General features: G+C 35.0%; 2 long non-coding RNA genes across 3 annotated transcripts; both read left to right on the forward strand.

Moving 5' to 3' along the window:
* Positions 1-27,234: 27,234 nt before the first annotated feature.
* Positions 27,235-102,159, forward strand: LOC119867010. Of its 2 annotated transcripts, XR_005381967.1 has the most exons (4): positions 27,235-27,538; positions 50,110-50,190; positions 98,749-98,853; positions 101,801-102,159. It is a non-coding gene; the product is annotated as an uncharacterized LOC119867010 (long non-coding RNA). The 2 variants fall into 2 exon arrangements; XR_005381968.1 differs by lacking the exon at positions 50,110-50,190.
* Positions 102,160-106,800: 4,641 nt separating this feature from the next.
* On the forward strand, positions 106,801-111,781 carry LOC111093553. The gene is made up of 3 exons (XR_005381969.1): positions 106,801-106,934; positions 107,599-107,746; positions 110,691-111,781. It is a non-coding gene; the product is annotated as an uncharacterized LOC111093553 (long non-coding RNA).
* Positions 111,782-144,179: the final 32,398 nt, after the last annotated feature.

Consider the following 144,179-nt stretch of genomic DNA (forward strand, 5'->3'; position numbering starts at 1 on the left):
TACTGTTGAGATTGGTTTTGTAGCCAAAAGTCTCACCATATAGAAAATGCTATAGATAACATCCAGAAGAAGCATAGTGAAGACATTAAAAACTTTCCCCCAAATTAATTTATTTGAAGAGGGATTAATATCCATAGAGGAAAGTGTTCATTATTTCACATTAAATTCTGCTTATGAGAACTAAAATTATTGGTATATTGCCATAAGGTTCCTTGGAATTAATCATATTTGCTATCAATTATTTGTCAAGTTTCACTGCCTAAACGTATGAAGAATTTGGTTAAGTATGAAGAATTTGGTTACAAAATGTGGGAGATGCCAACAAATTTGAGTTACACTCCTAAGGGCCCAGAAACTTACTTTTGAATACTGTCTTACATTAAGTTAGATCCTGCTTACTATGATTCAAATTTTTCCTTTTCTCTCCAGTAGCCTCAATTTATTAATTTGCTTGTCATTGCTTTGTTGTATATAGACAATGTATCTTAGATTTTTATTATTTTGAGTTATACTCCTGCTTGAATATGGTGTCTAAAGTGAACAAAAGACCATATTCATTTTTTTTGACCATATTCATTTTAAATATTCAGCAATAGTAACATAATATTAACTCACTTCTAGATAAATTTACAAAAGTGACTTAATAAAGACACAGTTATAAAAGAAACCTGTATAGATTTGATGGAAGGAGTTAGTTTCCAAGCAGGAAAGAAAAGTAATTCTATTCCTCCAGTTATAAAAGTAGAATTTATAAACCCTACTATAGGAACTACCATTTGTTGATATGTATCATAAGTGTAACCAGTGTTCAAAAGTTGGGGAAGTCAACAGGTAGAACTTTGTCACAGTAGTTAAACTTTCATATAATTCTGAGCACAGGGGCAGAGAAAGCTTCAGATTTTATATTAATATGATAGAAAATGGAGTCGGTGCAGACACCAACATTTATCCATTACAATTTAACCCTTTTGACAAACTTATACACACATACATTACTTCACTAAATATATATACTAGAAAATGATAAATGAATTGGATGAGACAAATTGATAAATTATTTATTTTCAATAAATGTGAAAAACATTTAAAAGTGAAGAATCAAGTGTTTGGGTCATTAGATAAGAGGAGTCCAGATGAGGCTCATGTTTTCATTTAAGTAGGAAATAGTGATGTATCAATTAGAGTTATTAGATCAAGCTAATGGAAAAATATCTGTGGAGTAATTATGATAGGACATATTACATCTTCAAGCTCTCCTCACTAGCCATTCCAGAGACTATAAGCAGAAATAGATACAGCAATGGCTGATGTTCGGTCTTAGAAAATGCCAATATTTCTGTACAGCCAATGTGGCACTTGGAGGCCAAATTTAGATTAGGCACAATCTTCAAAGGAGCACAAAAAGACATAATTTCTTCCCATTTTTCGAGAGTAGGAAACATATGAAGGCTGAGAAATCTTGAAAAAAGGTGTTCTTTTTCATCAGACTGTCCCTGAATAGGCTTCTTTGCAGTAGAATATTTAAATGAATAAAAAAAGTATAATATGTATTTTCTCATGTAAGATGCTCCAGAAAAGAGAGCTAAGCTAGAGAAATATCGATCACTCGTTTATCTGTAAATAATAAATTTCTCTATAAATCATCAGTAACTCAAACTTAGCCATAATTTATCACACTTGGAAGACTTCAGAATTTGCTTAGATTGAGTGCTTGCATAGCTTTGTATACAGCCATGCTATATTGTAAACAGCTAACACTGAAACATTTTTAAAAACTAAACTTTGCAACATATTCAGATTTCACCAATTTTATTCATTAATTTCTCCTTTCTGTTACAGAATTCAATTCAGAATACCACATTGAATTTATTTATCAGGTCTCCTTAGCCTCCTCAGTCTGTGATGGTTTCTCAGGTATTCTTGTGTTTGATGACCTTGACAGTTTTGACTTCTGGTGAGGTACGTTGTCCCTCACTTTAGATTTGTCAGGCTGTTTTGTTTTGTTTGTTTTGTTTTGTTTTGTTTCTTATTAGGCAGATGTTAGGAGTCTAGGAGAAAGAATACCATAGAGATGAAGTGCCCTTCTCATCCCATCTATCAGTAGGCATGTATCAGTAGGCATGTATCATCAATATAACATTATCAGTGATGTCAAATGTAAAGTAATGTTTGCCAAGTTTTTCCATGGTAAAGTTACTATTTTTTTTTTCTTTCCACATTCTATTTTTGGTAGCAAGTCATTAAATTTTGCCCACACTATGGTTGAAGTATAACTCATTTCTCTTTCTCTTTTTCTTGATAGATTTCAATATAGACCTAGATAAATCCATATATTGTCTATATCTATCTATATCATCTATATCTATTATCTATCTGTCTATCTATCATCATCATCTATCTAACTATATCTAACATCTATGTTAGTTTTCTGGGACTGTCATACATAATATCACACACTGAGTGGCTTTGAACAACTCTGAGGCTCTCACAGTTCTGGAAGCTTAACGTCCAAATCTAGGTGCCAACAAGGTTGGTTTTCTCTGAGGCCTTTCTTTTTGGCCTGCAGGTGACCACCTTCTTGCTGTTTCTTCACAGAGTCATTTCTCTGAGCCTTTGTGCCCCTGATATGTCTCTCTCTCTCTCTCCCTCTCTCTCTCTCTCTCTCTGTCTCTCTCATCTCCCCTGTGTCCTAATCTGTTTTCCTTTTATAAAGACACTAGTCAGATTGGATTCAGATCCACCCTAAAGGCCACATTGTAACTCCATGAAGGGTCACAAGTATTCCACCCCAAAATATTCTTCTTTGGCTTATGAATTATATGAAGCTAAAGGCACTGAGAACTGGGAGATGCAGCCAAAGGTCTCTACCTCCTCCCAACTACTTAAAAATAAATACTAAATGTCTTCTTTCATGAAATAAATATACATTTATAAAGGAAAATTTCATTTGTAAAGATATCTCTATACCTGGAACATAGCTAATCCAAAGAAAACTCTTAACACCTGAGAGATTCTTAATCCAAATGATAAGACAATCTTTATTCACCCTAGATTTCTTTCCCTCCCTTTTCCATAACTCTCCTCCCCTGCCCAGAAGTCCAAAACTCTATTGCCTTTTGTTTAGTCTATAATGGTATATAAGCCACAAGCCTGGCTGACTCTTTGAATTACATTTTACTTTTTGTATTCCCATTTGAAAGTATATAAATTGTCCCTTATGCCATTTTTTTTAGTAATCAAAAGTAATTTAAAATTATCTTGTTGGAGCTGGTATATTTATTCATTCACTATATGTTTCTATTAGGAATAAACTCTGTAAGAACAGAAACATTGCTTTGGTTTCCACTCAAACTCACAAGTCAGTGCTCACAAGATTACCTGTTTCATAATCAACACCCACTAAATACACATATGCAAAGGGATTTATAAATTATTTGGAAGTTACCTCAGGTTCGGTCCGGTTTTATTTCTTCTATCATTCTTTCAGATGATTACACAGGTCAAGATAGGCTAGGTCACACTGCAGTAATCCCAGGATTTTAGTGGCTTAACAGAAGCTTATTTATTTATTTTTTTTAGTTCAATCAATTCTGTTTCAGTCATATGACTCTTTCATATCACATATCAACTTATATCTCACAATTATTGAGCACAGGAAGAAGCAAGGTATATCAATTCTTCTCATGTATCACTGACCAATCTAGTCACATAATTCCAAAGGAATGTGGAAAGCTATGCTCTCTGAAGAAGAAACATGATTATTATCATTTAACACTAATGAAAATAAATCTTACTGCTTATCGGTTCATTTAATATTTGTAACTTCTTTGGGAGAGAAATGGTCTTAATTTTGTTTGATTTTGTTTAGATTTCTCCAAACAGCCTTACATATTATAATCACTTTATTATTTCCATTTTTCTTTTTTTAATTTAATTTTAATTCTTCATCTTTTCCTAGTTCTTGGAGCTGGAGTTTGCAACTAAAACTAGAATTATGAACACTTGTAAATAATGTCTTTAAAGATATATAGAGAATATATTAGTCGATTTGCCGAATTCGCAACAAAAATCGTGGTTCTCAATATATATAATATAATAAGAATTAAGATAACAAATGAATCTTGTAATGCTTTAGTGGACTGATAATATGCTGAAATGATAGGAGAACTTACATTCTTCAGTTTTCTGTCCATTAACATTTTTTAAAATATTTTATTTATTAGAGAGAGAGAGACAAACCAGGAGACTCCTAACTCTGGGCAACAAACAAAGGGTTGCAGAAGGGGAGGTGGGTGGAGGGATGGGATAGCTGGGTGATGGGCACTGAGGAGGGCTCTTGATGGAATGAGCACTGGGTGTTATACTTTATGTTGACAAATTGAATTACAAAATATGTATTTACTCATGGGAGACACACAGAGAGAGAGAGAGAGGCAGAGACATAGGCAGAGGGAGAAGCAGGAACCCTGTATGGAGCTGGGTGAGAGACTCCATCCCAGGACCCCAGGATCACAACCAGAGTCAAAAACAGACACTCAACCACTGAGCCACCTATGTGCCCCCCATTAACATGTTTTTTAATGTTAGGATATTGATAGGTATTATGTGGGTAAAAAGAAGGATTTTGGCAAAAAAAAAAAAAAAGGTTTAGGAAATTTTAGTTTATATAAAGCAAATTTAAAAATTAACATTTATTTACTGGTTGGACTTCCTCAGAATTGCATTAAGCTAAATGCATTTTGTGAACTTTCTGAAGGAAAAAAAATAAAGGATAACATTATACAGCATCCGCTAGAGTATTTTAAGACAGGTTTAACCTTGGTCGAGAAAAAAACAGAGCCAAAAACTAAGATTTGCAGTACAGATTGTATTTTTGGAAGTTCACCTCAGAGAACAGGAATGAGAGACAGGGAATGAGAGAAAAACAATACAAGGATGAGTTATCAGATTGGTCACTGCTATGGTTGACCAGTGTTAGATCTCACATATGACCTTTTGAGGAGCTTTATGAAATGAATCTTAGAACTGGCTGCCTGGGGCTTGGGATGAGAAAGATTTTTCCACCAGCATATATTCCTAACAGATCAATGATGGTTCTATGGGGGTTAACTGCTGTCACGTCTGGGTTCATACGTTTGAATGTTAGGTTGATTCCTAACAGGAAAATTCATTTTTTTAGGTCAGCGAGGTCCCTGGGTAGGAAATAAAAGCAGAGAGCCTAGGTCTAAGTGAAAGCTGATAAGATGCACCTTATAAAAACTTGGACAAAGTCTGCTCAGAACTAGTTACTGCATCCGAAGCTAGAGCAGAAAGAAACCCAGTGTGAGGCTTCTGACAAACTGAATAATGTGTCCTCAGCCCACACTCCCAGAATCGTGTAGGAAAGAGAGAAAAACTTTGGGAAAATCTAATCAAAACCCTTTGTAGTAAAATACATATTTTCTGCAGAATGTATTTTTAGAATCAACTTTAATTTCTTATATTGGTCAAGTCAGTTGAAATAAATATTATAATAACATATATCATATAAGTAGAAACAATGGTGAAACAAAGATAAATTCATAAAGCATAGCATACTTTTTTAAAAATACGGAATAGATTGATCTCACTGTTGATAAATCTTCAGAGTATTAACAAAAATAAAAATATATGAAAAACTTTTAATCTAGTCTTGGAGTACACTTGTCAAATAACTTAAGAGCAATCATCAGGTAAAATGCTAAAATATTAGATATTTACATATGTATGTGTGTATATACACATTTGTTTCTAACAAACGATGCTATTTTCTATATGCAACTTTATGTACTAAGTTCGGAGTTGTCTTATTGAAACACATTCATAGAATGTAATGGGAGTATTATTACTCTCATAGGCTTAACATCTGCAACTCAATTAAAAGCAAAACTACAGAAGAGCCATTTAACATACAATAATTCTCAAGTTATTGTACACAATGGTAAACATCCATAGAGCAATCAGCATATCATGGGAGCAGTGCTTCAAAAATACAAAAAAGGAAGCAACAAATAGGAAAAGGCAATTTAGAAATGAGAGTGAATAAAAAGCTGAAAAATTGGCTTTTAATACTCTAGAACACCCAGGGTTTCTGCTTTCATGTTTTTCATGACCTTTACAATTGGATCTCAATTTATAGACATTAAAGTCTAAAGTGAAAAAGGGAATAGCCATAATGATATGTCTCATACATTTCATTAAAAATGTATTATCTTATTTTTTCAAATGATTTTTCTCCAATCCATCTTGAAATATTGTTTTCTTTTTTTATTACCTTATTTTATTTTAACTCCAGTATAGTTAACACAGTGTTATATTATTTTTTCAGAGTGAACTTTGGAATAGAATCTGGTTTAGTTTATGGAAACAGCACACAAATATCATGAATTGATTAAGAATCCTTGAAAAATTTTATCTAACTGTTCAGTTTCTTTACTGATCAGTGAACAGTAACAAGTGTTGTGATTTGTAGGGAACCATGGCATTTTCTGATGAATAATATATGTTAGATAGATATCTTAACTGCCAGAAGGATGCTTTGTCAAATAACTTCTTATAAAGGTAGTAACAGTATTTTTAAAATCAGATACATTATTTTTCTGTATTCTCTGCTCATGAGCTTTAGTTAAGACTTCTTCAGTTAAGTTTAACCCCAACATCAAATATAGGTCTTACTTTGATTCAAAAGCAAATGTGTTAATAGTCTGTTCATTATCCCTTTCATTTTGCTCTTTCTCAAATGTCTCATCAATGGAATCATGTAGTTTGTAATATTTTGGGACCGGCTTCTTTCACCGATTCATCCAGATATTGCTGGTATTGTCAAAACCTGACTGTGCTTTGGAGCCCAGATATAATGGGAAGACAGAGTTTGGGATAAAACTAATAGCTTTATTGGTCTGTGGGACAAAGAAGGCTACAGCAGGCTCTGGCGTTCAGAAACTGCAGGCTTCCTGGAGGAAGGGGCTGGGGGATTTTATAGGGAAATACAAGATCTAGCTGGTTTTCGACAGAAATTGTGTACATGCTGCCAATCTCCTTTGTCTTGTCTTTAGGGTGGTACCAGGTTCCTGAAACAAAAGACTAAGGGTGGAGGGGAGGAGTTTTGCAGAAAAGAGCAAAAAGGTTATTTAAAATGGAGCTTCACTGAAGCATTAGTGCAACCATTTTGATTTTTGTTCAACTCTATACTTGTAAGCAGTTTCAGTATCAATAGCTAATCTGTTTTTATTACTTAGTGGGATTCCATTGCTTGTGTGAGAAATTTTGTTTACCTAGTCACTCATTAAAGGATATTTGGGTTATTTTATATTTTTGCCAATTATGAATACTGCTGTCATAAACATTTATGTCCTGATTTTTGTATGAACACATTATTTAATTCTCTAGGAAAAAATTCTAAACTTTGGATTTCTTGGTGATATAAGTACATGTTTAACTTTATAAAAAAACTGCCAAACTGTTTTTCAGAATTGCTGAACTGTTTTGCATTCCCCCCCAGCAATGTATGAAAGTGTCAGATGCTTTGCATCATTGCCAGTACTTGATATATATTTTTCATATTAGCTATTTTTATTTATTTGAGAGGAAGAGAGCAGCAGAGGGAGAGGGAGAATCCCAAATAGGCTGTCATAAAAGATTTTAAGTCATTTATCTAATTTATTTGTCTTATTACACTTGCTAGGACTTCCAATACAATGTTGAGTAGAAGTGGTGAAAGCATACAAACTTGCCTAGTTTCTGGTGAAAGGAAATGTGAACCAACTTGTGTTCTGCAAAAAGACATGCTGAAATCCTAACCCTTGGTACTGTGAATGTGATCTTATATGCAAATAGGGTCTGTGCAATGTAATCAAGTTGAGATGATGTCATATTGAATTTGAACGTATCCTGAATCCAGTGATTGATGTCCTTATAAAAAAAGGGAAATTTGTAGACACATAAACATACAGGAGAAGACAGTCTCATGAAGACGGAGCAGAGATTTAATTTGTGCTGTCGTAAACCAAGCAATGGTGTAGGCCAGAAGAAACTACAAGTGGCAGAAAAAGATTATTCCCTAGAGCCTTTAGAACAGATATGGTCCTGCTGTTGCCTTGATTTGGACTTCTTGACTCCAGAAATGTGAGAGAATAAATTTCTCATTGTATGCCACCAAATCTGTGGCACCTTGTCTCAGCAGCCCTGTGGTTCTAAAAGAGATTTTTATCAGAGGGTGAATTTTTTCTATTTCTATTATTATTATTATTGTTATTAATTATTCATTATCATCATGAATGGAAGTTGAATTTTGCAAAGTGTTTTTCTACATCTATTGAGATGTTCATGTGGTTTTTATTTGTTAATTTGTTTATATGGTGAATTACATTGATTGGTTTCCAAGTATTGAATGAGGTTAACATTTTCAGGTTAAAATACTTTTGATTATGTTATATTAGTCTATTTATATATTACTGGTTTCAATTTAATTATTTTTTTAGGATTGTTTCATCTATATTTATTTATTTATTTATTTATTAATTTTTATTTATTTATGATAGTCACAGAGAGAGAGAGAGAGAGAGAGAGAGGCAGAGACACAGGCAGAGGGAGAAGCAGGCTCCATGCACCGGGAGCCTGACGTGGGATTCGATCCCAGGTCTCCAGGATCGCGCCCTGGGCCAAAGGCAGGCGCCAAACCACTGCGCCACCCAGGGATCCCTGTTTCATCTATATTTATAAAGTATTTTAGTCTGTAGTGTTTTCTGTTGTTATTGCTGTGTTTTGTTTTGTTGTTATTGTATTTTGGTAATTTTTATAAGGACCTTACAAAATGAGTTGGAAAGCATTTGCTTCTCTTCTTTTTTCTGAACAAATTGTATAGAAGAGATACTTCTATTTTATATACTACAGTTAACTAGTGAAGCCATCTGGGTCTGGTATTTTCTTTGTAAGATAGTTTCTAAACACAAATACAATGATTGTATTTGATATCAGACATTTTTACCTTATCTGTCATATCTTTGGTGAATGTTGGTAGCTTACATTTTTCAAGGGTTAAGTCTTTTTATCTGAGTTTTAAATTTATGTGCATAATGCTGTTTGTAGATCTATCTCATCCTTCTAACATCAGTGGGTTCAAAAGAATTTTGTTTTTTGTTTTTTAAAGATTTATTTATTTATTTATTCATGAAAGACACACAGAGAGAGGCAGAGACATAGGCAGAGGGAGAAGCAGGCTCCTTGCAGGGAGCCTGATGTGGGACTCGATCCCAGGACTCCAGGATCATGCCCTGGGCTGAAGGCAGGTGCTAAACTGCTGAGCCACCCAGGGATCCCCCAGTCTTCCTTCTTTCTTACAGAATATGACTAAAGATTTATCAATTATATTAATTTCTTTTGAAGTCTCAGCTTTTCTTTCACTTATTATCCAGACTGTTTTTCTGTTTTCCCTTTTATTTATTTATGAATTTATATTTATTGTTTTATCTTTTTATTCCTTCTGATTGCTTTGGGTTAATTTTGCTCTGATTGTTTTATCTTAGGGTAATGACATAAATTATAGACTTGCATTCTTTCTTCTTTTTTATTTTTTTATTTTTTATTTATTTTTTTTAAAGATTTTATTTATTTATTCATAGACACAGAGAGAGAGGCAGAGACACAGGCAGAGGAAGAAGCAGGCTCCATGCAGGGAGCCCGATGTGGGTGGGACTCGATCCTGGGTCTCCAGGATCACACCCCAGGCTGCAAGCTGCACCAAACTGCTGCGCCACCAGGGCTGCCCTCTTTCTTCTTTTTAATATACATCATTAATGCTACAAGTTTCCCTCTAAGCTACTTCCACAGATATGAATATATTATATTCTCATTTTCTTTCTATTCAAAATACTTTTAAACTTCTCTTAGACTTCCTTTTTTATATATGGATTATTGAGTAGTGTGCTTTGTAAAAATATCAAAATAGTTTTTATCTGTTTGGGCTACTCTAATAAAAAGAGGCATAGACTGGGTGGCTTAAATAACAAGCAATTATTTCTCACAGTATAGACACTGGGAAGTTTAAGATGTTGGCTGATTTGGTGTCTGGAGGGAGCCCACTTTCTGGTTCACAGATAATCCTCTTCTTACCATGTTTTCATATGTTGACTAGGGCAACAGATCTCTCTGGGGCCTCTTTTATTGGGGCGCTTATCCCATTTATAAGGGCTTCACCCTCATGACCAAATCAACTGCCAAAGGCTCCACCTCCTAACACCATCAAATTGGGGATTAGAATTTTATTTATTTATTTATTTATTTATTTATTTATTTATTTATTTAAAGATTTTATTTAATTTTTCATGAAAGACACAGAGAGAGAGGGGCAGAGACATAGGCAGAGGGAGAAGCAGGCTGCATGCAGGGAGCCCAATGGTAGACTGGATCCCGGGGCTCCAGGATCACACCCTGAGCGAAGGCAGGTGCTTAATCGCTGAACCACCCAGATGTCCCAAGGAGATTAGAATTTTAGTATGGATTTTAGGGATACCACAAACATTCAGTCCTTAAAACAAATATTTGGGGATTTTCCAGAGCTTTTTACTAATTTTTAATTTTATATCTTTATGTCCATATTAAATACTTTTAATAATATCAATTCCATTAAAATTAGTAAGATCTGTTTTTGGCCAAGAATGAGATTTATCTTGGTAATATTCTCAGCACATATATGTTACTGTTGTTAATCAGTAGATTGTTGTAAATATGACAAATAAGTCAAGATAATTGATATTCAGATGCTCTATATGTTTGATATTTTTTTTAAATTGTAAGCAATCACAGAGAAGTATGTTAAGGTATTTAAATACAAGTATAGTTTTTGTTCTTATAATATTATCAATTTTGTTTCATGTTTGAATCCCTATTATTCGGTATATATAAATTTAAGATTGTTTTCTCTACTTGATAAACTGACCCATTTGTCATTATGAAATGTTCTATTTTATTCCTAGTAATCTTTATTTTGAAACCTGCTGTATTATGTAGGATTCACCATAGAAACAGAACCAATAGGAGAGATATAGATAGATAGAGATACAGATAGATTTATTGTAAGGGAATGTATCACTTGATTATGGAGGCACCAAGTCTACATTCTGCTGTCTGCATGCTGGAGATCCAGGAAAGCCTATGCTGTAGTGCCAGTCCATATCTGAAAGCCCAAGAATTAGAAAAGCCAATGGTTCTAGGTCCTAGTCTCAGCCCAAGAGCAAGAGAAGATTCATTTCACAGCTCTTTTCAGGCAAGAAGAATTTCTTCTTCTGATTTTTTTCTTCTATTTAGATCTTCAGTGGATTGAATCCTTACAGAAAGATAATCTCTTTTTTTTTTTTTTCCTATCCATAAGGTGGTTAGATAATCTCTTTTATTCAGTCAACCAATTGAAAGGCTAAGCTCATCTGAAAACATTCTCACAGACTCAGTCTGAAATAATGTTGAGCTAAATACCGGGGCACCCAGGGAAGATAGGTAACCCAGTCAAGATGAAACAAATAATGTGCTGTCATTGGCAGCACATATGCCTAAAAAGATGACACAATTAAGCATCATATCTGCTTTTTCCTAATATTATTATATCCTTTCAAGCATGTTGCTGTTGTTAGTGTTTGCATGGTATAATGTTATTTACTCTTTACTTTTGAATACTTTTTTAAAAAAATATTTATTTGTTTATTTTGGAGAGAGATAGGGGATGCAAATGGTGGGAGCGACAAAGGAGAGGAGAAGGAGAGAAACAGACTCCTCACTGAGTAGGCAGGGGGATGGACAGGGACTTAATCTCCCAACCCTGAGATCATGACCTGAGCAAAAATCAAGAGTCGGACACTTATCCAATTGAGCCACCAGGTGCCCTTCACGTCTCTTTCCTGTATATTGTCCATGTTTACATCTAAGTTTGGCTTCTTTACTTATGCCTGGATCAATTCCATCTCCTTCACATAAAGACTCCCTTAGGTGAACAGTTACACCTGTAATTGTTCCCACTTGTTTTCTGTTAATCAATTCTTCCTTCTTGCTGGACCTTTTTCATTACTATGCACACAGCTATTAATAGTCTCTACTTACTTACCCTCCAACTAATGACCATTTCTTTTCATTACTTTCCAGTCAAATCCTTCAAAAGAGTTCTCTATAGTCTATCTCTGGTCTTGAGCCTCTTCACCAGTTTTTCATCATCAAATGTTCATATTCTCCTATCTGTTCAAAATGTTTCTGTCAAGGTCACCATTGCCTTCACACTGTCAAATTTGGTGATCAATTATCAGTCCTCTTTGTACTTCATTTATCACAGCTAATCAGAAATCTTCCTCTTGGGATGCCTGGATGGCTCAATGGTTGAGTGTCTGCCTACGGCTCAGAGTGTGAGCCCAGAGTCCTACGATGGAGTCCCACATCAGGTTTCTTGCATGGAGCCTGCTTCTCCCGCTGCCTATGTCTTTGCCTCTTACTCTGTGTCTCTCATGAATAGATAAATAAAATCTTAAAAAAAATCTTCCTCTTAAAAATCTTTTTTTTTTTTTCACTTAGGTTCTTAGATACCCTCTCACGTGTCTTCTGAGGCAACATTGGCTGCCAATTCTTCTGTTCTCCTTTGTTCATTCCTCCTCAGATTTTTCCAATCGTGCACATTAGATGGTCCAGTTTCAGTTCTTGAACCTCTTTTCTTTTCAATATATGCTTTTTTTATGCTTTTCTAGTTCAGTTTCTTCCAGTGAAATTTATATGTTGAACCTTCTCCTATTTGTATCTCTGGCACCAACCTCTCTACTGAACCACAGGTTCATATACCCAATTATCTCCTCAATATCTCTACGGAGATGTCTAATAACCATACTACATTTTACATACCCAGAAATAATTTCTTTTTCCCTGCCAGAGTCTTTCTTCCCTAGTCTTCCCTGTTTCTGTGAATTTCCTTATTCCGTTTGTTCAGGTCCAAACTCTTCTTTGCCCTTGGCTCTTTTTCACACCACATATCCAACTTATTTGCATTTCTTATAGCCTATGGTAGAAATATATGAAAATTCCAACCTCTTTACCTCACTTCCACAGCTGAGTGGTCTAACTACCTTAATCTCTTAGTTGTATTATTTCAATTGACTCATAAATGGACTCCCTACTGTGATTCCCAAAGCTACAACTAAAGTGATGCCATAAAATACAAAGTCAGAGAATAACCCCTTTACTGAAAACTCTTCTTATTGGATTGGTATCTTATCTATAGTGAAGTTCAACTTTTTTATAAATCGTTATATGACCTAGACTTCAATTGTTTCTTAGACATGATCTACAACTCCCTCCTCATTATTTGTATTCTAGAAATGTCAATTTATGATATCAGGTTTTTTAATTTTAATAACTAGAGGGATTTTTTCTAACTGCAAAAAGCCAAAATTTTATACATATTTAAAATATATACATATATTGTTATATAGTATGTTATTTATATGTAAAGTACTTATGAGTAAATAAGTATAGATTATATTTTAATATATAATATATTATATAATGATTATATATTTTACTTTGTAAATATATTAAACATTTAGCCTATGAGTCCTAGCACATATATTTATTGAAGATTTAATATTCACTGGTAACTATACCAATCCCTTTAAATTTGTCTTGATATTAAATTCTCAAAACAAAATCATATGGTGGACAAAATCATCTTATCCTCCCCTCCTCTTCCTCCTTCTCCTTCTTTTAGTAACAAATGAGGGAACTGAGATTCAGAGCTATTAAACTTCTTTCTCAAGGTCACATGACTATTGAATAACAGTAGGGATTTGAATATGGTCTCATTACGTGTGGCTTATTGTACTTTTTTTTCAATTGTCTTCCTTCTTTGCCTCATTGAGTTTGAGATTACATGTAAGCTGTTTTGGTCAAAGAACGTGAGTGTATATATGCATTATGTTTCTAACAAAAGGATTTAAAAGTGCTTTCCTGGGTGTCATCCTCTTATTAAATGTGAGAAGAACATGTCAGGGTAGCCACAAGTTTTGTATTCTGACTTTAAAGAAAGAGACATATTTTTGTTAAAGACCTCAACATATAACATGCAATAGAGTTGTCTCAACCACCTATATGAACAAAACATATGAACAAAAAGTGACTGTGTATTGTTAATATCTACTGAGATATTTCAGTTGCTTGTTACATTGCATTATCATAGGAATTGCTGAATTATACTGTTTATAAGAAGTGTTCCTTAACCCAAGTATTAAGAATAATTACTGCTGTAAAATAAAGGCAGGTCAGTAAAATGAATTCATACTGCAGCAGAAGAGATTGAGTTTAGTTATGAACATGTACATTGTTGATAGAAAGCCTGTGTTCAGAGATTGCCTATATTCTCCCAGCCAGTAAGTTTTATTGGCTTTCTGAGCTTCTGTTTCTTTAAATTAGATATTGAGTAATACTGTATCTATATTGAATTGCTATAAATATTAAATTTGCAAGATATGAAATATTTCCTAACATAGGACTGAGCATACAATCAATCTCTAATATATATTTTATTATGATAATGAGGATTATAGAAACTGATATAAGCAAGCATACCACTATAGTCACTTTGAAAGTGTCAATATTGGGACGCCTGGGTGGCTCAGTGGTCGAGCATCTGCCTTTGGCTCAGAGCCTGATCCTGGAATCCAAGATCAAGTTCCACATTGATCTCCCTGCAAGGAGCCTGCTTCTCCCTCTGCCTATGTCTCTGCCTCTTTCTCTCTGTGTCTCTCATGAATAAATAAATATTTAAAAAAAAGAAAGTCTCAATATGCATTTGAGTGTATTAATGAATGAACATACTTTTTACATTCTTCTAATGATCTTATCTAACTGTAATTAACTCATCTTAGGTAACATAGATTATTAGAAAAATATTCTTTATTTCATTATTCATGTCCATATAGCACAAGGAAATAATCCATTGAGCATTTATCTAGATACTTTGACTTAGAAAATAGCCTACATGGATTATTCTACATTAAATAAATCAATAAGAATTTATATGAAAAACCATACCTATTTCTTTAGCATATGATGTGTATTTCAGGGTGGTTATCAACCTGTGGTCATTCTTGGTATAAATGAATAAGTGATCTGCATGACTAGAAGTTGAGCCAAGAAGGGTTGGAGAGGAGTTCTGAGAAAATGGTTGGTGAAAGAGATTTATTTATTTATTTATTTAGTCATTATTTTATTATTTATTTATTTATTTATTTATTTATTTATTTTAAAGATTTTATTTATTTAGTCACGAGAGAGAGAGAGAGAGAGGCAGAGACATAGGCAGAGGGAGAAGCAGGTTCCATCCAGGAAGCCTGATGTGGGACTAGATCCCTGGATTCTGGGATCACTCCCTGAATAAAAGGCAGACACTCAACCCCTGAGCCACCCAGGCATCCCTGAAATGGATTTAAATATTCCCCAAACCTGTCCTTCCTTCCCCTTGAATAAAATCTGACAGTGCAACTAGGGTAACAAAGTTAAAACCCCTGAACAACATGTATAGTAAAAGTAGCTGATCCATTTTTCACTCAAACCTTTAAATATGAATTGTTATAGATAAACCATTGGCAGCAACATGAGCTGAACAGTGTGAGCAACTATGTAAGAGGGAGAAGTAAGCAATGACATATCTCACATTTCTGAGAATCTCAATATGGCCCAACAGATACTCTCTGAAAGCTCACCAGGACATTTTAAGAAGAACATGTGAAATGGGAAAGCGAGGCTATACACACTACAAGAGTAGGTGAGAAAAAGAAAAAAAAAAAAGTTCTGTATTGAGATTTTTTTTGGGAAATCTGAGCTTTCTGAATTCTCAAAACTAACCAACCAAACTCCTTTCTAGGACAAAGCCTCACAGAGAGGATAAAATTCTAAGAATGGAATCTAAATTGAGCAATTGAGCAAGAAAAGGAAAATGGAAAAAGATGGTCCAGATAAAAGTAGGGAAGGAATATAGAAAAATTCAGGAATCAAGATGTCATACTTTTGAACAGGATTCCTTCAATCTAAGAAGACATCCTGAATTGTATAATTATTGAAGCAATTTTAGATCATTTTTTCCTTTTTAAAATGATATTTTTAAAGACTTAAAAATGTAATTGATTTACCATTTGAAGATTCTTGGAAATCATTTTATATAGGAATGAGTAACAAAAGAAGAGAAGATAATCTCATATGAAGTAATTCTAATAAAGAAAATAATACATAGCATTGTATTCCTATAAATAATAAATAGTATAGAATTTCTATAGACAATAAAAGATTGCTAGGAAGAAATGCCCACACCATATATAAATGTAATATTTTAAATAGGTGAAAAAATTACATAAATAATACATATAAAAAGGGTATAACTTTATAACTCAGAAACAAGGGAATAAAAACACAAAAAATTAAAGAAGCACATTTCAGAAGATAAGAATAAAGTTAAAGGCAGGTAAACAAACCTGATAATTCCTTATGAGAAATAGAGAATTAAAAAATCAAAAAGAAAGAAGAAAAAAAGAGAGAAGAAAAAGGATAAAAATAAATTAAGGAAATATAAATATAGAAACTAATCAAAGAAGAGGTAGCTTGTACAAAAGAGGTATTGCTAAAGATACCAAAGTAAGAGAATAAAATAAATACTTAAAAGTATAGTTTAAGAAAATTATCTTGGGGCACCTGGTTGGTTTAGTCAGTGTAGCATGCTACTCTTGATCTTAAGATTGTAGGTTTGAGCCCATGTTGGGTGTACAGACTACTTAATTTTTTTTTAAAGTCTTGAAAAAAGAGACAAAATCTTCTCGAGCTTTAAAATAAAAAAGGAAAATATCAGGTAGAAAAAGAAAAGATCAGTCAGTGAGACTTCATGAGGATTTATATTCATATTTCTTAGCTTAGTCCCCTGGAAATACCTAAAAACAAAGATCACTCTTAATACCCCGAATACTGTTTCCCACAAAAAGATATAATTTGGAGAACTGTCTGCTTCCAGTTCATATGCAGGCCAGTCAAAATAGAAAAAAATTAAAAGTAATGAGGATAATAATTGCCATAGATCGAACCACATCAAATACATTTAAAATGTGAGTTTAAAATGATACTTAAAAAAAAAACCCTAATTGTCACCTTTTGAGGATTCTAGAAAATCAGCTCATTGTTTTGACAGCTGGTCAAGAAAGGAAAGAATCTAGCATTTATTCTATCTTTCCTATATTAACTATGTCACTAGATAAAGAAGAAATATGAAATAAAATATATCTTTAAAATATTTCTGTGAAGAAATTAAATGAAGAGGAATTTTAGAATTTGAATAAATCCATTTTACAATCTTAATGAATCAATTGAAAAATCCATGTCTGCAAATATCACCACATAAGGAAAAATCAAATATTACATCCTCCCTAATTAAACACATTATCTATGAAACAGTCTTGCCAAAACATTGACCCTAAATCTCATTAGACTTACATGAGCAATTACTAATTAACAAAAATCATGAAAGACAGAAAAACATATTAAACTACTACATAGTAATCCAGTTAGGAAAATCCAGACTGTGGGAAAGTATAGATAGTTTATCCAATTCCTTAGACAAATAGGTTGCTATTTTAAAAAGAAAAGAGAGAGAGAGAGAGAGAGAGAGAGAGAGAGAGATCAAAGGGAACACAAGGATATTAAAAAATTAAAATAGGGAAAAATTTTCCCTAAAATAAATAAAGTTTTTTTTTTTTTTTTAAAGTAAAAAAGAGCTTACCATAAAAACCAGGCTATACTTTGGAGGGTGTACTAGAGAATATATGTTGAATTTCTATTTTCAGATCTAGTAGCTGCTAAAAGTGTGCTTGCTTTTTAATAATTCATAAAGCTCTAATCTTTTAGACATTTTAAATTTAGATGTAAAAACATTCAAGAAATAATATTTAAAAAGGAGTCTGGGAAATACTAGGTTACATGTTGTTAAATAGGTTTTTTTTTACCTTAGGAATTTTAACATTGCCAATGCTTAGTGTGAATCACCAAGAGAGCAATTTAGCTTGCAACATTTAACAATCTAATTTATCCAAGAATCCTTTTATTTTTTTTTTTTTTCCAAAATACTTATTAAAGTTTCTTGAGATCTCAATGCTATTTAAAGATCTCAATGTTGTCTAAAGCATAATTCAGGCAATGCTCCTCTTTTCAATATATCCATATAGTCTACTGGGGCCACACCAGTGTGATATGCATATTCCACTAAAAATATCAATTGTCATTTAACTGTGCTTATCTTCAGTATGGACAATATTTTATACTTCAATGATTGTCAATGGCAATTTTAAGTAGCAACTGTTTCAGTTCTTATAAGGCATCATTGAATTAATTCTGAAATCTAGTTTTAATTCATGATTTTTTTGGCGTTTCGTATTGCTTTCTTGATCATTAAGAATAGTTATATCCTTTTCTGTGAAAACAGCAAACCTAAGATTCAATAGGGCAATACAAAATTAAAGGGTGTGGAATTAAAACATCAAAACTAAAGCAATTTCATAGGATAGCTCTGCAATATACCATAGAATAATTATGAAAAGCTCACTTAACTACTTGTTCTGATGTGTTCTACAAGATTCAAGCTGACCTTCCAATATAGGACCAAATACTGTGACTATATACAGACTGGACATGATCTTTTCCTCTAGAATCTTAGAGAATTAATATCTCATTGGGATAAGTAAGCTTAAGGAATGATATAATTCAAACACATACCTAGAAAAATTCATTTTTGCTTTATAAGGTCCAAAATTAACTCTTAAGGCTTTGTTCTATGACAGTGTTTGGGTAAACCCAGTTGTGAGGGTCACCTTACATGAAAGGATAACTCAAGAAGGAAGTTCTTTGGGTACTTCAGTAGCCAGATTTGTTAACGTCAGACTTTAACCTCCAACAAATTATTCATTTAATATTGTACGTTTTAGGTAAGCAAGCATGGTAGATTCAGTTAATTTCTTTTGCTTATATAAAAAATCAGTATCCAATTTACTGTTAAAATAAAATAGGGGTAAAAACAAGAAAAGCAAAGCTTTCATAAATCTTCCTTAAATAAACATAACAGACATTATTAAATACTTTACCAACTATATTAGTTTAGCTTAGGCTACCATAACAAAATACTATAGGCTTGATGGTTTAAATTTACAACAGAAATGCATTTTCCCACAGTTCTGGAGGCTAAAAGTTGAAGATCAAGGTGGCGGCATATTTGATCTTCCTGAATTTTCTCCCCTTGACTTATACGTAGATGGCCAGTTTCTAGCTAGTCTTCATATGGCTTTTTCTCTGTCCAGGCACACCCATGGTGTCTTATAAGGATGCAGTCATATTGGATTAGGATCCCTCCTTTATTAAGTCACTTAGCTTTAATTAGCTCTTTATTTTATTTTTTATTTTATTTTTTTAAGATTTTATTTATTTATTCATGAGAGACACACACAAACACACACACACAAAGAGAGAGAGAGAGGCAGAGACATAGGCAGAGGGAAAAGCAGGCTCAGTGTAGGGAGCCAGATGTGGTACTCAATCTGGAGACTCCAGGGCCACGCCCTGAGCTGAAGGCAGACGCTAAATCACTGAGCCATCCAGGGATCCCCTAATTAGCTTTATAAAAGCTGTATCTCTAAATATAGTTACATTGGTGTTTAAGCTTCAACATGTATATTGTAGGACGACACACTTCGGTCTATAACACTCACTAAATTAATTGCACATATAACTCAGAATGGAGCTTTTTTGGTAAGTTGAAAAAGCATAATGAGTATAATAAATTTATGCATAAGACATATTTATTGAGTAGCTTCATTTTTTTTTTTTTTTTTGAGAGAGAGAGAGAGCACGAGCATGGGGAGGGGCATAGGGAGAGGAGAGACAATCTTAAGCAGGTCCATTCTCAGCACAGAGCCCCATGTGAGGCTCAATCTCATGACCCTGAGATCATGACTTGAGCCAAAATCAAGAGTCCACACTTAATCAACTGAGCCACCCAGTGCCCTTTATTGAGTAACTTCTAATTGTCGGGCATCCACTGTACTAGTCCTTAGAGGCATAACAGGAAAAAGAAAATGTACTTCCTGCACGCAGAAGTCCTGAGTAAGGCAATCACATACCATAGGGTGATAATGGCTGCCAGAGAAGCAGCACAGTGCTCTGTGAAGGCCCATCTAGGAACACTTAACCTAGATACTGGGCATTAGGGGAAGCTCCCTAAAGAAAATGTCACCGAGGTGAGATTTCAAAGATGAGAAAGAGTATATTCACAAAAACAAAAACAAAAAAAAAGTGTAGGTGTATGTGTGTCTTGGGGGTGGGAGTGTTGCTGAGCATACTAAGCAAATTCTCAGTGGCAAAGATAGTCTGGAGATTTGGGAAATCTGAAATAAGACAATCTCACTGAAGTCCAATCAAAAGGTCACTAGAAAGAAGGTTGGAAAGTTATGTTTTTTATATTTTCTCTAGATACCAATGGTATCCTCCAATGCCAATTGCTAGTTATGATAGCCAAATTTGACATTGGACATTGCCAAATATATCCTGGTTGAAAACCACTGTTCTAGAGTTAACTTGTTTCTTACTATGTATTTGAAAATTAGGAGGAAGGATAAAAGCATTTGCTTTCAGAAGACATAAGGATCAAAAACTGAATAGGTAAGGTTGGGCCATGTATAGTTTCAATTCCATAGATGTAGTTCTGACCTCTTCTTTTGAACTTAAAATAGTTTTCCAGTATTCTATTAAATCATATTAGCATCAAAGCATTGATGCTTTAGTCGGTTTCAGCAGCTGTAACAGACTACCATAGGCTAGATGGCTTATAAACAGCAGAAATTTATGTTCTCATAGTTCTGGATTCTGAAACTCCAAGAACGGCGTACTTGTGTGGTCAGGTTTTGGTGATGACCATCTTCCCAGTTGTAGATAGTCATTTTCTACTTGAGTCTTTACATGGCAAGAGAACTAGACAGCTGTCTAAGGTCTGTTTTTTTTAGGGCATTAATTTCTTTGAAGAAGGCTTTGCCCTCATGATCTTTCAAAGGCCCTACTTCCTAGTACTGTCACATTGGGGTAAGGATTCAGCACATGAAATTTGGACAGACAGAAACATTCAGTCCATAACATGATTTGCCAACCCTGACTTAGAACATTGAAAAAAATATAGTAGACACTTAGTTAACACGTGAGTGTTAAAAACTTAATTGAAAAAATTGGTGATCCATTCTGTTTTGACTTTGAGCAACTCTGATGGACATTATTTTTATAATTGGCTTTTTGTTCATATCTAATTTTAAAAATTAATAACAATTGCCAAGTTTCAGTCAATGCTTTCTTTGTTATCAATTAACATAATGGGATTATTTTCTCCTTCAATTTATCAATGTACTTAATTGTGTTGAAATATTTTTTATGTTTAACAACTTTGTATTATTTTAATAAAATATACTTTTCTTTTCTATATTGCTCCTTTAGAATGTTAACAAATTTAACTTGTTAAATTTAATAGTGCTGATTTTGTTAGTATTTTTATTTTTGTGTTCTCTTATTAACCAACATTTTCTCCTGAAATTCATGGATGATTATGTTTATATTTTTTAACTGTATTGAGTATAAATCTAGTCAGCTCCATGACTTTTCAAATGTGTTTTGAAAACAAATTTTGAAAAAAAAAATTTAAGTAGGCTCCACACCCATCATGGAGCCCAGTGTGAAGTTTGAACTCATAGCCCTGAAATCAAGACCTGAGCTGAGATCAAGAGTCTGGTTTTTTTTTTTTTAAGATTTTATTTATTTATTCATGAGAGACACACACACACACACACACACAGACTCAGGCAGAGGGAGAAGCAGTCTCCATGCAGGCAGCCCGATGTGGGACTCGATCTCGAGTCTCCAGGATCAGGCCCTGGGCTGAAGTCGGTGCTAAACCGCTGAGCCACCTAGGCTGCCTAAGAGTCTAATTCTTAATCAACTGAGCCACTTAGTTACCCTTAGAAAAGGTATTTCTAATATAGCTAAAATGGGGTATAAAAAAATCCAGAGATAAATGTGTTCATTGGACATATTCAGTAATGAAATTATCAGTTTATTTCAATGTCACAAAAATTAGCATACATTTGAGAACCTATTATGTAGCAGATACTCAGAAGGAGATCAAAATACATATTAAGCATCAGATCAATGTAGAGAAGCAGAGTTTGTGTTACACAAATCTAACGATGAGATCTCAATCTTATGCTCAACCCACTTCTCTAGAATGAAATTTTTCTCTTTTCAAAACTTAGTTATTACCACATATACCTTTCATTTTGTTTAATCCTCTTAAGTGATATCTCAAACATGAATAATACATATTCTGTTCTAAGGGAATTTCTAGGGAAGTATCTAACCTATGGAAAACTTATTTTCTTTTTGATTGAACTAATTAATTAAATATGAAATTCATTAATGAACTATTAGCTACTTAATATAATTATTTTACATCCTTTTAAGTAATTCAGTAAGTAATTTCTTCGATATATCAGATAAATTGTCCTGATTTGGGGCTCAAAAAATCTAATCACTGATGCATCAGTAGGACCATCAGGTAGTAAAAGGAGTCCAATATGCAAACCATCAGAATTTTTGTAATGTAGAGCTCAAACAACATAACTAATTCAAATGTTAGAGCTGAGATACATGAGATGAGTACAGATCAACAGGTCTGTTAAAAACATCCTCATGATTTAAGGATTATACTTATATTACAGTGACCCCTACATTTTCTCTGTTAATATACTGAAAGTATTATTTAAAGAATGGCACAAAGCTGCATGCTTACAGCTGCTTCTTTGATTAAATTAAACATTATTAGACCTTCTGCCTTATGCTTATAACTGAAACATAGCCCAACACGAGAGCCAGATCCAGCAAAATTATGCCTCTGCATGAAAGACAAAAAATGAGACATTTCGACAGCTCTGGAACATTGCATTTCATGGGGCCCCGTGCACAGCTAGGTAGCACAGGTGTTTTTGTAATTGCAATACAATAGGAAAATTTGGTGCTCAATAGCCTTCAAACCCTCTACTCTTGTGTGCGATGTGATGTGAAGATCATATGTCAGGGCTGCCTGCTTTTTCTGTGATGGGATGTCATTATGTGAAATGCAATTGAAAATATTTTGGAGCTCTGGCTTTCCAAAACTAGATTAAAGTTATAAATTTGGATTCTGTCTATGTCTCCACAGTTTCGGTAGGTCTGCAATTGTGACCTTAGACATATAGAAAACATATTTTAAAAGCCTTTGTTAATAGAAGCTTACATTGTGACTAATATCTTCCTTTCTCTTATTGTAATGCTGCACCCAGACTCTGCTACCTCCCAAGACAGCCTGCAATAATTACCTTCAACAATGTGCTTTATAACGTGAAAAGAATTCTGGTGATTTTTAAAATGTTTTTCTTGCCAGAATTGTGCCAATTTCAAGTTTGAATTCCTAAACTCCCTCTCACTGAAACAGGAGACAGAGGAGATAGCAGCTTAGGTGCAAAATAGGATTAAGTATGTATCCACCTAAAGCCATACCATATTCAAATTTTGAAAAAGAATGTTTGATATTAGAAGATGTTTTGTTGAAGAGATTTGCAAGTTTAATTTTTGAAATCACAATGAAATTGACTAAGCGATAATTTAATGCAGAACCATGAGCTCTTAACTGAATCTTTAATAAAAATCATTCTGTCTTTCAAAGTTTGCCCATCATAATAGGACATGGCAAGATATTTCTTTTTAATTATAGAGTGCAAAAGTTAAGTTGTGTTAATAACTGGCTTATCCAAAGTGAGAACTCAGAAATAGTGTTTCAGGCTGGCGCACCGATTGAAAATAGGAGAAAAATCTCGGAAGAGAAACAGAGGGAGGGAGGGTAATCCCCCAAATCTGCAAGTAAATTATGCACAAATACTTGGAAAATCATTAAACCATGCTCATATGGTGGACATGCCAAGTAGCCATGTGAGGCTTTGCAGGGCTCCTGAATGATGATGCTAAGGACCTCTACACTTAAAATGATCTACTGGGTATTCCTAAGTATTTCTTTTCTTGCAAAATGGTATAAAATTGATACTTCTTTTTTACTTTCTTTTCTGTTTTATTTTACATCATATTTGAAAGAAAATTAATATTTTCAAAGTTATGGTTATCACTATCTTTATCATAATCAACAAAACTACATGAGATAACATACCAGGCACTAAAAAATGAGATTTTCCTGAACTTTCTGCTAGATATTGATAACTCATATTTTGCAAACCTTCCATATAGTGAGATATCAACAGGTATTTGTTGAATAATTGAGCTAATGACCTGACTAGGGCTTTGGAAATGACCCAATAAATATGAACAAGTTAAGATCTCACTTCCCTTCCATATTTCACTCACCTATTATTTCAGTAACTAATCATTTCCCCAACACCGCTGGTGGTCTTGATCACCGACTCTGAAACAGAAGATGAAAGAATCTCTGAATAAAGGAGGCAAGCAGGAAATTGCCAGGCGGTCAACATAGCCAATGTTTAATATCCTAACCCTCTTCATAATGGATCGTACTCTACAGTGTGACTATTTGTACATCCACAAGACAAATACTTCTTTCCCTTTCCTGTCAACTCAGAAACCGAGAGCTTACTTATCTTCAGAAGCTTTATATAAGCCTCTTCTCCAGCCCAAACATCAAAATAACATTTTTTTTCTTTTTGGCACGCATTCAGATTAAAAAACAAAAACAAAACTCTCCAGATAGCCAATTCTCAGATGTCATCAATAAACAGGTAGTAGGGAACTAAGTATAAGTTTTGAACTATTAAAACAGGAAATACCATTTGATGTTAAGAATTATGTAATTGATAACTTTATGATTTGTTTTAAACATATTGATATCAAATCAGCATAGACTGGAATATTTTACACTTCTATACATATCATGGTTACTATTTAGCAACTGTCAGCACCCTGTAAGAATAACCAGACAGTGTTATAATCATATGGAGAATAGCAAGTAGCAAATAATTGATTTTTCCAACTGATACCAAATTTGTAAGGGTCTATCATTTGCCACATTGTTTTTCTCTTATTTTACATTCTTTAAGTCATTATTGCATCTACTCTTAAAGTTTGAGCTAACATGGAAAGTAAAAGTGGGACATTGACGACATAAAGATTTTACTTTAATGTTTCATAAAAAATTGACCTTGGACTTTTACTTGCATATGTCTTATTACAGTGGTTCCTTTGTTTTTCATAGTCCAGTGAATTTTTGTATTCACCAAACTGAAGTAATCAAAATCTGGACAACAGAAAGATTATGAAGAAATCCTAGAAGTTGGATCAGAGATAAAGTTTTTCCTTAAAATCTGAGGGAGATACATGTTCTGTTACTACCACATTAAAAGAGGATTTTATTTTTTCTGGAGCACTCTGTTCTTTAAGATGACATCCACCAAATCTGGCATATACTTATCCTATTTCCAGCAAAGGATAAAGCTGTTTTTTCTCTTTTTCTTACTCTATTCAAAGCAGAAATGATTGACATTGTGCTTTTTTTGCCTCCTTTGGATTTCTTATTGAGGGGTGGTTCAGGTTTCAACATATTCTTCTACTAAAAAAAAATTTAAACATTTTTTCTAGACAAAGTGATATTATCAGGGGTCTGTGGACATGTTTTTTGGTTCTTCTTTATTGTAAATACAAAAGCTTATTTTGTGAACAGACCCTATATCTTTCTTAATTAGAAGAGCAATGGAGGTGATCACTTAATCATATTTGTTTCCCATTGAGGACAGATGGAGTTTGAGGGAATCTCGGGGCCTAAATAGGGGACTTTGCTCTTTCCTTGCCATCTGAATGCTCAGATTGTATGTTGGCATTTATTAAATTTATCTCTAGATGTTAGACTTGATTTCAAGTTTGAGGAAGCCTTATTATCATTCTGGTACTTCCTACCATTTCTTTTTATTAAGAAATCTTATTTTTGTGCATGTTGCTTATGAATAATAAAAAAATCTTTACATTTATCTTTTCTAGCACTTTTCAGATGTCATTTAACTGAATCAATGTTACATGCATATTTGTCTCTTCCTAAACATTACGTTAAAATTAGAAATACCATTAAAAATATGGTAATGCTTGTGGTGTGATGAGGCAGTGAAATTGAATTATACATTCTTTTTAATTACTTTCATACAACCTGCCTTAATGTCTTATGCATAGATTATTTAGTTATGCCTGAGTTTATTTTGAATACCTTCATCTCACTAACATCATCAGAGAGCTGTCACTTTTCTACTCTTTCTTCTGGAGAATCAAAATGCTAGGGATGCCTGGGTGGCTCAGCAGTTAAGCATCTGCCTTCAGCTCAGGGAGTGATCCTGGAGCCCCAGGATTGAGTCCCATATCGGGCTCCTGCATGGGGCCTGCTTCTCCCTCTGCCTGTGTCTCTGCTTCTCTCTCTGTGTCTGTCTTGAATAAATAAATAAAATCTTTAAAAAAAATAATCAAAATGCTAAATGCAAAAGTCACTGTACTCCTTTGTAAAAGCTAGCTTTGTCGATCTGATTTGTATACAAGCTATTCTTCATAATCTAAAAGTTTAAACATCTTCTAAGAAGATTCTGGCATTAGCTGGGAACTAATTTATTGTTGGTAGATTAGAAAAATATTTTTAATATTTATATTAACTTTCCTACCTATTTCTTAGGTTTTGGCATGAAATACACATTTTTGTAGGTCAAAAGTTGTCAACTATGGTTATTTCAAGTGTTTTGAGCTAAAATTATCTTGGAGGCACATGTAATTCTGTTAGGTCTTAATGAGTATGTATATTTATCTTATTTCATGTCTTTAAGAGAATTCCTATTTTGTTATTTCTTGCCTCAAAAATTAGGTCTGTAACTTATTGGAAGTTGGGGAAAAATCATTTTGCCCTCTATCAGCAAGGTCTCCAAAATATCTGATAGGTGGATATTTCCACACACACACACAAAAAATCAATTAATGACTTATCCAAATTTCTAGATGAGATATCATATTTTGTGCCATTTATTTTAACAATTCCAGTTCTAGCTATTATGACATGGAACAAGGGTAGAACTCTCCTACATTGAGCACATATTTAGAAACCAGTTCTATAACTGTTAAATGCAACACTGCTGATTGAAGAACATTTATATGGGTCAGAAGACTTTAAGTTAATCAGAGTAATGAGTTCATGATTATCTTTTGCAGGATAGTTTATTTAGGTAACTTTTTTTATATGGCTCTGATTTCTAAAGCTCAAAGCATTCAATTCATATAGTTTCTTAAATGCATACATTAAAGATCAAGAACTAAAGATTTCTGGTTTCACATGTAAGGAGTTCAGAAGTGATTATTCCATCCTAATGAGTAAATGGACTGAAAAATCACAACTCTTCTTGGATCCATAAGAAAGGTAAGGATACCATAGCCAACTATTTTCCCCAAGATTGGAGACACAGATAGACAAATACTGGAAGGCATGGCTTAGTGAAGCTGAGAACCAGAAGCAGAAAATTGTGTGAACCAGTGCTGGTAAGGAAAAAATGAACCCTAACTGATGAAGTGTTGGAGGCTTAGTGTCTACAGCTCTCAGAGATGCAAAGCATGAGTATAATAAGTATAATGCTTCTAAGAGAAGCTGTTATCAGGTATATACTATTAAAATATTAACACAAAACTATGTTCCCACAACCAAAGCAGATGCATTTAGGAGAAGATTTCTCATCAAAATGTTCATATGAACAATCTTCCCCTCCACTGCCAACTTAATAATAAGTCTGCTGAATACTCCCCAGAGGTATATATACCCAAAGTGCCTATTTTATTTTAAATATATTCAGGGGAATCCCTGGGTGGCTCAGCAGTTTAGCACCTGCCTTCAGCCCAGGGCGTGATCCTGGAGTCCTGGGATCGAGTCCCACATCGGCTCCCTGCATGGAGCCTGCTTCTCCCTCTGCCTGTGTCTCTGCCTCTCTCTCTGTGTCTCTCATTAATAAATAAATAAAATCTTTAAATATATATATTCAGTTATTTATGAATTGGTTAATTTACTAGCTCTACTTTTTTTATCATTCATTGTTGTCTCAAAATACCTAAGAAACTTGGAAGTTGTGAAATAATGAACTTTGTCCACAATACACATAGGTACTTAACAAAAAAATGCACATATAGAACTCTAGTTATAATTCAAAACGATCTTTTAGATACAGAAGTAGTAGTAATCAACTCTCCCTTTGCCCATCCTTTTCTTCATTCTCCACCTCCCAATGACTAAATACAGAAATGCATTTGGCTCCAGGAGATGGTTTAACAAAGGTCAATCCCAGAAGACAGTTCTTCCTATAAATTAACCAAAATGACCATTATAAATAATTTATTTTATTATCTGTATCTTTCACATACTTTTAGAACTTAGGATTTTTTAATAGTTAGACCATGGGAGCTCTTTTACATTTCCTCCCCACACCATGACCTAGGGAACAGCTAGAATGCTACTTTAAGAGATCAAGTTTCACAATTCCATTCCCCAAACACAAAAATTTCAATAAATTCACAGAAAAAAAAAATGAGAGAGCTATTTCATATTCTCTACATTCTCTATACTGTGTACTTCGAGACATCTAGGAAGATGAGTTGTTGCAAATAAGAACTGCAATCTATCCACTACACACACAGATACATTGAATAAATTGCACACATAAAATAGAGGCTATAATCTGAATGTCTTTTAAGTAGGAGCATTCTAGACTAGAACTTTTACTTTTCTGCTTGACAACTCAGTGGATAACTGAAAGTGTCACTGTTTGGAGATGATTTTAACAATTTCTCTTCTACATGCCATTTTCAGAAAATAATCTTTCCTATGAATTTTAACATAAAACATATTAAGTTTTTAATTCTACTTTTCTCATATTCTGGCAAACTCATTGACATGTGGAAAGATTAAATGTTGTAAACTTATTCATTTATCCATCATATTTTGGGGGTAAGTCATAGACAGAATATGACCACCAGTTGACTCATGAGCTGGACCCAGGCAATTAGAAGCTCTTCACCTTACCTTCTGTCCTTGGAATGTATGTTATGCTCACCCTTTCAACAGTGGGAGCTCATTTCAGGGGTGTAACCTTCAGAGATTAAGGTGTTGTTGAGATCACATGGCCTGAATATGTATCTGAACTCAGTTAAGGCCTCTTTGCAGACTTTGAAGATTTGGCAGGTGGGTATAGAGATTGATTTGTCTTGTGGTCACCCAAGACAAGCTTCATATGTAAGTTATCTTGGTTATTAAAGCTGTCATTTCCCAACCTGGAATGGTCACCTGCTCATTTCTTCAGTCTCTCCTTGCCCTCCATGTATGAAAGCTAGTTTCAGACTTGACCCAGGGAACTCTCAAGGTCAGGAACAAATACACATCTGCACATGGTATATGCAGCAAAGTAAAACAAAATGCACAGAGCAAAGGGAATAATGGTTAGTCTTGTCTCTACTACAAACACACAGGAAGACAGCACTTTTCACTTCTTTCCCCTTCCTCCTTCCTAACCAGTAGAAACACAATGTAGTACTTCTCAATGAGGTGGTTTGGCTGCTCCACTTTACACAACAACAACAACTGCCAGTATGTTATAGGAACTTTAATAAAAAAGATACTGAAAAAAAACATTTTATAATCTCTACTTTTAATTCAACAGGAACTCAGATCATCCTGAAACACTATTTCAAAAAATAGTAAGCATTATCAACTATATATCCATAGTGAAGAATAATATGCACACACAGAACAATGGTTATAATGCAAAAATGTCTTTCAATTTTGGCCTAGCAATTCATGGCCTAACAATTTCATTTCCAAAAATCATATTAAGGAGACATTTGTTGTGTGTATATGTGTCTATATGTTTTAAGGACATTTACAATGTGATTTTCTAGCTCAACATTATCATATGCTAGCAATCTGCTTACTTCTAGACAGCCTAGATACAGCAAAATAGGTTTATTTTGCAAAGATTCCAGGAAGATTTGAGAACAGCTTTTCATATGTACACTAGCCTTCTATAAATGTAAGAAAAATCTTCATAAAGTGTGGTGGGCACTTCTTATGTGATAGATGCCGAGTATTATTTTACACTTTTTTCCAATATCAAGGTCAGATAGAAGGAAAATCACACATAGGTAAGTTGCTGAACACTGCATCCATTTCCTCTGGGAAACTGCTGGGCTTGCCTGGACAGATGGAGACTCTTCCAGTTAGGACACAGTAGTGACCCAAGGTCTCAGATCTGCATGACTCCAGGGCTTAAAGCTGATGTGCTGGAGCTGTGAACCACTTGCTATGCACCTGTCTTCTTAAGTTGTGGAGAACCCTTGGAAATTGACTTTGTTAGAGGGGCGCTCATTCTTTCTACCCAGATCTGGAAGAGTCTCCACAGTCATTACAACTGCCATCAGCTCATGGGATGAGAATGGGATGCTGTTGCTGCCTCAGGCCCTGGGTATATGGAATTTTGACTTTCCTCAGGACCAAGCCATGCCTGTGCCACCCTCATCTCTGGCACTCACCCAATCCATCCAGAGTGTCCTCCTCATCTCTCTGTCTAAAGTCTTCATGCCCTGCTTCACACTACTTTCTCCAGTTAAATCTGAATTAACTTGGCAACTCTATCCTGTAGAAAGAGAGGCTGCCTTTTATTTTATCATTAATTTTTGTATTTTTTTTATTTTTTTATTTATTTATGATAGTCACAGAGAGAGAGAGAGAGAGAGGCAGAGACACAGGCAGAGGGAGAAGCAGGCTCCATGCACCGGGATCCCGACGTGGGATTCGATCCCGGGTCTCCAGGATTGCGCCCTGGGCCAAAGGCAGGCGCTAAACTGCTGCGCCACCCAGGGATCCCTAATTTTTACATTGGTGTACAATCTGCATAGCATAGGATTCACCTTTTTAAAATGCATAATTCAGTTGGTTCACAATGTTATGCAATCATTACTACTAACTCCAGAGTAGTTTCATCACCTTAAGAAACCCATACTTAACAGCTTTCATTCCCTCATTTTCCTCTCCTCCCAGACCCTTGCAACCACTCATTTACTTTCTATGGATTTTATTCTAAATATTTCATATAAATGGGCTCATATAAATGGGCCTTTTGTGTCTAGCTCCTTTCACTTACTTAGCTTATAATGGCTTCAATGTTCATCTATGCTGGTGTGTATCAGTATCCCATTACTTTTCATGGCTACATAAATTATAGTATTGTTTGCTATACCGTATTTTGTTCATCCAATCAGTTGATGGATATTTATGTCATTTCCACTGTTTTGCTAGCATCAGTAATGCTGCTGTAGCACTAGTGTACACATTTTATGTGGCATGGTTTTCTTGCACATATAAAATAATGTAGAATTTCTGAGTCATGTGGTAACTCCATGTTTAGCTTGCTGAGTAATTGCCCAACTGTTTTCCCTGGAGTTTGCTCCATTTTACATTTTATGAGTATTTCTATTTCTCTACTATCTTATCAAGACTTGCTGTTGTCTCATCTTTTTTATTACAGCTGCCCTACTGACTGTGAACTGGTGTCTGCAGTTCTGGGTTTGCATTCTCTTAATGACTAAAGATTATCTATCTATCTATCTATCTATCTATCTATCTATCTATCATCTATCATCTATCTATCTATCGTCTATCTATCATCTATATCTATCTATATCATACATATAAAATGTTTATTCAGATTTATGGTCTCTTTTAAAGAATTATATAATTTGAATAGACATTTCTTCAAAGAAGAAATACAGATGGCTAATAAGCACACATAAGATGCCTGAGATCACTGGTCATTAAGTATCCAGAAGTACATAAAGAACTCTTGCAAACTCAACAATGAAAGAACAAAAACTGAATTGTCTTTGCTGTTAAGCTGTGAAAGTTATTTTTGTGTTCTTGATAGAGGACCCTTATTAGATATATGATTTGCAAATATATTTTCCCATTATACAGATTGCCTTTTCAAACACAATAGTGTTTTTTTTAAACATTTTTTTTTCTTTTAGTTTTGATAGTCAATTTTTTTTTCTTTCTTCCTTGCTTTTGGTGTCATGTAAAAGAAATTATTGCCTAATCCCACATAGCAAAGATTTGCAGATATGTTTTCTCCTAAAAGTATTATAGTTTTATCTCTTATATTTAGATCTTTGAATGATTTTGAGTTACTTTTTGTATATGGTGTGAGGTAGAAGTCTATCTTCATTCTGTTGTATTTTGATATTCAGGTTCCCTCGTACCATTTGATAAGAAGACAGTTTTTCCCGTATTGTACTGTCTTGGCACCCTCATAGAAAATCAATTAGCCGTAAATCATTGTGTTTAAAAACACTCCGTTCATTTCAAATGATTTAATACGTCTATCCTTATGCCACTACCACATAATCTGAATGACAGTAGCTTTGTATTAAGTTTTAAAATTGGTGTGTGTGAGTCTTCTAACTTTGTTCTGCTTTAAGCTTGTTTTGACTATTCTGGTTCCTTTAATTTCCATACGCATTTTAAGATTAGCTTGCCAATTACTGCGAAAAAAAAAAAAAAAAAACAACCTTAGATTTTATAGAACTGGTATTTAACCTGTAGACCAATTTGGGAGTATTGCCATCAGCTTAACAACATTAAACCTCCCAATACATGAACACAAGGTATCTGTTGTTTACATAGGTCTTCTCTAATTTCCCTCAATAATTATTTTTTGTAGTTTTCACTGTACAAATATTGAATTTTTTTGTTCAGTTAATTTTTAAGTATTTTAGGGCAGCCCGGTGGCGCAGCGGTTTAGCACTGGCCTGCAGCCCAGGGTGTGATCCTGGGGACCCAGGATCGAGTCCCACATCGGGATCCCTGCATGGAGCCTGCTTCTCCCTCTGCCTGTGTCTCTGCCTCTCTCTCTGTGTGTGTGTGTCTCTCATGAATAAATAAATAAAATCTTTAAAAAAATTTTTTTTAAGTATTTTATTTGTTAAAATGTAAATACTTCCTAAATTCCTTCCTGAATCGTCTGTTGCTAGTATACTCACATACAACTAATTATTGTATATTAATGTATCCTGTAACTTTGCTGAATGCATTTAGTCCTTGTGTGTGTGTGTGTGTATTTTCCTAATTTTCTAAATACAAGATCATGTCATCTGCAAATAAAGTTCTACATTTTTCTTTCCAAGCTGGAGATCTTTTACTTCAACTTCTTGCCTAAGTGATCTGGATATAACCTCAATACTGAGTAAAATCGGCAAAAGCACACATTTTTGTCTAGTTCTTGATCTTGGGGGAAAGTCTGAATATTTTACAATTAAGTATGATGTTAGCAGTGGACTTTTGTAGATTCTCTTTATCAAGGTAAGGGAGTCTTCTGTTCTTAGTTTGTTAAATGTTTTTTATTATAAAGAGGTCTTGGATGTTGTTGATTTCTATTCTTACATCTACTAAGATGATCAAGCATTTTTTCCCACTCCCATATTCTATTAATATAATGTATTACATTGATTAATTCTTGTATTTTTGAACCAATGGTACATTCCTGGGATAAACCTCACTTGGTCGTTACATATAATCCTTCTTAAATGTTGCTGGATTTGGTTTGCTAGTATTTTGTTAGAGACTTTTGTGTTTATATCCATAAGGGATATTGCTCTATACTATTCTTTTCTTGTGATGTCTTAGGATGATTTTGGTATCAGAGTAATTATGGGCTGGTAGAATGAGTCGAGAAACATTCCTTCTATTTTTGGGGGTGCGGTAAGCATTTGTGAAGGATTGGTGTTAGTTCTATAAACATTTGGTAGAATTTACAAGTGAAACCACCTGGGTTTGGTTTTCTTCTATGGGAAATTTTTTTAAATTGCTAATTTAATCTTTTTTATTTCTTAGTGGTCTGTTCAGATTTTCTATTTGTTCTTGAGTCAGCTTTGGTAGTATGTATCTTTTCAGGAATTTGTCCATTCATCTAATTTATTCTGTTTTAGCCACACAGTTGTTCATGAAATTATATTATAATCCTTTTTCTTTTTTAAGATTTAATTTACTTATTCATGAGACACACACACACACACACACACACACACACAGAGGCAGACGGAGAAGCAGGCTCCATGCAGGGAGCCCGACATGGGACTCAATCCCGGGTGTCCAGGATCAGGCCCCGGGCTGAAGGCGGCACTAAAAGGCTGAGTCACCTGGGCTGCCCCTAATCCTTTTTATATCTGTAAATAAAGTCAGTAACAATATTCCCTTTTTCATTCCTTATTTAATAAATTGAGTTGTCTATTTCTTAGTTCAGTTACATGTTTACCAGATGTGTTGATCTTTACAAAGAATGAGATTTGTTTTTTAATATTCTCTATTAATTTTCTATTCTTGATATCATTTATTATTTTTTTCTTTCTGCTTGCTTTGAGTCTTTCTTTTTTTTTTTCTCTCTCCAGCTTTTTAAGGAAGAAGTTTAGGTAATTGACTGTATATTTTTCTTTCTCTTCTTACAAGTATTTGTAGTTACTAATTTCCTTTTAAGCACTGCTCCATCAGGGTTCTATAAATTTTGATATATTGTGGGGTTTTTTTTCTACCATCATGAAGTGTTTTTCAAATTCATTTTTGATTTCTTCTTTGATCCATTATTTTGGAGTATTTTGTATAATCTTCACATATCTGAATTTGACAATGTTTTATTATTGATTACTAATTGCATCCTCTGTGGTCAGAATACACACTATATATGATTTCCAGTTCTGTTAAATTTATGTGATTTGTTTTATGACCTTGCATATGATCTATTCTATAGAAACTTCCATGTGTACTTGAGGAAATGTTGTTATGTTATGTTGGTACACTTGATGGTGTTCCATATGTCTCTGAGTCTCTTCTCTTTTTTCTTCCTTCTTTCTTCTTTTTTTTTTTTTCTGTTCCTCTGCCTGAATAATCTCAATTGACCTATTTTCAAGTTGACTGATTAACTTTTTATCTGCTCAAATCTGATGTTGAGCTCTGTTTGTCTTTCTATAATTTCTCTTTATCAATATTCTCTATTTGAGAAGACATCATCTTCATATTTTGTCAGTCCTCTAGATCTAATGCACTTTAGTTCTTTGAACACATTTTAAACAGCTGACGTAAAGTCCTTGTTTAGGTCCTCCAACTGATATTGGAATTCCTGAGGAACTTCCTGAGGAATTTTCTTTTAATTTTTTTCTCCTGTGAATTAGCACACTTTCTTATGTCTTTGCATGTCTATTTTTTGTTGTCACTTAGAGCTAGACATTTTATTCTATTTATTCATTTTTTTTTAAACTAGACACTTTAAATAACTGAATGTGGCGACTGTGGAAAACAAATACTTCCCTCTCCTAGGCATTCATTGTTATTGTTTTCTGTTACTGTTGTTTTGTTTAGCAACTTTTCTGGACTTATTCTGTAAATTCTGTGTTTTTTGAAATGTGTAGCCATTCAAGTTTCTGCTCAGTAGTAACCACCTAATAATAGGACAGAGATTTTACCTGAAACCCAGTGTTTTCTGATGGGCTCATTGTACATGTTGGGGCATGATTTTGGTATTAAGTCAAACAGTTTACATCTTTGTTTTATCCTTTATTTACTGCTTCTACAGAGCCTCAGGATTAGCTGATGGCAGGGGGACCTTTTAGATCTTTTGAGAAAATGCATAACACCCTGGGCATGTACACAGCCCTATGCATGTAGATTCCCTTCCAGATTCCCAAAACACATTGGAGCTTCCCGACCTATATGGACATTTAATCCCTAGCTTTCATTTTTAAACTTTTTGGTTGATCTATATTTTGTCCCAACTATAATGCACCACCATAGACAGATGGGATGTTAAATGTTTAGCTCTTTGGGTTTATAGTGTTACAAAAAATCTCTCCTAGGATAGGCCATTTATAATGTGTAAGCTTTGAGTCAAGTAACATAAAGACAGCTTAATGAGTGAGCTCTTTAAAAGACCCAACAGACAAATTAAATAATGATAATAATTAGGAATGCTGCCTTAAAGAAGCTATAACTGATTTTGTTCCCTCCAGTCACTGCTGGGCAACTAGTTTTCCTGTGGCTGTGGGTTGTTGGCTATAACATAGCTGGGGAGGAGACAATGGGAGTCGGGCAAGTTAAAACACCACAGAGCTCTCTATTCTTACAAGATTCAGCTGTTCTTTTGAATAAACATGCTCTGAACTGCTGCAAGCTTTTGCTTAATTTTCAAAGCTCCAAAAAAGCTGATTCTGAGAATTTCTTAGTGTTCTCATTGCTTTTATGGAAGAGATGGTTTTTACAGATCCTTCCTTCACCATTTCACTGATGTCATCCTCTGTCTTATTTTAAACCACTTTAATTGGGAGTTTCTAACACTCTGTGCTTAATCTAATATTAAACAATACTTAGACATGATAAGAATAGGTAATCCTATATTCGACAGTGGAAATTTTTAAAAAATGAATAATTCATGTAAGATTCCAGATATATTGAGTGTTGTTTTGGAATTCCAGGCAAATGTGTGTGTGTGTGTGTGTGTGTGTGTGTGTGTGTGTGTGTAATGCTTAGAAATTAAGGACTAAATGCATATTAACTGCTAGCTATTGGTGGTTGAAACACTACATTGTTTTCTCTAAGTAGGGTCTGATGTACTGTCTTAGGATTCTTCTCTTCTCATAGTGCTTATACCTAGCAGAATGACCATCCCAGATTAAATTCCTTGGTTGATGTAAAGTTTGGCATTCTTTATTGTGTGTTTTATTATTTTATTATATGAACTTAACAACAATAACAATGAAGAAGAGTACTTTTCCTGTTATGCACTCTAAGCTTAGTTTTAAAATACTAGGTTTGGAAATTTAACATTTTCAAGCCACTTATTCTAATATATTACATTAAACAAACTATATTACAATAAAGTGCTACTCTTTATAATAATATCCTCTTGGGCATATATACATTCTCTAGACTATAATTCAGAAGAAACTATAGAGAAGTAGCTATAGTTGCTTTTGTAAAAATATCACATTTAAAGAATATCTTATATCCTTGTGTACCATTTTAACTGTTTAAATTCCAAAGGAAAAAACTCTGTAGGTCCAGTTCTCCTCCTTGTGGCATCATGTTAAACTTCCTATTCAACCTTTGTGACATTACTCTATTTTTTTTAACATTTTTTGGTAAAATATTCTACTTAAAAGAAACGTTGCAAAAATACAAATGATTCCCATCTACCTGTCTCAAATTCTCACATATTTGCATTTCAGGTACTTGTTTTATTCTTTTTTTCTACGTATTTTTCCCTGAAAATACTGAGCATAATGTACAGAAGTGATGCTATTTTAGCTCTAAGTTCTTTACCTTCTTTAAAAACAAAGATATTCTCTTATATTAAAAAAATGGTCAAAATAAGAAAATTACATATTGATGTCTTCTTCTGTTCATGATCCAGTATAGTAGACACATCGCACTTCTTGTCATCACTTACATATGAAACAGGCCCTCAATCTTTTTTTTTTTTAAGATTTTATTTATTATTCATCAGACACACACACAGAGAGAGAGAGAGAGAGAGAGAGAGGCAGAGACACAGGCAGAGGGAAAAGCAGGCTCCATGCAGAGAGAGAGAGAGAGAGAGAGAGGCAGAGACACAGGCAGAGGGAAAAGCAGGCTCCATGCAGGGAGCCCGAGGTGGCACTCGATCCTGGGACTCTAGGATCATGCCCTGGGCCAAAGGCAGGTGCTAAACTGCTGAGCCACCCAGGGATCCCCCAGGCCCTCAATCTTGCTTGTAAAGAGTAGAGACTAGTTACTTTGTGGAATGTGCCTTCCCTAGTGTAGGTCTGTTCGATGTTTGTTCATTGATTATATATTTGTGGCAATCAATACCAAAGAAAATTTTGTATTCTTAGTTCATTATGTTGGGAGGCACATAATGTCAATTTGTCCACTCCTAGTTATGTTAATTGTGATCACTTGGTTAAGGTGGTGCCTATGGGGTTTCTCCACTGTGAAGTTAATATTTTTACCCTTGTAATTACAATGTACTTAACTGAAGCCATTTTGAGACTATGTCAGCATCCCAATTTTACTTACATTTGTGCTAATTTTATTATTCATTGATGATTTTCGCTTGAAGCAATTATTTCTGTGGTCACTGCCAAGTGAGAATGCCATTATCATTTAAAAGGAAAAAAATGATGAAGTTTCCTTTATTCATCGTATAACTGAACAAAATAGCAGTGCAGAAAAAAAAAAGCAAGATAGATTGATTTATTCACTAGGCTCTATTGTCAGTTACACATTCTGATTGATTTTATAATTCACAGTCCTGGGCTAGTTTATATCTTTATCGTAGTTTTAAGTAAATTTTCGTTCCAAAAAAAACAAGTGAATTTTAAAAGAACAAGCAAAACCATTTCATAATTTAATTCAGACCTAGATGTTTATTTTTGAATTTAAAACTTCAGTGATTGCTTTTGTTAATGCAACATCATAATAGAATACACATAGTTTGGCAAAACACTTGTCATTGCCATAACTAATTTTTACTTAGAACAAGCAAAACATTCATCACATTTTAGATGGAATGCATAGCATATCAAAACAGAAGGAAGGAGTGATTGACAAAATGTTTATGTGACAGATACAATCACCATATAAATACACATCTGATGAACTTGAAAATTAACTTGCTATGTGGAACAGATATGGATGTTCTTAGAATTCAAATTCCATCGCTCATTTCAACTATAAAGAGAGTAAACTCATAAAGCTAATTAAAACAAAATGATTTTCATCACTAAGCCATTTCAAGCCACTGATGGTTAAGAGATGTAAAGGCCAGCCCTTCTAAATTCCAAAGATATGCAATAAGTGAAATACCATTTTTTTTAAAGGAGAGAGATCACCATTTTGCTGAATAATAGTATGCATTGATAATGTCTTAATGACACTTATTTTGATCTTGCTAGATAGACTTCAGAGCCAGAAATGTACATACAATGAGTTGTTGAACAATATTTCCAGTATACCAGTACATTAGTCTGCATTTTGGATTCCCTACTCTCCTTCCTGTTCTCCCATTATGCTTTCCCAAAGACTGATTTCACTTGCTCCTGACTTTTCCTCAATATTTTCTTTAGGGCCTTGCTGCTGAATTTCTCATATTCTAAGAATGTTTACAATCCAACTTTCTTCCAAACTCGTTCAGTTTCAATATCCTCTTGCTGACTCCTAGCAAAGATAAAGCAAAGCCAGAAAACCAAAAGGCAAGGAAAAGCAATAAAACCCTGCATTAGAGGGAAAGTACCAGAGTCGCTGCCAAATCTGACGTGTGAACTGCATGCAGCACCCCACAGTATTGAAGAGTTGTAGAGGGTTCGCTATAAATTTTCGGTGTCAAAAAGGTCAAAGACAGCTCTTATCATACTAGTGGCCTCAAAGTGACTTTTAGTTTGCTTGGTTTTTGTTTTGTTTTGTTTTGGCTTTTATTTTTGAGCCAACCCAGGAATAATGGGATTAATTTTTATAACAGTGGCATATAAATGTTTTAAGAAGGGTAACTTGTTTTTATAAGATCCTTCCATTCATTTCAAAATAAGCATTGGGTCATTGAATGGAACACAAGGTGAATTATGAGATAGTTGGAGGGAGGGTGGGAATAAAATGGGCTTTGGAGTCAGATTTGAATTCAAAGCTTAGTTCAGCAGTTTAATACTCTGAAGTCTTATCTTAATTTCACATCCCCTCAGCCTTAATTTTCACTCACCATACAGGCAATGTTGTTGTTTTAAATATTGGTTTTGTATCCTGCAATCTGGCTGAACTTGCTTGAACTCTACTAGTCTTCTGTGTAGATTTTTTAGGATTTTCTTATAAACAAAATTATGTCATCTGCTCATGTCACTCCCAGCTGTGGGTTTTAACATAGCATTCTGTGTACGGTGAATACTTGTAACAGATATTGATTCAAGTTGTTTTTTTTTTTCCATTTACTAATAGACTGCTTCATGCTTTGATAGTGATGAGCCTAAATGAAGATGACTGTCGAGGAACCTCCTCAGTTACGTGCACAGAGCTCTCTGAATGAAACTTCTTAGGTCCAATTTTTAGCTCTGAAAAAAATGACTCAATTAAAAGAACACAATAAGAGATATTCTCCATTTAAATTAGCAAACGCTCCTTTCTCAAGCTACATAAAATAGAGTATCTTCTCCAAATGTAGGTTTAAGCATAAACTTCAAAAAAAAATATTCCCTTGCAAAGGAGATGTAACTTTTCACTCATATAAATAGGAAACTGAAATAAGAACTCTATTTCAAAAGGACAAAATAATGAAAGAAAGAAGGAAAGAAAGAAAGGGAGACAGAGAAGAAAGAAAGTCCAAACAGTACTTATTTACTGCCACTATATTATCATCCTTGACTGTTTTAGTTATATCTCATGACAAAAAAAATTGACTGGAAACTCAATTCAAGAGTAAACAAGAAAATTAACACTATTTTAATATGTTTGCTATGAGGGAGAAGGAAACCAATCTCTTGGCCTTTTAAAAATGTATTGTGCCTCTTCAATGTCAAAAGGCAAAAGAAACAACAAAATATATTTACAAGGTGTGACAGTATCCTGTGTTATTTTATAAAAATCTTAAATACTATGTCCTAGAGGTCACAGTAATGCAGTGCAGCACATCTCAAGTATTTTGAAGTACTTATGCACACCATTATGTAAGATCCTTTCATTCATTTCAGATAATTTTATTTTATATTGCTTAACTCTTTTGCTAAGTTTGGTGATACACTACCAAGCTCTTCCCCAGTGGGCAGAAAATTAAAAAAAAAAAATCATCGCTGGAGAAATTGTGGTTTGAGATGCTAGTGTTCAGGCTAGTAGTTTCCAAGAAGAAAAATGTTTTGGAACTGGAAAGAAAGGATCAACAATCTTTAATTCTGTCAAGAGTTTTAATCTTGTAATGTAGCCGGAAATTTTCATTTTTGTTCACAGAAAGAGAACCAGCATGAAATGTAAAGAGCAAAACATTTTACTGCCAAGTAACACAGCCACAAGGAATCATCATGGACCCAGCATATAAATTTAATTATATTGAAAAGAGAGATGGCAAAATGGACTGAAGCAGGACAGTCAGCCAAATGCAAACAAGGCACACAACTCAAATTGTGTTAGTGGTGGAGAGGTAATATGCCTTGGGTTTAAACTGAGATTTTCATCTCTACACCATTCTCAAGTGTCCTAACCAACACTGAGCAACATTGGTCTTATTTAAAAGCATCTGTCCTTGCTAGATATGTTGTCTCACTTCTGATATGGCTTCTTTGGAGCAGTACTTCAGTTGTGCTCATAGAGAAAACCAAAAAAAGAAACCAATAAGTGGTGTGCTCATTTCTTTGGTTCATCCCTTAATGGTCCTAGAAATCCATTTTTCTATAGCAATGTATAGTGTCCTCCACCTCCAAAAAAGATGCTCCTCATGCAAATACAGATAGGATCAATTTTCACTTGTTTTCCTTAGGGTACAGGTTGTTCTCTGAATTGTTCTAAAGAAATCTATTACACTGAGAGCGAATCAATTATACTTCACACATCAAGGCATCATGGCACGGAGGAGAACTAATTCTGGATCGAGTCAAGAGACCGGAGACTTTCTGCCTGTTGTGCTACCATGGCAAATAATTCTCTTCTGTTTATAAAGGTTTCTGAGTGACCTTTCTGTACTTAAAGATTTCTCATTTGTAAAATAAAAGGGTTGTTGGGAGAGTTCTTCACAGCTTGGTTTATTAGGCTTATAAATAAGAAAAGTCAACATAAACTGATTAGAAATGACATTTCTCATGTCATTCAGAAGCAATCCACAAATTACCTAAAGCAATGATCAATGTGACCAAATTCAGAGCCCATATTTTGATTCATGACTTGTTTTTCTTTTTGTTTTTATTGTTCTTTCTGGATTTATTTTTTGACAGTTATGAGCACAAGTAAGTGTTCAGGCCAACAATCTATGATCAGGGCTAAAATCTATGTATTGGGGACCCTTTGCAATATACTTCAAAAACATTCTACTGGGATTTTTTAAAGTTTTCTTAATACTAAAAAGAACCAGAATTAAAGAGACCATGAAAATCCATCAGTAGTATTTCATCCCTTCACAGTTCATCTCTGTTGGTTGGTTTTTCTGATCTGGTAAGGTCCTATGAGAGAATACAAGATACTTTTCCTTTAACTGTGAAATTAGTGTTCCATAGTCAATCAAAATGGATGTTCACAGCGTTAGTTTCATCTCACATATAGGATGATTTTTGGCATGTCCCTAGTTGTCCTGTGGTGCTTTTCATTGTCGTGGGGGTTGGTGAAGAGCGTGGGTTTATATAAAGCTTGCTTGTTGTTCCTGCCATTTCCTTCTTCATTCCAACTTTAGTAAACATACTTTTGCTTCATTTTAAAGGAGCTTTTGATAGGTCATTTAGTAGGTGGTCACTTATCTGAGAAAAATCCTAATTACTCTATATTTGACAAATGGAGCAAACTAACTTTGCATTTGAATGCTGAATAAGAGGCAAACCAGACAGATGTGGAAATAGGAGAAAACATAGATAAATTCCCAGTTAAAGAAAATAGCTCAATGCATCCCCTTGTTAAAAGGGTTAAAAGGAAAGCATTTCCACCAGCTATACTAAAGTTAAAAAAAAAGCATGGAGTTTATGATGTTTTCCCTTTAAAGTTAAAGTAAGAGCACAAAGAATTTATGACTGTGCTACAGGGCTATTATTTTCATTTGAGTGGAATCTTAGTGCCCCCTAGTGATACTCAAAAAATGTTTTATATTGACAGTATTTTCTGGTTTTATTTTTAGAGAAATATTTTTCTTTTATGGTAATTATGGAGCTCCTCCAAAAACATCGTTTTCTTCATCTGAGCTTCCTTGAGGTGTTGACTGGAAATGAGTTTGAGTTCTATTTCCAGACAGATATCTGGAACCTAACGGAAGTTGCCAGTTAAATGCAAAGTACTATTTTCAGAATCAACCCATCTCCATTCGTTGTTGTTGTTGGATTGTTTCTGAACCATAAGGTGAACCATTGATGTATTTTCTTTTTTTTCCCCCTCCTTTTGTAAATTAAAAAATATTTTTAAAAGTTAAAAGCTTTTGGGAGAAAGTAGGTCTATAAAACTTTTAATGAAAAACAGCCATCCATTAACACAACTTTACTGACCTGTGTTCCTAGAGGCAAGGTTTTTTATTTCTCTTAGCTGCATCCTTGAATCTACCTCAATATTTCTAAATAGTATGTTTATGCATCTACTTTTCTTTCTTTCTCTCTCTTAAAGATTTTTATTTAGTTATTTGAGAGAGAAGTTGGGGAGGGGCAAAGGGAGAGGAAGAAGCAGGCTGCCCACTGCACAGGGAGCCCAACTTGGGGCTGGATTCCAGGACCCTAGATAATGACCTGAGCCAAAGGCATATGCTTAGCTTAATCGACTGAGCCACCCAGGGACCCCTTTCTTTCTCTTACTTTATTTTTCAAATTAGCTATTTTCTTTTTTTTTTAAGATTTTATTTATTCATGAGAAACACAGGGAGGAGAGAGAGAGAGAGGCAGAGACACAGGCAGAGGGAGAAGCAGGCTCCATGCAGGGAGCCCAACGTGGGACTGGATCCTGGGTCTCTAGGATCATGCCCTAGGCTGAAGGCAGCGCTAAACTGCTGAGCTACCCGGGCTGCCCAAAATTAGCCATTTTTTACTGATATATCCTCCTATAATGGAAGATAAGAATTAAACTCTCCACTACACATGTATACTTAATCAACATCCCTTGTTACATATCATACATCATATAAAAATATCACTCACAGCTAATCTTTTATTATGTGATAATTGCAAATATTTTCTGTGTACATTTGCTTGTACTCCGAACGGAAGTAACTTAATTTTTTTCTTTTATATGGTCATCATTAAGTACTGGTGATTACATGTTATTTACATATATTTATCCACAGATTTTTGCATATGAATAACAGGTAAAAGTATTTAGTGAATTTACAGAGAGAAAAAAAAAAAAAAACATCTCCTTTTGGGGAGATGGATTCCAGAAGTCTGCAGGGTCATCAGACTTCTGCCACTTACTAGCTGTGAAAGCTTGGGTGACATTTTACTTTTCCAGGCCTCTGATTCTTCATCTATAAAATGAGGATACTGGTCTATACTTGCTAAGGTTTTCTGATCTAATTTATAAATATGATATCAAATGAGATTATAGTGTATTTGATTCTGTTATCTTACATATTTGTGCTGGATATTTTTTTAAATGAAAAACTTTTTTTTTGCTTCTACTGGATTTAAAATTGTTAGTAGAGAAACTCAATACCAATAATTTTGTTTCATAGCGTCTAATCCTGCAATAATGCAACTATGGTCCTTCCTGTGAATTGAATCCCTTCTATGCAATGAATCCTTTATTTTACATCCTGAAACCTGGAAGAGTGCTACCAAACTAGCATACATCCAGTTACTTACCTAGAATCATTGTTAATATGCTGATTCTAATTCAGTAGAACTGAGGGCAAGCCTGGATTACTGCTATTCTGACAAGTTTTGCGAAGTCACTTAGAACAGCAAAAGTCTACAGCTTAATTCCAGCTGCACACATATTGAGAGCAAATCTGTAGTACTGTCTCAAGCAGGCAGGCCACAATTCTCTGATACACAGTTTGGGTTACCCATAGGCTGTTGAGTCAAGATGTTGAGAAACCATCAGTGGCATTTCTGTAGAATTCAACTGACTGTGTATAAATAGTATCTCTTAAAACAATGTCGATCATTCTGCGGATAGGTCCTTAATAGGACTTCAAGCCACTAAAAAAGATGGAAAAATATGAGTAGTAATTTAGGTGCTGTGTTTAAGTACCATATGCTGTCCACTTATTAGCAAATTGTAACTTTATTGAGAATTTACTCTTTACCTCACAGAGCTGTGAGTTTATAGTCAGCAAAATTTGTCTAAATTACTTGCAAGGCATTTTTAAGTAAAGTTATTACTTCCTCTTATAAAAATACAATACTTTAATTCCTCTTTAAGTCCTACCACAAAAACTGTATAGATTAGAGAAATGTACTTAACGTTAACACTTAATCTGACTGCAAAGCTTGCTATACTTAGGAAGAATACCCAAGAAGCACATTCTCATGTAATTGATCCCATCCGAAGGAAGTGATCTCAAACACACACACTCACACACACACACACAAAAAAAAAAAAAAAAGAAAGAAAGAAAGAAAGAAAGAAAGAAAGAAAGAAAGAAAGAAAGAAAAAAGAAAAAAAAAATCCTGATAGTTTTTAGAACACATCTCAAACTGCTGGATGATAGTCAGCTTCGAACAATGTGTCCTGACAGCACTCCATCAGAAAGCACTGGGTTGAATCAGTAACACTTCATTCTGTAGTTTATCAGGAAAGACCAAGAAATACAGTACTTTTCTTTCCTTTAATTCAGCACACCTAGTTCTAAGACCACGTCCATAAATCATTGTCTTTGACCTCTGCAACCTCATTTCACTACACCAGAGGGGGAAAAAAAGGCTTACACTATTTCCTCAAGAAATCAAGAAAATCAAAGTCAATTTCCTTTTGAACTCTTCCTCTAAGGTATCAAGGAGAAGTAATCATCTTCTTACAAATCCTCCTACCACTTTCTTTTTAATGCTCACTAGAGACCTGAACAAACCCCTATTTGACACCCCAAATGCTTCTCCTCATACAGAATTTAGTGGACAGTCTGACCTTCAGAAAAATGCTCATTATTAAATTGACCAAATATGTGTTCTTTCCAAGAAAATGTCACAAACAGCCTCTGTTATTTCCTAAAGTTTTTTGTCATGAAGAAAGAGAAAGCAATTTATTCCTTGATTTATTAATTTGTTTAACAAATGCATATTGAGTTGAGTATCTGTTCTATGTCTGATACCCAGACAGCCCTGAAGATAAAGGGATGAGGAAGAAAGATACTGACCCATTCTTAACTTCTGGTCCCACAGTTTAATAGTGGGGCTTAAGTCTGAGTCCCCAAATGCTTGACCTTCAACTTCTTTATACCTCGACATCAAAAAGTGTTTCTAATTCATTCAGTCCTAATATTTGTGATAGCCAGAATGAACTGTGGATCCTTATAATGCAACCTCTCCCCAACAACAACAAAATTCTGGTTCAGTTCATCTGTGGTTATGATCAGGCTTTTGCTTTTTAAAGGTCTGAAAAGGAGAATCTCCATGTATAAGATTTACTTGTTATTGTGTGATGTTTTCTCCATGTATTGTTTGTGTACTCAGGTGCTAAAAAATGGATTGGAGAAATTAAAGCAAGACTATAGTTTATAAAATGGCATAACTGAAATTGTCAGAAGTCCTAAATTAAAATATTGACTGACCTCCCTTCCTTTCCTTCCTTCCTTCCTTCCTTCCTTCCTTCCTTCCTTCCTTCCTCTTCCTTCCTTCCTTCCTTCCTTCCTTCCTATTGTTGTTGATGTGCTTTTCTAAGTATGAAATTTACTGCTGAGAATACCTTTGGAATTAGAAATATCTAGTTAATACCATTGTATTCATCTCTCTGCTGTGTAAAAGAAATGCTATTATGAAGATAGTTCCTTTATGTTTCAGATCTAAACTCATATGTTTAACCATAGGAGAAATAATGTTTACCCAAAGCTAGAAGTCTAGACATATTTGAGATCAGAAGGTTTTCTGGGTACTAAGAAGGTTTTTTTTTTGTTATTGTTGTTATTGTTTTTTAAGTGAACAGAAAAGTGTAAAGATGGCATGCTGGGAGTTTCAAACTGCTTTCTGAATAGTCACAGGGAAAATTGAGGCTTGCAGCCAACATGAAGAATGTTGCTATAACCAGCCTTGATTCTCATTGCTGTGTTATTTTGTAATTCCTTTAAAAATCTTCAAGGACTTTGATTTCAAAGCTTATGTAAAATAAGTTCCTGAATAATGAAACAAAGAAAATTTGATTGCAGATTATTCCTGGTTACTTCATACATTGTTTAGATTAATGAACAAATGTAGAGTAAGGACTGCCTACGTATTATGTAAAATATACCACAGCAAAATGCCTCCCTAGGGCTGTAAGCAGTTTAAATTATCAGGTTAAACAAAACACAAATACAAAATCATCTTTTGATTTTCTCCTAATTTTTCTAACAAGAATTAGGTAGACCATTTGTCTCATGTTAGACATTATCCACACAATATTTTACATTTTATAGCAGAATATTTTATACTTATTGAGAGTTTTGTTAAAGTTCAATTTTTAAAACAAACATAATATATCAGAACAGTCGGGTCTCCACCATAAAAGCACCATGGAATAAATATTTAATATTTCTTGTTGCCAATAAACCTCAAGGCACTTTATATCGTTTTATTAGATTTTGAATCTAAATATGTTGATAAACTCTTTCTTGTTTAATACATCAAAACCATTTGAAGAAAACAGAAGCATATTGTCTATCACAAAAAACTTATTAAAAAGTTTCAATTTATTAAGAAGTCAGATGAGAAGTGGATTCTGACTTAGACAAATTTGGCTTTAGATTTCAGCTCTGATTCTTCTTCAAACAGGACCTTGGATATGTTACTTAATCTCTCATGATTCTTATCATTTTCCTATGAAAATAGAGGTAAATCTCATGCAGTTTTCCTCAAGGTTAACATTAATAAAATATAGATCTCATTATATTGTTTTTTAAACAGATGCCTAGTTGGCATGAATTATTATTTAGAAATAAGCACAATTCAGAGAAGCCCAATTTGTGATAAATTCAAGGAAATTTAGACAGAATAGTGTTGAGAGGTTTATTCTATTCAACCATAAGGTCTACTCAGCTCAGTACACCAAAGTCAATGGTACTTGAACTTGGAAGGTGTTTACTCTGGAAGAGTTTAATTTGATTTTTCTTTTTAATTACAGTTTTTCTCAATACTTTAAATGATTTTTATTTTCTTTTCTAGGTTGATAGAATTTATTGATTTTGACCCTTAGAGCTTTCTTTCCAGAATTTTTAATTTTACCTTCTAGGTATTTTTTGCTTTAAAATCTCTTTAAGGCTTCAGACTTTTCTGAAGGAGAAACTAAGAAGTATACATAAACTAGCAGATTAAACAGAGGATTTATAAAGACTGCATGAATTGAAGACATATGCCTTCTGATGGAATTGAAATTTGAAGGGGATTTGGAAATTTGAAGGGAACCTGTAGAGTTGATATGCAACTGGCTACCACTTATGGGGTATTTAATATTCTATTAAAACTTGCCCAAGTATTACAATCAGGACTTGTCTAGTAGTAAAGACTATGTGTTTTCAATCAGTTGCTCATGTTTTTAAGAAACTCCTAAAAGAAAATATTTCTCTTACAAATCTCAAGCAAGACAAATACTTTTAAAATTTGTAGCTTCTGATTGTGAAATTTATTAAGCAAGGGAAATATTTTATTAATTAATTAATTTATTTATTCATTCATTCATTTATCCATTTATTTTTAGATTTTAAATGTTTGTTTTGAAAGAGGAGAAAGACACAGAGAGAGAAAGCATAGAGGGAGAAGGAGAAGCAGACTCTCCAGCCAGAAGCCTGATGTGGGCTCCATCCCAGGACCCAAAGATCATGACCCCAGCTGAAGGCAGGTTCTTAACTATCTGAGCCTTCCAGGCACCATGGAAAGGCATAACTTAGCAATAATCCTACTAAATGATATTTAAAGAGTGTCCAATAGTGAATCATGCTGATATTACTTAAAAGTAAGATCTCTATGTCATTAGAGTATTTACTCTATCCTGTCTGACAGGGGATAAACTGACTTGTTAATCTGCCCCAAACTGAAATTTATACAAAATAATTCGAAGAAAAGAAACAGATTGTGAGCCAAAAATCTCAAGGGGCTTCCTGTGTGGCTCAGTAGGTTAAGCATCTGACTTTTGATTTCAGCTCAGATCAAGCCCCGAATCAGACTCTGTGCAGAGTGTGGAGCTTGCTTAGGATTCTCTCTCTCCCTCTTCTTCTGCCCCTCACCTCCACCTCATCATGCACTTTCTCTTTCTCTCTCTCTTTCTCTCTGTCTCTCATATGTTGAAATCCTAATCCTAATCCCCAGGATGATGTTAGTAGAAGGAGAGCCTTTTGGGGATACTATATGTAATTGTGAGATAATGAACAGTTTCCACCTTCCCCATTAGATAAGGAAAACGATTTGCTCTCATCAATTATATTAAGTATTGCTCTGGAGATCCTAGCATTCAGTACAAATAAAAATAAATGGGAGAGATATACCATGTGTTGTAATATTAAAATATTCATTTTTTCTCAAAATTCATGTATAGATAATTATAACCCCAATTAACTTTCCAATGTGCTTTCTTTTGAGATTTGGATAATGTATCCTAAAATTTAAATGGAAACAATCAAAATAAGTCAAAACAATCTTTATTTTTTTAAACAATCTTTAAATAGAAAATAAATCTAGAAGTCTAGAAGATAAATCTGTAAGTCTAGAAGACTTACACTACTTTAAGACTCTATATAACACTACAGTAATCAAGATGGTGTGAGAGTGTAGAATTGACAAAAGGATAGATATAGATTAATGGAATAAAATAGAGAATCCAAAAGTAGACCCACATATTCAAATGATTTGGCAAAAACATTAAAGCAATTCAATTGAGAATGGACAGCTTTTTCTACAAATAGTTCTGAAATAATTAGGTAAACAAAAAATATGAACCTCAACATCTATCTCATATTATGCAACAACAAAAAATTCTAGATGGATCATCAACCTACCTTAACACCTAGTTTAGAATCCTATGTTAACTTTTAAATGTATCTTAATCTTTGTAAATACATACTTTTTCTTACTTAAATCATTCTTAATTTTGGAAATAAGCCAAACAGCACAAGAGGAACACCCCATATCCAAGCAAAAGATAAACCACTTAGCATCAGTCAAACCTACCAGACACTGAAGGTAAGATTGAAAGAAATTTCCTCTATGCTAGATACAGCTCCAATAAAATAAGACCACTAGATCTATACCCTATTTCAAGGTGATATATTTTGTATATAAGTAAAACACATAAGATGATTCAACTTTTGGAAGACAGTAAATGTGGATATCCCAGGAGAGAAAATTACAGATACTTCATTGGGGCAAGAGGTTCTTTTAGTCCCTCTCTCTAAAAGAAAATGTCTTAAATATTTGGGTTTGAAATCTAAACAGTTTTTGGCTCTACCTTTTTTTCAACATTGCTGCACTGCTTGATGACCAGAGACATAATATTATTAATGTTGTTCCAACGATATTTCATTTAGTATTTTAAAACAAAAACACACTGAAGTCTCATCTGAGATTATTAGTTTAATTACAAAAATATGAGCAGTTGCTGGGTGACAGAGGAGAGTTCTCTAAGAAAGACTTTAAAAGCTTTCAACAAGATGAATTATCAGAACAGAAGTTTAGATAAAGTTCTTGGTGTCTTCTTCTCCATCTGTGAGCATGAAAATATCTGGTTCCCCCAGTGCTTACCTTAGCTAGGTGACAGAATAAAAGACTAGTAAACCAAATAAACTTGGAGGCTTAGAAAGCAAAAGCAAACAGAATGACATAATTACAGAGAAACCATTGTTGTCCAATGCCAACAAAGACAGAAATGAGAAAATGAAAGAAATGTGAGAAATTTTGACAAAATAATAATAAAAAATTAAACTGGAGCTTATCTTCTCCTCTGCACATAGTTGTTTTTATAAAATAAGAAGCAGGGAGAGTGAGAGAATTGTGTACATTGAGGGAAGAAAAGACCCTGAACAGAAGGGTTTCTCCCAGTGGAATTTTACAAGAAAAGAAATTGTGGGAACGCTGTTATTGTAAATGCTTGAAAATATTTTGCTATGTCACTTTCCCGTTCTTTTCCCATCTCTACTGCCACCCACTTCACCTCTCATAAAAACATCTTTATCAGCTTTTGTTTTCATTATGTGCAACAAAAACTAGGGAAGAATAGTGGGAATGACTATGTGGATGAAAAAAAAATGGTATATATTTTGACCAAGTGTGATATCACTCTCCAAGTTTCACTGAGTATGATTCAGAAGGCAGAGGAAGAAAGGAGGAGGAATGGGACTTAATTGAAATATAAAATGAAGGAGGGATATAACTTATGCAGTTTTTGTGCAAAGGGGACTGAGGGTTGATTAAAAATAATTATAAAACAGGAAACATTTTATCAAATGAGCCATTTCTGGTTTTGCTCAAGCATCATGAATAACAGTGTAGAACAGAAGTTGCTTTTTTATATGTAATGTGATACACTGGAAAATATTAAAACTCTAGAGGCATCTACTTAACAATTATATAAGCTTACTGACATGGAGTTGATATTTAGAGATATCTTCCCCACTCTACAATTAACATTGACTCATAATTTTCTTACATCCATAAATTAAATGCATGTCCTCAAATGAATCAACTTCTAATTATTTATTAACTCTAACAGTCATAAGCAAAACCTGTCTTTCCAACTGTAATTTTTGCAAGCAGTGGTGGTGGTATTTAGTGGAGTTAGGGGTAACTGACTTGTACTTGATTCTCACACTGCCTTTTAGTTTAAACACACCTGTGCCACAGATTCCTTATCCATTAAAAGGGGAAGATAGATGGGTGAACTAAATGGGGTATGGGTCAGGCACTGTTCCAAATGCTGAACATACTGTGATCAACAAGACAGGCAATGTCCTTATACTAGAGACCTAAATTGTGCTAAATGCATAAGGCAACAAATAAATGAGCAAGGTGAGTTCATGGTGTGGTATCTGGTCTGAGGAAAATCAAAAGGCTGATTTGTTAAGAATGACTAAGTGAAGAAGACATTTCCAGTTGGATGGTTGTGGAAGGCCTCGATGAACTGACAATCACAATGTCCCTACATGATATGAGTCAGCCAACTTATCTTCCAGAAAAAAACTTTTTCTGGTAGATGGAACATAATATACAGAGGCCCTAAGATGTACATTATTTCATTGGCAGGAAGAAAAAGAAGGCTGTGGTGGTCAGAGGAAAGTAACTGATGGAGAAAGTAGTAGGACATGTCATGTGTTACAAATAGCCTGATAGCATTGGGCCTTGTAGACAGTGATGGCTGCCATATGTTTGCCCCCTCCATATCCACTCTCTACCTTCTTTCACCTATTCTGTGCATCCAGAAATCTTAACTGCATAAATTGTCACAGTGGTTTGATTTATTCTCTCCAGTTGTGTTTGATCAATTGGTCACTCTAGAAGCAGATCCAGAAGACATAAGGATATGGAGCTTCTGGTATTCATTCACCTCAGCTACTTACCTAGTGAGTCAACTGCATTCCATACAGAAAGTCCCAATCCCTATGAAGTCACCCTCACATATAGCTATGCTTTCTGGATTCCTGTAATTCCATTTCTTCAAGTCCAGGCTTGATGAAGTCTCCCTCCTGTTTCTATTCCTGGAACATTGTACAATCCCTTGCTGGTTTACCTGAACTCTGACTATGTTTATAACAATAATCCCATTATTCAATTATCTTTTAAATGCCAAGGTTGAATGAGCTGTTTCCTGCTGAGATCTTATCAGGTAAAAACATAGTCAAGATGTGGTTTTCATTATAACGTGTACATTGTGGGCAAAATGCACAAAACGAGACAAATATGTTTATTCATAATTGGAAAACACAGTGCACTGCTAATTGCACTATGGGAAATGGAAACACAGCACCTCTTTCTTTCTTTTCTTTTTTTTAAAAGATTTTATTTATTTATTCATAGAGACACAGAGACACAAGCAGAGGGAGAAGCAGGCTCCATGCAGGGAGCCTGATGTGGGACTCAATCCTGGGACTCCAGGATCATGCCCTGGGCTGAAAGTGGCGCTAAACCGCTGAGCTACCCAGGCTGCCAACACAGCACCTCTTTCTTGCTCTCCTGGCTAGTGAACAACCATGGCCAGGCCAGGAGGTTGTATTTATGGCCTTAAAGCACAAGCCTGAATCTTTTCAAATAAATATCTTGACTCTTCTTTTCAACCTCCTGACTTGAAGAGCATAATGACATATGATAATAACAGTACCACTGATAATAAAAGACAAGTTGCAGATAGTCTTAAGAAAGTTTCACTTCCACAGGCACCAAAATGCAAGATGAAGGGAAAAAAATAATTTGTCGAATTAATTCTCTCATAAGTATCTCCTTGCAAAGCTGTATAAACAGAAAAAAATTCAAAAACATTGATTGTCTGGAATACTAGAAGGCATTTGCAAAATGACTACTAGAATGCTTGAATTTATTACACCTAAAAGTGTTGCTTGCTGCAAAGAATTGTTAAATCATCATTTCTTCTCTTAAAGAAAGGGAATATTGAATTTTGTAAAACAAAACATCAGCTGTAAGTATACACTGTTCATTTGAGAAATATACAAAATTTCTCTTGAGACAGCTCAGATCTGCCCCTTTCTTTACCAAAGATATAAATAGGAAGATCCTCAATCTGAGTCTAGGTTTGTACAAACACAGATAAAATGCTTGAGCTGTTCTCTGAAGCTCTAGCAATTCCTCCTCATAAAACTGCTTCCAAGGCAATACATCGTACTTAAACAAGAAAACAGAGGCAGACGTTTGAACAAGAATCTGATGATTTTGATCAAAGTAGACATTTAGTAATTAGATTATCTGAATAATTAAGATCGAAATTTAACTATTCTGTTAGCATCTGTTTTGTATTTATTTATATTAAACATTTTGTGGATGATTAGTGTGAGGAAAGCAAGGGTTGGCGATTTTCTTTTCAAATTAATTTGTGTAGGGAAGATATCTGAAGACAGGAAATTTGTTAACTTTTTACCAAATTAGAGTATTGAGTCATGGCTGTAAGAAAAGTCAGTCAAACCTACATATCACCAAGGAGAAATTTAAAAAGTATATAGAAAATTAAACAAGGCAGCATTTTCACCGAATCCAAATGCCCAAGACTTGTACTTTTCTCTATTTATTTTAAGTTAATACAATTACTCTTTATAAAACAAATGGTTCTTTTGTCAATGAATTCAATGAAGCCATCAGCGAGGCCAATAGAAGCACATATTAGATGCTGAGTTATTGATAGATAAGATCTTTATTGTTGAAGGTGGTAGGTGATGCTGATTTAGGTAGGGATGGGGAAATGAAAAGGTTTAATCTTGTTCATTTGGCGGCTCAAGGGCATCTAGGTCTAGATATTCCAATAAATCACATTGTTTACCTTACAGTATCCTGAATGCTAATGAAAATCATGGAGAACAAGGAAATAAACAACAACAAAAACAGCAACAAAATATTTCCTCCATATTTCCTTAGGTATTAATCTTTCCTCTTTGGGCAAACAAGCAATCTAATCTTCATTCTCAGACTTAAAATGTATTCATTCTTATTCATTATTTATAAATTCTTAATTTTTATTCATTCTTATTGATTCATTGTTTCATTCAAGAATTGTATTTGTGTGATGCCTTCTAAATGCCAGGATGACATTAGGTAATGATACTATACCAGTTATAATGCCGGAGAAATGATTTCCATTATGAAGAGAATTAAGAGTCTTAAATTATCAACTAATGCCATCATATAAAGAGCAAAATTTTAAAAAGATAATAAAAAATAAGTAAAATAAAAATCAACACTCACTTTGCACTTACATCAGCATTTTGAGTTATTTTTGGTTAGAAATGGAAAAAATGGACATTAAACTATCATATTTAAACTAGTATTTATTAATATTTATTAACATATTTTTACTTGCACTTCTGGTTTTCTATCAAAGTTAAAGAAGACTATTATAAATACAAGAGATTATGCTACAATGCTATTATTGAGTGTGGCTTGTAAAATTTGTCTTGTCTGGAAGGTGTAAGTTAATTTCAGTACTTCAAAGAGAGGGTCTTCAGTTATACAAAAGGAAGAAGACTAATTTTCTCAGCAAGAACAGCAGTATACATACTTTTCTTATAGCAGGAGGGATTATACCAATTCTCTTCTAGAATGAAGTAAACGAGTGCTTTTTTTTTTGTTTCTCCATACACTCTCTAAATTACATGTATATTTTAATTTTTAATTTAATTCATTTTACCTCAAGACACTATTTGCAATTAAAATTAACTTTCTAGCAATTGACATTCTCTAATGACCCACTTTCTAAAAGGAAATGTTAAAAAAATCTCAAATCACTTAAGTATAAAAACAGTGACATTTCTAAGGCATAGACTCCTCTTCTACTGTAGGGTGTGTAATCTTTATCAATCTCATCTTGGTATAGACTTGACTTGATATGGATTAACTGTACTCTGTTTAGGCTCTGGTTCTTGTATCTTCCACCATCCCCTGATAAAGTTAGATAAGCTTAGAAAACCTGTGCTACCCTGAGATTGGAAATTAAATAGTAACTAATAAGAATGAGAAGGAGGAGGAGAAGGACAGGGAAGGTGAAAGAGAAGATGGAGAAGAAAGAAATTTGTCATTGGCACTGATTTTAATAGTTCTGGGCCATGGTAGGCCAAAGGTGAGTTCCTGGCAAGATACTAGGACACTCCATTCTAGAGACAGTAAAAGGTAGGATCCTAAGTAGAATGAATGAGGCCTCTACTCTTCTGGGTAGGTCAATCCCTAACTATAGCAGGACACTGGATGACCCAGCCCCTTGCCAAGTCTTGTGAGGCCTGGGTTCGCTCTTGAACCTGGAAGCCCACAAAATGGAACATTAGGTTCTCATGTTTGATCATTGTCTCCTTTATAGTCATAGGATTTCTTTTTTTTTTTATTTATTTATGATAGTCACAGAGAGAGAGAGAGAGAGGCAGAGACACAGGCAGAGGGAGAAGCAGGCTCCATGTACTGGGAGCCCGATGTGGGACTCGATCCCGGGTCTCCAGGATCGCGCCCTGGGCCAAAGGCAGGCGCCAAACCGCTGCGCCACCCAGGGATCCCAGTCATAGGATTTCTATTCAGATTACTATTTGTTGTATGGATAGTTTTATAAGAATGAAAATATTGACTAGCAAAAATTCAGATTTTTATATATGATTAATTGCTAGTTTTATTAGCATATATATTCTTTAATTTGTATGTGATTTACAAAACAATAACTTTTAAGGTCTCTATTTTATAACTACAAGTCAAAAGCATAAAAAAAATGAAAAGTTTAAACATATGGTTGTTAAAAGCTAAGTTCTAAGTGCTGCTGAAGATGTAGAGCAACAGGAACTGTCACTCATTGCTGGTGGGAATGCAAAATGGTGTAGCCACTTGAGAAGACATTTTGACAATTTTGTTCAAAACTAACCGTACTCTTACCATATGATCCAGCAACTACACTTCTTGGTATTTATACAAATGCAATGAAAATGTATGTCCACACAAAAACCTGCAAGTGAATATTTGTGGCAACTTTATTGATAATTGTCAAAACTTGAAAGCAACCAAGATTTTCTTCAGTAGGTGGGTGGTGGATAAATGAACTAGTATATACATGCAATGGAATATTATGCAGTATTAAAAGGTAATATGTTATCAAGTCATGAAAAGACACGGAAGAATGTGAAATGCATAAAAATAAGAGAAAGAAACCTAATTTGAAAATGCTACATACTGTATTATTCCAACTCTACAATGCCTTTGGAAGAGGCAAAACCATGGGGACAGTAAAAAGATCAGTAGTTGCCAGGAGTAAGTGTAGGGTAAGGATTAATAGGAAGAACACAGGATTTTTAGGGCAGTGAAAATACTCTGTATGATATTACCGTGATGGCTACAGGTCATTATGCATTTGTCCAAACCCATAGAATGTACAACACCAAGAGTGAACTCTATTATAAACTATGGATGCTGGGTAATTATGATATATCAATCTAGGCTCACTGGTTGTAACAAATGTATCACTCTGGTGGGGAAATGTTCATAATGAGGGAGTCTAGGGGAGGCACAGGAGGTATACAGGAAATGTCTGTTCTTTCAGCTCAATTATGCTATGAACCTAAAACCCTCCTAAAAAGTAAAATTTGCCAATTAAAAAAGTGAATAATGCTCCAAAGTTTATCAAAAACTTTTGTTGTTTTGTGCATCACTTCAGAGAAAAATAACTATTATCGGAGTCATTAATTCTTTGTAATATAAAGGGATTTTTGTAGCAACTGTTATAATTTTAAACAGGAGATACTGCAGAAGGCTAAGAAATAATAATAAAGCAAAGGAACTGAAAGGCCCTCACAGTAGAAACATTGTACTATTAATAGCAATGCTCAGTTTACAAAAATTAGGGCTTTGATAAATCCACTGCTAAGTTGTTTGTGTGAATAACTACTCTGTTTTGACAACTAACATAAGTCATTTGAAAAGCTCATTCTGCTTACACGAATTGCAGATTTTTTCCCCTGTCATTTTGAGTTGCTGATGGTAGGGGAAAAATGTGGCTACTAACAAATTCATCATGTAGGAATTTTGAGCCTTGAGCATATTCTGATTTCTTTATTTTTTACTTCAATGTTTTGGATATTGGTTGTAAAAACAGCCCCCATTCATCACTCATCTGTACATGTATGCTGTGTGTACATGACATTACAGCTCCTTTCAACTAGTAGTAGACTTGCTTTCTCTGCCCCTTGAATCAGAGCAGGCCTTTTGCCTTGATTTAGACAAAACAATGCAGTACCCTTGGCATGGCATTCTGCACCTAGGCTTCTGGAGGCCTTCTGGGTTGCCACTGTCTTGGAATTTTGCCCACTTATCTTTGAGAATAACAGGGACCAGCCAACCTATAGGATGAGAGACTACCATGAACAGAGCTGATCCTTCCCAGCTAAGGTCATCCTAGAGCAGCCAGCCCCAAATGGCTCATCTCCTGAATGTGTCAAAATCAACCAAGTAGGACCTAGATGTGCAGAACATTCCAAAGACTCAGCCTCTGGAAAAAGAGTAAGATGGTTATAGTGTTAAAACTCTAAGTTACAAGTTGGTTATACTGAAATAGCTAACAAAGAGTCTCAGATAAATTGCTGACTTTGATGGTATTAAATCTCTCATTTTTATATAACAAATATTTGTTAAAACCTACCAGTACTCGGTATTCTCCAAGGTACTCTAGAGGAAATAAAAATTGTGTGAGAACAAGCCTTTGACCCAAATTAACATAATTCTTTGAGGAGGACAATACTGAAGGCTTTAGGTATGCTTTAATATTTATGCAGACTTAAAACTTCTCTGATCTATGAGAATTCCTTCATTGTGAGTCTGGGAATGCCATTAAGACTATCTGACCTCCAATGATCTGTAGAAATATGCACGTTGGAACTATCTCATGGAAGGAGAATCTTAGAAAACAATGTATGTCTTTATATTAAGACGAAGCTAAAATAATTGAATTAGTCGATAAATATAACTAAAAGTCTCTTTTAAAAGCATTAACCTGAAGTAAAAGTCTCTTAAAATTACTTTGTATTAAATATGAAAAAATTAAGGAAAATTACTATAGTTTATTTCATTATTCAATAACTGTAATCTTTATGTTACCATCATTTGAATGTTAAGTATGATGCCATTCTTTCTGTCATCCTTGTACCAAGAACCATAGTTCTCAGCATTAAGAGGATATTGAGACTTTTTTTCCAGGAAACTTCTTTCACACAATCAGACTTCCTAGATAAACCCCCATGCCTGCCTACACAAATGCAAAGAGATCCACATTACAATACTCTGGATCATTCTACAACACACTTGGTAGAACTGGAGACCTTTCAACCACCTTAAAAAAACAAAAAACAAAAGAGTTAGTCTTGCAAAAGTTCTAACCTGCCTCACTAGAAAACATCTATGACAGAGACTGTCTACATTAAGTTGTGCTACTTTCAACCAGTGAGAAGAGGACAAGGGGAATAACCCAGTGATAGGAAGGAGGGAGATGTGCATATGTCATGGAGTGTAGACTACTGGGCCAGGAATAAAAAATCCTCAGGTCAGTCTAGCTCTCATTTTTACCCACTGTGGAGCAATCTACAGAATTTATCTAATCCTCAGTGTGCTCAATTTTATGGGATTTCTATAAGAACCATATGCTAAAAAATCTAAAAGATTCTTATTATTCATAATTATAAAAGAATACAGATTCTATAGGCTCTTCTGAGGTAGATTCTTAAATTTCTGTACGATCCATCACCCCAAATCACAAATCGCCACATATAACACAGCATAGTTTAAACTAATTAACCATAAGCTTATTCAAATGAAATTGTTTATCTGTCTGTTATTTAAAGTTGAATATCATGTGCGCATCTTATATACACACGTATATCTTACTGTATAACCAATGAGGCACAGGTGGTTATTTCGAGGCCTGAATTTAATCAGACAAATGAACTGGTTTTTTTCTTCTCTATGTGTATTGTTTTTAGCAATGCAACTGTCTCACTTTCTTCATCATGCATTACAACAATCCAGATCACTCCTTTTTATATCTTTTCATATTGCTGTAAGTCCGCTGTTCAACATAAGTAGTGTAACAGTTGGAAATTTTGAGAAAATGCTAAAGTTTTTGACTTTAGCATTTTGTAATGGTTGAAGGGAGACAAGAAGGAGACATGGCTAGGAGAAGGTAAGTGTGCACAATTTCAAAGTGATCTTAGGTTAATTTTGCACATCCTTGGAATTAAAAAGTAAATATGTTTCTTACTTCTGGTTTAGATTACTATGGCTATTTATTTATTCATTTATTTTAAAAAGATTTTATTTATTTATTCAAGACAGACACACACACAGAAAGAGAGAGGCAGAGACAAAGGCAGAGGGAGAAGCAGGCTCCATGCAGGGAGCCTGATGTGGGACTTGATCCCGGGTCTCCAGGATCATACCCTGGGCTGAAGGCGGTGCCAAACCACTGGGCCATCAGAGCTGCCCAGATTACTATGGCTATTTAAATATATACATAATTTTTTTCCTCCAAATTATTCAGAATACCTTTTTCCTAATTCTCTTTGTCCTTAGAGTTATGTTAAACTGGATAGTAACTTACTAAAAACAGTGTTAATTAAATGAGCAGAATGATAAGTGAACAGAAACCTGGCTGTACAGAGTATATTAAACATGCAGCATCTCCCTGAGTGTTATTTGCAATTCCTAACAAAAGAATCACCATGGAATTGTGAGGAATTTATTTATTTAACTAAGTAGATTTTGGTCTGTGTAAAAGTAGGAGTTTAGGATCTAATCACTCCATAGAATTTAAGGGGCACAAGTCTTCAAGCCTTGAAATGAGCCCTGGATTCTATCCCTGAGAACTAAGGAAGTCAGGAATAGAATGTGTGTCCCAGAATGAACCACACTTCTGCAGTTTCCAACTACTACAGTTACTTATAAGGCGCCCTAATAACCAGGGACCCTAAAGCAGAGTATAAAATAGTTATTAATGTAGTCGATTCTACATAACTATTTTCTAAAATGACTTCTTTACAACGTGTAATTTCTGTGGTTGAAGACATCTTATGTATTATGTGTTGTACATAAGAAGGAACTTTTCCTGAATTTCTGGCATTTTTGAGGTCTTAACAAGGGCCTTTACAGTGCAGGGGTGTGGTAAATTGACAGATTCTGTGCAGTTTAGTGCTTTTTCCCAATGTTTGCTGTATTCATCACAATATAAGCTTTCAGGTTTAAAATGTGGGCAAAAGTTCATCTTGCTGTGCAAATCAGCACATTAAGCCAGCCTAGCAGAAAAGCCTGAGAGGTAAACTGAAAACCTGTACGAGGTTTTCTATCAAAAGTATTGGGAAATAGGACTTACATAATGATTTGACCTAAGGGTATGAGTCATAAGAAGTACAGAAAAATGGGGATCCCTGGGTGGCGCAGTGGTTTAGCGCCTGCCTTTGGCCCAGGGCGCGATCCTGGAGACCCGGGATCGAATCCCACGTCGGGCTCCCGGTGCATGGAGCCTGCTTCTCCCTCTGCTTGTGTCTCTGCCCCTCTCTCTCTCTCTCTCTCTCTCTCTCTCTCTGTGACTATCATAAATAAATAAATAAATTAAAAAAAAAGTACAGAAAAATGTCCTGAAAATGTCCATATATGTGCACAATAGATTATGAAAAGTGAAAGAAGGCAATCAAAGAATCCAATTAAAAACATTGTGTTAAATGCTATTGTCAGTGTTGGGTTAACTGCTGTAACAACAAGATCTATAAAGACGTTACATTTCTTCCGTTTTAACAATCCTGGCAGGTGTTCCTGACTGGGGGGCAGCTCTCCTCCATTCAGGAACCCAGAGTTCCTGGCTATTCCCTTCACTACTGCTGTCCTTCGTGCCCTTGTCATCCTTTACATCATGAAGACTGGTCTCTCCCCAGCTGGCAGGCACTCCCACTCAGTTATAAGTTCGAGCTTAAAAGCAACACACTCTTTCTATTCTCATTCCACTAGGAACTCAGTCAGATGACAACACTGACTTCGAGAGAAGCCAGAAAATGTAGTCTTGTCATGTGTCCAGGAAAAGGATTTGGGTTGACAATCATCTCTGCCAAACACACCAACAAATTAATATTGATGCTATCATGATAAAATAGGTGTTTCTGAAAAAAATGTTAGTCCATCAAAAAGAAGCTAAAAAAATTATGACACGTAATTAACACAATTTAAAAACAATTACTGTCAGTCATTTGGCTGTCATCAAAAATGCCATGTGTTGGACAGAGAAGCAGCAGTGACTGTTAGCATACAATTTCATAACTTTTTTTTTTTTAAAGGTTGGGTTTTTTTCTTTTTTTTAGATTTTATTTATTTATTCATGAGAGACAGAAAGAGAGAGAGGCAGAGACACAGGCAGAGGGAGAAGCAGGCTCCATGCAAGGAGCCCAACACGGGACTCAATCCGGGGTTCCCAGGATCAGGCCCTGGACTAAAGGCAGCAATAAACCACTGAGCCACCCAGGCTGCCCAAAATTTTATAACTTTGAGGAGTATTTATGAATACAGCATCAGTGAGAACTAGAAGAGATTAAGGATCCAATAGAGAAACAAGAAGGGGAGAAAATTAAGGTCTTTAAGTCCCTTTACTTTGTAAGTTTGAGAGAGTGCTCTCTTCTAACCTCAGATTTCTTTTCTGTAAAATGGAGCAAAACACACCCAATCTAAGAAGTTCCAAAATTGCTTTACTTGTCAAAATTAAAACAAGATAAAGTGTGTGAAAACAGTCTGCAATGTCAACAAGACACAAACTCATATAAGATTGTGCATAAAATGCTGATATTTTTAATGATTGTCGTTAAAATTTTGAAAAAAACAGTTGAATTGCATAGGGTATTAAGTGGCTTAAAATTTTAACACGATCCCTTCAACATGTATGTGCTTCATAATCAATAGCTCTTTTTTTTCTGTTTTAAAAATTACTAAAGGAAAATAAAATATTAGTATTTTTATTAATTTATTATTTATAGACCATTTGGAAAAAATAGCATATTAAATTTTTATTCCTAGCATTATAGCAACATTTTAAACACTTTTATTAGTGCATCTCTAGAAGTAAAAAATTTTAAGTTTATAGTATGTGTGTGGGGACACTTGCATATGTGTGTGTATATATATATATATATATAATATGTATATCTAGAATTATAACATATCATAGGTCATCCATATATTTAATAAGAAATAAAAATTTTACACTGGTAAGATAAAAATTAGAAAAATATTGTAAAATTTTATTTGATTTTATCTTATTTACTAGGGATAGGGAAAATTTCTTATTCTTACTAACATATTGTTACCAGTTTTTATTATATAATAGGAGGATTATGATTAATATATATTATACATAATGAATAATGTATTATGTGCTATATATAATTAATTAATGTGTTATATATTATTAATCAACATCTCATGGTGAATATAGGATCAGATATGTTCTTAAATTTTATATTAAGAAGCTTTTAATCCCTTTTTTCTTCCTGCACCACAGTGAATAATCTTGTACATATCTGAGTATGTCACCCTCCACATTGTTACCAATAATTTTATGTACATATTATTAATATAGTTTAAGAAATAGTGTCTATATATTAATAGTATATATTAATAATAATATTTGGGGTTATGTTATTGAATTGGGTTCCTTTCTAAAATATTGTCTTAACACCGTAGAATACAGATATTCACAAAACTGATTCTAAATTAAAGTTTTATGTAATTGTTAGGGGGTGCAATGAAATCAGAGAGAGAGACAAACCATAAGAGACTCTTAACCATAGGAAACAAAATGAAAGTTGCTGGAGAGGAAGTGGTTAGGGGGGATGGATTAACTGAGTGACACGCATTAAGGAGGGCACATGATGAATTACTGACCTCTACATCTGAAACTAATGATACACTATATGTTAATTGAATTTAAATACAATAAGTAGAAAAATTGTTAGTGGATGCAAAAATTAAAAAGTTAGTTATAATATTTATTACACAAACAATGACACATGCAGAAACACATGCACACACACTTAAGAGATAGACCATTGTTATGGCAGTGGATATAAATCCATTACTGATTATTCAATAAGATGATATTTTTTTTTTTTTAATTTTCTAAGAGTTTTTATTTTTTATTTTTTATTTTTTTTTTTATTGGTGTTCAATTTACTAACATACAGAATAACACCCAGTGCCCATCACCCATTCACTCCCACCCCCCGCCCTCCTCCCCTTCTACCACCCCTAGTTCGTTTCCCAGAGTTAGCAGTCTTTACGTTCTGTCTCCCTTTCTGATATTTCCCACACATTTCTTCTCCCTTCCCTTGTTTTCCCTTTCACTATTATTTATATTCCCCAAATGAATGAGAACATATAATGTTTGTCCTTCTCCGACTGACTTACTTCACTCAGCATAATACCCTCCAGTTCCATCCACGTTGAAGCAAATGGTGGGTATTTGTCATTTCTAATAGCTGAGTAATATTCCATTGTATACATAAACCACATCTTCTTTATCCATTCATCTTTCGTTGGACACCGAGGCTCCTTCCACAGTTTGGCTATCGTGGCCATTGCTGCTAGAAACATCGGGGTGCAGGTGTCCCGGCGTTTCATTGCATTTGTATCTTTGGGGTAAATCCCCAACAGTGCAATTGCTGGGTCGTAGGGCAGGTATATTTTTAACTGTTTGAGGAACCTCCACACAGTTTTCCAGAGTGGCTGCACCAGTTCACATTCCCACCAACAGTGTAGGAGGGTTCCCTTTTCTCCGCATCCTCTCCAACATTTGTTGTTTCCTGCCTTGTTAATTTTCCCCATTCTCACTGGTGTGAGGTGGTATCTCATTGTAGTTTTGATTTGTATTTCCCTGATGGCAAGTGATGCAGAGCATTTTCTCATATGCATGTTGGCCATGTCTATGTCTTCCTCTGTGAGATTTCTGTTCATGTCTTTTGCCCATTTCATGATTGGATTGTTTGTTTCTTTGGTGTTGAGTTTAATAAGTTCTTTATAGATCTTGGAAACTAGCCCTTTATCTGATATGTCATTTGCAAATATCTTCTCCCATTCTGTAGGTTGTCTTTGAGTTTTGTTGACTGTATCCTTTGCTGTGCAAAAGCTTCTTATCTTGATGAAGTCCCAATAGTTCATTTTTGCTTTTGTTTCTTTTGCCTTTGTGGATGTATCTTGCAAGAAGTTACTATGGCCGAGTTCAAAAAGGGTGTTGCCTGTGTTCTCCTCTAGGATTTTGATGGAATCTTGTCTCACATTTAGATCTTTCATCCATTTTGAGTTTATCTTTGTGTATGGTGAAAGGGAGTGGTCTAGTTTCATTCTTCTGCATGTGGATGTCCAATTTTCCCAGCACCATTTATTGAAGAGACTGTCTTTCTTCCAATGGATAGTCTTTCCTCCTTTATCGAATATTAGTTGCCCATAAAGTTCAGGGTCCACTTCTGGATTCTCTATTCTGTTCCACTGATCTATGTGTCTGTTTTTGTGCCAGTACCACACTGTCTTGATGACCACAGCTTTGTAGTACAACCTGAAATCTGGCATTGTGATGCCCCCAGATATGGTTTTCTTTTTTAAAATTCCCCTGGCTATTCGGGGTCTTTTCTGATTCCACACAAATCTTAAAATAATTTGTTCTAACTCTCTGAAGAAAGTCCATGGTATTTTGATAGGGATTGCATTAAACGTGTATATTGCCCTGGGTAACATTGACATTTTCACAATATTAATTCTGCCAATCCATGAGCATGGAATATTTTTCCATCTCTTTGTGTCTTCCTCAATTTCTTTCAGAAGTGTTCTATAGTTTTGAGGGTATAGATCCTTTACATCTTTGGTGAGGTTTATTCCTAGGTATCTTATGCTTTTGGGTGCAATTGTAAATGGGATTGACTCCTTAATTTCTCTTTCTTCTGTCTCATTGTTAGTGTATAGAAATGCCACTGACTTCTGGGCATTGATTTTGTATCCTGCCACGCTACCGAATTGCTGTATGAGTTCTAGCAATCTTGGGGTGGAGACTTTTGGGTTTTCTATGTAGAGTATCATGTCATCGGCGAAGAGAGAGAGTTTGACTTCTTCTTTGCCAATTTGAATGCCTTTAATGTCTTTTTGTTGTCTGATTGCTGAGGCTAGGACTTCCAGTACTATGTTGAATAGCAGTGGTGAGAGTGGACATCCCTGTCTTGTTCCTGATCTTAGGGGAAAGGCTCCCAGTGCTTCCCCATTGAGAATGATATTTGCTGTGGGCTTTTCATAGATGGCTTTTAAGATGTCGAGGAATGTTCCCTCTATCCCTACACTTTGAAGAGTTTTGATCAGGAATGGATGCTGTATTTTGTCAAATGCTTTCTCTGCATCCAATGAGAGGATCATATGGGTCTTGGTTTTTCTCTTGCTGATATGATGAATCACATTGATTGTTTTACGGGTGTTGAACCAGCCTTGTGTCCCAGGGATAAATCCTACTTGGTCATGGTGAATAATTTTCTTAATGTACTGTTGGATCCTATTGGCCAGTATCTTGTTGAGAATTTTTGCATCCATGTTCATCAGGGATATTGGTCTGTAATTCTCCTTTTTGGCGGGGTCTTTGTCTGGCTTTGGAATTAAGGTGATGCTGGCTTCATAGAACGAATTTGGAAGTACTCCATCTCTTTCTATCTTTCCAAACAGCTTTAGGAGAATAGGTATGATTTCTTCTTTAAACGTTTGATAAAATTCTCCTGGGAAGCCATCTGGCCCTGGACTCTTGTGTCTTGGGAGGTTTTTGATGACTGCTTCAATTTCCTCCCTGGTTATTGGCCTGTTCAGGTTTTCTATTTCTTCCTGTTCCAGTTTTGGTAGTTTGTGGCTTTCCAGGAATGCATCCATTTCTTCTAGATTGCCTAATTTATTGGCGTAGAGCTGTTCATAATATGTTTTTAAAATCGTTTGTATTTCCTTGGTGTTGGTAGTGATCTCTCCTTTCTCATTCATGATTTTATTAATTTGAGTCTTCTCTCTCTTCTTTTTAATAAGGCTGGCTAATGGTTTATCTATCTTATTAATTCTTTCAAAGAACCAACTCCTGGTTCTGTTGATCTGTTCCACAGTTCTTCTGGTCTCGATTTCGTTGAGTTCTGCTCGAATCTTTATTATCTCCCTTCTTCTCTTGGGTGTAGGATCTATTTGCTGTTTTTTCTCTAGCTCCTTTATGTGTAAGGTTAGCTTTTGTATTTGAGTTCTTTCCAGTTTTTGAATGGATGCTTGTATTGCGATGTATTTCCCCCTTAGGACTGCTTTTGCTGCATCCCAAAGATTTTGAACGGTTGTATCTTCATTCTCATTAGTTTCCATGAATCTTTTTAATTCTTCCTTAATTTCCTGGTTGACCCTTTTATCTTTTAGCAGGATGGTCCTTAACCTCCACGTGTTTGAGGTCCTTCCAAACTTCTTGTTGTGATTTAGTTCTAATTTCAAGGCATTATGGTCTGAGAATATGCAGGGGACAATCCCAATCTTTTGGTATCGGTTCAGACCCGATTTGTGACCCAATATGTGGTCTATTCTGGAGAAAGTTCCATGTGCGCTTGAGAAGAATGTGTATTCAGTTGAGTTTGGATGTAAAGTTCTGTAGATATCTGTGAAATCCATCTGGTCCAGTGTATCATTTAAAGCTCTCGTTTCTTTGGAGATGTTTTGCTTAGAAGACCTATCAAGTATAGAAAGAGCTAGATTGAAGTCACCAAGTATAAGTGTATTATTATCTAAGTATTTCTTCACTTTGGTTAATAATTGATTTATATATTTGGCAGCTCCCACATTCGGAGCATATATATTGAGGATTGTTAAGTCCTCTTGTTGAATAGATCCTTTAAGTATGATATAGTGTCCCTCTTCATCTCTCACTACAGTCTTTGGGGTAAATTTTAGTTTATCTGATATAAGGATGGCTACCCCTGCTTTCTTTTGAGGACCATTCGAATGGTAAATGGTTCTCCAACCTTTTATTTTCAGGCTGTAGGTGTCCTTCTGTCTAAAATGAGTCTCTTGTAGACAGCAAATAGATGGGTCCTGCTTTTTGTCCAGTCTGAAACCCTGCGCCTTTTGATGGGGTCATTAAGCCCGTTCACATTCAGAGTTACTATTGAGAGATATGAGTTTAGTGTCATCATGATATCTATTCAGTCTTTGTTTTTGTGGACTGTTCCACTGAACTTCTTCTTAAAGGGGAATTTTAAGAGGCCCCCTTAAAATTTCTTGCAGAGCTGGTTTGGAGGTCACATATTCTTTTAGTTGCTGCCTGTCTTGGAAGCTCTTTATCTCTCCTTCCATTTTGAATGAGAGCCTTGCTGGATAAAGTATTCTTGGTTGCATGTTCTTCTCCTTTAGGACCCTGAATATATCCTGCCAGCCCTTTCTGGCCTGCCAGGTCTCTGTGGAGAGGTCTGCTGTTACCCTAATACTCCTCCCCATAAAAGTCAGGGATTTCTTGTCTCTTGCTGCTTTAAGGATCTTCTCCTTATCTTTGGAATTTGCAAGCTTCACAATTAAATGTCGAGGTGTTGAACGGTTTTTATTGATTTTAGGGGGGGATCTCTCTATTTCCTGGATCTGAATGCCTGTTTCCCTTCCCAGATTAGGAAAGTTTTCAGCTAGAATTTGTTCAAATACATATTCTGGCCCTCTGTCCCTTTCGGCGCCCTCGGGAACCCCAATTAAACGTAGGTTTTTCTTCCTCAGGCTGTCGTTTATTTCCCTTAATCTATCTTCATGGTCTTTTAATTGTTTGTCTCTTTTTTCCTCAGTTTCCCTCTTTGCTATCAACTTGTCTTCTAGGTCACTCACTCGTTCTTCCACCTCGTTAACCCTGGTCGTTAGGACTTCTAGTTTGGATTGCATCTCATTCAATTGATTTTTAATTTCTGCCTGATTAGCTCTAAATTCTGCAGTCATGAAGTCTCTTGAGTCCTTTATACTTTTTTCTAGAGCCACCAGTAGCTGTATAATAGTGCTTCTGAATTGGCTTTCTGACATTGAATTGTAATCCAGATTTTGTAACTCTGTGGGAGAGAGGACTGTTTCTGATTCTTTCTTTTGAGGTGAGGTTTTCCTTCTAGTCATTTTGCTCAGTGCAGAGTGGCCAAAAGCAAGTTGTATTGGGAAAAAGAGAAAAAGAGAGGAGAGAAAGAAGGAAAGAAAAGAGAAAGAGAAAAAAAAAAAAAAAGGGAAGAAAAAGAAAAAAAAAAAAAAAACGAAAAAAGAAAAAAAAAAAAAAAGAAGAAGAAAAAGAGAAAGAAAAAGAAAGGAGAAAAAAAAGGGGGGTGGGGGAAGGAAACAAATCAAAAAGCAAAACAGGGATCCCTGGGTGGCGCAGCGGTTTGGCGCCTGCCTTTGGCCCAGGGCGCGATCCCGGAGATCCGGGATCGAATCCCACGTCGGGCTCCCGGCGCATGGAGCCCGCCCCTCCCTCTGCCCGTGTCTCTGCCTCTCTCTCTCTCTCTCTCTGCGACTATCATAAATAAACAAAATCTTTAAAAAAAAAAAAAAAACAAAAAGCAAAACAAAACAAAAACAAACAAACAAAAAAAGAACCACCGGGGAGTATCTTCTGATTCTGTGTACTTTAAGTCCCTTGGCTTCTCCTGGAAGTTGTCCGTCTAGCTGGTGTTCTGGGGGAGGGGCCTGCTGTGCTGATTTTCAGGTGTTAGCAGTTGGGGGAGCTGCTGTGCCCCTGCCTGGTGCAGGGCTCGGTGGGGGTTGTTTACCCCGTGAGGCCGCAGGAGCAACAGCCCCAGTGGCGGGGCAGCTCTGGAAACCTGGATTCAGCTCCGGCAGGAACTCCGTCTGCAGGGCCTGGAGGCTCCGGGGCGGGGCCGCTGATGTGCTCAGCTCGGGGCAGGAGCGTCCTTGCTGTCCTGGGCCCTCCCGGCCTCTGCCTGTCCCGGGGGAGGCGGGATCCTGGGCTGTGTCCCGGCGCCCTGTGCTCCGGAGCCTGCGCTGGTGGATTCGCGCTCCCGCCCCGCAGCCCCCTCCGCGGAGCCGCCGCCGGAGCCCCTCCGAGCTGCTCCTGGAACCGCGCAGCCCCCTCCGCACGGAGCCTCTTCCTCTGCCCGAGCCCCTCCGAGCTGCTCCTGGAACCGCGCAGCCCCCTCCGCACGGAGCCTCTTCCTCTGCCCGAGCCCCTCCGAGCTGCTCCTGGAACCGCGCAGGCCCCTCCGCACGGAGCCTCTTCCTCTGCCCGAGCCCCTCCGAGCTGCTCCCGGGGCCGCGCAGCCCCCTCCGCGGAGCCGCCGCCCGAGCCCCTTCAGCTGCTCCGGGTCCCGCCGTGCGCGCTGCAGCCCTTAGGGAGCTCGGCGCACTCTCCTGGGCGCGCAGTTGCTGTTACTGTCCCCGGGAGCCCGAGGGCATCCCCGCCCTCCTGGGTCCTGCTCCACCTCCCCGCGAGCCCCTTTCCCCCGGGAAGGTCGGTGCAGCTCCTGCTCCTCCGGGACGGGGCTCTCCTGTCCTGGGGACACTCGCCCCGGCCTCAGCCCGGCTCCTCGCAGGGCCCCTCCCCCTTGGAGGCCTTTGTTTCTTTATTTCTTTTTCCCCGTCTTCCTACCTTGATAGATGCGCGAACTCTTCTCACTGTCGCATTCCAGCTGGTCTCTCTTTAAATCTCAGGCCGAATTCATAGATTTTCAGGATAATTTGAAGGTTTTCTAGGTAGTTTGGTGGAGACAGGTGATTTGGAGACTCTACTCTTCCGCCATCTTGCTCCTCCCCCCTCCGATATTTTTTTTTTTAAGATTGTATTTATTTATTCATGAGAAACACAGAGAGAGAGAGGCAGAGACACAGGCAGAGGGAGAAGCAGGCTCCATGCAGGAAGGCTGATGCAGTGCTCTATCCTGGGACTCCAGGAACACACCCTGAGCCAAAGTTAGATGCTCAACTGCTGAGCCACTCAGGCATCCCAAGATGATAATTTTCAACTAACATATTGTCACATCTCATTAGTCATCATTGTTTTTCTCTCACAATCAAAAGATCTCCTACTGGTAAAAGAAGAAAAATTAGTCATTTTTTTACTGTTCACTTTTTGCATTTTAGTATGATTTTTTAACTACAATTTCTGTGGAAGTATCTTTTTTTAAGATTGTTGTTCATTTTGGGAAGAATATCTTACCTCAAACTAGACACTTTCACTTAAGTAGGCAAAGAAAAATTATAGTTTGTGGTACTACTTTGAAAATAAGTGAAAGGTAACAGCAATTCTGTGGCACTCTGTAATAATTAGGATATCTGGAGCATTCCTCAGATAGATTGAGTAGCCTAGGCACTATCTCACTACTGCATGTATGATACAGGACCAGGTAAGATCTTGTATTTTATATTTGAAGTCTTAACCAGCATTTTTAGTTTTAAAATACAAAATATAATTAGAAGTTTCATGATTTTATTCCTATATCATCATGGATCATCTTGGATATATCTGAGTATGTCAGCCTCATATTAAGTTACCAATTATTTTATTTTATTTTATCTTACTTATTTTAGAGAGAGTGTGTGTGTCATGGGAAGTGGCAGAGGGAGAGGGAGAGAATCTTCAAGCAGAGTCCTTGCTGAGCACAGAACCCAGTGCAGGACTCCATCTCATGACCCTGAGATCATGACCTCAGCCAAAATCAAGAGTCCGATGCTTAACCAACTGAGTCACCCAGGCACCCATTACCAATAATGTTAACTCCCTTAAAAGAATCCTTGGATATCTTATCCTAGTATAAATTTGGATCACATATTGTAATAAAAAGGGGAAAACTTTTATTAACTCTCAAATATTTCATGAAATAGAAAATCCATAAATTCAAGGTAAGTACTTTTTTATATGTGTCATAAAAGTACATGACTACTTATACACTGGATTTATTATGTTTGCTGAAAAATAGCTAACCTTGTCAGAGAAACTTTTAACATCTTCTGAAGAGTTCTAGAAAGAATTGAAAACTATTAAACAGGCATTTTTTTTTTTAAGTTGTGTGCTTGCCTAGGGAAAGAAAAGACATGGAAGAAAAGTGTATGCATATTGAGATGTCTGAATTGCATGGAAACTTTTGATCTCTTCCTTGCCAAAAAATCAGGATTCAAAATTATATTATGTATGAAAACCTGGAATATATGCATTCACTCATTTGACTGTATTTTCATAAATCTGCAGTCACAAATGTCTAAATGATACAAATTTTCCATTTCATATTGCAGGAGATCCCAGCCAGGATATTTTACTCTTTATTTGGAAGAGAAAAATAGCTAGACACATCTTCCTAAAAGAGCTAAAAATGTGTGCTATTTTTAAGAAAACACCCTAAAATATCCTGAGGTCTGTTTAAATGTATGGAATTTATATATATATATATATATATATATATATATATATATATATTTATTTATTTATATGTATATATATATAGAGAATGTGTATATATATATAGAGAGAGAGGGAGAGAGAGAGATAGATGTATGTCCTATTTTCTTCAAGAAAATAATTACTTAAAAAGTAAAAAATGTTTTATAAAATATATTTACAGGTGAAATATTAAAAATTCCGGTATACCTTATCACAAAGTGCTTGCTCATTGCGATAATTAAATAAGACTGGAATTATATGTTTTTTGTGCAAAAGCAGTTAAGATGGTATTCTGTTCAACTAGTCTGATTTCTCAGCCTCAGAGCTATTGACATTTTGGGCCTGGTAATTTATTATTGGCCTCTGTCCTGGGCATTGTAGTATGTTTAGCAACATTCCTGTCTTCTTTTCACTGGATGCCAATAGCACACCCCACCTAACCCAATTCTAACCAAAAAAATTTCTCTTGACATTGTGAAGTATTCCCAATGGGGCAAACTGCCCCTGGTTGAAACCCATTAAATAGCAGAATCACATAAGTCAGACACTTTATCTTGTCCACATTCGTTTTTCTACCATGTGTGTAAAAAAACCATAGAGAACAATAGTCTAATGGTCAACAACATAATAAAAACAAATAAAAAATAACACGTGAATCCACCTGCATCCTCATGAAACAATAGTCACAATAAAAATGTGTCCTGTGAGTGACCAGAAACTCCAATAGAAGAGGAAGTAAGGCAAAACAAACAAACAAACAAAAAAACCCCAAAACAAAACAACAACAACTTCAAACATGATCTGTTGCTACCACAGTAAATTTAATTTTCATATATCAAAATGTCCACTAACTGTATAGGGAAAAAATATAATGTTGTAGTGTACGTAAAGGGATAATGGTATGCACATCTTCACGTGCCAGTGCCGCCAAAGCTACAATAAACTAAGTGTTAGCAAGCTACTAAATAATTCATCCAAGGTAAATCTAAGCAAAAGCATTTTGCATCATACCTCAAGGGTAAACTAATAAACAATAAATGACCTGCCATACTTAAAGTTTTCTGATATACTTACTAATAATCTGATACACTTGTTAATTTTGCACCCCACTTGGTAACATGCTACCTCCTCAGGAAAGTTCCAGATTCTGCACAACCAATTACTTCTCAGCCACAATAGCTAATTTCCTCTCACCTTACTTAAGGAGAAAATTCTGTAGTCTGAATCAAGGTCAAAAAAGAGTTCTCAAGGGGTTATAGTGAGACCACTATAGTAGGATATAAAACTTTTAGAGAGAGGAGTAAATAGGAGTCAAAAGTTCACTTTCTCTGTGGGCTTATTTCTCTTTCCCTCACTGCAGCTATAAAATGAGCGGGAAAGTTTTTAAGGGAAGCCCTGCTTCCAGCATCTTTAGTGAAAGAAGACAAAAAGATCGCCAAACTCCCATTTGTGAGGTCCTGACCACACACCAGCTACAACTTTACTGCTACCTACAGATTCATAAGGACTGCATGCTCCAAAATGTCATTTTTGTGATCAATAACTCTAACGTTGGCTCATAATTTTGAAAATGGGGACAAAACAAATGTTTGTGGAAACTGAATCAATCCTTCGGGCCACTGGAGGAACTCAGCTGTTAAATGAGGCAGGAGAGAATGACAATGTCATTTTCAACATGCAATTTTGAAAATTATTCTTCTGCATATTTCTTCATGCCTCTTCTTTATCTTTCCCTTCCTATGTCATTTATTTTACACATACTCTCTTTCACCTAACTAATAAAACTATGGAACTTAAAAAATTTTTGTTACAAACAAAATCTGTTCCTTTTATGATCCTGCATTCTGTCTCCCTACAGAATTCCCTGTTTCCCTCCACTGCCACCTGGATCAAGTGCTTTGCCTCAACGCTGTGTAACATGGTCATCCCTGGTGACCTGAACATTTCCATGGAAGTTTTATTTTAAACACTGGCCTTTCATTTCCTTTGTCTCAGTACCTCCAATGACTTTCTTGACCACTCCACCTGAGCCAATTGCAGCCATGGTCATGACTACTCCTCCTCCAAAATCACTTTCAAGCTTCCTTAGATCCTGTGGTTTGTAATTCCAGTAACATTCCAGAAAACACAGTGAACTAGTGCTTCTCAAGAGACCTTTGATAGAAGACGTTGTAGTTACTGATGATGATGAAAGTGATGGCATATGGCATTTATAATCCATTGTGGACTAATACTTTTATATAACAAAATAAAATGAATTATTAAAAATAAAGTTTAAAAATCCACAATGATACACAGTGTACAAGACACCAATTTGTACTGTTAGTTTCAACAGATAAACTATTATTAATGTGCTATAACATTTGTAAACATTACTCCCATTTTCTGTATATTTCTTGCCAGAGACTGGTAACAAACCATTTGAAAAACAGAAACCAGTTTGTGGACCACAGTTTGAATAGAATTGCATTAACTTCTCTTTCCTTTAGTCTTTGCATTCATCTGGCAAACTCCAGTTCCAGATGACCTGCCCTTCCCCATGCTTCCAAAGACAATCAGAAGTTATCCCTCCCACTGCCAAAGACATCTCTTAACCCGTGTTTTGTAACCTATTTGAATTTACCCTCTACGAAATCTTACACTATTTACCCTTTTTGTTTCCCTTTCTAATTCTTCACCTCATCACAGTTATCTGGATCCTTCTCATAGTTTTGTTTTTATTTTTTGACATGTCCCCAACATTATTCATCTTAAAAAATGAAGTCTCCTGTCTCTCTCTCTTTTCCCACTCATGACCAAACTTCTTAAAAATTTGGCTTCCCTCCTCCATTTCCATGGCTTCAGTACCCTAATTCCTAAACTCATTCCATTTGATTCTATTTCCACCACTCAACCAAAGTAATTCTTTCTAAGGTAACCAAAAATTTCCATTTTGATACTATCTATAAAGATTTCAGTAGTATATAGTACTACTGATTTCTTCTTTCTAAGAACTTTTTTCTTTCTTATGAAATTCTCTACTGACCTGCTGACCTAACTTTTTAAATTTTATTTCTTTGTAGAATAATTCACCTTCATCCAGATCATTAAATGTTAGGTTTTCTTATGCCATTTTTCCAGGCTTTTCTTACTCTCCATCTGCACTCCATAGCTATCCCATCCATGCATGTGGTATTTAGATAATAATACCCCAGATGCTTGTGAATTCCAAATTTACTTCATTATTAATAATTCCTAAGGCAAACTTTATTTTCACATTTTACCATATCTGATAGGAGAATGTGTCCTACAATAGGACATTTCAATTGACAGTTTTTCTTAATGACATGAATTGTGTGCATCTTAAGATCCCTGGTTTCTTAGATTTACTATAATACAGTTATATTCAGCTCTAATCTGCCCTCTGAAATCCAGACCCATTAACCACTCCTAATTTCCACTTGAATGTCTGAGTAGTCTTCAACAAAAACCCTGTTGTTTGAAAACATTATATTCTATATGAATGATGAACCCTGAAGTTACACTACCTGGTGACCCTGGTAAATGCACTCAAACTCAACATGTTCAGTTGATCAAATAATCTTCTTCCATGTTCACCTACCTCTCTACCTCAAAATCTGATATTTATCCAGTGCTCATTGTTTCAATAAATGACAACCATATACATTAACCAGAAACTTAAATGACAATCTTTATATTTTTCTTTCCTCAAATCAGCCATCAAGTCTTTTTAATTTTATCACCTAAATATTTCTCTAAATACTCTACCTTTCTCACCTGAACCAATCCTCTCTAGTGTAAGTGGATGTTATCTCCCATTAAAGACCAACTCTTTAATGGTTCTAACTGCTTCAGCCACAGCCATTTGGCCTCCTTCCTCATCTTTACTCCATCTTGTGGTTAGAGTGATATAATAATGTCATTTGTGTTTAAAACCCATTGGTGTTTTCTCATTACTGGTGTCCTCCTGGCAAGCTTTGTATTTTCTGGCTATCTCCTGTTGGTCAAGCCTCTTTTTCCATTTCACTTCTCTTTATTCTCTCAATTTCATTGGTTATATCACTAATATATATTGCAGTCTCCAGCATATTGTAGAAGCTAGGTAACTATCTGCTTAATATCTGTGTCAAGACAGTGTTGGTCTAGAAAATTCTCCCAAAGTAAACATATGTGTGATTGAGACTCTGCCTTTAAAAATATATATTGCTTATTGCATTCATCAGTGATACAGGCTTCCTTTAGAAGAAAATTATCTATTCATTTTATTTGTTACATTGTTGTATTTGTGTCTTGATTTCTTTTAAGTTTCCAAACTCTCATGATAGTAAACAAAAATACACAATTATTTTTAATCACATTATGCTTGTTTTAAATTAATAATTTATGATACGTTGTGTTACTTTTTGGAAATAATAGCTTTAATTCTAAGGTAGTTGCCGTGAAGAGTTATATTAAGAATATACTGGTTTAATGGTGACTAACAAGTGTTGTTCTGCCATTTCTATATCCCCGGATTTATTTCAATTAGTATAATATTTTCATTAAATTAAGACATATGTTGGGGGGTCTTGAGTGGCACAGTTCATTAAGCATACGACTCTTGGTTTCAGTTCAGGTCATGATCTCAGGGACATGAGATCCCACTTTGGGCTCTGTGCTTAGCATGGAGTTTGCTCCCTCTGCCCCTCCTGCTCTTGCTCTCTGTTTCTCTCTCTCAAAATAAATAATTACATCTTAAAAAAAATAATACATATGTTAAGAACCAAGCAGTCAATGGGAAGAAAGAAAAAATAACTCATACGGGTCAATTGGAATATTTTTATTAAATTAACATTGTGGTGTTCTATAGCAGAATGTAAGAGGATGCTATTATTAACAGAGGATCGGCATAAATTAAAATATGGTTTTTATGCTTTATACACTGAGTATATTTTCAATTGACAACTCTTCATAGAAGAACTTTCAAAATATTTAGTATTCTGTATTCATTTATGAACAGGCCAACTTACCAGTTGGCAAAATACCAAAAAGAGTGTCTGTATCCTGGGTCAGTATGTAAAAAGACATGGGAACAAGCTTGTGGAAACTTGACAAATACGATGTGCCATTGCATTTTAGTCTTACTTTATATAAAATGGAAACTAAGTCCATAAAATATTTTGAAGTTGTTTTTTTTGTTTTAATTTATGAAAATAGTGCTACCTATGATATCCAAACTAGAATTACCTGAAGGATTTTAAGATATGAAGTTCTTTTTATAATAATGAACTAAATTACTTCTTAAGCCTGTCTTTTTGCTAATGTCTATGATTATACTAATTTTCTGGAAGTGAAATCGTCTATATAATGAAATTCCCTAGGTCTCTTGGGCATAAGATAATGAGAAGTGCTTCTATACTTTGCAAATGCATTATGTTCACAAACAGCATTAACATTTAATCTTTTAAAGGTTTTCAATTTTTACACTTGTAACACATTAAAATAATTCAAATTGTTTTATCCTCATAGCAGCAAATTATATAAAATTACATTTCAGAGCATATTATTATAAATTATATTTTGAGGGTTTTTTTTTGAAACTCGACATTCTGATTAATTTAAATATGCATCATGATCATGTGTAAATTGTAATTCTAATTATATCTACATATTTGTTGCTCACATATGTATAAGTATATTTTGAATAATCTACTTATTTCATTCCCCATGTGAAATATATCTGAAAACAAACTCATTTTTATTTCATTAATACAGTAAATGATTACTTCTATTATATAATTTTCATTCTGGAAATAAATAATAGAGACCTTATGTCTATATTTGTTCTATGCATTTGTTTTCTTAAGTTCTAAATATTCAGACAATAATGAATAACTTCTCTAAGAGGAACTTAGAGAACTTCTCTAACTTCTCTAAAATTGAAGAGAATGAAGGAAAGCAAACTTTGTTATTATTTTAGCTGGAGGTTGGGAGAAAGACTTGATTGCTTCATTTTGTCTTTAGAATAAATTATTTTTCTCTTGTATTTACATAAAACAGCCTGGATTCCAATGTTACAAAGCTGATACTGCAATTCAATCAATATGTGATTTTAGGTCTCCGTCCCTTACTAGTTAGAAACTATAAAAAACAAGTATAATGATATTACAGAGTCTAATATTATATATTACATGCTGTAACAAGATTATATCACTCTAGAAGTCTAATTAGTAGAAGTATATGAAGGAAATTATTATTTGTGGAAACAAAGTATATTATTACTCCAAACCTAAACATCAATCTTCGATATGTGAATAAAACTTAAAATATCAATAAGAACCTTTTGAAAGACTACATTTTATATTTATGTGTACATATATATGGAAGATGAAAATTAATAAAAGATGAGGAATTTTACATTTCTCTGTAGCATATCATTATTTTACTTAGTAAAAAATCACAAGCTAATTATATAAAACTAGAATCAATCAATGTTCATCAGAAAATGTAAGTCAGGTCTTAATACTTTTTTAATAATCAACCAGCTATTAATTTTATTTCTTTCCTTTATTTTTTCTTTTATTCTCTTTTTGTTGTTGTTGTTGTTGTTGCTGTTGTTAAAGAGAGAGAGAGGGTCAAAAGGAGAGGGAGGGAGAGAATCCTAAGCAGGTTCCATGCTTAGCTCAGAGCCGGATGCCAGACTTGATCTCATACCCCTAAAATCCTGACCTGAAGTGAAATCAAGAGTCAGATGCTTAATCAACTGAGCCATCCAGGTGCACCAATTTTTAAGTATTTTCAGAAACTAATTTTTAATTGAGGATTTATGATCAAAAAGAACAAGTGTCTTGGCTATTAGGGCAATCTAGCTACAATATCCATCACTCCATTGACAGTCAGGGTCAATTCAGCTGATCTGAATTGACTAAGTGGGTGCCCCTTTCCTTCCTTATACTACCATGTGTATCCATCCCCAAGGTGCATGCTAAGTTGAAGAAGACGACCTTCCCTGACAGAGGAGGAATATTCTTTGGTCAAGAATATAGGAGTAGCTGCATTGCCCTGCTACAATCTCCAAAAAAGTTCTCAAGGTCCATTTATAGAACATAAGGTAGTCATGCATCTAAGACACCAGACACATCCAAACATCCAAACGAGGTCCTGAATGTAGCACTCTGCCCTTCTAAAAAAAAAAAAAAAAAAAAAAAAAAAAAAAGAAAAAGAAAAGAAAAGAAAAGAAAAGAAAAAAAGGAACAAATGTCTTGTATAGCATGACATATGTGAAAAATGTCTTTTATGCTTCTCTTGGTTTATGTTTCTCTGGAGAATATAAGCACTAATCTGAACTAGTACAAAGGGTGAAGAAGTATTTTCTTATTATAGCCTTTTAAAACCTTGTTCTGCTCTTAAAGAAGTGAATTTTCATTTTCTGAACCAGACTGTATTACTGCTACAAATGCCTACTAGTTAGATAGAAATTGAAGACTCTGAGAAAGTGGGCTGTGCAGAATGAAACCAGTGACCTTGGCAAGGTCACTTTCATGGGCCATAAGACATTGTCATTGACCTCTCTGTTTCACTCAACTTGAGGTTTTGTTTTGTTTTTTTTTTTTCTTTCTTTCAGAGATTGTGAGCTGAGTCAGTTTCTGCCTCTGACATGGCACAGCCAGGCCAAATATAAGAACAGGGCAGGCATTTCATTCCAGATACTGTATCTCAAGGAAGGGTGTTAGACGTTGAAACAATATTAGTCCCTATCAAAGGAGCTCATTTCCCCTACTTTATTATTGGAAAACAAAACATATATTAACATGTGCTGATTCTTCATAAAGTCTATCATACATCCCATAGTTAACCATAGAACTTGAGCCCATCACGCCTGAAGTAGGGTTATGTACTTTTTCCTTCTTCTCTGACATTGTCGTATAGGGCTCTGTCAGCATAGACAGCAATGCTACTAAAAAAACCCTTCCAAATCTCCTAAATCATGAAAACTTACCTCTCAATATATAACCTATGCACTGTTTCAATTTTACTTCATTCTTTATCCTCTGACAATTAATTGTTCTTTATAACATATGTTGGAATTATCTCTTAACTAGGCTACACAGACTATTTTCCAAAATAGCTAATGTGCTTAGGATGTCTACATTGTGATTGATTAGGGATCATGAAACTGAGAACCTCTACTGACCAGAAAATTCTCCCAGAAAATTTAGCTAATCAGTCTTTATGAATAATGAACCCAGCCCCAGGCATAGCAATATGGACTCCAGCTTAATCATACCATATTTATTTTTATTATATATCTTGTAGATTTCAAAGGAGAAATTATTTATACAATTCTTATAAAGCAAATAACTTTAACTTGCCATAACTAGATGAATTTTAAAATAATATTGATAAATGCTTCTGTATATAGTCTTAACATATATATATATATATATATATATATATTATGCACTGTATATAGTAAAATATACCAACCTCCTTCATTCTTACTGATGGAGATGGTTCATCCTCCTAGGTGACAAGGACCACTGCAGTTACAGCAGGCATATCCATCTCTTCACCTTCTATGGTAAATATTTAGAATGCATGGGTCAATTAGTTCCCATATAGACATTGCCTGATAATATATGGCTCAGGATGAAGGAAGAAAGACATCTGGAAAGGGAGCACATGCTCATTTTTAGATCCTGAATGACAGGTTGGTAAGGTTTGTTCTGAAATAAGCTTAAGAGGTTTCCAGCTCTAATATTCACCCATCACAGAGTGATAAAAAGCCGTATCGTGTCTGTAAGGTATCTTCTTCAATTAAACATGCACCATCCCTGGGAATAAGCAGGGTGTAAGTCCTCCATTGGTCTTGTTGCATCAGATTGCATTTCCAAAAGTGGTATGAAGCTCAGAGAAACACCAGGTAAAACTGCTTAAAACTGGTGATAGGAGCAGAGTTGAGAAGTCAGGCAGAGCTCCTTTGGAGAAGCAAGCTAAGCATTTATCGAGCACCTACAATGGTGCCACAAACTTTACAGTTATCTCCTGCAGGTCTTAGAAGCAGCTATTTTGATCAGACATTTCTTTCAATACTTTACAGTGCCATTCATCCCAAAACATACATTTTTGGTAAATATTTACCATATGGTTCACTGAAAGTTGGCCACTTGTGACAGATGAAGAGGTAACTTGCCCTTAAGAAGTTTATAGTCAAAGGGAGAACAGATATCTAAGGAGGCAGTGAGGGCTATGAAACACAGTATAGATGACACTACTATCCAGTAAGTATTTCAAACAATGTGTCTTCCAAGACCAGTACCATTTATACACTGTGAACCTATCCATAAATTAAGTACAGATATTGGAATGAAGCACGAAGAAACTTTGACAACAATTCCACACCGCAATGGCACCTGAAAACTTAATCATTTTGAGCTCATTCTGATAATTCTGATTGTTCATACTTACTTTATTTTATGAAAGTTTTGGTCCAGCAGCCTGGGTGGCTCAGTGGTTTAGTGCTGCCTTCAGCCCAGGGCATGATCCTGGAGGAATTGAGTCCCACGTGGGGCTCCCTGCATGGAGCCTGCTTCTCCCTCTGCCTGTGTCTCTGCCTCTCTATCTGTTTTTGAATAAATAGATAAATAAATAAATAAATAAATAAATAAATAAATAAATAAATAATCTTTAAGAAAAAAAGAGAAAGTTTTGGTCCATGATAGTTTGGGGTTTAAACAAGGGAAATAACTAGTCCTTTGCCACGCTACCTTGAAAAGCATTAACCCCATACAACTGTGAACTTTCTGAAGAAAGATAGCCAAGAGGAAAGATCAGTTCAGTTGGTAAGTGAAGCATCAGAACCCATGTCCTCTTCAATGAGGTCGGTTAAAAAAGAAGGCAAAAGTAGTTCAAATTGGAAATCATCATATAAAAATTAGATAGGAACCCAACGTTTAATTTCTTTTCTAAATTCTGGCAATTTATAAATCTTTGAGTCAAGATTCAAAGTCAACTTTAACGATCAAGTTTGTGCTTGTCCCATTTTCCTCAAAGTACCATACTGAAATTGGTGACGGAAGGATAACTGATGCATTCCTAACCTGTAGAAGTGAATTTATTTTATTTTTATTATTATTATTATTATTATTATTATTATTATTATTATTTGTAGAAGTGAATTTAGAGTTCGCTCTGAAATGCTTTGTTTCTCCAGAGCATATCTCAATAGTCATGCTGTTTCTGTTGGGATCAAAACACAGATTGAATGAAAAAGAGATGTGCAGGAAAATTTTCCCATTGTTCACAACAGTGCTTTGTACCTTTTGAAGTATACAAAATGTCAAGAAACATTCCAGTTAATATTGTATAATTTGTATTTTGTGAATATAGTATTAATTCTTTGGTTCCCAAGGTTATTTTTTTAAAGATTTTATTTATTTATTCATGAGAGACAGAGAGGGAGAGAAAGAGAGAAAGAGAGAGAGAGGCAGAGACACAGGCAGAGGGAGAAGCAGGCTCCATGCAGGGAGCCTGATGTGGGATTCGATCCAGGGTCCCCAGAATCACGCCCTGGGCTGAAGGCGGAGCTAAACTGCTGCGCCACCGGGGCTGCCCCCAAGGTTGATTTTTAACGTTCTTTTAAACCTCATGAAATAATAGATGTTCTAGGAAAGTTTCGTTATCTTTTGTTTAGCTAGCACAAATCATTTTTTAGACTTACAGGATGCTGTGTGTTTCAGAGAGGCACCCAAACATTTTTTTCTCCTTATGGAGCAGCAGGATACCATTCAAATATAAAAATCAAAAACCTATAATAAAAAAGTAACGTAATCATTGATTTCACTTATCACAATTTTCACTAGCACAGTCCTTATCAGAACCACATTCAATGGTGCATAATTAGTCCTGACTCCAGCAAGGTATTAAGTCATCATTTACCAGGTATAGAAATATCCTGCATCTGTAATCTGAATCCCTGAATCAAGAGAAAGAGATGATTCTATTTATTCTGGGATAAGAGATTTCTTGTGTAGAAGTGGAGGGAGAGCAACCAGGGAAAAAATCCAGGCTTGGAATCAGGATCATATACAGGACTGGGTATTGAAAGAAAAAAGCAGAAATTGCAGCTTTCCTTGAGGTTTGAGAAGAAAGAAGTATGCCAGAGCTTCCAGTGTCCATAGGGGCCAAAACTTAGGATCGGAGTAGGGACTTGAGTGAATGAAAGTGATCAAAATGGATGGACTTTGGTACAGTGCCACTTTGTGTAATGTGGTTGGTGGAAGGTCCTGACCTGATGATGGAAGTTCAGAATTCTGAACTGAATTCTGCAGACTTGAAGATGCCAGCGCTGCTGCCTCCAGTCACTGTGGGTGAGCTTTGCATGGAGAATTGTCTAGGCCACTGATTCTCAAATTTGCACACGTGTCAGAATAAGCAGGTGTGTTTGTTGCAAATGCAGCTTCCCTGACCCACCCTAGAGATTCTAGTTTAGTCTGGAGTGGGTGCAGGAATCTTTACTTAATAAGACTGAAGTAATCCTAAAGTATATTTCTGATGAGAAAGCATAATTTAGGAGGTAAAACGATGTAAAAGAAGTTGTAGAAGCTACCTCCAAACTAGGAGCTCCAAAAGCTGTAACCAATATATAACCTAGTAAAATATTTCTTAAAGACACAAACAGGAAGACAAAATTCACCATTCAGTACCTCCTCCCCTTCTTTAGGTTATAAAACAGATACCACATTTTGATGTCTCTCATATTTAAAAGTTATTAAGAAATTGCTGGGTTGCCTGGGTGGCTCAGTGGCTTAAGCATGTGACCTTGGCTCAGGTCATGATCTCAGGATTCTGGGATGGAGCCCTGCCTCAACCTCCCTCAGCTCAGCGGGGAGTCTGTTCATTTCTCTTCCAACTTGTGCTCTCTCTGTCTTTCTCTCTCTCTCTCTCAAATAAATAAATAAAATCTTTAAAGAAAAGAAATTTATGAAACTTCTTTGAAGTTTTTCAATTCAATTCATTGTAACCAAGAAATTAGGATGCATGACAGATAAAGGGAAGTTGATTTTAAAGTAGAAAAAAGGGGGGGGGGGGCATGCTCAAATCCTAGTTTATTTCTTTAGTGAGTGTATCATGATTTACATGCTATTTTACTGCTCTACATGTCAGACTCCTTAGAGATAAAATGGAAATATTGTACCTGTTGAAAATAATTGATGTGAAAAACTGGTAGCATATACACAAGCTTCTATTGCTATATGTGGCACATAGAAGCCTTACAAAATCTTTTAATGGCTTCATGAAAGAACGAAAAAAAATATTTGGGTGGAAGAGATATCTTTTATGGAAATAAATAAAATGTTGACTAATTCCATGTGTTAGCTTCCAATGTAATAGCATACATGACAGACAATTATTATTTTTTATTTCCATTTTTTCCCTTTTTCCACTTTTATTTTTAACCAGTAGAATCACTAGCGTAGTTATTCTCTATTTTATCCTACTTTTGCTTTCATAGCCTGTGTAGCCTTGGTGTAAATCCTTAAATATGCAATTCAAACATCAGCGGAGTCAAACAGCCTTTGGATCCAACGCTGTTTAACTAGAGAGAAAGATTAATTCTTTCATGTGCCTTGAATTTTGAATATCTTTCCCATCTTTTTCACTCCTTTTATGAATCTCCAGAGTAGGGACTGCAAGTAGCCCTACTGAAGTCCCCAATTACTGGGGCTGTCTTCCATGTTAACCCTTCATTTGGCCTCATTTACAGGCATCGCTGACTCATCTTGATTTTACCAGGAGTGAGGCAGAACTGGCATTTCCCTTGTCACATTCCATTTATTTCCCAGTACATGTTGCGGCATACATTAAGTTCATTTTCTGCGGAGTTGTTATCGAGGTGTAGAACCACGCACAGTTGGATGGCATCATGCTCTGCAAATGGGACAAAGATGAATAAGGCAGACAAAAGGACAGGCAGAGCGAAGGTGACTTTTCCAATCTGTAATGTACATGCTGTACACAATGTACATCTTCATGCTGTGGAGACTCTCAAGTTTGCCCCAGAAGTAGAAGAAACACTGTGACATAGAGGTGGAGGGCACTTTCTTATTTATAAGCGATTTCACATATATGATTTAATATTCATAACAACAATCTGACATAGGTAGCAATTTAATGTTCACTTTAGAGGGACAGAAAGCTGGGGCTCAGAAAGGTTATATGAATTGCACAAAGTCAACACAGCTAGTAAATTGCATGCAGCGCCTAATGTGAAATCTCAAGATTATCACATGTCTTCTAATGGCAGGGCCCTAAAATAAATAAATATGTAAAGAGAAGGAAACATTGCTTGGATCTTCAGTCACAAATTACTTCATTAAAGATTGGTTGAAGGAAAGTAACACATTGAAAATTCAATATTAATGAAATGGCACCTTGCTTCCCTTTGGGCTATCAATTCTTGACTTCACAGTTACCTCAGATAACGGCTGTGGGCAATCTCTGGCCTTGAAATCACTACCATTGATGTACCATGATGCCAAATCTCTAATCTTGAATGAATTTTGCATACTTAGCCCTCGGTCATGTTGCTGAACTAATGTTTAATGTTGATATTCCAAAAAGTTGGAACTAACTATGTATTTGGATTTGGTAGGTGTCTTACTTTCTAGTGTTCTACTCTGTCCTCTGAGAGGATTTTTCTTCACCATGTCTTTTAGGGCTGCCCCTGAGTGGGGCTGTGGTGTGGCAGCACTAAGATCAATGACCAGACCTCAATTTTTTTTTGTTGTTGTTGTTGTTCATCATTTAATCATAACCTTCCAGAAAACCATAGATGTGAACTGATAGAATAGCGTCAGTAGGAAAAGGGAGATACTGTTGTAGTATTGGCTCCTGTAGATGTAATTTATATATATATATATATATATATATATATATATATATATATATATATATTTGATGTTCTTAAGCCAGATTATGAATCTATAGTACAATGGATTTCTGTGGTCCCCTACCTCTCACAAAAGTATAACTTAGTGCAAATGTCAAGTCCCACACTTCCTTGGTTGGTGTCTTATGTCCAGGCATTCAACCTCCACTAAGTCCCAGTTGCACACCAGAAGTCACTTTTGAAATGGCGAATAGTTTACACTGTAAAAGACATAACTTTGTTCCAGAACCCTAAGGATCTCTGCTTCGGTTATTCTATTAAAACTTGTCAGACACCCCATCCAGCATCCTTATCCAGTGGATCTTATGCGTTATGTGGCCTAATCAGCAGAGCAACTTGCATCACAGTCTAGACTCAAAACTAGTAGGCATCTAAATCATGATAAAGAGATAGGAACAGTCTTACCAAATGCAGCATGACATGTAGTGTCTCAAAATCTAAATATCATACCTCTTTAACAATAGACGGTAAAAGAGGAACAACATAGTCTTTCACTTAGAAAGAATGCCTTCACCTGTCCTGAAATACTGTAATCCTCTAGACTTACCCGTGAAACTTCATAGAATTTATCTCCTATGCCCTGGTATGTCAATGTCTTATTAGGTAGCTAGACGCATATCAGTATTGCTCACCATGTCTAGTTAGTAACATGTCATCAATAAAGTTGATCACTTTGATGTTCTACAGAATTTCAAGATGTTAAAATTTACTTTGGATTATAGTTTGGCAAAGAGCTGGAGAGTTAATGTAGCCATAGAGCAAGACAGAAAAACAGACTACTGTATTCCTATGTAAATTCAAACAGTTTGGATTTTGCTGGTTAATAGGGACATATAAGAACGTTTTCACTAGACTAGAGGTTACCCAGTGCTAGAGGTTGTATTGATCTTCTCCAATAAAAATTCCACATTCAGCACAATAGCTATACTTTGAGCTACTACATGTTTGAGTAAAAGGTAAAATTTAACACACACACAGGCACCTTTGATGCCATATATCCAATCCTGTTTATAATATAGACAGAAAAGCCTCTGTCACCTATTGTTTATCAGGGCATTCTCATAAGAGCAAATGCTTTTGTAAAGTATTTTGCCATTGGAACATTTCCATAAACTAAGTTTAATGTACAAAACAGGCAAAGTGGGCTACTTTCACCCTGGCATTTCCTTGGTGAAAACCTCAGGCTCCGAGAAATGCAGTTAGAAACCATGGCCTTGGAGGAACAAAGAATCAAACATCCTTAATATAAAGTCAGAATCATCCTGGATAGCCAACTATCTAATATATGAATCTAATGAATTTCTTCTACAACATATCCTCTGGGTATTCATCTAGACTCTGTATAAACAATTCTAGAAAGCTAATGTTCCTACAGGGTTGAATTTCTTAATGTTCCTTCATTCTAATAAGCAATATTTATATCGACACAATTTTCAACCTTAACTGATGTTCTAGGGATGTTACTATGGTATGATACATAGAGTTGGCCTTTGCTGTCTTTTGAAGTAATAGGGATACAAGTATTATGGATTCAGTTTATAGTTTTGGAAAGTGCCATGTGTTTAATTGCCCCCCTCAAAAAAAAAAAAAAAGTAAATTGAAGTCCCAACCACCATACCTGTGAATGTTGACCTTATTTGAACATAGGGTCTTTGCAGATTTAATCAAGTGAAGATTTAATCAAGATGAAGTCAGTATAATCCATATACCTATATCTTTATAAGGAGACAGCTATGTAAGGGCATAGGGCTAAAGGGAGAATACTGTGTGGAGATGGAGCAGAATTACAAATAGTAAGGCATTTAAAAGCAAAGGGACACCAAGACTCTCTGACCATTACCAGAAGTTAGGAAACAGGCATGGGAGGGATTCTCCCTCAGAGTCCCCAGAAGGAATACACATTACTGACATCTTGATTTTTAACTGTCAGCTTCTAGAACTGTGACAGAACTAATATCTGTTGTTTTAGGTTACTCAGTTTGTGGTACTTTGTTATGGCAGCCCAAGGAAACTAATACAGAAAGTTAGACTTTCTATTGCTACTTAAAAGAATGAACTGAAGAGTTACATCAAAGTGATTAAGATACACTTGAAGTTTAAAAGATTTGGACTTAAAAAAAAAGGATTTGGACTTCAATACTACTTTTATTACATATTAGACGCATGACTTTTGACAAGCATCTTAATTCTAAAAATTTCAAAACATGCATATATTAAGTTGAAATTATAATAATAATGCCCATTTTTTTAGAACTTTGTGAGATTAAATAAGTCAATGCATGTAATATGGCTAACATATAGTAAGCACTCAATATATATTAAGTATTATTATTATTAGTATTATTATTATTATAAAACTTTGTATTCCAGAGAAAGAGTACAGGCATCTAATCTGACATTGACTCATTTGCTCCATAAATATTTATTTAGCAGCTTTTTATGTTATTCAGGAACTACTTTTGGAGTTTGGAGCACAAGTTGGAATGACATAATATAAACGCCATTAATAGAGATTGTATTCTATTGAAATAAACATTACATTTTAAGCGAATAAGTCAAAGGAAGAATTTCAGATAATAAAGTATGTGAAAAAAAAACCTCTGTGGGGTGAAGGGAACACACTTGGGAATATAGAGAAGCCAACTACTTTAGAGAAAGTGGATTTTGAAGGCTTGCCTATCCTGAGAAAACTTTTTTAAACTTACTAAATCATTTTAAAAATGAATTTGTATGTTTTGGAAAAACATGATTTGTATAGTCATATGCCCCAAATAGAAATATGTGCTATTTGAAACAAAGGGATGTAATTTGAAGAAGTGACTCTGAGGTGGAGAATGAATGTATTAGGAATGAGAAAATAGGTAATATAAGAAAAAAATAGGTAAATCGATGGGACTTCTAGTCCTTTCTCTTTCTCTCCTTAGGGAAATTTGCTTTGATTTTGCTAGCTGTGCCTCTTCTTTCCCACTGAGGAGAGTGCTACTATTTTTAGAATAGTAGGATTTGGTACAATCAAATTAAGATATTGAGGATGCAGTCAAAACAGAAAACTATACAGGTCTTGTCTATGAGAAAAACAGAGATGGTCAATCATACTCCTGAGATTATTTGCAGTGGTGGGAACCACATGAGCAGAGATGTCAAGGGATGTAGACGAGAGAGTAGTATGCTGATGATGTGAGATAAAGGCAGAGACAGAAGTGAATGGGTAAGGCAGCTAGAAATTTCTTCCCAGGAGTTATGAGCATTTAGATAATGGGAAAGGAAAATGATTCTAATAAGATTTGCCATGAACTACGTTCTTTAACATGTTTTGGACTTTTAAGAAAAGGAAGTAAAAATGTGATTTATTGTTTAGGGTGTGATTCCATAAAGGCATTGCAAACTATGGGCAAGAACTGCAGAGACCATAGCATCTCAGGGTTACAAAACCTGTGCTTCCTCTACCTGACTCATCCCCAACCATCTGTTCAGACGATGGTCTGAGTCGGCTGGCCTGTCCATCACCTCTACTGACTTGGGGGAAAAAATGAAGACAATCCCTTAGAATTTAAGAATTGTATAGTTAATCAAGTAAGTATGGGTGAAAAATCCAGTTCTTTGTCCTGAAGCCTAGATGAACCAGTTATCTGTGAGCTGCTTCTGGGAATCCATCCCACTTTAGGAGTTTCCACTGTGTCTAATTAAACCCCTGTCTGAGTCTCTTGATGTCTGGCATCCAAATAATCTGTTTCATAACCATGGCTCCTATTTTTGCAGGGGATAAGTTTTATTCTATTCTCCAGACTATCCTGTACTCTAAGTCTGGGGATGGCTTGCACTTGGTTTTTCATTTCAACCCTTTGGCTCACCTTCTTTCTTTTAATGAATTTTCACTTTTGCTTGCCCTTGCTTGTATGAAATTCCTAGAATAACCTAAAATCATCTAAGACTACTCAAAACTTATACCTTACACCTTCCCGGAGTTACATATTTGAAGCCCTGTGGCCGATGTGCCACCATTTTTTCAGATTTGCTATTGATTCTTGACACCTTGACCAAATATGCTGAGTCCTTTCGGAACTTGATCTCTAACTACTGGCTCTCTCAAAGGGTCTCCAGCCTTGCATGCTCTTTTCTACCTCTTCAAAACTGTTTCTCTTAGCTTTAAAGTTAAAGCCATAGTCCCTCTTTTTTTTTTAAGATTTTATTTATATTTTCATGAGACACAGAGAGAGAGAGAGAGAGAGAGAGAGAGAGAAGCAGAGACACAGAGGGAGAAGCGGGCTCCATGCAGGGAACCTGAAGTGGAATTCAATCCCAGGCTGAGTCACCCAGGCTGCCCCCATAGTCCCCTTTTATATATATATATATTCTATGCTGAAGGCTCTATCAAGTGGTTTGCCCTAATTCACAGGGCTTGAAAAATCCAGACTGTCTATTCAAACTCAACTGTATGCAGTTGGAAATATGGACTGGATAAATCACAAGTGATTTTTTTCAAACTATTATTGATATCCAAAGAGCTTTGAAAATGAAAAATAAACACTGTTCTCTATAAGTACTAAATCAAATTTTAATAGCAAGCTGCAATTTCTTAAGCATGTCTATACCTTTATCATCCTACACAAATTTCTATACTTAAAAAGTGATTGAGTAGAGAGGAATGGAATTCATCAATTGGGATTAAAAACCCTACAATTCTCAAGCCTATTGACTTACTGAAACCAATTGAACAGTTAAACAATTAAATAATGCTCAACATTCTCTTATGGTTTTTTACTCATAAGATCAAAGACGTTCATTATAAAATGTACTTATAATTAAATCATATATATCAGCATCACCAGCATTTAACTCATACAGCTGTTCAGCATATTCTCCTATTCATTTCCTTTTTCCACTGTATTCCCTTTCATGTTTGTAAAATATATTCCTCTTCTGAGCATGATTGTACCTTGTCACTTAACATTTTTTCTTCACAAATCTTACATATGAATGATATTCATGTCTTTATTATAATATTCACTTATCTTTATTATTTTCTATTCCCATCTCTGGCCCATGATTTTTTTTTTTTTTTTACATTTCTTTGATGTGTTTCGATGGATTTCTTTCCTGATATCAAGTGTAAGATTTATCTGAAGCTGTTAAAGTGTGCATGTATTTGGTTATCAAGCATCCTTGGCAACATCTTTGCTCCCATCCTTTGTCGAAAGCACACATCCACTGAGCCTCTTTTCATGTAGGTACCCTATTTCTTCCCGGTGCACTAATAGTAATTTGTACATAACCTCATCAAATTTCACACTTGGATCCAAGTTGGAAAGCACAGATTCAGTGTCAGTCTTAACGCTGTCTGCAGAATATGGTGAGAGACAGCCTGTGCTTTGACTTTGTCAGCTCTTTAGCAAATTACATGCAAGGATAAAGAGGACATCTTGCTTGCTGATAAAACACATTTTTCTATTCTCTTTTTTTCTTACAATATATTGAATAATACCACAGGGAATAAATCATCAGATGCCTGATATAACAAATGCATAATTAAACACATAAAGAAAAAAAAAAACGAGTCTTTACAAAGAACATCATGTTTTATACAGATAGGGAAGAGAGATTTCAGAACAGTATACGAAGCTTTCTGTCCTGCAGGGAAAGACAAACAGCAATAGCGTTAAAAAACTGTGGATGTCAGGAAGCATCTGTTTCCATTATTATACATGAGGTGTTTTACTTGTGATGTCATTTATAACAAACCCTATGGAAATGGTATAATTATTCCCATTTCACAGTTGAAACCCAGAACTAGAAAGTGATTCACTGAGCAAGAAGTGGAATCTGAAGTCAGTCTGGTAAATTGGATAGCTCTTGTGTGGTTAAACTGCAGCCCACTCTAGAATTTCTGCAAGTAAAATGACTATTACAGTTTTCATCTTTTTTAAAGCAAAGATGCAAATGTCCCTTAGGGATTTTATATAAATAAACAGGATCTCTTAAAGTTAAAATTATAAGACATGAGTTTCATAGATGTAATATTAGTATAAGTGTACATCTGTGTACATATATTTATTATATATTATATGCTGTAATATATTTATATGATATGATATATCTATACAATATATGACATGATGTCTTTGAGACCTATGCCTTATAATTAGAACTTTAGGAACTTTGTTTATTATACACTAAAATATATTGTTCTTATAGTTTCCTGACCTCATTTTCCCTCAATCTAAACACATGATACGTTTTATAGGATTAATTTTGAATCATTTACTATTATGATGCTCTGGATATGTTACTTTGCTCTTTGTTGTTTTTTTTTTTTCTTGTCTTTTGGCTATTTATATATTCTCATCTTCCTTTAAGCCTCTTGAGGCATATATATTTCAAAACTAACAAAACATTAAATATCAAGTTACATTACATGAGGAAATGGGAGGATAAAAATAAGGAAAGTAATCAGGGAACTTACATATATATGTGGCACTCCTGCCATCTTGTGGGTTTTCTGTGTTATCTATAGACCTAATTTAATTTGTCTTTTCTTTTCTGGGGGGAAGTTGGGGGGATTTTTGAAGGAGTATTTTGAACATTTGGCTGCTATAATGTCAATTACTTAAACCTAACATACTCAATAATAAACAGATAACAAAAGTGGTATTTGTTCTCAAATAGTTCAGAAAAATTATATCTATACCTATACCTATAATCTACAGCTATACTTACACCTGTATCTACTTTTATGGAAATATTTATACTTTTCAAGAAAAAGAGGAATAGTTAATGATAAACAAATGGAGCCAAATGATAACAATAGATCAATTTGGGTGATATTCTATTCCTATTTCTGCAATTGCCAATAAACAATTATCTCTCTACTCTCTATCATTTTCGATCTTTTAGGTTCATAGATATTACTCCAGCAGTTACCCCCTCTCCCCAGTGCACTATCATCTGTCTTTCTTTCTCTACTGAATTAGTTTGGAAAACCTTTCAATGCCTCATCTCTTCCCCCAGCTCTTGAACACTTTCTTCTTGATCTTGTCAGAATAAAAAAAAAAAATCCCTGTAGATGAGAGTCTATATTTGTTCCCATTTGTTTTCTATTATTCCATCTTAAAATATTAGCTCAAATATAACATAATTAATAATTAAAATAGACTCCTGATCTTCTTTTCTAACCTACCTCTCCAACCATTTTCCCATCTAATTAATAGGAATTACATTATCTTAATTGTTCAAAACTCTCTGCACATGCATTGTTTTTCTATTTTTCTCACCATTCACATGATCTATTATAGACTATTAATTCTAAATTCAAAATATAATCAGAATCTTGATTTATCACCTCCACCACTATGATCTTTCTGACTCAACCACCTATCAGTTTGGTTACTTCCAAAAGCCTTCTATCTGGTCTGCTAATCTCAGTTCTTGCTTCTCTGGAGTTTATCTTCTGCACAATATCCAGAACAATTATTTTCAATAAGTGAGGTTGAGTCATTACTCTATTCAATACCTTTAATGGTTTCACTTTTGAGGACCCAAAAGTCCTTACAAAAGCCTACCGGGTCCTTTAGGATCTGACCATCCCCTTACCATTTTTCCCTAGCACAACACCAGCACCCCCATCACTTACCTGATGACATAAACTCTGACACAGAGATTCCTCTCTTCCAGGCTTACTAGCTTCCTCACTGTCCTTCAAACATATCAGAACACTCCTGCCTTGGATTTACTAACCTAGAAATTCTCTTTCCTAAAGATTTGCACTTTTTAAAGCTTTACTCAAATATCACCTTTGTGGTGGTCAAGTTTAAACTGATGACAATGCATCATTCATACCAGCCACTCCTTATCCTGCTTTCCCTACCTTCTTTTTTTCATCATAATCACCTTCTTTTTTTTCATAATATTCAAATTTGGGCAACATATTTGTTTATATCTATTTGCCCATTTAGGATATTGCTTTCTATGGGCAAGGACTTTGTCCTTCTGATGAGTCTAGAACAGTGGCTGGCTCACTGAAAGTGATCAAATATGTCTACAATGGGTAAGTGAATCCTTTTCAAAAAATATTGTCTGAGTTGCCTTTTCTGGTGATTGAAATCAAAATAAGTGGGGTTTGTTTATTGTATCAATTAAAATGAGATCTGTCTGCTGCAAAATATGGGTATATTATAGTAAAAATGGTATTTTTATCACAAAACTTAAACTTATCAATTCTTCTTCTGCCCCTTTGAGGTATGAATCTTTTTAAAGACCTCTTGGCTAGTTTTATAATCCATGACATTCCTCCTCAAGCATGTGGGAGTCATCCCTTTGAAATGTAATCATCAAGGAAGACAGGGCCTCCATTTGCCAGTCTGTAGGAGAGTAAAACTTAACTTCAAAGAGCAGCCTACTCCAATTTGTAAAAACTACATCCTGAAGATAAAAAAATAAAGGTTTACTTTTATTTTGAGTAAAGCCAACTAGTAAACTAAGGTGGCCTAATATCCCAACTCCCACCCCAGTCTTTGTCAGAAGAGCTGAATATAAAAACTGGGTCTTCCCTCTCTCCCAGGTTGCTGGCAGTAGTGTTAGAATGAAGTCAGTTTCTTTGCTCATCTTATTGATGAGGGAAGGGTGGCTCACCATATGACACTCCTGAGATCTACTTAACAAATGCTAACTTAATAAAGTTATATCACTGATTCATTGAAGTTTGAACTTCCTTAAAATATTTTTTAATTTCTGAAGTTGACATAAATGCTCATTTTTTTCGTAGAAATGAAAATCACTTAGCCCCATGTTCCATAACTTATAAATGAAATCTGGAAAGTGCTAAATTATATGTAGCTATGTTGAAGAAAATACGTCTTTTTCCAAGTTCCTTCATTTTTAAATCTGGCACTTAATGAATTTGGTCATATAGAAATGAAGTTTCTAATCCATTCTCATCAAATTATTGTCAAGTATTTTGTGAAAGCATAAAGTACATGGATTTTGTATGAAACCCCATTGACAGTGGAAAATTGAGTAGTCCAGGCACTGTTATACGAATTTTTCTCTCTCTCCTACTTTTTCATCCATCTTCAATATAAACTCCACTGGGGTTCTTTTAAAAAAAATTTCAATTATGTATTTATCTCTGAGACTATCCCTCTAGTCCTGTAATCTCCACTTCCCTTTATATCACATTGACTTGCATTCAACTATTTGATTTTCATGCTCAAATTCTCCAAAGTGAATGGTTTCTTCATATTTCATGATGTGATATTATACCAGTGCATTCAGAACCTAAAATTGAATTTTCCATTTTAACTCTCTAACAGTGTAAGTGCCCAGATAATCTTCCATCTATTATTCTTTCTTATTCCCTTAAGGTATTAATCATTTTCAAATGTCCACTCTTTCCAGCTTTTTCTATTAGATTTTTATTGTGACTTATTTATTAACTTGCTATTGGCCATAAATTAATTTTATATTGCTTTCACACAAGGGGCAAGGAGGGACAAAGATGTAGCTTTTAAAATCAGTAGACTTTATTACTGATGTAGATACAGAAGGAATACACAAGTAAAGAATGTTTTCTACTTATTTTATGCTGTTATGTTTAAACCTGAAGGTGAGACCTTTCATTCATATAACTTATTGCTTATCATCTTGGAGGTCTGACTCTACTTGTTTTTCTTTATTTCTGCCACTTGCAGATTTGAAGTGTAAGGAGGTCTTTGAAATAGACAAAAAGATTTTAAAAGAATTAATCAAGGTTCTATGCCACACATTCAAGTTATTTGTGCTGTGTTTTTTAAATTTTTTTTAAAGATTTTATTTATTTATTCTTGAGACATAGAGAGAGAGAGAGAGAGAGAAGAGAGACATAGGCAGAGGGAGAAGCAGACTCTACGCAGGAAGCCTGATGTGGGACTCGAACCCAGGACTTCGGGATCATGCCCTGAGTCAAAGGCAGACGCTTAACCACTAAGCCACCCAGGTGTCCCTGTGCTGTGTTTTCAAGAAATTCTACAACTCTGTAAATTGTAGAAAACTGATAGTATTACAAATGAATTTTGTCCAGAGAAATGCTAAGCAGCTGTGTCCTGCAGAATGCAATTGATTATTGCTTTGTGAATAAACCAATTTTTGCATATATTTGCAAATTCATTGCAGTATTCCCTCACCTCATACAAAGGTGTGAGTTTTTTGAACTCATTGTAACATCTTACTGTTTTCCTTATTAATAAGTGGATTAAATTAAATCATTGACATGCTCATTTCATATGTGTATGAGATTCACAACTACGCCCTTTTAAACTGATTCTTTAAAAAACAGTAAAGGAAGGCAATACATTGCCTAATGTGAAGACAAGTTGCTTTGGCTTAAGAAACATGTTAGCCAAGCACTGTATATAATCTCATCCGTGATTCAGGTATTGAGGGTTCCCTCCCTCTACCTTCTGCCCCAAGGTAAGCAGATTTCAACCCTATTACTGTTATGGAGAATAATTCCAGTAACATCCAAAGTTTTTTTGAGTACTTGTGTGTGCACATGCTTTCAGATGTTATTGGAAATTATTAGGAGAGATGAAAGTATTTTATATAGCAAATAACCCAATTACACAATCTAATAAAACCTCAGTCAATCTTCCTGGCTTCACCAAATATCCCCACTGAAATATTTCTGGTGCATCATCTTTTCTTTCTTATCCCTCCCACAAAGCAATCAGTCCTGCCCAAGAATTTTCTCATGTTTACCTCTATCAAATGCCTCTTGTCTTTATTATATAGCTGCAATGCTCAGCCAGAAAACTTGGAGTCAGCTCAATCTTTAGGCTTTGGAGACTGTTTACATTCCATTGAGAGCTAATGTAGGCATCTTCCAAAAACAAAAACAAAAAAGAACAAAAAAACAAAATACGGTGTTCCTGTTAGTGCTGGAAATCTTTACAATTTACTTTATAGCAATTAACTTTATACAGATTTATCTTTGGTTTTTATTCCATTATTCACATCAATAGCATTTATTACAGAAGCTGTACAAATATATATCACTCAGCCAGACCTGGAAAAAAATCACTTAACTTCCCAAGGCCACAGAATGGTTGTCAAACTAACATTTATATTTTTCATAAGGGTATTTACATTGATTCTTTTTAGAGAATTCAATAAAATACTTTCTCTTAGTAGGTAAGGAATGTTATCAAGAAATATTCCTGTTCTCTTTTCTTTGCTCTATGGCCTCTCCCACTCCATTAAATCTCTGTTTGTCAATTCTACCCCACAAACATCTCATAAAGTCTACTCATTCTCTCTATTTCCCCTGCCACTGGACTAAATCATGCCACCGGATTTTATTATCTGGTTTCCTATAAACACCTCCCTTACTCTTCATTTCTTATTTCTGGTTATTTTACAGGTTCTAGTCTTCTAAAGCACATAGTCCAGACTCTTTATGCTTTATAATAAGACCCTTCTTGTCCTCACCTACAACTATTTCTGAATATTATCTAATGTACCCATTTGATTTTAGAAGATTCCCCAGTCAATTCATACTGGGACCACTTTTAGATCAGTCAGATCAGGACCTGACGCCCACCTCATAACACAATCTTTATACATTAATAAGTTAAACAATCTCAATGTTTACTTCAGTATCTCCAACCTCTATTTTTTTTCTTAGCTTATTGCTTTACCTATCCTTCCCTAGAAGTTCTTTCTCTTGAAGTGTCACTTTGGTCCTCTAGGAAGTCAATGTGGAAAAAAGTTAGAAAAAACACCCGTGAAAGCTAAATGGGCAGGAGGCAGAACAGATGATAGAAAAGCATCAGACCACAGTGGAGATCAGAAACCTGTAAGAGTAAAGAGGAATGAAGATGTTGGCACAAAGATCATCTCAGACCGTGATGCAGACCTTACAACATACAAGACAACCCAGTTAGAAAGTCTAGAGCAAAGATTACCCACTGGATAATTTCTGTATTGAATAAAAATGGCGAATCCATAGTATCTCCAAACTAGTCTGGATTTGGGCTACTCAGATGAAATGTGGTTGCCTTGAAAACTGAGTTAGGTCCTAGGCTGCCAACAGTATCAGATTAACTGCACTCATTGAAGCTGAAGAACAAATTCTTTGTTGAAAAAGGACTCCACTGGCACACCTCCTGACATCGTACCAGGTCAGCCTAAGACTCTTGTATTGTATGATTTGGTACATTTAAAAAAAGGTATTTTCCTCTGTTAATCTGATATAGCATGGTGTTTAGCTCATTCTAGAGATCTGTCTCTCAAATCTATAGATAGCTTACAGAAATTGGGAGTGCTCTCAATTTAATAGTTTTTATTCAACTTGAATCATTACCTGTTTAAGACTGACAAACCAAGAATCAACCTTAGGGATCATAACATTAATACTCTGGTGTGAAACCAGGTCAAACCATCCACTGATCACCTCCTGTGAGGAACTGAAATTAACACAATGAAAACCACATCGCTGGTGGGCCTATGTGATAGTGATAGTGTAGAAGATAGCTCAACTACTTACTACCCATCACTATACATTTTTTTTTACTCCAGAGCCCCTCCATATGGAAATATTATACTTCACATCCATTGACAGGCTTAGAAATGCAGTTTACTTTGGCAGATGAAATATGAGAGGGAGTGACATGAGGTACCTCTGAAGAAATGTTACAGAAGCTATAATGCAGTTTATCTATTACTCTTCATATAATTTTCTCTTCTACAGGACTAATAATGATAAGGGCTGTCTGAAAATGCAATCTGAGAAAAGATGGAAAAAAAACAAAGAACCACAAAACCACATACAGCTGCTCTGCACGAAGAGCGTGAGGTGAAAATAAACTTTTGCTTTTCTAAGCCATTGAAATTTTTTGAGTTGTTAGGTATCAAAAACTAACCTAGTTAAGATGACTGATTCGCTTTACATTCACTGGTCAACTTTGGGGTTTTGGTATGATGCAACACGAATGTGTGTCCTTGAGCTAGTTCCTTTACATCCCAGGATGACTGATTCGCTTTACATTCACTGGTCAACTTTGGGGTTTTGGTATGATGCAACACGAATGTGTGTCCTTGAGCTAGTTCCTTTACATCCCAGGATGACTGATTCGCTTTACATTCACTGGTCAACTTTGGGGTTTTGGTATGATGCAACACGAATGTGTGTCCTTGAGCTAGTTCCTTTACATCCCAGGTCTTTTCGGTAAAATAGAATAAGAACGAGACCTACTTCATATAGTTGTCGTCATAAACAAAGAGTTCAAACATGTAAAGTGCTCAGAAGAATCCCTGCAACATAATGAATGCTTCCTAGATGTTATCTGTTAGGTGACACCACTTCCACTGGTGCTATTGGTTCTACCACCGATCTTGCCACTACTACCACAGCCTTATCGGGGGGCTGATACAATCCTAATTTCCCAATTTGGCCACTTACTACATTTATCATCTGGCATAATTTGTTCAAACAATTGACCTTGGTTTTGCCACATAAATTGCTTCACATGCATAAGTGTTTTTTTTTTTTTTTTTTTTTTAACATTTGTAAAATGACAATCAGCATATCAGGCTCCTCTGGTGCTGAGGTAGGTCAATTTTCCAAATATTTTGATAAATCAGTGGCTTCCCTTTTGTATTAACTTCTAGTGATTATATCTAGTGATTTCTTTATTATTCTTTTTTCCTTACTCTTAGATCAATAAAAGCAATCCAAACACTCTCAAGCCTTTCAGTTCATCTTTCTGGATATCCTAATATTGTATTTTCAAAAATTTGCATGTGTTCTTCACTCTAAACAGAGCTCTAAGTGAATCATTTTAAGTAGCAGCATTTCTGCTACAAAGGATGTACTGCAAAGTTGTATGCTAAGTTGGCAAACACTTTAAAATATCTGAAATGTTCAAAGTTATGGAGCTTCGAGGAAAATTCTTTTTGGAGCAATTCTTCCCACTGTCATGTTTTCAAGGCTGGAGAATAATACTCTTTCTCATTCTTTTTTAACCAGAAACAATTAAACAAGAAGACAACCTATTTTCTTGGAAATCCTATGAAGTTTGTTTCCTTAATTTTTCTATGTCTCTGTATTCTTTCTACCTAAAGCATCTTTCATCATCTGTGTATAACATTGATTTTCACTGCAACCTATTTTCTTTAATTCTATATACATATACATATACACTGTTACCAAAGCAAAGCCAAATCAAGCCATATTTTTCAAAAATACATCTTTCATCACTGAAAGAAAATAAAATACAAAGTTTGATTTTAAGTTAGCTTTCTACTAGGCTTTTTAGATGTTAAATATTTGTCATTATTCCCTGATTTTCTGGCCTCCTTGACTTCAGTTTTTCTTCGAATTCAGTCTACCCTCTAACAACATCAAAGTTATACTTTCTTAAGAATTAGATTTGATTATTATGCTTTCCAGAGTTCAACCTCCACCACTAACATTAATAGGCTAAAGCAAAAGTACTTCACAGGAGTTATTTGTGAAATCTTTCATGAATTTCCCTTTACATTTGATCCCTGTGATGTCACCTACTTTTGCTTATTCTCTAGATCCTTCTCAGCCTCCTTTCCTTAGAATGATAAATATGGAAAGCATATTCTCCACAACTCTGATCCCTCTGTCGACACTCTTCCTTTTATACTTTTCCCATAGAAATCTTAACTGCTCACAAGCTGTTTTGGGTCAATATTGTCTATAGCCTGGAACTTTTGCCCAGGTGCCACTTCTGTGTTTTTAATGATCTGTCAGTAGTTCCTCATAAATGCTCTAACAGTGCCTCATCTTGTGTTTAAAAGACAAGTTGATTCCCATGTACCATCCCCTTCATCATCGCCCTACAGGAATATCATTTTTTTTTCCTGCCTTCTTTGGATCCATCATTGGCTCCATTAGTGTCTTAAAACTTAGGTTTTATAGTTATAATTGAATTGTGGGATTGGAAGAAGTATCATAATCTAAGCCATCTTTCAGAATGCATAAATTTCCTCTATAAATTTGACTTCTGGTTAAAGTATCTGTGAAAACACAGCGATTATAACCTAAATTGTATGTTTACATATTTTCTCAGTATGAGATTGCTAGTTTTGTCATAAAAGAGATTTTAAAACCATTGGCCTAGATGCATCCTTTTATTTTTCTTCTTCTTCCTCTTCTTCTTCTTCTTCTTCTTCTTCTTCTTCTTCTTCTTCTTCTTCTTCTTCTTCTTCTTCTTCTTTCTTATTCTTATTTTTATTCTTTTCTTATTCTCCATGCTTGTTCCCAAATTTTGTTAATTCAATCTCCCCAGTAATCCTCAAATGCAAACCTTCCTTTCCTTTTACACTGTCCCCAATTTCAGCCATTCTCATGGATTTCCCCCTGCACTTTTGCTGCTCTGCATTAAATATAAAAGAAAGAGGCCAATGAAGATTTAAGAAAATGGTTCAAGAGACTGGAGACTGAATAGCTCACAGACTTTTCTTCCTAGTGGTGTTAGTTTCTTATTGTTGCTGCAACAAATTCGAACAGCTTTGTGTCTTATAACAACATACATTTATCGTTCACTTTTAGAGGTCAGAAGTTCTAAAATCAAAATATGTTTCTTCCAGAGGCTTTTTGGGAAAATCCATCTATTTGCCTTTTCCAGCTTCTAGAGACTGCCCACATTCCTCAGCTCTTGGTCTTCTTCCTTTATCTTCAGAGCCAGCAATGTAACATCTTCAAATATTCAACTGTCTTTCCCTGTCTCCCTCCCTCTGTGTCTCTCTGACTTTGTGTTTCTTATTCACAGGCTCCTTATCAAGTCCAAGTTGGTGAGAAGGTGTACTGTGAACAAGCGTTGTGATCTGGACTCATGCTGATGCTGGAAGCTGTGTCTGAGACCACAGAGTTCACCACCAGCAATTTTGATGGCTCTAACAGGATTCTGTTTAAAGTGATTTTTCTGGTCAATGGTGGAACATTTCTGCTATTAATTCCTGGAACAGAACCTTTTCTATGTCTCAATCTCCTGGAGAAGTCACTTGGAGCTACACTGACTTGTTAATTATTTTCACTAGCTCTTTCTGGATATCCTTGTCTGATTGGGAAGGCAGTATATTGTATCTTCTTTCAGTTTTGATTAGACTGTAATTCCCTCTAGAGTTTAAGTTTTTGGTTGTTTATTTATTTTAGTATTATTCCTCTCAGTTTCAACTTTTTCTTATATCTGGGTACAGGGTTCTGAAGGCCAGACTTTCGTAAATGCTTGACCATTTTAATAGTCCCTTAATTAACTTTTCTGTCACCAGTATTAAAAACATTTTTTTTTATTTTTTAATTTATTTATGATAGGCACACAGTGAGAGAGAGAGAGGCAGAGACACAGGCAGAGGGAGAAGCAGGCTCCATGCACCGGGAGCCCGATGTGGGATTCGATCCCAGGTCTCCAGGATCGCGCCCTGGGTCAAAGGCAGGCGCCAAACCGCTGCGCCACCCAGGGATCCCTCTGTCACCAGTATTCCCCCAATCATTGATTCTTATATACCTCTGCTTGTTTAAACTTCTTTGATAAAGTGTTTACTGTGTCCTTAATTATACTTAAGGGTTCCCCCAGTCCAACAAATAATATCCAAACTTCCTGCCATTCTATGATCTGGGGACCTTCTATGGAGTGTTCTCAAATCTAACTTTAGAGACTTAACTTCCATATTTCTCTACTCAGGGCTTATTTCTCATAGGGGAGATACAGCACATTTCTCACTTCTGCTAGTCATTTAGATAGTATTTTCAAAAGTACCATCTGTAAACTGTGTACAATCAATTGTATGAGGTAAGAGTCACTACACCCTGTAATAAGGTCTCCTCATTACACATAATAATTTCTGTTAATGAAGTTTGACAGGCTAATCATAATTTAAGGTGTTTAGGTCCATGCTATGGGATCAGGAATGTACCCCTATGTTCATGTATGAAAAGTTCATGTATGAAAAGTTCATGTATGAAAAGTTTCATCAGTGACTCATTCCTTCCATACAAACCTTTGTAGTCAGGTGAGAGGTCAATGCCACATAACAGTGACATGAAAAATACTTTCATATTCTAAAAAAATAATAAATTGCTTTCCAGATGCTATTTTAAATGTGGCCTACATATTTATATTCACATTTGCAACCTGCTACTCCTATAAAATAATCAATCTTCCTGGATATTTTCAATGTTTCAAAAGGCAAAGGGATGGTAGAATTTTCTATTATATGTCTCATGGACAAGAGCTAGTCTCTGAGATCAAATTCTTTGACTGTTCTCTGTAAATGCTCATAATGCAACAGATCTATACAGAAAACTATTAGTTTTAATTTTCTTCCACTCTCTCAGATCATAGTACAAATCGCCAACATGTCATTTATATCCTTCTCTTTTTTTTCCTTTTGTTCTGTTTGGTTTATTAAAAAGAAAAATGCATAAACCATTCCATACATATTGTTTTACAACTTGATTTTTCTTTTTTTGCTTTCTCTTTTACAATTTTTTTTTTACCCTTTTTAAAAAAAGATTTTATTTATTATTTTGAGAGGGAGTGAGAGCATGAGCAGGGAGAGGAGAAGAGGGAGAGGGAGGGAGAGAATCTCAACCAGGCTCCCTGCTCCCCAGTGAGAGTGCACCCAGAATGTCCTTATCTTTACTCACTGTTAAAACCAGAATTGAACCTGTATACAGGTAGATGTTTAGCTGCTCATGCTATTCATCAAAATGCCTGCTTGGGGGAAAAAAAAAAAAAAAAAAAAACTCATTCATGAGATATAATACTTGAGTTTTTCAGACCTCCACTGAGAGAAAATATCCAGCCGTCACAAAATTCAGGCAATGTAAATTAACAATTTCCCCAGCTCCTCTTGTTCAACAATAATAAGTACTCAAGGGAGTGTGTAAGTGTCCTTGGAAAATAAACAGGAGGTTGGTGACTTCTGCACAAAATCTCATGTGACTTAGACATGTCATTTAGTTAAAAATAGTATTCAGTAAAAAAATAAAATAAAATAAAATAAAAAATAGTATTCAGTAACTGGACTTAGGGATACATTTATTCTAAACTAATTTAAAGTACTTATTTAAATCTGGGGTATATATGATAGTCTATATAGGCATTCCAAAGGTCTAAACTGTCCTTTCTAATATAGCAAAAATTCTTTATAGAATTATTGAAACAATTAAATGAAATTGAAATCCTCCTTATGACCCTAAAAGCTTAATTGTTTATATATAATATGTTATAATATCTATATTATATTATATATTATAATTATTATGTATATAATACATTAATAATATATTATTATATATAATTTATATCTATATATAATATACTGTGATATAATATATAATATATATCTATATATAATATACTATGATATAATATATAATATATATTATAATATAATATCAAAATATGTATATTTTTGAGAGAGGGAGAGCACAAATCAGGGTAAGGGCAGATGGAGAGGGAGAGAAAATCTCAAGCAGACTCCATGCTCAGCCTGGAGCCTTATGCAAGGCTGGATCTCATGACCTTGAGATCATGACCTGAGCTGAAATCAAGAGTTGAATGCTTAATCCATTCCTTCTCTATGATTCTATAAACAAAGAAGAAAGGAGGGGAGGGGAGAAAGAAGGAAAAAGGATTTAATATGCCATATTAAATAACATGCTCATTAGAAGTATCTTGCTCTATTAATTTTATGGCAGTTGAATTAAGTCACAATTACATGGGAACTTTTTCTCTATGTCATCCAAACAATAAATGATATTTGTATTGGTCATGTCCAAAGATAAACTGGTAAAATTATTCTTTTTTTCATTATTTCCCATGTAGCTAATTATGGGAAACTGAAACTAAACTAATCAGAGTTAAATAAAATATTTCCAGTTTCAAAACCTAGACTTTGAAACTCATTGTAAATATATAAATGCATATATATATATATATATATATATTATATTGCTACTGAGCAATAAGAAATAGTTTGTAGAATAGATAGATTTTGAGGTTTAGAAAATTTTAGAGTAAGATACTATCATGGCCTACCTGAAGACAATATTTTGATGACTTTCTCAAAATTCTCTCAGTGGGAAAGAGAAAGATACTATATTGATAAATGTTTTCTACTGAAGACTTCCTGTCATTGTTGGATTGATAGAAATGCTATTTTACATGCAAAATAAGATACATTTGCTTATTTGAAAACACCTAAAAAAAGCCATTACTTTCTTAAAAATAGATATATTTAATCCATCCACTCTGCTTTAAACATTTGTAAACTCTTTAAAAACTTCAATTAAGAAACTAGAAAAGGATATTTAATACTAAGGGAAATATTGTCTTTAACATATCTTTAGTACTGTTTTCTATACTTTTGTAGGATAGTTGGGTTACTTCCAAGATGGACATTTTATTATCTTCTCAATTATGTAAAGAGTAATTAAAAAAATTATGAATATTTGGGTCAATGTTATTTTTATATATTTAACTTTTTAATTTTTTAAATTAGTTCCCACTTTATATTTTTAGATGTGATGTCTTACATCTAAAACCATTTTATAAAAAAACGAAAAACAAAAAACAAAACCATTTTATATGTATTAATTTGTGTCCTGTATCTGACAGAATTATATTTAGGAATTTCAAAGAATTAAAAAAAAAAAAAGAAATTTCAAGGAATTTATATTTATACCAAAATCACACAACTGTTGGGAAAGGAAAAAAAGAAAAAAATTTTGAGATTATACCAACATTTTACCCAACAATGATGTAACAATAAAAAAGCATATGCAACCCAGGGCCATTAACATTACAGAATTTGGGCTTCTGACAAGGTAGTCTACATATAAACAAAGTTACTCTTTGTCTGTCCTAACTTAGGAAGGATTACAACCAACAGAGTCCCTCTCAGCTTTTCACCAGGTGCTTGAAACATAGAGGATTCCTCCTCTTAGGAAAGGTCAATAAACTTGAAATTCCCACCCCCTAAAAATGTTAACTAGAAATTACAAATTCTGGAGTTTCAGCAGTGAAATACCAGAAATCGACCACTGGCAATTCCTCTCTCACCTAACTAATGCTGTAGAAAGTTACAGTGTTGACAGTGAGAAGAAGCAGGCTTTTCATTAAATTTTGTTTCATTAAGTTTCAAAATTCCATGATGGATTTTTGTTCAGGTTGTTTCCCTTAAGAAGTACTAATATTAAAAAGTAATAAAACTCTCTCTTACACACACACACACACACACGGTCTTTAAAATATTTTCTTTTCCTTATGAAGGTTTTAGGATGCATTATCACTAATCAGTCTTTTCCTATTAAACTTGAATGGTCAACTGAAACAAACAGCTCTGAGACCAGTCTGATTAATTGTGGTGGCATGTACTAGGGATAATATTCATTGAGCCTTCTGAACCTTGCCAGCTCCAGCAAACTTCTCATCTGTTGTTTTATTTTTTCATTTGTTTTTTACTTTTTATTTATTTATTTTAGATGGAGAGATAGCACGCAAGCAAGGTGAGGGACAGAGGGAGAAGGAGAGAGGGAGAGAATTTCAAGCAGATTTCCTGCTGAAAGTGAACCCTGATGATCACACAACCCTGAGATCACACAACCTGAGATCATGACCTGAGCCAAAATCAAGAGTTGGCTGCTTAACCAACTGAGCCACGCAGGCACCCCTTGTCTATTGCCTTTATGACACCAATAATAACTGCCCATGTCATATCACAAAATGCAAAACCCAGAGGAGGATAGTCAGACAAGGTCTCAATATGTATGGGCTCACCAGGAGCCATTTCAATGATGGCGGCATCATCATATTTCAAGATTTTGGGGCCATCTTCCATTAGTTTCTCCCCATAAAGGCAATAAATTTTCTTCTTCAGTTCAGCAAAGTTACAAGCAATGTGAGTTGTGTAATGTTTGCTGGTCTTTTTTTTTTCTTTTTTTTTGCTTTAAAGGAATTTTTATTAACCTTATACAGTTCAGAGATGCTTTTTAGAAAAAAATCAACTTTCTAAAAGAATATAACCCTCATAAGTGACTTCATCTTTTCATCATAAGTCTTTTATATAAAAAAATCAAAGTGCTACAATTTTTTATACTATGATACTTTCTAAATACACTCTTTAAAGAAGTCTGGTCTTTCCTTAAATGTAAAACAGATACAAAATAGACAGCACATTATAGTTTATATTTAGAAAAAAAGGCTGTAAGTGCAATCATATTTAGATTATAAATGTATATGTGTACCCACACGGGTGCATAGCCAGCATCAATTTGGCCTGGATGGTTCAGGAGAATCACTTCAGCCTTAAAGTCAGCTACTTTCCTTTGTGGGTCATGTCCCACATGATCAGCCACATGTCACAGTGAATATCTTTGACAGGCACATTCTTGACATTGAAGCATACATTTATCTCCAGGAAGAGCTTTACTCAACATTTCATGACACATTTGAACAGACTTTACCTGTAATACTGACTAGAGCAAAGGTGACCACCATGCCAGGTTTTTGGTCTTTGATTTATTTATTTATTTTTTTTGCTTTTTTTGCATGCCATGTTTTAGAACACCTGTCTCTATTCAGCTCCCAAGCACGGGACCAATATCACCAATCTTGCACAGTTTGGTGGCAGGGTGCAATACAGAGCTTCAACCAACATGGTTCCACTGGCATTTCCATCCTTACAGGTGATTTTCCATTCCTTGAACCAAGGTATGTTGGCACTTGACTCCAGCATCTTGTCACCCTTTCAATCAGAAACTGGTAAAATCATTACTATGTTGGGAGTATACCCAATTTTTAAAATGTTGGTGCTACCTTCCATAACAATTTCCCCCTGTCTCTTCTGCTTGGACCTTCTTGGAGCTACCTGCTTCAAATTCACCAGCACCAGCAGCGACACACCGCAATCCACCTGAAATGTGCCTGTAAACCTGTTCCTGATAAAGTCTCTGTGTCTTCAGGTATCAGTGAAGGTCATATAATACTGGCCTCAAATTTCCACAAAGAGATGTCAATGATGATACAGTACTCATGTTCATCTTTCAGCTTATCCAAAACTCAGACATCCTTGAAGGAGCCTTTCCATCGCAGCAGCCTCCTTCTCAGATTCTTCCAATGATTCTGGGTTAATTTACCACATTTATAGATCAGATGGCCAGTAATGGCAAACTTGCCTGAACCAATGGGTCCAGTGTTGATGATGTTGGTATGAATCTTTTCCTTTCCCATTTAGGTTTAGATTTAGTGGTGGTTTTCACAACCCTGTGTTCTGGTAGCAAAACCATTGTGACAAAGATGGAAAGCAAATCATTACAATCTTTCTGGATTCCACAAATGGCCTTCAAATAATGTAATGACATGTAAACACATGATCTTATACATAAATATAAAGTTAGCTTTATCTTGTCTGTGGTTGTTCCATCTTACCTCCACAAAAGTCTGGAACCGTGGCACTAAACTTGATCAAGAGAGGAATTAAGTATATTAAATAGTAGTGGGACTAATTGCTTGTTATTTAGAGTTCACCCAAATCTCCCTGAGTGGAACCCTGTACTAGCTTACCTCATTGTTATTAAATATATAGATGATGATGATGACGGTGAGGATGAATTAGTTTACATAGCCTGATTTTAGCTGCAAACTTGCACCTAGAATCTTTGAGCCCAAAGTGTCTCACACATATTTTGATGGTACCTTTGCATATTCTGCTTTGTCTTTATGCAGTTGTTTGTAAGTATTTAGAGTATTCAATCCTGTGTAATAGCTGTAGGGGGCATTGTTTTTTTTTTTAATTTTATTTATTTATTCATGAGAGACAGAGAGAGAGCGAGAGAGGCAGAGACACAGGCAGAGGGAGAAGCAGGCTCCTTCCGGGAGCCTGATGTGGGACTCGATCCTGGATCTTGGATTCCAGGATCATGCCCCCTCAGCAGGTTTAGAAGGCAGGCCCTAAACCTGCTGAGCCACTCAGGGATACCTGTAGGGGGCATTGTAAGGAGAATAAATGAAATTATCCTCTGATGCAGGTTTGCCTCCCAGGCCACACCTGGTTTGAGGTCATACACACTGATAAGACAATATATTAATGGAATTTCTAGATCTAAAGTTGGAAAAATAACTAAATTATTTTTTTTTAGTTTTAAAGAGAAAAAAATCGATCAAGAATTCTTTTGGATTCCTTGGACTATTTTAGTGAAAATATAAGAAAAAGAAGAAACAGAAATTCAAGGCTGCCAGAAATCCTTTTTAAAATGTAGAGACATGCTTCTGAAAGGGAGTCGGGAGGACAGACCTCCTTTTGATATTAAGTGGAATTCTTCTGAAGCTGCAAAAAATATTAAGAATGCTTGTACATTTAGATTCATTTTATGATGGTATCAAAGTATCCCCTAATTTTACATCTTTGACCAAGCATTATTCATTCTTTGATAAAAAGGACTCCATGTGTTTGGATTCCTTTTGACCCTACTCTTAGGAGGGCAGGATAATTTGTGGAAAATATTAGAAATGATTTTGAGCAGAGAAAACAAGATTAAAACACTGAATAAGTTTGAAACAAGTAAGCTGGTGGAAGCATTTTTATGGTTCATTTAAAATGAAACAAAATATAGTTCATTTAAAATGAAAAAAATAGGAGATAGATGAAGTAGCTATAAAAATTTTAACAGATTAGAGTAAATATTAGGTAATCTGGCTGGTCCATCAACACCTTAGACTAAAAAAGGACAGGAGCAGATTCATTCAGACTTTCCTAGCCTAAATAATTTTTAAAATTTGTGATGATAACAAAAATATGGAAACTGTTCTCCCTTCAGAACAAGTACTGATTAGAATGTGTGAAGTAAAAGAGAGAATTATGATTCTGTGTGATGGATTGGTAAAGGTCCCTTGACATAGGAATGGGAGAGATTTGGGAACATTTATATTGATATGAGTTAAATGCCTGAGAGTGGTAAGGAAACTATTGAATACTAGTGCATGCTATGCTCTTATACCCAAATTGGCTAATGAAATTAATTGCTAATAAAAATTTAAGGGGTGACATGCTTCTGTCAGGCAATATGGTAATACAATTTTGGATGGCTTAAATGCAAAGATGACTCAAAGTAAAAATTAATGAAGGGAAGTATTGTATTCCTAATGCATTAGCCCTATCAGAAAGTACTAAGGGAATAGATGCAATGTCTGAATGTGGGTTTTTTTTCCATACTTACCATTAAGAAAAAGGAATCCATGCCAATCTGCTCTCCACCTATTTAAATTCATCGTGCTAGATAGAAATCTTTAGAATTACCTAAAACCACTCAGGTGATTAATTTAAAACAATGTAGGATATTTGATGTAATCAAGGGATTTTTGCTTTAAGGATATTTCAGTTTCACCTGAATTAGTACCATAAATGTCTTATTTAATATTTTTGCATTATCTGTGAGGAAGGCTAATAAATCCTGGAGTTTACTTGTAGGATATAAAGAATTAGACAAAGTGTTGCCTTAGTAATATGCTGTATTCAGTATGGTTTGAACAATACAAACATGCATTATGCTAAAGGAGATCAGTGTTTTGTGAACAATTTGCTTTATTTCAAAAGGAAGCAAAACTAATTTGTATTCTGCAGAATGGAGCCCAACAAACTTACTGTATTCTCACACAGATATAGATCCTGCTGATTATTGACAAAATCTACTATGAAGAGACTTAGATCTGATTAAATGAAAAAAAAGACTGTTATTCATCATAGTGATGATACAATGTTGACAACTCAATCTGAAGGTCAAGTGGACTGAACTAAAATGCTGATAAATCAATATGGCCACCAGAGGGTCATGGATTAACCCAGCTGAACTACAGAGTCAAGCACAAATGATAAGATTCTTAAAAATTATCTGCACTGGAGACACTAGAGATATACCTCAAAGAACCAGAAATAAGTGTTTTTTTTTGTTTTGTTTTTTTTTCTCGGCCATCTCCAAAATGAAAATAAGAGGCATGAAGATTGATTGAGTTGTTAGTCTCTGAAGAAATCACATAGCACAAGTAAAAAATTTACTAGTTCCTTTTCATCAAAGTATCAGGGAAAAAGATGAATTTTAATGATGTTATGTACAACAGAAGACACTCTTAGAGTTTCAAAGAACTCAGTCTAATGTCTTACCAGTCAATTCCTTGGGGTGGTACAAGCCCAATGCTCAAATGTTATAAGTGTCAGCCACTTGCACTTTTGCTGTCTAGAGTTTTGCAAAAGCTCATATCTGTTACCCAGCAATAATAACTGCTGGGATTTTGGAGTAGAAATTTGCCAGAAGCTGTTGCCATATAAATTCCCTTTGAAAGACAATTTTAGGTATGTTACTGGGCTTCAAATTAAACTGTTTCTGTTATGGAAGGACATAAAATTATTTTGAGATACAGAATACCTTTCATGTCATGGATTATGTCAAAACACCTTTCCAATAGAGAGGGAAACACACAGAGGAGTTGGGAATGATATATTAAAAATATGCTACAGCAGTACCTATCCCATACATGAACAGGTGGCACCCATACCTGTGGGTTCCCTATTCAGTCCACCTGCAGAATTACCTAACTGTACAGTTGAATAGATATGTCCCTAAGGTCACCTAATAGATGATGCTAAATAAGTAATAATGTTCACAGATGTTAATTCCCAGGATCCTCAATCAGAAATGCAGCTGTACTATATCTGGACAATGGCTGAAATTTGCAAGAAGACTTAAAAAATAAACAGACTAAGTTATCAGAACTAGGAGCAGTCTTCCTTGTGGTGTTTGAGGATCTAGATTAAAATAATAAAACAGTAGTTTACCAATTCTTAAGCAGTAGCCAATGATTTGTCAGTGTGGTTCACAATATGCCTTAAATTATTAGAAAATGAAAGGAGTCTCAGTTTGTGGCACTCTTGTCATGAGAAATATTACAGTTTTGAAGATGAAAAACAAAGATGCATATAATGGATATAAATAATGGATATGAAAATAATGAATACAAAGATGTATATAATGATGTGCGTGTGCATGTGCAACATATGGACACACACAGACACATACACTTCAGAAAGGAATTGTATCTAAAATTCGGATTTTTTTTTCACTCTTAATCACTAAACTCACTGACAACAGTATGTTTGGTAGATAAGACAAAATTGAGACAGTCTAAAAGAAACTTGAGTGATTCTGGCTCAAGTCTAGAAGTCATGGAATAAACTAAACTTGTCTAATGAGGAGAGATACACTGAGAGAAAAGACTCATGAGCTTCTATTGTCATTTAGAATGCATGATATTTTTGGAGGAAGACAAAGGATAACAAGTGCCTGTGTATAGAGGATATGCTTTTAGAGAAAAACAGATTAAAAAACTCAACAGGCTGCTAGACAGCATTCTAGGAGACTTGATTGGAAAATAGCATGCACACTGACCCAAGAGAGGCTGTCTATGTATGCTCATCTAGATGGAAGGGGCAGTAGTTTGTGGAAAATGGTCTTTGACCTTGGCAGAAGAAAGCACAAGGAATGAACTTATGTGAAACTTTTGGCCCCAGTAGGCTGTGAAAATACATTTATAGACAGTATATCTTGCATATTTTTTTAACTTTGAAAGCATCATGAATATTTTTAAGAAGCAAATTTACCCACTATGCAATTAATTAAAACTGACACCTTTTAAACATGTCTAAGATTCTACAGGTCATAAGATGGGAATTATTTAAGGAAAAGTTCTTTTGGGAAACTATGAGTGTGTAAACTGCAGTATGAGACAAGAAACATGAAACTTGGAATTGGGAATTAACTGACATCTGGCCCTTTGAATGACTTAACAACATCTATAATACTGGCATTGAGGACAAAATTTATTAGATTGAATTGGTAGCTTGATAACATGCTCTTTCAAAGGAAGATGATTCACTAGTGAAAATGTAGATTTATCCAGTAATTACTACATCAAATCCTTATATTTATCCTTTTCCTGTATTTCAAATTTCACCACTGAAAAGAAGTAAAAGGGTTATAAGCTTGTGAAAGACACACAACTTTGAATTGGTATATTTAGTAAATTAAAATGCCGCCTTAAGAAGCATTACATAGGGGATCCTGGGGTGGCTCAGTGGTTTAGTGCCTTGCCCTTCGGCTCAGTGCCTGATCCTGGAGACCCGGGATCGAGTCCCACATCAGGCTCCCTGCATGGAGCCTGCTTCTCCCTCTGCCTGTGTCTCTGCCTCTTTCTCTCTCTCTCTCTCTGTGTGTCTCTCATAAATTAATAAATAAAATCTCTAAAAAAAAAGAAGCATTACATAGATCTTATTGGATGCTGTGAATGATTAGTTGTTTTGATGCTTATCCTTCTACTTTTTGCATATTTTATTTATTTTTATGGGGAGGGATGGAAGGAGGGCAAGAGGGAGGGGGGAGAGAGAATCCTAAGCAGACTGTGCTAAGCACAGAGCCAGATATGGGTCTCCTTCTCATGACCCAGAGATCACGACCTGAGCTGAAACTAAGAGCTGGTCACTTAACCAACTGAGCCACCAACTGCCCGTATTTTTAAAGACAAAATGAGAAGAGATGATGTTGAGATATATAAAAGTAAGAAAGCTAGACAAAGGGACAGGGGTTTGACTACCTAAGAATGGAATTTACCCACAGCTTTATGATGGTTGTTTTATAATTATTACCAGAGATACATGGAAACATGATATTCATCTATGGCCAAAGAGTGATGGAGATGTCTTACTGGTAATGTAAAATAGACTGATCAATATTCAAAACTCCTCTGTGAGCATTATCTCAATGTTTGTGTACATATATCACTAAAAATATGTAGACAAATGTGTTACATCTGATTTATAGGATTAAATAGCCTAGTTTCAGCTACATTAAAAAGAAAAAAGAAATAAGGGAGTAAAAAGATTCTCATTAAACATGTGACATGGATCCTTTGAAACCAAGTGATCCAGAGCATATCTTGTTGGTTCATCATCCAAAGACAAAGCATGTTGACTGCAACTGAGACCAGACTCTGGAAGCTTTAGCTAGAAGTCTTGTGTCTCCCTAATGTTTGCATGTGCTTCTTCTGCTGTCTCCTGCTGCAGCATATCCTTTATCTTTCTTTTTAAAAGATTGATTTGTTTATTTGACAGAGAGAGAGAGTGTAAGTGAGAGGGGGCAGACGGAGAGGGAGAGAGAGAATCTCAAGTAGACTCTCTGAGCCTGGAGACCAATGCAAGGCTTGATCTCAGGACCCTGAGATCATGACCTGAGCCCAAATCATGAGTTGGGTGCTAAGCTTACTATGCCACCCAGGTGCCCCACATATCCTTTATTTTTATTAAAGTTATATCTGAGTGTTCCCCTGGAATCTTGTGAGTTCTTTCAAATACTTTTTCTATGTAAACTTACTCTTGTGTTTCAGAAATATTTTCAAGTTATTCGATATGTAATCCAAATAATTAATATTAGCACTTAGAAAGTCATAAGACATTATCAACATTCTTGATTTTACAGTATAAGAACAGGATTTGAGCAGTGATGGATCAAGGGAGAAGTAATCTTGGAACCCCTCTGCTCTGGATCCAGGCAATGAGAGGGGACTTTCTGCAGAGAAGTTAAAAAAAAAAAAAAAAAAAAAAAAAAACTTATGGAAAGTTATTATTCTTTTCATGTTCAGTTTTCACTATTAATTTTAAACAAGGTCTGTGATAAATTACTCTTTCCTGCTGGAGTGGCTCCATCTTCCACATGATAAGCCCTGATTCTATCCCTGCCTATGGTATTAATTTAATTAATCATGCCACCTTAAGATAAGTCATTTTTCTTCCCTGGGACCTCAGTTTCCTTATATATGATATAGGTGAGTTGCAGCAGAAAGGTATCAGAACTTCTTCATACCCAACATTCTTTTTTTTTTTTTTTAAGATTTTATTTATGTATTCGTAGAGACACAGAGAGAGAGAGAGAGAGAGAGAGAGAGGCAGAGATACAGGCAGAGGGATAAGCAGGCTCCATGCAGAGAGCCCGACGTGGGACTAGATCCAGGGTCTCCAGGATCACGCCCTGGGCTGCAGGTGGCGCTAAACCGCTGCGCCACCGGGGCTGCCCCATACCCAACATTCTAAAGTATTTTGTGTTTCAAAACTCATGCGTGTTTAATCCATAGAGGATGCAACAGAACATTGGAATAATTTTTATTCATTCTTGCATATAACTGTTTTCACACTAAGTAGCCTAGTACACTAAAGTCTATACTTTCTAGAGGTTGCAATTTTAAAATCATATATGAGGGATCCCTGGGTGGCGCAGCGGTTTGGCGCCTGCCTTTGGCCCAGGGCGCGATCCTGGAGACCCGGGATCGAATCCCACATCGGGCTCCCGGTGCATGGAGCCTGCTTCTCCCTCTGCCTGTGTCTCTGCCTCTCTCTCTCTCTGTGACTATCATGAATAAATAAATAAAATCTTAAAAAAAAAAATCATATATGATATACAAATGGCTAACAGGTCATGAAAAAAATGGTCAATATCACTCATCATCAGGGAGATACAAATCAAAACCACATTGAGATACCACCTCATACTTGTTAGAATGGCTAAAATTAACAACTTAGGAGACAACAGATGTTGGCACAGATGCAGAGAAAGGGGAATGCAAAATGGTGTAGCCACTCTGGAAAACAGTATGGAGGTTCCTCAAAAAGTTAAAAATAGAACTACCCTATATCCCAGCAACTATACTACTAGGAATTTATCCAAAGAATACAAAAATACTGATTCAAAGGGGCACATGTTCCCCATTGTTTGTAGCAGAACTCTCTACAATAGCCAAAACATGAAAAGGGCTCAAATGTCCATCAACTCATGGACGTATAAAGATGTGGGTGGTGATGGTGGTGGTGGTGGTGGTGGTGGTGGTGGTGGTGGTGGTGTGTGTGTGTGTGTGCGTGTGAAAGGGAATATTATTCAGCCATCAAAAATCTTGCCATTTGCAACCACATGGATGGAGCTAGCAAGAGCTTTATGCTAAGCAAAATAAGTCAGAGAAAGGCAAATACCATGTATTTCACTCATATGTCAAATTTAATAAACAAAACAGATGAACATAGGTGAAAGGAAGGAAAAATAAAATAAGATAAAGACACAGAGGGAGGCAAACCATGACAAATTCTTAACTTTAGGAAAGGAAGAGGGTTGCTGGAGGGAGAAGAAGGGATAATTGGGTGATGGGCATTAAGGAGGGCACTTGTGATGAGCAGTGGTTATCATATGAAAGTGATGAATCATTAAATTCTTCTCCTGAAACCAAAACTATACTATATGTTAACTAATTTGAATTTAAATAAAAACTTGGAAGAAAAAAATAAAATCATATTTGAAAAAATTAAGCAAGTTATGCTAGGTCAGGACTATGTCTTCATTTACTTTTTTTTAAATATGTATATTTCTTTTCTTTTTTAAATTTTTTATATATTTACGATAGGCACACAGTGAGAGAGAGAGAGGGGCAGAGACACAGGCAGAGGGAGAAGCAGGCTCCATGCACCAGGAGCCCGACGTGGGATTCGATTCCGGATCTCCAGGATCGCGCCCTGGGCCAAAGGCAGGCGCTAAACCACTGCACCACCCAGGGATCCCTGTCTTCATTTACTTTAGCGATTAGGTTTTATGCTGAGTGATGAGAGATACAATATGTATAATGGACAGCTTCTGCTATATTTGTCCATATGGTTGAAAGAGAGAAATCAACCCTCACTATTCATTTATCATAAAAGTGAAAAGTAAGAGACACAGAAAATGTCAAGGTAATATGTAATGCTGGTGTATTAGAATTCTCCAAAAAAAAAAAAAAAAAAAAAAAATCCCAACAACCCAGAATCAATGGGAGATATATATCTCTCTATCGCTAATCCTCTATCAGAGAGAGAGAAAGAGATTGGTTTATTATAAAGAATTGGATCACACAATTATGGAGGCTGATGATTCCAGAGATCTGCAGGAAGCTGGTGATTCAGAAGTACTGGCGATGTCTGAAAGCCTGATTACCAGGACAGCACGCTGTGCTTCCAGTCCTTAGGCGCAAGCTCAAGCCACAGGAAAAAGCAATGTTTCACTTTGAGTCTGAAGCCAGCAAAAGCAATCTCCTAGAATAAGAAACACATTAAATAATCCTGTTGTTGACTGAAAATGAGTCCAAATATCAAACTGAAGTTATTCTTCATTGCTTTGTCACAGGAGCTGCTGTAACTAATATACTTCATTCTTTGAAGCTGCATTTAATAAATTATGGCTTTTTTTCCCCTGATTATAACCATAGTAACAGAAAAATTACATGAGTCATCAAATTCAGTTTTAATAATATTAAAAGACAATGATAATTCTGTTAGAGACATAGAAAAAAACAGTTATTTTGTTTTATTTTTTAAGTCAGTGTATTAATAGCAAACACTGCTATTTGATTATTTCCCACATATGTCTGCACACTTAGCTTTTGGCGAATTTGGAAAAATAAAAACTCTGGGATTTTTATACAGATTTAACAAAATGGATTTGCAAAACAAAACCTTGTAACCTGTTTACAGGAGAGATACTAGACAATATGTTGACATGCTTTGTTTTAGATATTTACAACTATTTATGATATATCATTTTATAAAATATATCTTCATACTGAAGTAAGGTTCCTGTTTTAGAAAAGTATTTAAATCAGAGAGCTCTACAAAGCATTCGAGCAACTTTCCTCGATCCTTACTAGTCACTTGGATCTAAGTGTTTTATTAGGAGTTTTTGTGTTGAGATTTTTGTTTATATTATTGTTTTAATCATTACAGAATGAGTCTTCCTGACAAGTCTCAGATTTTTCCTAAGAATCAGAATTATTTCTGTAAAGAAAGATGTTTGCAATGAAAATATTTAAGACTTATCTAAATGGGAGTTAAGTGTTCAAAAGTTTTATTATCTTTGGATTGCAAAAGGCAGAAATAAAAAGTTTTGCAGTAATATGAACAGAATTTTAAGTAAATCATTGAGTCAAAATAAACTTTTTTTTTTTATTATTTCAAAATCAGTTCTCACACATCTGCCGTATATCCATTTGATAGATTTCAGGCTTAAAAAAGAAATATCCAACTGTAGAAATTTCTTCCTTGTCTCAAACCTATGCATAAATGCTTTATTTAAATGAAATCTTTTCCTCTCCAAAAGATTAACTTCATTTAAATACCATACACATGTTTCAGGTATGTCTTGTCATTTCATAATTTAAAAACATTCTCGGGATCCCTGGGTGGCGCAGCGGTTTGGCGCCTGCCTTTGGCCCAGGGCGCGATCCTGGAGACCCGGGATCGGATCCCACGTCGGGCTCCCGGTGCATGGAGCCTGCTTCTCCCTCTGCCTGTGTCTCTGCCTCTCTCTCCTCTCTCTCTCTCTTTCTCTCTCTCTCTGTGACTATCATAAATAAATAAAAATTTATTTAAAAAAAAAAACATTCTCCTTTAAATTTTAGCCTGCTCCTCTGATCCAGTTATTATCCTTGAAAATTAGTGTCATTATATCATGTCAGTGGAGGTATGAAAATTTCTTATCTGCTTTTAGTATGAGGATTAGAGGAAATTCTAGTTGAAAACTGCACATAATGACTGATAAAAACTGAATTTATCTAATTTGCTTACTCCTTGTTATTTGAAGCCTGGGCCATTAGGTGATCTGACAGGTACTTTAATTAGTGACATACTTATCTTAATAATAAAACTATTAGTAATTTCCACATAAGCAGGTCATAGAAAGCTAGCTATTGCTGAAAATAAAATATTCAACATTACAAATACTGCTACTTTTATCCTGAAACTACGTTTCATGTTTTTGTTTGCTTTAGAAACTTAAAAATTTATCAATAAAATAGAATGGAGATTTAAAAATGAAATAAAATTGCCTATTATGTTAGAAAACTTTTAAGAGCAAAATTCTTACCTTAGAACACAACACATAATTCTTAATTTTACTATGAAGTTATAGAAAAGAACCCAACCATTCATAATTAGAATTAAACTTTTTATTATTATAATATCAATCCTAAGAAATTTGGAAGATTAGGTCCCTCCTTTAATGTTCAAAAACATGCTTTTATGTTTCAGTATATGCTGAAACCACCCCATTTCTTTTCAACATTTCCATCTTCCTACCTTTTTAGAAGCGCAAACTATTCTCTCTGTAGCGTTCCAGCTGTTCTCTCTTTAAATCTCAGGCTGAATTCGTAGGTTTTCATGATTTGAAAGTTATCTAGGTAAATTGTAGGGACAGGTGACTTGGGGACCCTTCTCTTCAGCCATCTTGCCCCCGCTAACACTTTTCAACATTTCAAAGATACTATGCTTTCAAAACAAAGGAGATCATAGGCATGTTGCATATGGTTTAACAAAATGAGCACTGATTGCATAACATTTAATTATTTTAAATGATATTTAAAATATCATTTGTGGGATGCCTGGGTGGCTCAGCAGTTGAGTGTCTGCCTTAGGGTCAGGTAGTGATCCCAGAGTTCCAAGATTGAGGCCCACATTGGGCTCTCTGCATGGGGCCTGCTTCTCCCTCTGCCTATGTCTCTGCCTTCTCTCCGTGCTTTCATGAATAAATAAATAAAATCTTTAAAAAATAAATAAAATATCATTTGTAACAGGATAGTCATTATATATTACCTACTAATTATACTGCCTTATTGTATGAGATAAATTAAAGTTACAACTTAACAATTCATGAGAAACATTAAATTGTCTTATTTACATTTTTCCCTACCAAGTCTTCTGCATCCGCATTTATTTCTGTTCAGAGGTAAGAACACATAATGCAATTTTTTCTGAGGGATAAAAACAGTAGATAGGGAACACAAGATACCTTCTAAAGTTCTAGGGAAATAAATTAGTATTATATCCATAACACTTCAATATTGAAGATAATTTATTGAATTACCATATTCATGATTTATTACAAATGCATGTTAGTTAAGATAAAGATAACTATGAGAGTCTGTATTTACAGAATGAGTTAAGATGTGATGTTTTAAATGTACAAATAAAAGTAACAATAAGTTATGATAGAAATTAGAATATTGTCTTATTTATAGAGGGAAACATAATTTAGCTGTGATTTAACAAGTTGTCTTATTACCTTGGTTATACCCTTACTCTGTTATATGTATGGTCTTAAAATAAGAATAAGATACTACTTTGTTATGATTGATTTTAAGTCCAGAGACAATTCCTATTTTACACCTAGTAGGGTATCCTTAAGGATTGTTTTGGAAAGAAATTGAAACACGCTTGTTTCACTCTAGTTAATATTAAGAACAATATATTAAAACAAAAACAATTTTTTTAAAAACAAATCTTTGAATTTCATCTATATGGTAGATTAGAGATGTCTATGAATGCCTTGCTACTCTGCTAAGTAAGATAATTTTATTTTTTTCCTCTCCTTGAATCTGGGCACGTCCTGGTGAATTGTTAGCCCAAAGTAATGTAGTAGAACTGACCTTTCAGGAATTATGGAGGCTTGGCCAAATGGGACATTTTATCATGGGCCTGGGTCTCTCTCATAAAATACTTCTCTAGAAGCCCTGAATTGCAAGGTATGGATTAAAATTATCCCGAGACTGCCAAGCGAGTCCAGTGGGCCAGCATTCAACCACAGCGCAAACCAAATCATTCAACCCAACTCATCCTAGGTTGAACATAAACAATGACCTCTATCAATGCCATGTGGATTTTCTGATTCAGAGAATCATGATACATAATAAATTTATTGTTGTTTTATATCTCTGGGTTTGGGGAGTTGTTAAATGAAACAATCTATTTCTTTTTTTGGAGGATTGGAAGGGATTTAGGTTAGCTACATATGAATCCACCAGAAACACTTTAAAATATTATACATTCCTCATAAGCAAAAATGTTTATGATAGCTTCATTTTAATAATGATGAAGTCTAATCATACCCCTGTCACAGTCTAACAGTTACTACTTGATTTGGATGACATCTGGTAATCTGGCAGGTTAAAATGTACCTCAGAGAAGGTGAGGAAAAATTGGTAAGGATATTTTTTTTTAAACTCTCCATAATTCATTTTATGCAATCACAAAATCTTCATATAAACTGAATCCGCCCAATCTTTGGATTACAAAGAGTGTTAACATGTGTGAGTGTGCATATGTGTGTGTGCATGTCATAACAAAAATTAGTCTGAACAGGTATGTAGGTTAGTTTTGTTTTGTTTTGTTTTGTTTCAAGATTTTATTTATTTATTCATGAGAGACACAGAGAGAAGCAGAGACATAGGCAGAGGGAGAAGCAGACTCCCTGCAGGGAGCTTGTTGTGGGACTCAATCCCAGACCCCCGGGATCATGCCCTGAGCTAAAGGCAGATGCTCACCCACTGAGCCACCCAGGCATCCCTATGTAGGTTAGTTTTGACAATATTTCTATCTTACTCATACTTTTAATGAGTTAAGGTGATGTTCTGGATCACTCTAGCTAGGCCTACATTTTTGTCAGCTTCTAGAATAACTTTACCAACTCAGACTTCTACCTCTGGGCTTTTGCAAATGTCTAAATTTAGATAGTATATAGTTTTCTTTGTTATCTATGGAACAGATGTTTTCAAAAGTTTTCTAATATACAGTAATCCCCCTTATCCACCAAGGGGTACATTCCAAATCCTCCTTGGATTCCTGAAGCCACAGAAAGCACCAAATCCTATATATCCTATGTTTATTCCTATGCATACATACCTATGATAAAGTTTAATTTATAAATTAGGTATGGTAAGAAATTAGTAACAGTAACTAATAATAAAATAGAGCCATCATAACAATACACTGTACCAGAAATTTAGAAAATATTGTCTCTTTCATTCTCAAAAGATCTTATTATACTGTACTCACCTTTCTTATGATGATGACGTAAGATGATAAAATGCCTCTATGAAGAGATGAAATGAGATGAATGACAAAGGCATTGTCATGTGGCTGTTAGGCCTACCATTGACCTTCTGATGAGACATCAGGAGGATCATCTGCTTCTGGACCCTCGATGACCACTGAAACCACAGAAAGTGAAAACATGGATAAGAGTACTGTGATGTTAATTTATAATGGAAGAAAGAGGAGCACCTGGGTGGCTCAGTTGGTTAAGCATCTGCCTTCAGTTGAGGTAATGATCCCAGGGTCCTAGGCTAGAGCCCAGATCAGGCTCCCTGCTCAGTGGGGAGCCTGCTTCTCCCTCTCCCTCTGCCACTCCCCCTGCTCATGCTTTGTCTCCCTGTCTGTCAAATAAATAAATAAAATCTTAAAAAAAAAAAAAGAAATCAGGAGAAAGGAATTTATTCTGGTACTGGCTGTGTTTATTGATGATATATTGTATTTTTACGAATAAGGAAGAATATGCATGTATTATCTTACTTTCATCTACTTATATTTACTACATCCCTATTCACATTTGCATTTAAAATTAATATGTCAGCATACTGATTTACTATATATTATCACGACAAATCTGAACCTTAAAATAATGTAAATAGCTACAACAAAGTCAATGAAATCAAAATTGAGAAAATAATGTTTTTTCCCCAATAAGATGGGAAAATAACTTCTTTTAATATAAAAAAAAATTGGTGCAAACTTCATTTGAAATAAAGCCTTTCACTGAGATTAGAAATTATAAGATTTTAGAAGCATAAGTAATCATGGAATCTGTACATGACCTTAATTATAGTGTTTATAAACTAAGCTCAATAATATTCAAATTACCATCTATATATTAAAATGTATACATTATAATTATGTCCTCTGAGGATACTGCCTAGATCCAACTGGGTAACTATTTTCAAACTGTTAATCATTATATCCTTTAAAGAGTAGAGATAAAAGCTATTAGAAAAATTTTATTTGATACTTTTTTCTTATTTTTAAAAGAAAAGAAAAAATCTATTCTAAGCATCAACCTAGTTTTTGATAAACCAAATCACATAATAATTTGTGTGGTTATAAAGAGAAACAAATAAATATAAATTTTAACTAACCAAATATTTCAATTCAAATGAAAAATAAATTTCCTTTTGAAAGAAAAAATCTTTATGCTCTGTAAAAGAAAATTTATAGGTAGAAAATATCAAATTTTAATTTTCAATTATAAGGACTAAAGAGAGGAGCTGCTGTTTAGTAAAATTATTATTTTCTTTTCATTGGCTTCGTAGTGAAATATGTCTTCACAAAATCTAAATAGGGAGTGAAGAAAATGTCATGTTATTCCAAACCAGAAAGCTTTGTTATATTTTGGATAATATTCTCAAAACATGTCAAAATGTCTTACTTTTTATACTTAAATGAAGTTGCTGATTTATGAATTGTTAGCAATTCACAATATTTAGAAAATTGATTCCCTACCACATCAATCATCAGAACAATTGTTAGGACTTCAACCGAGTCTTGAAAATGTACACTTCTATATGTAAGACCTGGAGCAGAGCGTGCAAGTGAGGGTCCCATGCAATTAATTAATGAATTTCTTGGAAACTGAATCACTTACCAAGTTAATTTTTGTGTTGGAGTGTTCCCTGTCCTTCTAATCAAGGGATAACTTAAATTAAAATAAAACATGTTAAGTAGCTTAATAGAGACAGAAGAAAAATACAAACTAGATAACAAAGTGGAAGAAAATATTTTAAGTCCAAAAGATAAATAAAAATATGGAAAAGTTGTTTAAGTTAATGGATGTGATCATGGCATTCCGTGTTTAATTCTAACACATATCTGGAAGAGACTTGAAAATGAAGTACTTTCAGTGAAGGTAATAGCTGAGTATTTGCTGTGAACTGGTAAAAGACACAGATCTTTAGAGCCTAGAAGCATGATTTCCAGGCATGGAAAAAACTGAAAAAGATGCTGCAAACAAACAAACAAACAAAACCAGTAAGGCAATGGGATCTTAAGAGAAAACTGATTATCTACAAAGAAGTAGTAGATCTCCCTATTGCAAAAATAGGAGCCAGAAATTAGTGAAATATTGAATCCGAAGTGTTGGAGAAAAATAACAGTTATTTTGCAATTGTTTACTTAGGTCAACTAGAACTTAAGAACAAATTTGAAAGACCATTTTCTCAAACTTTTGTTGTTACTATATGGACATTAGAGAGATTCTAATAAAACATATGGACTCCTGCTCTGCCTAATACACATACATGCTGAGTTTGCATAAAACTATAGATATGTAAATCCCTGAAGCCTTTTCTCGGTTCTAAACACCACATCCTTACCTGTGAATCAAGCTACTGCAGTACCTATGAGTACCCAAGGCATATAAGACTGCATATACTAAAAAAAAAAAAAAAAAAAAAAAAAAAGACTGCATATACTGAATATCTAGGTCACTCTTTTTAGAACCCTTGTAGTTCCTTTCATTGTTGTTTTTAATAAATTGTACTGATTTTATTAAAGGTATCATCATTATGTCACATGTATGCTAACACAGTTCACAGACTTAAAATATATTTCATGGGTTTTTTTTAGGCATTCTTAGGCATTGACACTCAACTTCCACTAACTCAAATAGAAAATGCATACTCTAGATTTGTATTATACATATGGAAACAGTCTTTAGAAGCCAGACCATATTATTATTGATTTGGGGAGAGGAATTATCTATTTGTTCTCTTCTGTTATTCGTAATAGCTTTTGACATTCCAAAATGTTAATCTCTAAAGTTTTATTTTTTTGAGAAAGAAACTTATAAGGAACAGTATTCTTTACCTTTTGAGTTCATATACAACTCAGGATGGCAAAAGGATCTATAAAACTACTTCCCTGTAGTTGTTGAACACACTTTGAAATTGGCACACATATAAGGTGCAATAACTTTTGTTTCAATCTTTCCATCCAAACTGACTAGAGGGTGAGAATTGCGTATTTGCTGATGGCAGCGGCTCTGGAAACAGGAAGCTTGCCTGAGGAGGATCTCTTTGTCTCCAGTATCTTGCTATTTGAGCTAAGAGATGTTTCAGTTCTTAGATATGCTTTTTTCCTTTGTGAATAGTTAACCTACTTTTCCTACCAGCAAATAAGAATGACGATAGTAAATACTTCTTCGGTTGTTGTCAGTATCAAAGATTTAAATTATACCATTCGATAAAGTTACTGAAATAAAAAAGTACCCCTAAACCATTATCATCCATTATTATTAATTTAAACACTTAAATAGTCATATTCTGTTTCATATGGAAAAACAGCTCAGTTATTTCAAAATAGTATTAGTGTTGACGATGGGACAGAGTGAGTGAATTTTAAAAGTAATGACATTTAACTAAATTGAGTAAATTTATTTATACATATATATATTTAAAGATTTTATTTATTTATTCATGACAGAGAGGGAGAGAGAGAAGAAACACAGGCAGAGGGAGAGGGAGAGAAGCAGGCTCCATGCAGGGAGCCTGACATGGGACTCGATCCAGGTCTCCAGGATCACACCTTGGGCAGAAGGTGGTGCCAAACTGCTGGGCCACTGAAGCTGCATTATTTTATTTAAAATAAATATATTTTAATTTTGTACTTTACATAAGTGAATATACAACTTGAAAGATGTCCATACTTGGAAATGTTTTGAGAAGATATTAAAATATTACTTAAATTATTAATATTAAATATCAAAATACTTAAATATTAAAGAAATGTGCTTTGGTTTACATGTAATGAAAAGTTGTTGCATGTAAAATTTCAAATTACACATTTCTAGTCTTGTTTTTCTTTTGCTCATGTAAAGAATGATATTTAAATGAGGTTATAGCTAACTAAAACTCTAATAAACTTAAACTCTGCAGATCAAATTATACAATGAACTGCCTAAGATAAACTAAGATAAACTGAGCAAAATGTCAGTTTTGAATAGATATTACTTGTCTTCTGGAAAATTTCCCACATTTTTGGAAAAAATGAGACAAAATCATACAGAATTCTGTATACTATAAATATGGAAATTCTGTCTATTAGAGAGAGTAGATTGTATGAAATATTAAAATTTTAAAATTAACTATAAACATGCATATGATTTTGTCAAATACATGCAGTGTATTATATATTACATTTATTATATTAATTTTTATAATTGATTTGTTTATAAAGTATGAGAAAATAGGCAAGGGAAACAAAAGCAAAAATGAATTTTTGAGACGTCATCAAGATAAAAATGCTTCTGTACTGAGAAGGAAAAAATCAACAAGACTAAAAGGCAACCTATGGACTGGGAGAAGATATTTGTGAATGACATACCTGATAAAGGGTAGTATCTAAAATGTATAAAGAACTCCTCAAACTCAACACCCAAAAGACAAATAGTCCAGTTAAGAAATAGGCAGAAGGCATGAATAGACATCTTTCCAAATAAGACATCCAGGGCAACAGGCACATGAAAAGATGCTCAGCATCACTCAGTATCAGGGAAATACAAATCAAAACTATGATGAGATACCTATGACATAGTCAGAATAGCTAAAATTATCAACACAGGAAACAACAGATGTTTGCAAGGACTGGAGAAAGGGGAACCCTCTTACACTAGGAGTGGGAATGCAAACTGGTGCAGCCATTCTGGAAAACAGTATGAAGTTTCCTCAAAAAGTTAAAAATAGAACTATGTTATGAACCAACAACTAAACTATTAGGTATTTATCCAGAAGATACAAAAATACTGACCCAAAGGGGCACATGCATCTTGAAATCTACAACAGCATTACTGACAATAGCCAAACTATGGAAAAAGCCCAAATGTCCATCAACTGATGAATGGATAAGGAATATGTGGTATATATATAAAAAATTACTCAGCCATCAAAAAGATAAAATATTTCCCTTTGCAACAATGTGGATGGAGTTAGAGTATATTACACTAAGTGAAATAAGTCAGTCAGAGAAAGACAAATACCATATGATTTCACTTATGTGGAATTTAAGAAACAAAACAGATGAAGATGAGGAAGGGAAAAAATAGTTTCTTTTTTTTTTTTTTTTTTTTAGAAATCATTTCTGTTTTATACGTTAGCCCTTGGGTGCATCAGCAATATCGTTTTAATCTGGAAGACAAAACTAGTCATGGGAATACAAAGATTTCAAATGCAACTTTTAATTCACTGCACCACATGCTCTTAGGGCTTCCACATCCAAGTGTATCCAGAAACAGGAGTACTTCTTTGTTTCTAAGTGTGAGAAATTGTTAACATCCCTCCTCCTCCTGGTCTCCCCACATAACTCATGCAAAAGAAGCAGAAAAGAAAGGACAATAAATGCAAAATAAAAAAAGAAAACCTAAGTAGTATGAAATTAGTTTTTATTTTTACCTCAAAATAAATGCTTAACATTTTTCTAAAACTGTAACTAAATATGAACACTTAGAAGGGTGGAAGGAAATCCCCTGGGAAGCCAGTGAATAAGGCAGACGTCTTGAGGTCCATGGTTCTTCCTGCAGGACTAGTCTAGAACCCCCTTCCTCTCTACTGTTTATTGTCTCCACCAGGGTGCTGGCCACAGGGGGACCCCACACCACCCCCAAACCCACACAAATAAGGGATTTGAAAAGCAGGGGAAACATTGCTTAACACATGAACAAAATATTTGAGACTATTAACTATAGAGAACAAATAGGATTGCATGAGGTGGGGCAGGTGTACTAAATGGGTGATGGATGTTAAGGAGGGCACTTGTTGTGACAAGCACTGGGTGTTGTATGTAAGTGATGAATCATCAAATTATATTCCTGAAACCAGTATTACACTCTATGTTACTAACTAAAATTTAAATAAAAACTTAAAAAATAAATAAAGTAAAATATGAGAAAATAAAGAGGATATTCCATGAGAGTTTTATGGAAATCTAATCCATGGAAGCATTAAAATATTCATAGTTTCCCCTTTGAAAGATGGATACTAAAATGTCAGGAAATTTTTTTTTAATTTTTATTTATTTATGATAGTCACAGAGAGAGAAAGAGAGAGAGGCAGAGAGACATAGGCAGAGGGAGAAGCAGGCTCCATGCACCGGGAGCCCGATGTGGGATTCGATCCGGGGTCTCCAGGATCGCGCCCTGGGCCAAAGGCAGGCGCCAAACCGCTGCGCCACCCAGGGATCCCTTGTCAGGAAATTTTTAATACAGTCCACCTCAGTGCTTGCATCTACTCACATCTGGACATTTCATATTGTAATATAAATACAATGTATACTATAACACAGCACTTAACTGACATGAAGAATTTCTGTAGGACAAATTTCAGAAGATGTTTTTTAAAGTTTATCATCAAAATAATTCAAAATCGCATTCAACATATTTCACTATATACCATATGAAGTACAATTTAACTTGTTATAGATCATTAAAATCATTATTATGAACATTATATATTTTCCCTATTACACTACAGACATTCTTAGAGACAGGGGAGGAATAAAAGACACTGCCCTATTTACCCAAGAGCTTCAGACTACTAGATGTAGGAGAGTCAGTGTCTTCTTGATTTTTTAAAAAAGATTTATTTATTTAGAGAGAGAGAGTGCAAGTGAACAGGGAAGGTAAGGGAAAGGGAGAGAGAGAGGATCTCAAGCAGACTCCCTGATGAGTGGGGGACGTGACACAGGCTCAATCCCCAAAGCCTGAGGTCATAATCTGAGCTGAAATCAGGAGTTGGCTGCTCAACCAATTGAACCACTCAAGCGCTCTCAATGTCTTTTCTAATCTAATGAGCTAGGATGTAGAAATCAGTGTGTGTTGATATGTTCAGAAATGGTTTTCTAGGCTATTTCCACCGTGGATCTCTATCTTATCATTTTTTGTATGGACTGTGGAGATGGCCTTTTCACTTATCTCACTTGTTCCATATATTTCTGCATTCTATTGATGGTTAACCTTCTAAAATCCTGCTGAAATTTTATCACATTCATATTTAAAAACCAGTAGTCTGCTTCATTTGCATCATTGCATACACCAATGAGCTCTCAAAATAGCATGCATGCATATTCTCAAATGTATATGAAAGCTCACCTATTGGAGGTATACAAATATTCTTAATAATGTTTTAGATTTATATTTACTAAATGAAATAATTAAAATTGACTAATTCAATATGATATTATGCAATTTTATTACTAAGAGTATATACTAAAAAAGTTTGAAAAGAACAAATGCATATATATTAGCTTTTATTTTTAACCTTGTCTCTAGATAAAGTTTATGCAAGAAGTCTTCACACACAAATCAGTCTCCTCACTGCGCTAAGTGTTCAATCCATTTTTCTAAATACTATATAGTTGACACTGAGTCACACAGATTTGCATTATGCGAGTCCACATACATAACAGATTTTTTTCCAACAAATATTCTGGGGAATTTTTTCGGAGATTTTGACAATTAATAAAACTCACAATATAGCCTAGAAATATTGAAAATAATTAAGAAAAAGTTAGATATTCTATGAATACATAAAACATATGTATGTTCATCTACTTTATCATTTACTACCATGAATCTATTATAAGGAGTTAAAATTTATCAAAATTTATGCACACACTTATACACTATACACTATTTTTTCATTTTTGATGTCCGGTGTCAGTAATACATATAACATCTGGAGTGTTTTGTATTATAGAAGACAGTATTGGTGTAGATACTGACAATTTATCTTGAAAACAGGTACATAAACTTATGGTATCAATAAATACAATACAGTACTGTAAATGTACTTTTTCTTATGATTTTCTTTTTTTAAAGATTTTATTTATTTATTCATAGAAGACACACAGAGAGAAGCAGACATAGGCAGAGGGAGAATCAGGCTCCCTGCAGGGAGCCTGATATGGGACTTGATCCAGGAACCTGGGATCAGGACCTGAGTTGAAGGCAGATGCTCAACCACTGAGCCACCCAAGTGCCCTCACTCTTTATGATTTTGTTAATGACACTTACATTTCTTTGGCTTATTTTATTATAATAATGCAATATAGAATACAAATAACATACAAAACATGTGTTAACTGGCCATTTATGTTATTGGTAAGGCTTCCAGTCAGCAGGAAGCTATTCATAGGGAGAGTCAGAAATTACATATAGCTTTTCAATTGTGCAGGTGATCAACACCCTTGAACCCCCCTTCTCAGGGCCAATATACTTAGTTTATGTTATTCCCCCTCACAAGGATGCCCTTTCTTTCTGTCATTTGCTATTTGCAAAGCACAATCCAAATTCTAGCTTAATGTAAGATGTTAATCAATAATGCTTTAGAAGTAGAAATGCTATTTCTGCAGTCATATGTGTTGCCTACACTGGTGTTTTGTGAGTTGTATTAGCTCACTGTAGAGTATCATGAGATAAACCATCTTGCTTCAATAAGGCTGCAAGTCTTAGAAACAATGTGCCAAAATGGGTGGATCACTGAAATTTCTATATTGCTAAATATAAATGAATGAAATGCTTATTTACTATGTTTTCCTATAATCATATGAAATTATGGTTAAACATTATTTTCAGACATTTTCAGTTATTATATCTTCATGTATTGCTCAATTAAGCCATCTAAAATTCCCTCTATTCTTTAGAGACCCTGGAAATAAATTTAACAAGGTTTACTGGGAATTAGTGCTATGAAGTTAACTGCTCTTCAGCAATTAATTATATTAAATTTTATTAAAATTGATATAAATTACCAAGTGACTTAACTTATCCTTTGTAGCATTTTTCCCCCGTCCATGAATATTCTTTTTTTTTTAAAGATTTTATTTATTCATGAGAGACACAGAGAGAGAGGCAGAGACATAGGCAGAGGGAGAAGCAGGCTTCCTGCAGTGAGCCTGATGTAGGACTCAATCCCAGGACCCTGGGACCATGACCTATGCCAAAGACAGATGCTCAATCACTGAGCCACACAGGCATCCCACCAATCCATGAATATTCTTAAATAAATGGAGACAGTGGCTTCCCTTTCTCTAAGACCTGATCAGTAATTTTCACTTGTTTTTGAAGGTAATTTTTCTATATTCATTCTTTGCTGTAAATTAGTAACTAGTTTTATTGAATTTTCCTCTGTCATAGTCTTAGGAGGCAGTATAGCATGGTGACTCTCTTATCAATGACCCTATTTTGGGTGAGTTACTCATCCTCTGAAATACAGAGGTGAACCTACATATATAAACATTTGTATATATGCTAAATAATACACACATTACTTACTATCTGATGATACCTATTTAAATACTCCATACCATTTATTTAATCCAACAAACATTTTCTTTGATACTTTGAACCAGGAATTATTTTGGATGCTAAGGATTTGTCAGTGAATGGTAAAGCTTTAGAACTCCTGCAGTTGATACTTTAATGGGAGAAGCTTTTTTTATACGAGGGTGTGTTAGGTGATGATTACAATTAAAAACTAAAGGAGAACCAGCATGTGCTAAGAGGGACATCGCTTTAGAAAGGGGTGATGAAAGAACTCTCTGCCAAGGTGGTGAGGCTGAACCCTGAATAAGTAGCACACACAACTGGGGGGAGAACATGCTAGGTAGAGGATAGGAAGCAGCTGGCCTGGAAGGAGGGGTAAATGCAGAGGTAGAGAAGGAGGCAACGCTGGAAAAAAGAGCTAAGGTCTGTATCATAGGCTCAGGACCACTCATAGACCACACAAAGGACTTTGCCTAAATATAATGAAATAAATATGTTTTTCTTACATATGACAGGAAGCAAGAGAATATCTCATAAGTAATATTTAGTAACTATTCGGGTTTAACTTAGATTAGTTTCAAATACTGTGAAGACTTAAGTCCTCACAGCAAAGAAAAAGAAGTTACCAAACTCCTCTTCACCATTTACACACCAAATCCAACTGCTCAAATTTAAAATTGGTTCCTTTTTTTTTAAATTTTTATTTATTTATGATAGTCACACACACAGAGAGAGAGAGAGAGAGAAAGAGAGAGAGGCAGAGACATAGGCAGAGGGAGAAGCAGGCTCCATGCACCGGGAGCCCGATGTGGGATTCGATCCCGGGTCTCCAGGATCGTGCCCTGGGCCAAAGGCAGGCGCCAAACCGCTGTGCCACCCAGGGATCCCAAAATTGGCTCCTTTTGACTCAGGCTCGGTTAGCCAGAAACCACTTCTCAGGCATAGTGATCCTTTTTATGTAAAGGTGTCCTATTTCAAGTGTTTCAAAGTATGACTTTTTTCTTCTTATTTGATTTTGTCCTCATATACTTTATTTTTAAAGGTAGAAAATATTTGGTGCAAATAAAATTAATTTTTAGTGTTTGGGTTTCTTTTCTTTTAGAATATAACTTCCATTTTTCCACACAGTACAAATTATGACAAAAATTAGGTATCTCTGAAATTTTAAGGGTTATATTGAGGATAAATTATTATTTTTATGACTAGAATCTCTGCCAGAGTAACGGTGAGATTTATAGAACTGCTTTATATAGAGAGAGACATTCACTCTTTTCTAAATATATAAAATTGACATGCCACTATACTCCAAGAAATACTAGTTCTGGTTAATTTAAAACTAATTCTGAGATTGTATTGGATTTTATAGTTTGTAATTATTTATCAAATATTTACTATGTTCCAAGTATATAGGTGCTGAGGATACAGTGAGAACAGCAACAAATTCTCTCACAGAGACCACATATTTTATATTCTAAAAGTACTGGGATTTCATTTTCCTCTCCTCTCTCTTCTCCTTTCTTTTCCTTTCTTTCTTTCTTTCTTTCTTTCTTTCTTTCTTTCTTTCTTTCTTTCTTTCTTTCTTTCTTTCTTTTTCTTTCTTTCTTTCCTCTCTTTCTTTTCTTTCTTCTCTCTCTCCTTCCTTCTTTTTCCTTCCTTCCTTGTGAAAAGAATATATAACATTGTTCTTTAATATTTCCTCAATTTATCTACAAATTGAATTAATGAACATGAACTTCATTGCTCACACATCAATAATAGTACTTAATAGAATATACATTGCATTCTAAAGTGTGAAAATTGCTCACAAAGCTTGTCCTTGTCCCAAAAAATGGATAATCTGAAATAATACAAAAATTTTATAATTCTGCTTTAGAAAAGTATTCCAGACAGTTTTGAAATGCGTCCCAGACAAAATGTGTCTTGATTCACTGTATGTGATGGTCTATTTAATTGACTGATGTAAAGCATGTTATCAAATTCCAGGGATTTATGGAAAAAAAAACCTACTCTGGTTCTTGTGGGACATATCCAACAAGAAAAGTAAAGTTCTTACTCTGTAGAAAAGAGATAATGGAAACAAATTTTGGAACTTGTTAACTTACAGCTATAGAACTTGCTTTTGTTCTGAAGAGCATGATTAATACAATTCTGCATTTTCACAGGTATAACATGCATATTCCTTCTTCAGATATTGGAGGAAGTTATTATAGTCTAAGGGAGAATAATTAGGAACAATAATTTATTCTCCATGGCATTTTATTAGGTTTTACTGAACTCAAATGAATGTTATAAGAAAAGGATTACAAGTTTTAACTCATAATTTCTCACAAATTGGATTACATGAGGCTTCCTCTGAATTCTAATATAATAAATACTTCAGTATACTTTTCGATTTAAACTTACTTGCTTTTTAAAAATCCTTATTTTCCCCTTATCTTTGCTGCTGAGAATCAAGTTTAGTCAGAAACATCCAAATCATGAGAGAATACATCCATTTTGTATTTGTGTCCAATCTATAGTTCTTGCTAGTTACTAAAACCTGAGTTTTTAGTTATTCAGTTGCTAGGGCTTTAAAATTCATGATTCTGGATATTTATTTCAAGATAGATTCCAGTGGATGTATCCTGATGAAAATGTACTCAGATGAAAATCTTAGATAATATAAGAAAATTTTCTAATGAAACTATATACTTATAAGATTCTTTTTCTCCATTTGGTTTTAGTTATTAAAACAATGTATTTTCAAAGTAATTTCTGGCAAAAAAAGATTTATAAATGGTGAGAGTAGTAATCCAAGATGCATAATGTATTCTTCCTATAAAAGCTGTAATAAAAAAAAAAAAAAAAAAAAAAAAAAAAAACATGGGATGCCTGGGTGGCTCAGTGGTTAAGCAGCTGCCTTCAGCTCAGCATGTGATCTTGGAGGCCTGAGATCAAGTCCTACATCAGGTTCCTTGCATGGATCCTGCTTCTCCCTCTGCCTGTCTCTTTCTCTCTCTGTTTTTCTCGTGAATAAATAAAAAAAATCTTTAAAAATAAATAAATGGATAGATAGATATATAAATAACATGGTTATTTTTTGTTTGCCATAGTATTTTGGGAATAAATACCTTGGAAAGAGTTTATGTGAATTCAATGTAAACATTTAAAGGTAAATGAAAAGCAATAAAATTTGCTATTAGAAAAACTTTTTAAAAAGAATGAGTATCATCAAATGTACAAAGAAAGAGGACCATTATCTTACCCAAAATTTTATTGAAATTTTAAAGTCTTTATTTAAAACAGATGGAAGTGTTTTTAGTTACCTATATGAAAGAATAATTTTCCTAAGAAAAATTTCACATACATTTTAAGATTTTCAACAATATTAGCATCATCTTTTTTGAAACTGTAGGTATATGTGTCCCCATCAGTGCACTGAAAGAATCCAGCATAAATCTTTAACTCTATTTCCAGGTCATACCTGCACAGTTCAGGTGTTGTACAGGAGAGTACATGCATGAGGACCAGTACCTGCTTATTCCTCATTATTTGGAGATGTGGTTAGAAATCTTGAATGGAGTTCATGAAATAAACTGATTTTTTGCCTTGTTTTTAAATTTAAAGTGAAAAATTTAATTGGTTAGGACAGAATACAATGTTCTTCTAGAATGGGAACCATTGGGATCCCTGGGTGGCGCAGCGGTTTGGCGCCTGCCTTTGGCCCAGGGCGCGATCCTGGAGACCCTGGGATCGAGTCCCACGTCGGGCTCCCGTGCATGGAGCCTGCTTCTCCCTCTGCCTGTGTCTCTGCCTCTCTCTCTCTGTGTGTGTGTGTGACTATCATAAATAAAATTTAAAAAAAAATAGAATGGGAACCATTAAAATTCAAAACGTTATCACCAGAAGGTCTGGTCTGAATTTGCTTTGAATGTCTGATGACTCATTTGGGTTTTGAAGATTACATGCATTTAAGATTTAAGTAGCAGAATCTTTCAATGTTATTCCTCTTAAAATATTTGGAATCAACAAAGATCACAAACATGCATGTATTTTGTAATGTGTACTATGCATCTAAAATGTTAAATAAAACAGAGGTGACATTTTCTTTCATAGGTTATAATTAAACTTAAAAAGCAGATATATTTTTTAATTTTATGACTAAGTAATAAATATACTAAAAATAAAAATAATTTAATATAATATTTTTTTCATAGCCGTTGGGGAAAAAATGAATACTTGGTTCACCTAATTTTGCATATTCCTTTTTCAAGTGATATCTTAAAAAATTGAAAAAGCAATATCTTGAGGTAAGTCTAAAATTAAAAAATGTCTCATATGTGACATGAACAATGGATGTTTTCCCCCAGAAGTCAAAAGTTTTCTTTAGAGTGATAAATATGTTTTATAGATTCAAAAGTATACAGCAATTAGGTGATAAAAGATGGTATGAAGCTTTGCCAGGCTCTAGCACATCACATCTTTAAAAACGGTGCTCCATTTTATACAAGTTGATTAGTGTGAAAGCAGAAATTATTTAGCCAGACACCCATTTGGATATTTTGCCCTTAAATGAAAAGTCCTCTCCATCTTCCTGTGTTGCTTTGCTCCATGGCTGCATCCCAACATGGTCAGATTTGTGTCCTGGAAAACACTTGTTGGCCATAGGCTTCAGTCTGGACAAGACTGAGAACTGCTCCAACTTTGAGATATCTAAGAAGCAACTGTGTGACATTTTCAGAAGGTGGCATGGTCCTCAAGTGAGTATTAGTATTTTACATTGGCAAAAATAATTTTATAGATCACAAACAAAAATAAAAGTTGTTTCTTTTTATTAATTAATTAATTTATTATTTATTATTTATTTATTTATTTATTTATTTATTTATTTATTTATTGCAGTCCATTCTTTTAGATTACAATAAGTGTATGCTGTTGGAATAAAATTTCCTTTAATCACTTTAAAATTATTTAGCATATTTTTTAAATAGTAATTCATCAATATTTTGGGATAGCTTGCATTCAGAAATAAACTAGCTTCTGTGAGGGCAGGATATGGTATCTATGATGTGCTTTCTGCTCAAAGGGAATTTGTGATCAGATTAGGCATATAACTTATATTCATACGACAATTAAAGGTCATAAGTGAAAGAACATATTCAAATTAAAAACAGGGGGATCCCTGGGTGGCACAGCAGTTTAGCGCCTGCCTTTGGCCCAGGGCACGATCCTGGAGACCCGGGATCGAATCCTACGTCAGGCTCCCGGTGCATGGAGCCTGCTTCTCCCTCTGCCTATGTCTCTGCCTCTCTCTCTCTCTCTCTCTGTGACTATCATAAATAAATAAATAAATAAATAAATAAATAAATAAATAAATAAAAACAAATTAAAAACAGGGGTGTGAACAATAACTGTCAGTACTGTGATGAATATAAGAAGTTATTAAAATGCTAAATAGCTTAAAAGATGTTTAGGGTTTCTTAGATACATTGAAATAATTTGACTTCCAAAGCTCAAAGAGAAGAGGGCTTTTAGTCAAAGAAGGGGTTATAAATATATCTTCCAGTAAAATTCTGGAAATTTAAGAAAACCTGAGTAAGAAGTAAAGTACTAATTGTCTAATCAACAGCAGGCTTCATGAAAATATGCTTAGAAACTACAGTTTAGAATATAAAGTAACTCTTTGGTAATTATACATGTATCATTCTTTACATAATACCTGCCGTTTTGAAAAATGCATCAGTTGAACTCCTTTTCCGTGAATAATACTTTGTATACATAAACGACTTTATATTTGAAATGTGATATAATGTGTATTATTAGGTAAATAATTTTGTTTTAATGAAGAATGACCTTAACTATGTATTTTATTTTTTATTTTTTTTAAAGATTTATTTATTCATGATAGAGAGAGAGACAGAGGCAGAGACACAGGCAGAGGGAGAATCAGGCTCCATGCACCGGGAGCCCGACGTGAAATTCGACCCCGGGACTCCAGGATCACACCCTGGGCCAAAGGGAGGCGCCTAACAGCTGAGCCACCCAGGGATCCCAACTTTGTATTTTAAATATGGATTTCAAATACTGGATATACTTCAAAAGAAATAAATCTATTTTAAGGGATAATGATGGTTCCTCAAAGAGTTAAAAATAGACCTGCCCTACGACCCAGCAATTGCACTGCTGGGGATTCACCCCAAAGATACAGATGCAGTGAAACGCCGAGACACCTGCACCCCGATGTTTATAGCAGCAATGGCCACAATAGCCAAGCTGTGGAAGGAGCCTCGGTGTCCATCGAAAGATGAATGGATAAAGAAGATGTGGTTTATGTATACAATGGAATATTCCTCAGCCATTAGAAATGACAAATACTCGCCATTTGCTTCCACGGATGGAACTGGAAGGTATTATGCTGAGTGAAATAAGTCAATCGGAGAAGGACAAACATTATATGGTCTCATTCATTTGGGGAATATAAATAATAGTGAAAGGGAATAGAAGGGAAGGGAGAAGAAATGGGTAGGAAATATCAGAAAGGGAGACAGAACGTAAAGACTGCTAACTCTGGGAAACGAACTAGGGGTGGTGGAAGGGGAGGAAGGGCGGGGGGTGGGGGTGACTGGGTGATGGGCACTGAGGAGGGCACTTGACGGGATGAGCACTGGGTGTTATTCTGTATGTTGGCAAATAGAACACCAATAAATTTATTATTAAAAAAAGGGATAATGATGTGTAGACTTGCATAAATCTTGCATTATTTAAACCATGTATTTGCCAATAATTTATGTATATTAACAGTGGTTTGTACTCATGAAGGGAAAGAGTATATAAATGAATAGTGGATATAAATGATTACTGAGGACTAAATGTAATGGACATACCCTAAAAATATTCTCATCAACACAGGATTTTGAGTAAGAGAACCAAAGAAACAAATTAGAATATTCATTATACTTAATCATTACAATATTTATTATTTTTATTGTTCAATTTATATACTCCTACAAATTATTTATCCAACTTGTTTCTGCTTAATGTTTCTCATTACTGAAGTTCAATATATCAGAGCATATTCTTAAGCAACAACTATAAATTTTGAAAATTTATATAAACCAAACAAAAAAAAGCATAATGGAATTGAGATTGTTATATACAGGTTTCTTAAGATACTTTAAAGAAACATTAATTGTATCAATAATTGAATTAACCATTGTCATCCTCATATATGTATCGAATAGCAAATGATAGAATTTCTATATTACAAAAAGATTTAGAAACACTTTTATCATTGTTCTGGCTCGCAATATATTCTTGCATAAAGGAGTCAAAGAATTATCTCAGAAGAAAATCCTCAAACTTCTCAATTATTGTTATATTTTTTAGAGAGCAAAAATTAAGCTTTCCTTAGGTAAGAAACTTGAATGATTTCGCTGTATTTTCACATTTACCAGGTGAGATTAACAGCAAGTGTAATTTTGAATGGTTAAGTTTTCTATCTTATATAAGCTTTATGATTCCACATAAATATTTAGTGTACTTCATTCACTTTTCTTCACAAAGATAAACAGTTCCAGTTTATGTGGATAATACAGCAGTTCTACCTCAAGGGAATCCTTATATCTGCTAACATTGAATGGTGGGAAATGTCATTTAAGATTAAAGAGACTGCATGGCCACATTGAATACTTTAGACCCTTGCTAAATCTAATTTGTTACCAAATATGTAATTTCTTCTACTCCTGTGGCCATAAATATTTTGTATCCTATGATTTCTTTTATCTGCAAGAAGGAAGGGGTTTGCAGCACATTATGTGTATGAAAAAGAAACTTTCTCATTTCCATTTAATTAAGTCTGATTCCCTTAAAGGGAAGCTACGATCTCTGATATCAAATTTCTCTCTGGAACACTATTATTTCCACATTTCCAAACAATATTTAAAAATGTTTGTATTTTTCACATCGTTACTCAAAAATCATTTCAACTGATTTGAATTTGTATGTTTAAACTAAACTTTTGAATTTAAAGCCAGAAGCTGAAGGATTCTATATGAAACTAAATTATATTAGGATCATGCAGAAACATTAAATTATGAGGAAAACCAGACTCTATATAAAATCTATCATTGCTGCCACATCGAAGAAAAACTTCTTATGTGGTGATCTTGTTTTACTAACGGCTTTGAAAATTTGATGGGATTTCACCTGATTTTTTTAAAGATTTTATTTATTCATTCAGATACAGAGACACACAGAGAGAGAGGCAGGCAGAGATACAGGCAGAGGGAGAAGCAGGCTCCATGCAGGGAGTCCGATGTGGGACTCGATCCCAGGACTCCAGGATCACGCCCTGAGCCAAAGGCAGGTGCTAAACAGCTGAGCCACCCAGGGATCCCCAGATTTCACCTGCTTTAAAGTCATCAGCATTTCACTTTTCAATTCTTTTATCATTTCACTTCTCTTTTTAAAAATATTTATTTATTTATTTATTCATGAAAGACGAGAGAGAGAGAGAGAGAGAGAGAGAGAGAGAGAGAAGCAGGCTCCATGCAGGAAGCCCGATGTGGGACTCGATCCCAGGACTCCTGGATCATGCCCTGGGCCAAAGGCAGATGCCCAACCGCTGAGCCATCCAGGCATGCCTCATTTCACTTTTCAAGGGCAGTTTAATCTTGATTCATCTAAAAGATTGATTTTAGTAATATGCCAGCATTTTGTGAATTTTGAATTTAAATTTTATTTAATCAACACACATTGTATTATTAGTTTCAGAGGTAGAGTTTAGTGATTCATCAGTTGCACATAACATGCAGTACTCATACCATGGGGTGCCCTCCTTAATACCCATTGCCTAGTTACCCCATCCCCCACCCATCTCCCCTCCAGCAACCCTCAGTTTGTTTCCTAGAGTTCAGTGAGACATCTTTATGGTTTGCCTATTTGTTTTTATCTTATTTTATTTTTTCTTCCCTTCCCATATGTTCATCTGTTTTGTTTCTTAAATCCACATGTGAGTGAAATCATATGGTATTTATCTTTCTCTGACTGACTTATTTCATTTAGCATAATACTCTAGTTCCATCCATGTCATTGCAAATGGCAGCATCTCATGCTTTTTGATGGCTGAATGTTTTAATCTCCATATGTATTCAAATGTATACATCATTTTATTCAGATTTATGTCTTTTCCTCTCCTGAATTTCTTTACTCCTTCTCTTTAATTCTGTCCCTAAAGAGATATTTCTATTTTATTGAAGCTATGATTTATATTTTCACAAAATGTTAATAAGCTTCATAATAGGAATTACTACACTAAAATTTTTATATTCAAGAATCAAAAGCAAGCTGACTTTTATTTTTACTGGGACTTTGGAAAATTCAATCACAAAGTTAGTTTTACATTCCTCTTCCCTAATATATTTTAATGTCATCAATAAAGCTTCTCTGTTTTAGCTCAGGTTATAGAAACTTTATTCATAAACCCTATGTGATTTTTTCCTCTTTCCCTCCATGAACTACTTTGATGTGGTTTGTTACTCAAGAGTTTCCCAGGTGACACCCAAAACTGGCCCCAGAAGTCTAAGGCAAGGAAAGACCTAATAACCTTAAAAATAAAACTGCCAGTAATTTTACTAGCAAAAGATGGGTTTATTTGAGAGTAGCAAAGAATTGCAATCTGACACAAGCACATTCTGGCCAAACCACAAGTAAGTCTGGAGAACAAAGGAGAGGAATGCTCTTTTATAGAGGAAAGTGGGAATTTGGGGAGGCTATTTGGTATGTCAAAATATCCACTGGCGTAAACTGAGAGCTGAAAGCTTTTCATTGGCTGAGTTTTGATAGTCTATCCCCATTCCATGAGGGGGTGGAAGCCTTAATTCCTGGGTTGGCCAAATTCGATGTCCACACAAATATTTAGAACTCCCAAGCAGAGGGAGGGGATCAGTAAAAGCAATTACCACCTGCTGGATAGCCCTACACTCCTTTGGCAGTTGCTTTGGACGTTTTAGAACCCACAGGACGTACTGTTACTTCATTAGCCAAGTCCATGTATTTCAATGGCATTCTGACAATACGTCACCCCTCCTGGCCTAAATAGCGGCAACTCCTCCTATATATACAATCTGCTTTATCCCCTGGCAGGTCACTTGTTAGTACTTGTACCCCAGCTGGGGTATCGGCTTCTTGATTGTCAGGTGGTGTACTGCCTTATGAGCCAGGACATGGAATTAGTAAGGACTGGCTCAGACTCTTGCAGTTGAACACAAATGTCTTTCCCCATATCTTGACCTTAAAAGGGTCCACTCATGATCATCTACCCTCCTTGGCCTCCTGTTGTCCAAGCCATAGGGTTAATCCCTTTAGAACACCCCAACTGTTCATGCAAAGGGTTACCAGCCAGGACTCATGAGTTATGGCCAGCCACATCATTCTGTGTTCAGTCCATTAGTTGCTGTGGTTCTTTCACGAGAGGCTCTACACAAAGAGGTACTGTGTATACTGCTAGGAGCTGTTGCTCTATGGGGGTCTATCAAGTTTCTGTCCCTTTCTGGAGCTGGGACCAAAATGCTCTCCCTTTTGTTGTCTCTGCCACAGTGCCAAACCCATTTCTTCTGGGGTCACAGATGCATCTGACTCAAATGGTGGCCCTGGTTGTTTGATACCCAGAGCCTTTCATCTGCTTCACTACTAGTTTTGCTTTCACAAAGGTGACCTACTACTCTCATCATCTGTCCCACACAAGCCCTTACCTTTAAGGGATAAAGGTACTGTATCAATTGAATAAGAATCCTCCAAGCCCTAAAATCCCTAAAAAAGCTTGCACATCTTTCACATTTTTAGGAGTTGGATAAGCTTGCATTTTAGCAATCACAACTTCTGGGACAACATACATTTTATCTGAACAAATGACTTCTAGAACCTATGACAGTGCCTGGGCCTTCCACCACCCACCTATTTCCTTACAGGTGTTTCAGGCCTCAAGATGAGTAGATCATTGCACCTACCTGTCAAATTTTAAAATTTATATTGAGGCCTTAACTTCATTCATTCACATATACCTTCCAGACCCTCTCAACAATACATTACTATCTCAAGGCTATGTATTTGGGGCAGCTTTTGGAGAAAACAAGCTGAATGCACATTGTAAGAACAGAAGAGAATATATATAGCCTTCAATTGCCAGGGTCTACCTCACAGGTCAGCTAGTGGTCAAACCTCTTGATAAGTTCCTGCAAAAATATGAAATTTTTTGTGGGAAGATCTTGAAACTAGGGAATGAAAAATACAAGGAAACTGGATGAAAATTCTCCCTAATGGATCAGAGTGTAAAAAACAAAAATAAAACCAAAACAAAACAAATTTTCCCTGGCCAAAAGGGAGGGGAATATACAGTTCCTTGGAGTGTCTTTACATTTTAGATCAGAGCTAATTTATTGGGGTAAAAAAAGAAATGGTTTTACATGTGAGGGTTTTTTTTTTTTTTTTGCCTTTATTTTTCTTGGGTTTTAAATATATATTTGTGCAATTACAATTTTGCATGTTATTCTGTGGATACACTTTTAATAGTTTTGTCTGTGCTTAGAGATAGTTATGCTTTAAATAAAAATATTATGAGTGTATTCAAAATGTGATCTGTCTTACTTCTTTCTGTCTTGTGAATAATTTTATTTACCTGAATATCTGCAATGTTTCATACATAGATGCTTTGAATTGCATTGTTTTTCATCTTCAGCTTCATCAAGCAAAACAAACAATATAAATGTTACTAATTATCCTTTTCTCTACATGTTCACATAGATTAAATAAGGAAAAATGAGTGTGTTTAATCTCAGTCATTGGCAGCCATGCAAGGAATCTGCACATATGCGTAAGTAGCATTAAGTGTTATGAGCATATATTGCAAACTCTCAACTCTCCTGGCTTAGCATATTCACTACATGGACTATCTGTGTAACTTTTAAATTATATGGTATCTGTAATTGTGTTGGAATCATGTTACTTACATATTCATTGATTCCAGGTCAGAAACTTGGTCTGGTCTTCCTGAAAAAAGCTTCCAGGCCATTAGCCTGCCAGAAATCCCTGGATTCAATGTTGGTTTTTCCATAAATCTGGCTACTTCTAATCAGTCAGCTTTCTCTGCCAATCATTTTTATTTCCTGGTTGGTCTCCTTTTGATCTTACACTGTTAAACGTGGAGGCTTTGGCATGGCAGCATTATAATCTTAAACATACAGTTTGAGTTTCTTACAAAGCAGAGAATAAAACTGAGAAATCTAAGAATAAATTTTGCCTATCGAAAACTTTCACTTCTTGCTGATTTTAAGCATCTATGCTAAATTAAATAAGTTCTGGATGTGATCAAAATATTATCTAGATTTAGACCTTATATTATTGCAATTACCATTATACAATGTTGAATATTTTCTCTTTTGGATTTGGCACCAAGTTTACAGTCTATTCAGAAGATTTTGATTTTGTACAAATTAAATAACCATAACAATACAAGCCACGTAAATGTCACAAATGTGAAAACTGGAAACAAATACAAGAAGGAAATAATAGGGGCACTTGGATAGCTCAGAGGGCTTAGTGCCTGACTCATGATTTTGGCTCAGGTCATGATCTCATGGGTGATGGACTCTAGCCCTGCCTTGAGCTCCCTGCTCAGTGAGGAGTCTGCTTGTTCCTCCCCTTTGCTCCTCTACCTCCTTTCCCTCCCTCTGTCTCTCAAATAAATAAATCTTTTAAAAAATGAAATAATAGGGATCCCTGGGTGGCGCAGCGGTTTGGCGCCTGCCTTTGGCCCAGGGCGTGATCCCGGAGACCCGGGATCGAATCCCACGTCGGGCTCCCGGTGCATGGAGCCTGCTTCTCCCTCTGCCTGTGTCTCTGCCTCTCTCTCTCTCTCTCTGTGT

This window comes from Canis lupus, chromosome 31 (genome assembly GCF_011100685.1).
Source record: "Canis lupus familiaris isolate Mischka breed German Shepherd chromosome 31, alternate assembly UU_Cfam_GSD_1.0, whole genome shotgun sequence".
NCBI classification, from domain to species: Eukaryota; Metazoa; Chordata; class Mammalia; order Carnivora; family Canidae; genus Canis; species Canis lupus.